The sequence below is a fragment of the Meleagris gallopavo genome, chromosome 6 (genome assembly GCF_905368555.1).
Source record: "Meleagris gallopavo chromosome 6, MGAL_WU_HG_1.1, whole genome shotgun sequence".
NCBI lineage: Eukaryota > Metazoa > Chordata > Aves > Galliformes > Phasianidae > Meleagris > Meleagris gallopavo.
The window spans coordinates 22,723,219-22,847,101 of NC_139409.1; the positions used below are offsets into that span (position 1 = coordinate 22,723,219).

The 123,883-nt window shown below is 37.2% G+C and overlaps 2 protein-coding genes and 1 long non-coding RNA gene across 5 annotated transcripts; 1 reads left to right on the forward strand and 2 right to left on the reverse strand.

Moving 5' to 3' along the window:
* Positions 1-657: 657 nt before the first annotated feature.
* HEPACAM2 (HEPACAM family member 2) lies at positions 658-22,579 on the reverse strand. Of its 3 annotated transcripts, none has more exons than XM_010712566.3 (10): positions 22,391-22,576; positions 17,959-18,309; positions 16,513-16,797; positions 9,750-10,046; positions 6,734-6,859; positions 6,624-6,648; positions 6,463-6,500; positions 5,522-5,595; positions 4,106-4,218; positions 658-1,244 (listed from the first exon to the last, which is right to left on the reverse strand). In XM_010712566.3, exons 1-10 carry the CDS (start codon positions 22,458-22,460, stop codon positions 1,235-1,237), a joined length of 1,389 nt encoding a protein of 462 aa, XP_010710868.2. In that variant the 5' UTR covers positions 22,461-22,576; the 3' UTR covers positions 658-1,234. The 3 variants fall into 3 exon arrangements, with proteins under 3 accessions (XP_010710868.2, XP_010710867.2, XP_031409749.2); XM_010712565.4 differs by lacking the exon at positions 658-1,244 and adding an exon at positions 1,258-1,911 and having other exon boundaries at positions 22,391-22,579; XM_031553889.2 differs by lacking the exon at positions 658-1,244 and having other exon boundaries at positions 4,102-4,218; positions 22,391-22,578.
* Positions 22,580-24,647: 2,068 nt separating this feature from the next.
* Positions 24,648-90,719, forward strand: VPS50 (VPS50 subunit of EARP/GARPII complex). Its single transcript, XM_085227445.1, has 28 exons — positions 24,648-24,804; positions 26,625-26,693; positions 33,083-33,205; positions 33,761-33,832; positions 36,198-36,251; positions 38,040-38,110; positions 38,540-38,657; positions 38,746-38,781; positions 40,319-40,401; positions 43,689-43,731; positions 44,786-44,884; positions 46,695-46,835; positions 47,819-47,954; positions 51,860-51,957; positions 53,031-53,125; positions 53,784-53,882; positions 55,761-55,851; positions 56,818-56,994; positions 63,302-63,420; positions 64,203-64,309; positions 69,820-69,941; positions 73,729-73,809; positions 83,697-83,845; positions 84,989-85,085; positions 85,232-85,390; positions 86,494-86,615; positions 87,298-87,487; positions 89,972-90,719. The coding sequence occupies exons 1-28, from the start codon at positions 24,772-24,774 to the stop codon at positions 90,089-90,091; spliced, it is 2,904 nt and encodes a 967-aa protein (XP_085083571.1). The 5' UTR covers positions 24,648-24,771; the 3' UTR covers positions 90,092-90,719.
* On the reverse strand, positions 84,169-96,886 carry LOC146544101 (uncharacterized). The gene is made up of 2 exons (XR_014884232.1): positions 96,803-96,886; positions 84,169-92,983 (listed from the first exon to the last, which is right to left on the reverse strand). It is a non-coding gene; the product is annotated as an uncharacterized LOC146544101 (long non-coding RNA).
* Positions 96,887-123,883: the final 26,997 nt, after the last annotated feature.

Consider the following 123,883-nt stretch of genomic DNA (forward strand, 5'->3'; position numbering starts at 1 on the left):
GAGCTCAGACCCATCACCCTACTTCTGCAAAGAAAGCCCTTCTTCATGCTCATCAGTGGACAAATGAATGTATGGTAAACACGGATTAGGGAAGTGCTTATAAAAATGCAGATTATTTTCCAAAATGTGAATCCTTTAGATAACCCCTTACAGCTTCTCTTAAAGGGTGAGCATACTGTATGCTTCTCATTACTAATCCTAATGATTTGCTTCCAAATTAGCTGTTACTACAGTACTTTTTTTTATTACCATTTTTATGTGTGAAGACTATTCAAATTCATGTCATAATTCCCCTTTTGCACAGTTGACGCTAACTGAAGCCCCCTAATAGCTAACCCTATGTAAATAATATGGAATTTTCCTGTAGGACTCAGGCACTGCTAAAAAGATCCTTGGGAGGAGGATTGCTGGATTTGGAAAGGGACTTGTGGCACATTGTCTGTATAAACAGAGTAAGATGTATTTTGTTTGCCCTGGAGAAGTATAATTGTAATGTATATGTAGCCTATACTAGACTATACATTCTGTAGCTTTCAGAAATTATCTGAATATTACTTGCTCTTCTAGTCAGTGAAAAACAGGCTTTTTGGCAGCAAATAGAGAACCACTTCAAGTGCAAAGGAAATAAAATTTAATAAGAATACATCACTTTGAAAAATATACATATATACATTTTTGTACTATAACTGCCTTACAGATAAGTTTCTAAGATGGTAAATTAGAAGATACTGTTGCATTAAAAGAGTTAAAAGAATGAAATTTATTTTAAACTTCAAGTGTCTTTTGCAATCTGACATATTGCATCTATTACTTCTCACGGAGACCTTCTCTTGTAAAAATCTACTCCAATGAATAACTCCCATACACAATTGCTTTTTTTTGTTGTTGTTGTCGCTTTATTTCCTTTCATTAAAAAAAAAAAAAAAAAAGTATGAGAGGCACTGTAGGCTCGATTCTTCTATGTCCTTCCCTCCCATCATTATAGTGAAATGCACAGGCTTCCGTACCGCAATTTTAAGCTGTCCATTTGCTTTCTTGTAGCCATGAACAAGGAAAAAAAAGTAAAAGTGAAAAAAAAGACACATTCTTCAAGAAGATACCAATTAAAAAGCACCCAAAGTCTGAAGATAAGCTGGCGTAAGCCTTTGCCATTTTTAGAGTTGTTGGCATTTCCTTTCAGTAATGAAGGCCAGTTTTGTATTTTCAGATGCTTTGGTTTCCTGTTCCCGTGCCTTCATATACATCTACAGGAAAGAACAGACATGATAATGGTTGTCCACAATGCCTTCTTTATTTATTTTTATTAAAAAACACTGTTGCAAACATATACCCAAAGCAGCAGTTCTAAGCACAAAAGGATAACAGTTCTTTAGCATGAATGAGGATATATTTGTGACACACTGATATTTGGCTGAATTTTTACTATGAACATTAAACAATCTCTAGTTTTGAAAGATAAGACCAGTGGCAAAACATGTCTGAGCTACAAATAAATTATGCCATCAGTGCTAATACAGCACATCACATTGCTGCTTTCTTGGTACAAATATTTCAAGTTCTTCATATATTTTCAGCAGTAATGCGCTCAGCACCTGCTAAAGAGTCACAGCAATGTGAACTGTCAGTGCTTACGTACAAGAACTGGTTAAACTTGCTCAATGGCTTTTGCAGCCATTTTATGATCTCCTTCATATGTGTCGTGGGTTGGCAATATGTGGAACATTTGTTGTCCAGTTTGTCACTACTGATATCTAGTTTAGAATATGTGCAGGAGTGCATTTAATGCAATCACTGAATATGCTGCTGCCACGTAACTTCCTGTGACTGTCTCTCCCAGAGATAGAGCTCAGCAGTTTCCTCACAAACATATCTCATCTTTCCACTTTAATTCTTGGGAGAGTGGGGGCAAACCTGCAAAATAATGTTGCATGTAACAACTAATATCACCATAAAACCCAAAAGTGCCAATCCAGCTATTGGCCCAGGTCAGGCTTTTTTTTTAACAGCAATTAGATATTGAATCCCTCAGTCCAAACCAAGGGGAGTTTAAGTATTTAATTACTTTTCAGCAGTACTCTTGTATTTTAAGACCTGCGGCACAACTAAGCATGTTACAATTAATCAGTGCTTAGAGGCATAGATGCATGTGTGTGTCTGAATGAAAAGGATGACAAAAGTGTAAGGAAAACTGTTAGGAAAAAGTGATTCCCAGAGCGTTTTGCCAACACTGTCACTGGGATTTCTATAGCAAGAGACAGAACATCAGCTGATACCCCAGACATCAGGTTCATAGAGAGGATTTGAACCATTTTCAGGCTGAAAATCTAGGCATTAAATGAAGAAACCTTATTTTTTACCTATTTTTCCATTATTTTAATTCTAATAAAATTATGAAATGCCAGCAGTCCCAGTCAAGACTACTGAGAATATGAGCAAAATCATTACTTGCACAGCAGACCTGTTCAGCTACCTTAACATCCATTATTTTGTTTTACACAGAGAGAAACTCCTGTTGTCAGCAGAATGAAGGAAAATTCTGTATCATTCTCCATGAATGTAGCTGGCTACTGTACAGATGCCTGCATTTCAAGTCCAAGGAGCCTATCCATAGGCAATCACTGCTTAGCACTACAGGAGTTTGGAATTACCTCCCCAGCTCCGTTTCCTGTTTTCTGATGTTTTACTTTTTCCTAATACTCAGTGCTGAAGCATCCTGCTGCAAAACCAAGTATTGACTTTATTATCCTGATTTATTCACTAGTCAGAGTGCTTCTTTGCTGCAGATCTGGAATTGGAAAATTCACAAGAGCAGTTTTTCTAAGCTGAGTCATTTACCCTTTATCATGTTCAGCAGGTCCTCCCTGGTTTTGTTAGTGGAAATTTTGCTCCCATACTTATTTATAAAACCTGGTTAAATGAAGAGAGTGAAACGTGGCTATGCAAATCAGTCTTCTACAACTACAGAATACTGAGTTGAAAATCTGAACTGCCACAAAGTTCAATTTACCTTCACTTCGAACCCATTTAGAAGAGTGATGTATCAGTGAAAAAAGTTGAGATGGGAGACATAAGGTTAAGAAAAAAATGTACTTTATGATTGCTATTTTTACACCTGATTTAAAAAATCTGATTGATACAAAAATGTCATCAGTAATTCATTATTAGCTTCTCACCAGTCAGCTTTCTTTTATTATGTATTATTACAAATACATAATTTAGATGCAAAATTGCAACTGTAACCTGCACATTTCTAGTAATGTAAATACTGAACACTAGTGTTGTCACATACTCAGCCAACTGCTTAGTATATTTGAAGAATATGTATTTTTCTTTTCAACCATTAAGAAACTGAACAGATAGTAAAAACATGGAAAATGTGATAAAATAGAGTTGTTAACAAATAAAGTCTTGTGAGCTATTGTTAATTTGCAAGGAAGACAGCCAACATTCAGAGTAGATTTATGGCAGCTATACAGCCATGACAAAAGCTTTATAGTGCATTCGCTACTCTTACGCCAAGAGGTACTACAAAGAAGGTGATTTGAACAAAACCAGGAGTACCAGCCAGAGTACTGCAGAACATTACTTATTTCGCTCTAAATTATTAATTAAGACCCAAATTAAGACATCAGCTACTCAGATAACGAAGCACTGCCTGTTAGTATTTCTGTGATCATTGCAAGCAATCTTTGGTCATCAGTCAACCAGTTACAAGATTGAAGAAAACCCCCCAGTTTTTTTGGAACACGGCTGACAGGTCTTTGTCTGAAGATTTAACCTGCTGACTGGGAAATGCTGAGAACTCAGAGCTGTGAAACCTCTTAGAGCACTTGGGAATTTTCTTTTGAAATGGTGTTTGAAATCTTAACTCTCTCTCTTCACATTTAGACAAAGGTGGCATGATAAAATTTCAGGCTGGAGTCTTGAAGGTGGGGGATTGTACACAAACCAGTGAAGGGCTGATGTATCTTGCATTTTTTTGCTGCTTTAACCCTCTCACTGGAATCAAACACCAGCCATCGATGTGTGAATTGTTCAGTCTCAGTCGCACACAGAAGTCCTCGTCTTTGAGCTACCACATGCATGCATGCAGGCTGTAACTTACTGCTGATGGTCCTGCTGCTGCTGATTGGGAATATGCTGAATGACTTCATAAACTGTACTAAGTATGTCCTGGCCTGGGGCAATGTCAGAGCTGCAAACAGGCTGACTTGAAACCTAAAAGTAGCAAAGAGTGTTTTTGCTGTAAGTACAAACTGATAAAAGTTCAACAGAAATAAAATTAATAATGTAACTTATCATTTTTTTTTTAACAATGCTCTTCTCCATCAGCATTTTGGGCACGGATGCAAAAGTTCATCCCTATTTGTTCACATTTTGTTCTGCAAGTTTTTGTCAGATTGTAGTAATACAAGTAATACGTTTAAAATCAATTTGAATCTAAGAAGATTTAGAATGTAGCTTTTGCATTTAATACAGCAACTATTTTATATTACTGTACCACACGTCAAGGAAGGAACATTCAATAATCAAAGAGATAAGTAAGTGAATAAAGATTGAAAAAGGAGAAAATAGTCAGGGAAAGAGCTCAGTAGAAAACTCCCACCAGAGTGAGAGAACTGTGAGAAATTTTCATTAAAGTAGTAATAATGAATTTTTTTAATATGTTACATATATGAATCAGTTCTTATGTCAACAGAGCATCTAGATTCCAAATCCATCGGGACTTTCCATTGTTTTTCTGCCTATGCCCAAATTCCAGTTCTTTATCATTTCTGTTTTCTTACTTTTCCATTTTCTGTGAATTAAAATTAATGTAAAACCAAATGCTGACTCTATCTGGCATGCCACAGTTCTGAGCAGCTGTTTCTTGAAATGGTGCTGGAGATTAGAATGAATTTCATTGCATATCCACTCTTTTCTGGTCACCTCTGCTCCCTGACTAAGGCCCTAATTCTGCAGGATACCTAAGCAATGATGTGAATTTGTGGTATGGACAGCCCTAGAGATGAAGGGATGCTTGTGACTGAGATGATTTAGGGTCTGATCTTCTGTGGGCTAATTTCGTGTTTATCTTCATCATCTGACATCTGGTGATATAGCTGACATTTATTTTTACAAACAATACTTTAAATACTCCCTGTAGCTTTTCTGAACTGAAAGTTGTATGTTGTATGAGCAGCAATACAGAAGAAAATGTCATTGCAACAATTAATTTGCTTGTAGGGCAGTGAGTGGTTTGGTGTTACCCATCTATCCAACACTACTCTTATTTTTTTAATACGGGGTATCTGGATTGAGATTGTTCCCTTTAGAGTTTGATAAGTTCCCTACTGCACTGTGCCAATACCGAACTAGTAACACAGTAAAGAAAGAACAAATACAACATAAACAACAGTGATGAATATGGTGTGATGAAAACATCTGTGAAAAGCAACAAGAGCAAGCAGACAAAGGGACTAGAGTGCAGGTATTCACAGAAACAGAAAGGAAACTATCACTGTGATGTAAAATCACATACCCTGGAACCGCTGCCGTGATCAGGAATAGCCACAAATTCATATATCCCAAAATCATCCAAAGCACTTTCGTGTCCTAAAGTTAAAATAAACAAAAATGAAAAACATATCAAGATGTATACGAAATTGAAAAAGTTTAAGTACGGATGGGAAAGCACATTTCTCTAATAAAGAAAAATAAATTTGAATATTGGTTGTTTGATCTACTTTAAATTACTTTAAACCACTGAGCTGGCCTGCAGCGAGGCAGGGAAGCTGCCTCTCTACTGACTGGGGATGTGCAGTGCCTGGAACCAAGTGCAGAGCTTCTGGTTAACCTCAGCAGCAGCTTAGCAAGAGCCATTGGAACTGCTTTTACTGGAAGTCTAAACAGACCCATCTGTTTTCATTTCCCACAGACAAGAAGCCCAGCACAAGCTCAGCACATCTTCATTGTAGTGTGAGACAGTTCCACCTGAATCTTGTATATATACAATCTTGCTGATTAAAAAAAGAGAACATGATAAGTGAACATGATTATTAAGCCACTTGACAAGTTGCATGGGGGACTTCAGCTGCAATTTGTAGTAGTTAGGGTGGGTGTCCATCTACCCTCATTAACTTGCCCCTCTCTCTCTAGCAGATCTTTTGACTCTCATCTCTTCGGCCATTACTCATAACACTCATTACATACTGGAGAGAAAAGTGGGAACACAAGTGGTTCTAACCTAGTTTAACAGAGCTCAAGACAGCAGGATACAAAGTATATCATAAACTCCAAGCAGGAGTCAAACCTACACTGACATACAGTCCTTCAGGTTTTATCTTAAGAGAGATGGCATAGAAGTCTATAACTCCAGTTAAAGCCACACTTCCTATCCTTCTTCTACTTTGCATTTAGAGATGCTAATTTTTTGCAAGAATGAAATTTGACCTTATGCTCACATTTCTTCCATAGCATTACCTGAAAATGTCTGTGCCTTTCTGTAATCAGCCTCTGGCCTAGAAAACATAAACACATTTTTCAATTTGGTGTCAAAAGACAAGGAAAGAAAGTTAGTATGATAAAATTCAGTTCTCATAGTGGAAAGGACTTCAAAATGTAAGAATGCTTTATTTTTGTACCTTCTCTGCAGCTTCCGTTGTATCACTGAAAAGAGCAGACAAAAGAAAAATCATTCTTTATCTTCTAGTGTTCCAAAAGAATAGCTGGAGCATGCTTAACTTTTACATACCTTTAAGTGGCTTATATCTTTTCCATATGAATAGAAAGCTCATAACTAGTATCAAAAATAATGAAATTCCAGTTATTATTGCAAGAGATGACAAAGATTTTCCTTTCTGGGCCAATTTTTCCAATCCTGTGTCAAAAAAGATGAGTACTGTATTTAGTCTCCTGTTCTGGATAAAGTGCTTTTATCACACTGAAATATGCATTTTTACAAATCACCTAAAGCAAACTCTTTAAAATTGTTCCAAGACAACAACTTAAACAAATGCTTTTATTGTCTAGCTGGTAACTGGTGAGTTAAATTAAGGTTAAATACATCACTTGTATATTTACAGTGAAAGGTCAGTTGACAATCGTGGTTTCCCCATTATTTATTTCACTTATTGATGTGTTGTTGCTGGAGGAACTACATTAATTGATTCTTGAGGCAGATGAAATATGTTTTATTTAGAAACTGTTTTTTCTTTTCCCATGGCACAAAATATTTCTCAAGAAGCTATGAGCACCAGAAGACTCACTGCTCAAACAGAAGAAGTGCCCTTCTTGTTCCAGCCATGGCACTGGGCCCACAGCCACTCATGAGCCCATTGTGGTTTCCAGTAGAGCTTTGCTCCTGCATGCCAGTGTGAGATGGCCCTCAGGTTGGTTGGCTCTGCAATTTTTTTCTCAACAGAAAGCTTGGGAGTTCCCATGTTTGCAGCTTGAGCCTAGTTGGGAAGGAGTTGCTGAGAAAAGGTGACCTAGGAAAGCTCATGGTGTATTTGTTTTCAGCCTGGCTGTGGAGATCTCACATACACACTATTACATGGCTCCCTGCTGTTTCGTCTGTTAATTCTTCATACAGTAGCCCATAGTTAGCTAGATGACAAGGTAGATTTTCTCTTCTGGCACGGCAGCAGACTGAAGGTAACAAGCTCCCTCATCTCTAGAACTAAGGTGGATTAGCACAATTCCTGTTCATAGCATACTGCTTACAGAACAAGTTCTTCCTCTACCTACAGGTTGTTAGGTCTTCCCAAATGGCCAGAGCCAGCCCTTTCTATCTAACTAGCAATCCTAGTATTGTGTGTATTTCCTATTCCATACATGAAAGGATAAATCGCTGGTCACAAGCACAACTGCTATTTGTCTCTTGGGTTGTGCCCTTACTTAATAACTAAAATGAAATATCTCACAAAGTGCAAATATCACAAAGGTAGTGGTATACAGGCAGCAACACTGTGGAAACCACATTGGACAGTCTCTTGCATTATAACCATATGCCCAAGCTTTTCAAGTACCTTTTTTTTTTTTTTTTTCCCTTCTTTTTTTTTTTTATTTTCTTTTCTGGATTTGCTACTAAGGAATTATAATTACAGAGAGCAAGCAATTCCTAGACTGAAAATCATCACATGAAAACTACGAATGCCTTTTTGGGAAAAAGAAGAAACCAGTGTAGACCGAATGCTTTACGACAACTGATAACTTTCCACCCTTCAGGTTGTTCAATGTGCAACAGACATTGCTGGTGTTTGAAAGGCACAAGTTGGGCTCTTTATCCAGGATTATCAGGAGAGATAGAAGGGATGTGAAAGAATATTCACAGTCTTTGTTTATTATGTTTAATTCCATACAAATTGTGTTAATTTCTAAGCAGAATTTAGCCTGGGCAGTATCACTGAGGTTTAGCCTAGTGGGTGAATTCACACCACTTAGGTTCAACCAGTGCTGCCTTGCAGTGTGTTGGCTCAACATCTGGATTTAGTGCTATCTGAATGAACATCAAGAAGAAATGGCTGTAGAGGAGAGAAATTGACTTTTTGGAAAAGTTTTATTTAGGTAAGATATTTTTAATTAGGAAATATATGTTTTGAAAAAGGACTAAACACGAAGCTCTGCACTTTTTTCTCTTTTTGGACTTTGAAAGGAGAACTTGGATGAATTTCTTAATTCCTACTGATGAATATACTCATTCATATTGTAGCTGACATGAACTTCCTGGAGAAATGTCAGTCTTATTTCTAATGACACATAGCGCTGTTTGCATTTTCTTTCACCACTAACTGCAACCTTTAAACTGCAGCATTATCATTGCAAAATTGCAACCTGTCTTCCTTTCAGCATACTTAACTCCATAGATTTGTGATGATTATATATCAGCCAGAACAATGGACAATCTGCCTCCCTTGTTTACCTTACTAACAAATGGCTGAGCTCTTTGTTCTGCACAAGCTATGTTGCTCTGTTAAATTTTCTAACAGGCAATTGATTGCATCTCTTTGAACATTAACTTTATACAGTCCTTATCTGAAAAAAAGTGATCCTTATTAATAAGGGATATCAGAATTCCTCAGTATATTGTTTATAGCTGTGTGCTCTAGACATTTCCTGGAACATTACCTTATTGCTGTTTAATGCAATCTGATGCAGGAACTGAGGTTATAAAATATAGAAAATACAGGAGATGTTTAGTAAAACCTAGTAGCTAATTCATAGATTTTTAAATATGAAAACAAAATAATTTTTACAAGCAGATTGTAATAAAATTATTCATTCATCGTCACAGCTTGCATTATCATCCTACAGTAAACTAGGGCTCTTATAATACCTAATCACATAGGGAATCTGTGGCTGGTTACTCCAGTCAGTGCTGTATGCTTGAGATTCTCCCATGCACTGATCCCTCTTAGCTCCTGAATGGCAGAGAGTAAGACAGTGAGCCTTGGACAAAATCTGCCCCTGGGAGGAAGGGCTAGTCCTGGCATCCAAAAGGTTTCTACATTTTCTCATTCCATAAAACTCTGAATGGCCGAATATATTTTACTGTCAAACTCCTACAAAACATTGATATCTCGGTGGGTGTCATTTAAAGCTGTGGCACACTGCAAGTAATACCTCAATCTCCACAATGGCCAGAATCCCACTTAATGCATTATTAGCAAGACTTCATACTTATGTTCTCTCTCTAAGAATAATTTCCTTTTCCTGGGCCGACAATCAGCTCAGAAGCTATAGTTACAGCCAGGAATCAATGTTCTTACCTGCAGAGGTAATGATCACTGTGAAGTGAGTCTCATCTCGTTTTCCAGTCATGTTGTTGAAAGCGCGGCACACGTAATCTCTCGTCTTCTGAGCCACCGTATCGGACACAACTTCCAGGTGGGGTCCATATTGGATTACATGAGTGGTATTGTCAGCCCTTTGAATCCAGGAGTAAGTGTTTGGTGGGTTTGAATCAGCTGAGCAGTCGAACAGTACGGCTTCCCCTACGCTGACGGTAAACACCGCTCCTACCTTCAGACCTTTGTCTGATTTAACTCGGAGTCCATAGGGTCCATCTGCATTGAAAAATATAAACCCAAAACATAGTGGAAAAATTAAAATCAGAGTACGTATTTAAATTTTAGATAAAAGCACTTAGATTCCTTAAACTGGACTAGCCTTTAGAATGGCTGCCATTAGGTTCAATTATTTCAGTTAAAAGGCTTTCACTTCAATCATTTGATCTTTGATCTCAGACTACACTTGCTTAATATTGATCTAATCGCTGCTTAGGAAAACAGCATTGATCTATGTACTGTTCAGAACTGTAAAAACAGTGGAGACTGAACGCACTTGGAAAAGTCATGAAGTAAAGAAGCAGGTCTTCTGGGGTATATTTGACCTTTTCTACTAAAATGCCAAATGTATTGGTGTAAGTCATTTATCTTCATATTCAAAAGTAAATAAATTAGCTCTGAAATACATAAACAGTCAGTGTAATACTTAGCAGTACAATAATAATTGGCACAACTATCCTAGATGTATACTTCAGAATGGGGTGCGCTTTAGGTAACTTCAGTAAGTGACTGCTAAAATAAACTTCAACCTTCCCCTGTCTTAGTACATTTCAACTACTTCAACATTCAGGTTTCTATCAAGAGGAAGGCCTTGTGCCAGGTTTCTGAATATAATTAGAAGGGAAATATACTGTACAGTAGTTGTGTTCATTACTGAGAAAATTGGGCTGCAATTCCTAGGGCAACCTTCATAGGAAAATGGGGAGGGAAATAATATATTTAAATATGATGAGTATTTCCTATATTATGTTTAGTTGATCATTTCGGATCCTGTTTTTTTTTTTTTTTTCCTCCTGTCTTTCCACGTTAAAATCTATTTTTACAAGGATCTGAGTGTAAAAAAATAATGTAAAGAATAAAATAATTGAAATGTGCCTTATTAAGTTACTTTTTTTTTCCAGTTAAAGAACTCATTATTTTAAAATTAATAATTACATGCACAGTCAAAAATGTACAGATCTATTACTGACAGATGCTGAAAGAAACCAAAAGGTGACTTCTCTTTGGTGAGGTCCTTGGAGCTCTGTAAAGCTGCTGTCAAGTGACTCCAAAATGGCATTACAAGAAGACAGAGAAGTCAGTATTATGCCAATTTTAATGTGATCAAGTAATATTTCCATCTTCCTATGGTTGTCTGTAAGCATTAAAACCACGTAGCTGGTTTTGAATGTGCAGTGTGCTGCTGTGTGAAGAGGAACACTGGCTTATTTCTGACTCTATTTCTTATCAGGAAAATTCAGGCTGACATTAGTTTTACTTGTAATATGTATGCTTCTGTTGATTGTCCACCTTGTTTTATGAGGCTTGAAAAGCACATAAACAAGCTGCATGCAAGCTGTTTCCTGTGTGCTTCTGTGTTTTTCTTTCTCTATTTGTGAAAGTTTAGGAAAGAAAACGGAGACTGCCACATTCAGTTGAGTCCATTTTTAGACAAATGTGCATATTTCACAACTTACAGTTGTCAAGCTTCCTATTTTCTATGTTTCTGTTTCAGTGATATGCTTTTCACAGTCTCGTTTTAAGACTCAGCATCATGTCTAACATTTTGTTGGGCGATGTGGATTCATGTCAGAGGTGCCATGGGGAAGAATCAAGATGTTTCTAGAAATCTGCAGTCTTAGATGCAGAGCTCCTTGCTCGCGGGTTCCTTAATGTGAGTCATAAATATGATAAATGCTTCTGGAAACTACAAAGCTGTCACCACTGCATCAGCTTAACTACCCGCACCCCACATGAAGAATTCTGTACGTGCAGAGCCTATACAACACCAGGTGCTTTGAAAGGCCATTCCTCTTACCCAACTCTTCTTTCTGCTATTAGCTTTTATTTTCACTGATAATATAACCTTTGGCAGATGTAAACAGATACTAATGCTAAGACTTGCTGACAGGTCTCTTCGCTCCCTCACTATAACAGGAGATTTGCCAAAAAAGGATCATAATTGAGTTCTGTTCTTGTATCAGCTCCATAACTGTGCAGTGTGCACAGTCAACACTAACAATGTGACCACACTTCAGTATGAAAGCTACAAATCAATGTAATGATAAACAATGTAATGATAAATGATAAAATTGCCACACACTGGCTGTTGGAAAACAAAAAAACAAGAAAAACATAAAACAAAGAAAGGTTTTTTTTTATAAAATAGCCAGATCTTGGCTATGTCTGAAAAGCAACATTCCTTGGTGAAGTCCATCCTTGAAGGTACCATCAGATAACCATTCTGCAGGGTCTGGCTCAGCCTGTTGCCTCCTCTGGACTGTGCATACATCACTGATCCCTACGCACCAGGTAGTAAAGGAGTACCCACAGCTTCAAGTGTGATTCCGAAAAGCAGATAACCAGTACCTTCCACTCTGAGATTAAATGTTTTCTGGCTTCTGGAAATCTGAAGGAAGGAAATCCCACAATCTATTACATTCAACTCCATCACCACATGCAGCCATTTCTGTTGCAGCCTCCATGACAGCAGATTCTCCCACTCCTGAAATAATTTATTTCTACTTCAAGCTTCTGCAATAGCAATGTTCTATGCTGCATTATCATCACAGCTAATGGAGAAGGGCGACAATATTAGTGAGAAATGATGAAGAACAAAAAGCACTTTTGATTCTCAGTAAAAAAGTGGAGTGCCTGCCTTCATGGATCACCCAGTTCTACTCCCTTCTCATATTGTTCTCAACAGTAATAAGCCTCTTGTCTCAGTGAGGCCAGTTAACTAAATGACTTGTAAAATAATAAATCACCTGTTCTCGGTAACAATTTACAGCTCTGTGGGAATATTTCCAATTGCTCCTATCTCCATGAGACTGCTGTAGTTTCTAAGCAGATGGCAGGTATTTACTGTGAGTGAGCGACCTTTCTTTTATCACTTACAGGAGCTCCCCCGCAGCAATGACATATGGCAGATGGGGATCCTGGGGCCAGTGGTATTGACAACTGCTTGTTGGAAGACCCGACACCTCAGTAAGCAGGGGCTGGACTGAGTTATGGGACTGGTATAGCTCAGGAGGTAAGAACCCCAACTCCCATCACAAATTTGAATATGGAATATGGATAGTAATATAAGCACTGTAGTCTTTCAGTACTGAATTGTTTTCTATTAATATTTTTTCCCATATTTTAAGTTACACACAATGTAAACTACCAATTCTGATTAAATAAAAAGTCCATTCTAAAATACATGTAATAGTATCTCCATACGTGATGAAAAATTGAATCTGAGATATTTTAGTGTATCAAATTCATAAGGCAACAAAACATTTCAGAAATGTGAACACTGAAGTAACTGATGTTTTCAAGTTCTGCTAAGCAATGGGTTGAAAATAAGTTTTCATTTTGGAGCTTGGAATGATTTTTCAAATTTATGGGAAAATACATATGGTTGAATGAGGGAGAAGGGAAAACAGTACAAGAAATAAGGCTACGTGGAACACATCCTGTCAGTGCAAGCGTTCCAGGCACCTATCAGTGCAGCAAATGCTCCAGAGCCAATTTTGCAAGCAACAAGTCAGAAATCCCAATATCAAACCTAGCAGTCAGAATGGTAGCAACAATGAAAGGTATTTTTCTATTCTGGTTTGACTTTATTGCATCATAAGAGAGCTGTCAGGCTGTGCTGGCTACAGCTTCTCCATGTTTTAGGTAGGTATTCTTTGTAGAGAAATGTATGTAAGGCCCACTCCTAGCTCATGAAAGTGAGAAAAGCAGACATTAAAGCAGATATTAAAAATGTGCTATCTTGAGAGAAGAATGAGATTATTGTAATTGTAATGATGATGATAAAACTCCATCAGTGCTGGTTATTTCCTTGTAGAATGTTTTATCATGATTTCTCTGTCCACAATGAGTGGAAACAGAGTTCATATCTACACCGTTAAGGACTCTTTGGGGCAGCTTCTTCATCTTTGTATCTGCAGTGCTGTCATTTCTGCTGAGAGAGACTGACAGGTGCTCCTAAGAGATTAGTTGTCTCCTAACAATGTCGTTGCTAGCCTTCACTACTCTGGGCAATCTGAACAATGTAGGGACACCCCCTCACACATACTTTAAGAAACAGGACAACTCCCATCTGATTCTTCCAAGTTATTATTATAAATAAATAAGTGGCAGAATGCATAACCTTAGAAGAAAGATGGAGAAGGCTGAGTGAAAGATGTAGCTGCTGGCATGCTGGTAGTGTGGCTAGGCTGGGCAGAGGGCATGGGCTGTCTGCCCCACTACCAGGTTACATAGTGGGAGAAGCAGGAGTGTGCAGCAGGAATCCAGCTCCACTCCTTGCACCGTGCCATCCACGCTGTGCCAGTGAGGAACAGGTTATACCTGAACAGAGCTGATGGCCAGGTGGGTCCTGACCTGTCTAGCTTCAGATCCCTGAGAAAGGCACTTTGACTCTGAAGGATGCAAGGACTGGAGCCTGGCAAGGTCACAGAGCTGTTGGAGGCAATGGGAGCTGACACTGTAGGAGGGGTGAGGAAAAAATGCGAGTGCCTTTTTTAAGATTTGCTGAATGTTGATCAAGCCAAGACTTTTGTGTCCTCATGTTTACATTCATGAACTGAATTTACATTTTCACTAAGTTCCTCAGGTGCTTTTGCACATCCTTTCACCGCTTCAAAAATCAGTAATGGACTTTACTTTCAGCTAAATATAAACTTACCAACTTGCTTAGAGATCATTTAAGCAAACACCTTAAAAGAGCACCAGCACAGACCCTTAAATATAATTCATAGCAGTGTCCTGCAGGCAATGATACGAGCCAAACCTAAGGCCATCATAGCCTGCTCATCATGGCCTATTACAGCCTATTTGTGATATTACTGGTCTAACTTAGATCCTGATGTTAGACCAGATACTTCAATGGCAACTTTTGACTAAACACATTATTCATATCCCTAAATTAAGAAGTTGAGTATTGACAGGATCATGACACTGGGTTATTAGATCTTCAGAACAGGAATCCCCAGCTTAAAAGTTTTCTCATTCTCACACCTCTAGTTTAAATTAGCTTGTTGAAAAGCTATTTTTCACAGATATTAGGTGTATTGAACAAAGAGGTATATTTGCAGAGAGACAATTTCTTTTATTAAGCCAATATAGCCGAAAAAAGGGTTTGAGGCACACAAATCCCTCATTATCTGAAACAGAAAGTTTCAAACTCAATAGAGGATGGGTACTCTTTCTTGGCTTCTGCGTTACCTTACTTTCTAAAAATCTCATTTCACTTACATTAAACCATTACAGTTTCCTCAGCACTACTTACTGGAGAACCCGTGTAAATCAGCAGTAAACAACAACAAAATAATAAATGAACCAAAACCTAAACTGTCTCTGTACTTTGTAAGTATATGATCTTAAAATGACATGAATAAATCCTTGGGAACATAGGACTGGAAGGAACATTTGATACCACTGAATTCAGCCTTCTGCTACAGTAACCCATCACCACACAGAATCTCATTCATACAGTTGTCAACCCATAGCAATAGTAATGTGCACGGCTCTTGCAAAATCTCATTACTCCAACAACTGGAAAACATCTAATTTCCAGTCAAAATATATGGTTGTCTTATGGTTTATTCTTCAGTCAACATAAATCTTTACATAAATCTTGCTCCCTCATGTTTCACACTTTATATGAAAAGCAAACACCCCTTTCAGAGTCTGTTTTCTGCAACCAAACTGAGTTCTCCTGGCCTGTTCTCATGAATAGAATCCCCATTCCATTTTGTTTTGTTTTGTTTCTGTATAGTTCAAGATCATTCTTCTGGGTTGCGTAGGTACTGTATATAGTATTCAACTTGTGATCTCATCTTTTTTATGCCTGAATGACACTGCCTGTTAGATGTCTTGTGATGAGCTCAATCAAGCAGATACACTGCCTCAGTTATTGCCATACAAATCTCCATCAGCAGCAGTTCATGATTTTTTGCTCTCCAAGTGCATGCCCTTCTAGTTTTTAACAGATTCTATTCTATTACTCTGTTGTTCAGACCTCTCACTTCATTGTCACAGGTAAACTTCATTGACATACTCCCAGTCTTTACATTGATATCAGTAATGAAAGTATTAAACAGGATTGGACTCAAAATGATCTTGAGGAATACCATGAGTAGCACTCCATCAGCCTGATGCTTCCTGCACTCAGCTTGTGGATACCTTTTTCTGTATATAATTCTGATTGCTTTCCTCTGACACACACCTCCTCCAGATTTGAAGATGCCCACTGTGGAACATCTGAAGTTCATGTGTGAATTCTGCAGTTCAGACTGATCTTCACAACTACTTAACACTGAGAGACTTTTTATTATGCTATCGTAAGTTATAGCTGCTACAAACTTATTTTGAATGCAAGCTCACATATAATGTTAACTCAACTGTCTTCTGTCTCTTTTCCTTAGTCAGAGGCACTCTTTTCAGCCAGATCATTTACACAAAGATAATTATGAATATTTCATATACTCACAATATATTGTTGGTGCAATTCTCTCACTTTCCATTGCACTGACAGGGTTGGACACCAAACAGCTGTAGTTCCCAATGTCTTCTTTTGCAACAGGAACAATTAGAAGTGTAGCATTGTTTGATGAAAAAGTATAATTAGGGCCGGCATGGAGAGGCTTTCCATTTTTCATCCACTGGTAAACTACCCTTGTGCCTTTTCCCACGGTACATTTTAACGTAATATTCCCCACGTACTCCACTACCCCTGAAGATGGCTCAGTGTGCACAACTGGCCGTGTGACAGGTACTATAAAAAAAAGAGATATGAAGAGTTATAAAATTGACTACCAGTAAATTACAGTCTTCACTGCCAAAATGATACAAATAGCAGCCATCCTCCTCTCTGGAAAATATCCATATTTCAAAGTGTGTTTATTAAATATGGTTAAAGAATAAAAAAAAAAAAAAAAAGAAGGCTGTATTCTCATCTGGTAAGAATTTTCCCAGTACTTAAATAAAGCTAGACTGTTTATATTACTGGTTATATGACACAGGCTGAAATTTGGTATATCATTGCTTCCAACTCTGGTCTAATAAACAAAACCCTGCAGCCACAGCAATGAAAAGAGTGGAATGGGTGATGTTGCCCACAGTGAGGGACTTCCCCAGCAGTGCTGTGAGGCTGACACTGTGACTGAAACTCTCTGCTGGCCAAGTCATGGGGATGGCTACTGGCTGGCATGGACATGGGAGTGAAATGGCAGCAATTGTATCACATTAATGTCTCATTCATTTAATTAATTCAGTCTAACCAGGGACAGGGCTCCCTCCATATAATCCATAAATTGCAGTACACTGAAAATTGATATATCCTGTCTGATAGCACAGCAGAGCCTTATGAAACATTACGTGGAGACAGGACGAGGGGAAATGGACATAAGCTGCAGCACAGGAAGTTTCGCACGAATGTGCGTAAGAACTTCTTCACGGTGAGGGTGACGGAGCACTGGAACAGGCTGCCCAGGGAGGTTGTGGAGTCTCCTTCTCTGGAGATATTCAAGTCTCGCCTGGACGCCTACCTGTGCGACCTGGTGTAGGGAACCTGCTTTGGCAGGGGGGTTGGTCTCGATGATCTCTAGAGGTCCCTTCCAACCCCTACAATTCTGTGATTCTGTGATTCTGTGAACATTATTTCCTATATTTCTCATATTAATTAATGGTTTTGAAACTCCTTAAGTGTTTTTTTTTTTTAAGTTCAAGAAATATTAGTTAACATCTTAAATTTGTTTAAAGGTGACATACTGTAGCATTCCCTCCAGCAGTAGAAAACAACATAACTTCATTATTATCACTTATTTGTGCATGGTTGGATTAAATAGTTCTCTACTATAAGTAGTGCAAGAACCATTACTTCAGAGCTATGTAAATTTTATTTTCAAACTGAAGATGCTACATTTTAGTAACTTACCATCAACTGCTACATGAATTTTTTTGCTGGCAGCTACTGTCCCATTCCCACGGACATTGACTTTTACAATATAATTGCCCTCATCACTGATACGTAACGGATTGATCATCAAAGATGCATTAGGTGGTATGAGGGTAAACTTGTGCTGATATTCCAAGTCTGGTACTACTGTTTGGTTTACAGAGCCAAGCAGGTATTTTGGATTACTCTGAGGCTTCTCAAACAGCCAAATTATCTGGATTTCACAAGCTGTAGTGTTGAAATTGTAGTCAACAGTGAGCTGGAGTGGTTGCCCCTCGATACCATGGATAGTATGAAATGGTACTGTCAGCTTCAAGGCAGAACAAATACCTGCATAAAAATGAAGGAACAAACAAATACACCCAAAACACAAATGAGAACATTGGAAAACTCAAATGAGGAACTCTCACAGAGAAAAAACTCTCAGAGTTAAAGCTTAAACTTTTTTATGATTATGTTTCAGATTTCAAGTAAGAAATGGGGAAATGCTCGTTGACTTTATTGGAATAGGATTTAGCTATAGATACCCAGCTTCAAAGTACATAAAAAGCCAAACCTGGAAGGATAATTCTGATTCCTGGTTATAAAAAACTGTTGAAAGTTTGACAAAAATGAGGACAGGTGAATTTACCTTAATGTTTAAAATATTTCCATTTTAAAATATTCTCAGCTTGAAGAGCTCGTATTGTTTATACAGTCTTAAACTACAAGCTCAAATTTAGGACTTCTTTTCTTGTGTTTATCCAGAGAGAAATTTCTTAATGTTGCTTTTCCAGCTATACTGAGAAACAATCTGAAAAATCTAACAAGGCTCACTTTCACAAATTTCTCTCCTGAAAATGATATAGTTATTATTACCTGCACCTTATGCTTCAGACAAAATTCAAGAAACATAACTAATCTTGCAAAAATTACGTATTTGGATCATAGGAAAAAGAAGAATTAAGGTTTTCTGTTGATACGTACAAAAGCAAGATCTCCAGTCCCATGATGAATCCTGTCATCTAGGAATCCTGCACCTTCAGGGTGCAAAATGGCCCCTTCAACTAGTCTGGCTTTCCCATCCTTTAGAATTGCTTTTTCTTCTGTCATCCTTAGGCAGATTTATGGAACATTACACAAGTTTGCTAAGGAATCTCTGGTCATATTCTGTTCATTCAGCAACTAGTAAGGTTTATGAAAATGACAAATGAGTAATTTTGCCTCACTCTTCATACAGCTGAACAACAACTAGGAGGGCTTGCAGTATTGCCGAAGGTGAGGAACTAAAAAGGGAAGCAGTTTGGTGCTGTCCCATGGTAGCATGCTATAGGGGTGATGTGTGCAAAGACGTTCAATCTCCTGACAGAAATACCCAACTTCTTGGGCACTGAAAAAGAAGCAGGCAGAGGACTTCAGGTTGCATGGACACTGGTGTAGGGAGAACAGCAAGGAGTCAGCTGACATGGAAGGAGAATGAGACAAAAAGGGAGGAAAAGGGTAGAAAAGATACAGAGATACTTAACTGGAGGATGCACAGGAGCATGGTAAGTGCATGCTTAACTTTTTCAAATAAAAAACCTGAAGAAATTGAAGCACACCAAATTGAAACTTCCTCCCCTACTTCTTAAAGTATTTGTGGCCTGTTGTTCTTGTGCAGTTTTTTAAATGCTGTTTGACTCTTGTTAATGGAAGATGAGTTGTTGTTAAGAGAGGTGAGTTTTCTTCCTGCAAACCTTTCAATGCAAATCAAACTTAAACTACTACTTTCCAATTGAGAGAATAATTCCTCAGTAAAGCCCTTCACAAAATATTTAATGGTGAAAGTAAATTTTATATAAGCTACCTAACACATTCCAATTTTTAAATCTCCTTGAACAAAGTAAAAGAAATCTCTACAAATACTGGGAAATCTGTAAATGATTGATTAAAAGATCTGGCCATATTGTTCCTCATTCCTTGCACATGACAGCGCTCAATTTTGAGGTTTCTCTAGCTGTCAGTAAGTGATCGTGTTGTACGACAAGAAGCCAGTAACAGCAGCAATTGCAAAATATGAGTAACAATTGATATTTCTTACAGATCTGTGCAGAAAAGGATCAAAATCCAAGCAGGTCTAGTGAGTAGAAGGATAACAGTGACTATCAGAACGAATGCTGTCACCATCACAGAAGAGGAAAAAGAAACTGGTGGCTAAATAACTTAATTTCCTCTCAGTTGGAAAAAAAAAAAAAAAAAAGGATGTGGGGAAGAGAAACTGTAAATAAACTTCAAACTGATTCTACTTAACTTGTGGGAAAAAGTGGCTCCATTCAACAGCATGGAAAAACACTGGGAGGTCAGTTAGGAACTTCTTTCAGCAAAGATGAGGGATAGTTAGGAAAGAAGCCCCATTTTTATTCCCAGCCAGAGAACTGCTGCCCACTGGGGAGCAGCTCTGGGTGACAGCAGGTGCTGCTGTCTCCTGAGGCGGCTTCACAGAGAGCCACTGAGGCTCCAAGCCGTCACTAGAGAAAGGCACTCTGATAACGGGCTTATGGCAGCCATGCTGGGTGACTGCTGCTTTAACAGTGATCAAATCTTCTGTGGTCTGGAATATTAGACTTATTTTATGGATATAAGAAGTCAATGTGCCAAAATCTACTTCTTTCTCATCAGGCACAAATTCCATACAACTCCAACTTATCCCTATAGCTTTCTAAATAGAACAATAGATATTTTTCAAAGAGGACAGAATTCTGAAAGCTATTATTGTCCATTGCCCGTAAACCAAGAGGTTGTACAGAAATGACCTCCATTTGGAGCTCAGTGATCTGTGTTTTCCTCCATCTCACTTTGCTGTCACCAGTATTAGCAAGCACAACTGGATTACTGTTGACATAAAACAAGGGCTGCAGCTTTAGTTTAAATAAAAACTATGACATAACTTTTGAGTTTACTGCATAAACTGAAACCTTCTTACTGAGGTTTTATCATTTTTTATCATTCAATTTAAGATGCACATCTCCTTATCAAAGGGAAATCAGACCCTCAGTTACATTTTATTTGAGTAATCAGTTAGCTCTCTGTAGCACTCCAAAACCCCTGAACTTGTATACAATGTCACTGGCAATAGTTTCCAAACTTTCTGCAAATACATCAATTCAAAAAAAAAAAAAAAAAAAAGATAAAATGTACTAAAGCGTCTGCTATTCCTCTACCACCATTTGAAGCAGAAGGGATTGAGGCATGTTCTTTCCAAGTTCGGAATTTTTGTCCAAGAACAAGCTCTACCAAACTTCATTATTTGACTTAACTTTGCCCTTGGAGGTGAATTCCTCTGGTGTTCTTTGTGTTATGCTCCAACACCTGATTTTTGTCATGATAAAAGATGCAGGATACGCATTTTTCACACTAGGAAAGGTTTCTATCTGAGTAAGACTGCAAGATGCAATTTTCTAGTGAACAACGATGGCCTCCAAAGCATTCTGTGTGCATGCCAATATCTCTTTTAGAATCTTAATCAGAAATGTTCAACAATCTTGTAATGGAGATAAAGAACTGAATATTCATCATGTTCTTATCAGACAGGTATTTCATTTTTAAAGTCTGATAATCTTCATTAAAAACTGCTATGGCTAAGAAGCTAAAGCTGTTGACAAAGTACTTAGCTCAAAATCAAGGAAACTAAGTGACTATAGATGAAGATCGTGAAAAATATAAAAGAAAAATTGTCAGAAAAGTATGTAGCATATTTTCAATGTCATATATTTCCTCTGTTGGTATCTTTGAAAGCAATCAAGAACATAAAAAACAAATTACAAGACTTTGTAGAAATACAGCTTTATCTAACCTCTGATCACAGAATATTCCAGTAAAAGAGCACAGAATATCTGCTTTTTATCAAGTGTACCAATATACTTATGCTGAACCTACAACCAAATGCTGAATGATTCTACTGTTAATGTAAGACACTCTTCAGTTGACTGAAAGATTAATTTAGTTTTAATACAAAGTACATCAAAATATATACAAATTTTAGGTGTTAAATACAATGCATCATAGTGAACTGAAAAATAACCTATCAACACTGTAATAACATAATGCGTTTTTAAAGAGATGTGTAACATTTTCTGTACAAACTTTGTCTCAGAATCTGTCAAGTCTTGCTTGTTAAAAACAATGCAATATGCATATATTGCTTAATAAAACAGGAAAAAAGATATGTAATAATGCCAATGCTTTATTTACAGATTACATGCAGCATTAGTTTTTGTCAGTTTCTAAAATTTCCAGTTCCATCCATAAAACATTTTATCTGATTAAAACTTGTAGGCTATTTTCTTAAAATAAAGTATCTGACAACATAAGAGAAATATCTTAAAATTTAGGAGTATAAAAACAAGTTAAATTTCCACAATAACAATGAAACATAACACATGCAGTTCCTTACCTACAAGCAGAAAATATACGTGGTACTTTAAGTCACAAAATAAGCTGGCTAGAGGGCTCCATGAAAGCATCCTGTCCCATACAAAAACCACCTTCTTCTCAGTGCTAAGTCGGAGCTGGGACCAGCACCTGCTGGTTTATTTGCTAGGAAAATCAGCAACGAGTTAACAGGCCCTATCCTGTCCCCAGCCCTGTCTGATTTGAATATGTGTATACACAGAACAAAGGGAGTGGAGCACCTGTTAGATGAGCACCCATCTTCATTGCCTCTGACTTCAACATAACCCTTCCCTAGCAGCCGCAGTAAATATGACAGAGAATGTAATAAATGAGGTGCAGCATAATACAGAGTACCTTGAATTATCAAAAATAAGTGAACACACCCAACACACAGGTTATATAGGTATTAACATCCTTTAGTTACACTGTTTTATAAAAATGACTATGGTGCTAGATGGTTCTGCTCATTCCAAATTAGTATGTAGTATTTGGTACATTAGTATTTAGATTTTCTTTTCTTTCTTTCTTTTTTTTTTTTTTTTTCAGGTGAGAATTTTTCCAGTGATTGCCTCTTCTTTCCTTTTATTTTTTACAGAAAAATATTGAAAAAATACAAAGCTGTGACTAAATTATTATCATTTTCTTCCTTAACACACATGTAACAGGGAAACAATTTCATTCCCCTCTCTGAGCAACTGTAATGTGAAGTGTCCATCAGGAATCACTAACAAAGAGTCCTGTAGTAGCGTGCACAACCCACTAGAGCTGTCGAGTTAGCTGCTGATTACTGTTTATTCTGAGTGAACTTACATCGGTTTAATATTAATATTAATGTATGATTTGGCTTTTGTCCAAGGCTGCCACTCACTGTACAAACCTAATCAGCAGCACACCAGGCAGCCCTCTGCAACTTGCATGTGCAGAAACAGTTTGCAGCAGCAAATATTTGCATCAACAGAGATGGTTTATCCACAGAAAAACACATTTTAAGTTTTCGTTACACAGCATTTATGCTGTTATGAATTAATTCCTGTCTTGTGCAGGACGGATGGCAGCAGGGAATTGATCCCCCTCACTGTGTGCCTGTGCTGGTGCTCGGGGTCCTGCAGAGTGCTAAGCCACTGCTGTAAGGAATGATAATAAGTTTGATTTCTGCTTCACTTAAAAGGAGGTGAAAACGCCCAGACCCTTCCAGAATTTTTACCAGTTCTGTATGACCAAGTGTAATGAATGTTATTTCAGCAGTCCCAGCAGAAATAATGTCATTGCCTGGCACAAGACTGCAGATGAAGAGAGCTCTGTGCACATCCACAAGAGTTCCGGGTACCCCCCTGCCCTGCCTTCCCCAGGGCTGTTGTTTGTAACCTGTTTAATCCACTTCGCTGCAGTCTACATGTATCAAATGGCAATCCTTTATAAAATGAGTTAGAAATGATTATCTACTCAGTTTAATTATGTAATAAAATATTTGTCATAGAGTCCAATTAATTTCTAACTGAAATGAATGGGAGCCTTCTCACTGGGATGAAGTCAGTGCTGGTGTTCTAAATGTCTGATGCAGGTGAAGAAAATAAGTAATAAAAAAAACCCAAACACTAGAAGAACAACTGATTAGCACAGATACATATTTCAAGTCAGTACATCCCCTTATTTACAGGATATGTCCTTGATGTTGTTAATACACTGGCATTTTTTACAGCAAATAGCTCACATCAAGTTATCGCAGACTCACAGAATGGCTTAGGTTGGAAGGAACCTCTAAGCCCACCCATCTGCCACCCATGCCATGGGTAGGGCTGCCCCCACCCAGGGCGCATCCGACCCAACCTGGAGCACCTCCAGGGATGGGGAAGCACAGCTCTGCGTGTCTCGGCCAGGTACCGACACAAGCCCGTTCTGGCCATGCGGAACTGCATCCTCATTTCTTGCATTTCTAGTCTTCTAGCAACTGATTTGAAAGCCTAAATACGTCGTGTTCCAACCCCCAGGGAGACATGTGACGTGCGAGGAAATCCACCCCGGTCCCGAAAGCCGCCGTGGGCAGGACACAGTGTGACGACGGGCTGACGGCAAGCCACGCTTTCGGTGACCCGCTTTAACGGCGCCCTTAAGCAGCAGCGACAGCTCCCACCCTATCCCCTATCTGCGGAATGAACTGACGCCGCATCCCGCCCCGCTCGCTGCGGCCCGCCTCCCTCTCTCTCTCCCTCCCTCCTCCGCCGGGCCGACGGGGTTTGTAGTTTGAGGGCGCCCGGCCGCCCCAGGACTACGGCTCCCAGGGATCCGCGGGCGGGCGCGGTCAGGTGGCGTCCAACATGGCTTCCCCGTGCCGGCCCCGGCCGTAGCGCTGCCGCGGGGTCTGCGGGGCGCCTCGGGGCCGCCATGCAGAAGATCAAGTCGCTGATGACCCGGCAGGTGAGCGGTGCGGGGCCGGGCGCGGCGGAGAGCCGCGTTGGTACGGCTGTCCCTTTCTCGAAGCGTGATTTTGGGGGCGCCGGGCCGCGGCGCTGCGACGTGGCTTTGTCTGTCAGTCGGCGTGTCCGGTGGGAAGGGAGGCGAGGGTTTGGAGCTGCTGGGAGAGCTGTGCGGCGGCACGGGGCGGCTGCGCTGTCCGTCGTGCTCCTGTCAGACCGCCTGGTGCGTAGCCGTGCGTCCGCTTTGCTCTGGGCCTGGGGGCTCCGCCTGAGCTCGCTCTGGGCCCTTTGGCTGCCGAGGGAACTCACCGTGACGCTGCTCCGGGAGCGATGCGCTCACTTCAGCCTTCCCTGGCAGATCTCTGCCCTGAGGGCTTAGTTTGGTTTTGGTTTGGTTGGTTTGTTTTCATTCGGGAGCCATTTAGAGCCCTTTTCTATGTCCAGGTCCTGTCTGCATTCTGTAGTGCTGTGTCCATGGGAGCACTTGTGGGAAGGCTGCCCAACATGGGAATGTTGTGGGCTGAAAATGGTACAGTTTCGGCAATTCTCAGCCTTTGGGAAAGGGTTGAATCCTGTGCAGCATTCAGTGAGGGCAGGTGGAGATGATCTGCCTTTACTGCCTATTTTGGGGGTGTTTGTGGGAGGTTTTGGGTGAAGTATGAGAAGCTGCAACAGATGCTTTGTGCTGCCTGCTACCTGCCTTGAGCTCCAGCTCCGTGGTGATCATCTGCCCTTGCTGGTGGTAACCGGTGGTAACGGTTGGGAGGATGTTGTCAAATGAAGCCCAAGAAAATCTGAAACTCAAAACCAGAATGAGGAGGTTTTGCATACTAGTGGGATGAAACTGTGAAATGTGGTAGCTACCACTAGTGATGGACTTGTAAAGTACACTGTCAGTTTTGGAGAATAAATAAAGACTTTTCTCACTGTAAGCTCGTGTATTGATGTCACAGATCCTTTGCCTTCAGAGAAAGCATTGGTACCCCGGGTGTGAAAGGGACTTATGAGCAATATGCTTAGTATCATAGGGGGAGGATATAGGGAAGCCTGCCTGAATCTCAGGGCTCACGTGAACTGCCTGGGGTCTCAAAGGAAGGCTAGAGTCAGAAACATTTCTGGAACTTGAATGTTCAAGTTCACTTCTGCCTCGAAAGCTTGCAAAAAGTGTGCTAAGAAACTTACTCCGTGTTATTGCCTCATAAAGTTATAAATGTATTGGATGTTCAGCAAAGACATACTTGGCTGGATACAGATGCTTCCTGTAGCTTCTGTTCTACTAGTGCGTATTCTGTCCATGTGATTATGTGGTTTTGAAAGAGTAATAATTTAAAAGAGTTAATGTGGATTATGCATCTTTTTCAGTTTAGTTATACGTATATAAAATGTGTCCTAATAGTTTTACATGGTAAATTGAGAAATATACCATCATACAAAAATAATATAATTATGCCACAGAGTAGGTAGCACTTACCTTGAATTTGATTATTTGATTCCATTAAATCATTAAGCTAGGGAAACAAATTACATTATAGTTTTTGAACGTTTGCATTTTTTAAACATCTGGAAGTTGATAGGAGTAAGTGGATTTAGCTACGGGGATGTTACTGAACAGAATTGTTGCAACATAAAACTGGAAATGCTTAGTTGTTTGAGGAACGTAATTTATACACCAGTGATCTCATTTGAGTTTTTATAGAATAAGCCTTTTGCAATTTATTAAAGGACTTCTAGGTTTATAATCATCATCATACGGCGAGAGTTGTGCAGATTGATTGCAAGATACGTAATCAACATTAACGGACAATTAAAATTCTTTTAAAGGGTCTGAGAAGTCCACAGGAGAGTGTTCATGACCTAAGTCCTATTGAAAACCTCCGGTTTCCTACTAAGGTATGATCCCATCCGCTTCAGTTTTCATTTTTCGTTTTATAATTGTAATAATTTCGTTATATAATTTAAATTATACTGTGGTTTTTTTTTTTTTTTTTTTTTTTGTCCCTGCATCTGCTTTGCTGCTGTCCTTTTTGACGCTTTTTTTCATTCTAAATATCTTTTGAAATATTTTTATGAAAGAATTGAATTGCAAAGTAAAGCAGTGCACCAAATCAAAATGGAGATGTTGTAAAATTTCTTTCTTGGTACTTCGGAGTTGTCCCTCATATAGTTCTAATCTTCATTTTCAGTCTCTTCATGGGTTTGCTGCCATTAAGTTTGTTTCAGAATTTTGTGATTTCCATCTTCAGTATACATCATTAACTTTATATTCTACTGTATTTGTTATAACTTTATAATAATAATGACTTTGTTTTCATTTGTCTCGCTGCTTGAAAGATATCAGCTCTCTGTTATCCCACATCATACTGAACAATCTGTGCGTGGGGGGGCAGTTGCTATAATTTTTGGCCACTCCTTATACCCTATTGGTCTGACCAGATGATTCACAAAACTTGCTGTGGATGATGCTTATTGTTTTCCCCTAATATGGACTTTGCCTTTAACCACAGAGTTATTTAAGTTACTCAGTTGATGTCTTATTTTAGCATTAAAATCCTATATTTCTGTTTCTGTGTAGGTACTTTGTAATATGATGCTTGTGCTGAGGCAGACCAGAAAATCAATGTTATTCTATGTTTAAAAAATCTAATAACTGTCTCTAAATTGGTACATAATATTCTATTAAACAGTGGTCAATGTATTGATTTCAAAGACTCGAGGTATTCAATTGCATTGATGCTGAAAGAACTGCCTCATCTCTGTGGCTCAGATTTCAAAATTCCAGATTCCTACCAGCTACTGAGCATTGAATTTCAGACTGTCTTTCTAGCCAAGTTGACTCTGCAGGTAAAAATAGATGTAGGGTATCTTGGCTGGGTTTCTGTTCTATTACGGTTCGATGTTTTGTGTCTGGTAAGCCTACACTTTGTGTTCTTAGCAATGGGAAAACACATCTCAATAATTTGCAAGTTTTTTCATTAATTTCTGTCAGATTTCTGACAGTTGTATACCATCAACCCTTTGTAACGTGACAACACTATCTTCAGCTGTTTTGCAAACACAATCTCATGAAAATTAGGGATTTTGTGCCTAAAAAGACAAGATTGCAGCAACATTAGAACTTGGAAATTTTTAAAAGTTGTTATCTTGTGTGCTGTAGATAAAACTTTTATATTTTTAGTCTTCTATTGTTTTTTTTTGTCTTTTTCCTTCCTAAATGTTTTAGGTGAGAAGTAACTACTATACTCAAAATTTTTTCTGAATATTCAGATTCTGACTATTCTGAGAGATTTAAGTTAACTTTCTCTTTCTCAAAAAGCTGTATTCAGTGGAACACCTTTGCAGATCGCTGTTTATTTGATAAAAAGAAAAGATGGGGTCAGCTGAATGTTGAGTAAAAATACTGAGTTTTGATCAGTTTAACTCCTGGTTTTGGTCCCAAGCTGTTTGTCAGCTTCAGTTCCAGGCCTTGCCTTTTGGGAGGAAGGATCTATACTGGCATGCCTCCTTCACTTTGCTACAACCTTCATTGTATGATTTTACTTTTCAAATGATAAGACATCAGACGAGACACTGTAAGATATCTTCTACACTGTGGACGTAGATACCTGTTCTTGAAAGCAGGAATTTGTGGTTTGTTTGTGTTTGCTGTGTGCATAACAATACATCCAGGAGATTAGGCTTCAGTACTGCGCGGAATTTGAAAGTCATTGAGCCCTTGGATGTAGGTATTTCTTCTGAACTGAACTTGTGTTTGATGCCATAGCAACATACTGATGTCACAAATCAGAATTACATAATAACTACAGGGTAAAGCAGCTTTGCTGGATGTAAGCTAATCCCTCTCAGTAACTCTTTTATAGCAGTCAACAAGTTTGGTAAAGGGAATTGAAAGATAAAGACAAAAATAAATTCAAAATAAAAAAAGCACAGATACAACTCATATGAAGATTAAATGGAAAATACAGAGCACAGGCAAAGGGATACACTGATGTTGCATTCCCTCAGGAGAAAGCCAGCAAAATTCTTTTTGGTCTTAATATATGAAAGCTGCTTCCTAATAAGCATATGAAAGTGGTGAGGGTAATCCTCTATTTTGTTGGTTGTGTGTGGTGGGGTTTTTTTTCCTTTTTTTTTTTTTTTTCCCCCCTTCTTTTCCTAACCAATGAAATGGTTTGCTACCTGGACCTTTTATTGAATACCCTGAGTGTATGAGATCACATTAACCACTACTCCCAATGGCTTCTGCAACTATGCGGAAAGAATTTTGTTCTGCTTGCATCATATGAAGATGAATCACCAGCTGACTTGTTCAGGTTTCTCTTGTCAAACAGAATCATGCTGCCAACTTGTCACACAGAGCAGTGCATGTAAAATAGTTTAAGTCACTGATATGATCTGTAGATCAGGAAAATATGAGCTGAAAAGCAAATTTTCTCTAAGAAAGAAGAGGTATATCATATATTTTTTTTTGGTTGAGGTACCGTATGTCTTCCATGCCCTGATTGCTCAGGGGAACTGTGGTTATTCTTCTGTTTGCTGAAAATGGTGCGTGTTAAGAATGATACAGAACTGCACTACTGACCTTTGAACCCCTCTGCTGTTCTCATTTTGTTATTCTCCAAGCTGCTAACAGGTTTATTTAGTAGATTCTGTTACAGGGTGTTGAGAGGTATTTAGTACATTTGAATTCAAGTGTATTAATAACAAGGTGACTTTGAATTCCATAATTTCTATATTGAAAATAATCAGCTCATATGCAGTATGTAAAAAGTAGTTGACTTTGTCTTACGGTTGTAAATAACACTTGAAGTTTATTTTTAATGCTTTTCCTATAGTGATATGGCTATAATCCCTGTTGTGGGCTTCTGTTTATATGTATAAAAATAACTTTTACATATTGCCTATTTTGATGGATGCTGGCCAACTGTTGAGCTCATGCTGGAGTTTGGGAAGAGCTTTTCTCTTAATGCAGGTGTTATCTGAGTTCAGAACGGAGGGATATAAATTGACAGCACATTCAGTGTTCTTTTGCTCATGAGGAGAGTAGGGAGGCTGTGTCCAAATGAGTACCGAGCAGATTTGGTCCCTGGCTCTCTTGGTACGGATGCGTCAGCTATCACTCACCTTCAGCTTCTAATTAGGTTAGAAGCTTTTTAGATTTTTTTTCTTTGTCTAAATGGTATCTATTAACACTCCTGATCACAAACTTTTCTCAATGGCTGCTTCCCAAATCTTTCGGTTGATTGTGACAAGAATGCAGATGGCGTTTGCTTCAACTCTGTACCGGTGAGGCTTTGTTAGCAATGTTTTTCATGTTGCAAGCAGTGTAGAACAAAAGAGTGGGAGTGTGACACAGGGAAATAGCTAGGCAAGTGATCTGAAACTTCCTGAACTGCCATTCAGATGAGTCTGCCACGGAATGACTCTTCTGAAATACAGGTCAGGTAATTGCTGTGGGCTCCTAGAACCATGAACTTCTGTTTCCATAGAACAAGAAGGCAAAACACTGTGGGAAGTTTGTGGACGTAAACATTTTTTTTGAAGAAGCAAGGTGCCAGACAGACAGTTCTTTGTTTCCACACCCACACCCTGCCCAGAAACTATCTTTCCCTGTTCTGTATAGGTGGCACTGTGTGAGCCAGCAGGCAGTACTTATGTCCTCCAGAGAAGTGTGTTTGACAGGTTAAGCTGTCATTCTCTGAAAGCGTGGTCCAAAGTACTGGCCAAAAAAAAAAAAAAAAAAGAAAATAATAAATCCTATTTGCACATCACCACAAGTGGTGGGTGTTTTGAGTAGGTAAGGTGTATCCCTGAGCAGAACTTCAGAAAAATGAGTAGCCCTTGTAATAGCATCTTAGCTGGCTGTTTGGAGAGCTGCCACTGCTGGATGTGTGGATGTGTGCATTAATCTGGCCAGCTGGACTGTAGTACTTGTGTCCACTGTGCTGATGAGCTGCTCTTTCTGATCTCCAGTGTATCTGATTCAGTTCAGCAGTGGTGAAATTCTCTGCGGATAATCATCACAGGGTTTCTTCCATCCCAATTATATGTATCTGTGTATGTATGTATATATATACATACAATACACATTTGTATATTTTTCTATTCAGATAACGTCTTGGAACTTCTAAATGCACATCAAACTTAAAGAATTCTGTACTGTTGATTTTTTTTTTTTTTAAATTATTTTTAGAAGGCAGATATTTCAATAGCAATAATCAAAAAAAAATGTTTTGAGGTAGAAAACTGCCTTGAGGGATTTAACTGAGCTTTTCTCTGTGCCTCTGCACAGTGTGCAAATACTCGTTCCACAGTGCAAAATCTGTCCTTCCCTGAGGCCCCCTGAAACTGTGGGCTTCATATGTAGATTGGAAACTTTTTTGTGTATCTGGTTGAAGGGATAAGGAGAAATGGATATCACCAAACAAACTAGCCAAGGGTGTTTGCTTCCTTCAGTGGCGAGAGAAAGGTTTGGCTTTGAGCCTTCAGTTGTCTGAAACTAGTGGAGCATGATGGCTGGAAGCAGCAATTTATCACAGCCTAATGTCTGCTGGCAAATATTGTAATGGATATGGGAGCTTAAGCTTATCCTGGGGAGTAGTTTTCTGTACTGTTCCTCTAGAAAGAGTGAATAAGATAAAGAAAAAATCTGTCTATTTAACAGATGTTTTCCTAGTTAGTGTTTTGGGAAAAAAAAAGATCTTTCTGAGAAAGGATAAAATGGATTTTTGGTAACTTTTTTAGCCATGTAAACCTTAGTTTTATTTTTGTAATGACAAATGTGGTATTCTGCAATGATGAAAGGGTCGCTGGCTAGGTTTCATTGAAATGTTTGTATTAATAACAGCCTTCCAACTGATTATCAAATCAAATGGCTCTAAATCCAGAAGAACATGCATCCCCAATAGCTTTCTTAATGTATGGAGAGGGCTGTCAGTCACCACTGATCTACCTATGGCGTTGATATACCCTGTCACCAATGTGACAAGGTGACCACGCTCTGGAAATCCAAGTGGTTCTAAACACTTCTTGGATTTTGTTTTTGCTTCCTTTTCCTTTTAACAAACCACCGTTCTGAAACTTGCAGCCACTCACCCAGGTGATAAATTAGGTGATTCCATTTGCAGGGCATTAGTGAACAAATTAAGCCAACCCTGCTGCCCATCTTGGATAAATTTTAATTTCAGTTGTTATAGATAAAACTCAATGTACTGTAAAATGTTAAGGCAGTTTGTAAGGGAGCTATTGGTACAGCATAAAGCTGCCATCTGTTAGGAAGCCCAGAAGGGAAAAAAATATTTTTATTTTTATTGTTTTTTATTTCCCTGTGAGAAGTACTTCATAGGAGCAGTTGTGATGCTTTAGGAAGCTCTTTGCTACTCACCCCGTGCCTGCCTCTGTTTGTGCAGAAAAGCATCATCTTGCTCTGTGTTTGAAACTGCACTTTTCCTTGTAAAGTGCATGCATTAATGTTAGTGAGTGATGTGCAAAATAAGGATGGTCGTGACTGTTCAGTAAATTAATCTCAAATCTGCTGCCTCTGAATAGTGAAGTCAGCCCTCCAGTTCTTGGTGATGGAAGTACAAGCACCTTGTCCCACTTTAACAGCTTGTATGTTTGGATCTTAATAGGACGCTTCAGTCTGCTGGATCACTTAATCAGGATTAAATTCCCTTGTCAAGCAATGTGATCAGTATTCTGTCTTGAATTTTATGTTTTTTCCCCTTTTGAGTCTCTCATAAAGGTTTTTCAATCCTTCAGTGGGAACAGGCACTGGAAGAGTACAAGTATTATTTAAAACATCCAGTGCCATAAGATTGTTTGAGTTGGAAGAGACCTTTAATGGCCTAACTCCCCTGCAATGAGCAGGAACACCTACAGCTTGATCAGGTTGCTCAGAGCCCGGTCCAGCCTCACCTTGACTGTCTCAGGGTCAGGTGGGGCATCCACCACCTCTCTGGGTAACCTGTGTCCACCACCCTTATTGTAAAAACTTACGGATGCAGCTGGATTCTTGGGAAAACCTTCCACATGAGATTGTGACAAGAGGGAAGAGAATGCTCATCTTGAACGTTAGCTGTCAAAAAGCCCTTAGTGCATATCTGTTTCAGCTACCCCACTAGCTAGAAAAATCTGAAACGTGTTAAGAAGAAGCCATTGACACAAGCTATTCTTGTACTGAAGGTGTTAGTAACTTTCAAAAAAGTCTTGTTTTGGTAAGTATTGTTCTTTCTAGGATGTGATGTTACATCATGGAAGTCATCTTTTTTTGTTTTATGAAGGAGGAGCTCAGAGAATCATGGGAAGAACCAACTGATCCTCAAGCTCAGCAAGAAATAATTAATAGCATTGAAGAAGTTTATTTTTCCAATGATGCCTTTGATATTGTGAAGTATGAATTAGAGGTGAGTTATTTTTGTAAAAGAAAAAGCAATAATGTAACTAAAAATGAGAGTCAAAAGTCAGCTTCTGTCAGTGATGCACTTCCATGCAAAACTGGTTGGTTTTGGTTTTGTTTCCTCTCCCTGCCCCTGAATCTTCTTGCAGTTGTATGGAGCTTCTAGCATATGATATTAGTATAGAGTTTCTTCTTTTAATGTGATACAATTAATATCAAGCTTGTTGTTCTGACTTTTATGCTACTTTAAGCTACTTTGAAGAAGGCCATATAGTTGGAGGAAAAAACATCTGTTCTATTTTTTTTTTTAAGCAGCCTGAATTAACAGACACAAGTCATTTCAATGACTTGAGGCTTGTGTATGTGTATATATGACTTAAAACAGGGTAATTATGATATTATAGTCTTTAAAACTGATTTCAGTATTCCTAATTTGAATACAAATTAGATTGCAGAAGCAGTAAGAAAGTTTCCTAAATAAAATTGTTTGATTAGTTAATGCTGCATGTGTATTTTGTGTACTTTAATTTCTCACTGAATTTTATTTGTTGTTTGTGCACAGAGGCTTCCTCCTGTACTTAGTCTTCAAGAACTGGAAGAATATAGAGACAAACTAAAACAACAGCAAGCTGCTGTAAGTAAAGCTGTTTTGTGTATTGCCAGGCAGATTTTTACATTGTTTATGACTGCAGCTAGAAGTGTAACTGAATGTGTTTTGATTTCTTAAACCTGCTAGATAATGAGTGGTTGTTTTTTTTTTTTTTTTTTTTTTTGAATTTTGTTATGTTCTTTTATAAGCGAAAATCATACCAGTAGATCATATAGTCATAGGAAATAATGTAAGTAAATCATAGTGATAAGTACTGTAATGAGGATCAAACTGTGTAATGATTTCTTTAGAAATTTTGTTTTCAGGGTGTTCAGTTTTGCAGTATATTGGAAGAAATAGCATAGCATTTAATAGTGTTGTATTGTCTCTTTTTGAGGGATATTTGGCAACATAAAATATTGAAAAACATCTATTTTCTTAGACTTTGTATTCTCATTTTTTATTTGCTTTTTTTTTTTTTTTAATTGCCTGTGAGGGTGTCCAGTGAATGCTATATAAACTTACTATGAAATAATGAATTTATGTGGAAGTAAGAGCTGCAGCTTCTGACAGATACTTGTTATATTTCAGGCTTTTATAATTTTATTTTTACTCTCTATTAATAACTGAGTAATTGCTCTGAAAGATTAATAATATCAAATAGGAAATGAATGTACTACCTATGGCATTTGACAAATAAAATAACAGTATTAATCCTGATTTGTGTCTTTAAATGAATGAAATGTACAGAACAAAAATACTGAACCATTTACAACACAGAACAAAAAAATTATTTTATCCTACAACTCTGTACCAGTGTGGCTTTTCCTAGAAAAAAAGGTATGAAATTTTATGAAGTATTAGAAAGAAGTGGGCCAATGAATATTTCATGATCATCTTCACCAAGAGATGTACTCATTTATTTTAGCTGTTTGGGAGTAAAAGTCTAAGAGGACATCTGCTGGTTGACCTAGTTTTGCAAGGAGATACATTCAAGGCTGAGAGGCAACTGCAAAGGAATATGCTGAATAGTCTCAATACTTGATATCAATGTCTTACCATTCTTCACGTACAGTGAGAAGCAGCTAAGAGTATTTTCAGTGCATGTCTGTGTCTGAGAAGCAAACTGGAACATACATGTAGAAGAGAACTGAGCATAAGTTTGGCTCGTGTGGCTCATATGTGTTTTTCTAGCTTATTAGTTACAGGACTCTGTTGACATATCAAACAGTAACTCTGCTTTTGAAAAATAATAAACTCTGTCTTTTTCATTTCAGTGGCTGAATCTGTAGCTGGCATAGGAATTTACTACAGTGATTTAGATTCAAACTTCTACGTTTCTATAACACAAAATATTACTGTTACTTTCTGCTTTAGCACTGTTTATCTTGGTCATGCCTTTGTTTTAGGGGTCACTATAGACTCCAGACTTTCTACTGGAAAGAATTTTCCATTCCACTGAGAAGATACCAAGCCACTCGATTCTTCTGTAATGTGTGTGTTGTGACAGCTTTTATTTGAGCAGCTTTTATTTGGGTACAGATAATTTGAATTAGAAGGCTTTTTTTTCTGCTATGTATCTGTTTGACTTCATTTTAATTAAGTCTGATATCCATAACTTTTTTTTTTTTTTTTTTTTTTAAATTTAGGAGACAAAATATTTAAGCCTGATGAAATCTTTTCTTGCAGTCCTACCCCACAAGGAGCAGTTCTTTTGCTGTTCTGCAAAACAAAGCTATATTTCTTTTATTGAGCAACTGAGTTGAAAACCATTTGCTGATCCTGACCATATTTTAATGTGGAAGAGGGAAAGCATCCTCTTCTCCAGATTGCCAGCTGATGGTATCAGTGTTCTTTGAAAACCCTTTGTATGCAGGTGTTCTTCCAAAAGATGGGAACTGACATGGTGGAGCCACTCTAAGTTTGTTACAGAAATACTATACTGTGAAGATCCCAATCTCACACTGTGCTGGTATAACCAATTTATAATCTCTGCTGCATATGTTTATATTCAAAACCGAAGAACCTCCTATTCTCTTTTTCCCACAAGTTCATTGGGGCTGATAATCAGAGTTGGTTTTATTTTATTTTTGTTTCTGGAAGTATTGGTCCCGGGGAAGAATTAGAGCAATACAGATAATTTATTTTTGTGTTTGAAGCTGTTTAATAATACTATATCTGCCAGAAACAAAAGCATGTTTGTGGCTTTCTTAGATCTCTGTAGTAGAAGTTTAATTTATTTTTTGCTCTAAAAATAGCGTAAACAGAATGGAAGCAGCTGTAGTGTTCCATATAATTTCTCTTTTTTATTTTAGCATGTTAAGAAGCAGAGACCATTTGTTCCTATTACTTTACTGTGGCTACTTTATTGAGATTGTTGTTTATCACAGGTAATATTCTTGTTTTTAAGGTATCTAAGAAAGTTGCAGACTTGATTCTTGAAAAACAACCCGCATACGTTCAGGTAAGGCAACAGCCACTTTTTAACAGTAAACCACACAATTTAGTTACTGTTAGAATACTGCCCTTGTTTCTGTGCAGCTTAAATATAGTACTGGCTTAGAAGAGACTGGGTTAGCTAGTGAAGGGATCAGCCTGGTTGCCTCTTCTGCAGTAGCTGGAGGAAAAATAAGAAAAATTGCAAGGGTAGTATTATTTCACCTTTAGATAAAAAGGTGTGGTGGGATTTTATTGCAGAAAAAAGCTGGGTAGTGCTTTAATGACTGAGTGCTCAGAAAGTAGCGTGGATTTGAGCAGAAAAAGATCATTTTGATTTTAAACTTTGCTGGTAAACTTTGTTGCACACTTTTGGAATCGATAATGTTGTTGAGCCATTGCTATTACTCCTGTAGTTAGCAGCTACTTTTTGACATCTCCTAAGCATAGCAGCAGTGTGGAGGTTCTTGCATTTCACTGTATAATGTTTAAATTCTTATATCAACAACATCTGAGTGAGATGCACAAAGGGATGATTATAAATCCATTGTGCCAATAAAAGTCTTTTAAAAACATTTCTCAAATATTTACCTGATCAAGTCAATATTTACCTGATTAATAATCCTGTGTTATGTGTGGTCACAGGTTTCCACAGAGTTATTCTTGTCAGTAGACTTACCAGAGATTTCTGGTGGGCACTATGAGGTTCTCCCTCACCTTCCTGCTGATTCATAAAGCGGTGCTGCGGGTACTTGGTAATGGCAACACCAATTCCCACTCAAGTGACAGTAATGAGTTCTTAGATAGAGCAAAGGTGTAATTATCAGTCCTGTGGACGTGTTGATTCGACTGTGCAAAGGAAAGTGAGGGGAAGTCATGGTTTGCACCCCTCTTTCCATAGATGTCCTGATCTAGCAGCCACATCTGTGGAGTGTGAGGCGTGGCACAGGCACAAGGCATAATAGTTTAGTTGCTGTCTTGAAAGGAGAGGCTTGCTTTAGGGAAACAGCAGTGTCTCTGAGATAAGGGAAAAAGATGTTGAGCCCTTGCTGCTCAACTGAAGGCTCCTTTTCCATGGACCATTAGGCTGCATTGTTTCCTTGTACCTCTCTAACTATGTTCAGATGAAAAATATTACAGAACCTTGTAGAAGGGAAGACTGGACTTCTGGCATCTTAATGCAAATGAATTCATGTGCTTATCTCCCTGATCACTTTGGTGTGGTGCATTCTATTCATTTTATATAAAGTTTCCTATGCTGAATGTAAAGTATATAAATGTAGAAGTTCTCACTGCAGTGAAAGTATATTTCAAGTATATTTCTTCAAAGAATTGCATTTTAAAAGAATTTGTTCTAATGTTTGTTTGTTTAATATTACATTCTAGCTCTGAGCACATATAACATGATGAAATAAGTAATATATAAACTAAATCTAAATTGTTATTATTACATCTCAAGATAGAATCATGGCATCAGCAAGATTGGAAAAGACCTCCAAGATCATCCAGTCCAACTGTCCACCTACCACCAATATTTCCCCACTAAACTGTGCTCCTCAGCACAACATCTAAGTGTTTCTTGAATACCTGCAGAGACGGTGACTCCACCACCTCCCTAGGCAGCCCATTCCAGCGCCTCACCATTCTTTTGGAGAAGAAATTTTTCCGGATATCTAACCTGAACCTCTCCTGGTGCAGCTTAAGGCCATTCCCTCTAGTTCTGTCAAATGGATAAAGATACTAGTTGCTAATCGTTGCTGGTTTGTAGCACAACTTGTATGTTTGTTTCACCTGTAGTCTCTTTGTCTCTTTGTAGGAACTGGAACGTGTTACATCATTGCAGAATGGCCTTCAGTTAGCAGCTGTTATTTGTGCAGATGGAAGAAGGTATCTTGCTTAATAGCAGAAACTGAGAGGGGAAAAAGGGATTTAAGAAGACATTTATAAATCCAGGAGGTTGCTTACTATTATTATTTGTAGTGTGTGTGCTGGATGGAATTGGCAATAGTAGTTCAAAATACTAAAACAAATACCAGTTGCTTTCTGTCTTGCATCTTTTGCTGTAAGGGGCGTTGTGTTTAAGCAGATATCTTTAGAGATGCACCACTGATTCACACACAAATTCTGCTGAAGAGATAAGGTATCTTCTTACTAGTCTGTTGGTATTATCTCAATTTCAGCGTTTCCCTACCGTACGGTCTGTTACTTTGTACATATTTTGTAGCTCTGACGGTGATATACGTGGGAGCATTTATTTAAAAGAAGCCTTACTTTATGCATCATTGAAGTTTGTCGTTTCATTGTTAATTTACGCAGGCACCTGAATATTGCAAAGGAAGGCTTCACACAAACCAGTTTGGGACTTCTTGCAAACCAGAGGAAAAGGCAGTTGCTTATTGGACTACTGAAGTCTCTGAGGACAATAAAAACACTGGTATGCGCAGGGTTTTTTTTCCCAATTAATAGCAGAACATTTTTTGTACATTCCTTTGTAGTTATCAGTGTTTTCTTTTTCTTTTCAGCAAAGAACTGATGTGCGTTTAAGTGAGATGCTGGAGGTAAGTCTCTGCCAGACTTCTGTATCTTGAAGCTATTCTAAATCATCTTCTCTTAGTCTTCTTAATTTTATCCCTTCTTCCTTCATCTTATGAACAGGATATGATGGGTCTTTGTGGTGGAATAGTGTATTTCTTTTTATTTAGTGGCTTAATGTTTTAATAGTGAGTTATATAAAACGTTTAGTCCATAGGCTGTGGCACTGAAGATTCTACTGATAAAATGTACGTATGCTACCCAAAATGTAGGAGATAATGTGCAGGGTGAAAGTAAGATCTTGTCGTTAGGTTTTTAAGTTGTATGAAAGCTTGACAAGTTTATTGATGGCTATATTTTAATAATGTAATGTAAGAATTTTGACTTGTAGATTGCTGAATATTTATAACTGATGTCAGATCAGATGGAACATCATTGTGATAATCCCTAGTTACTCAATTTAGAGATGTAATCTTACTAGTTTTTAGTCTTTAGATTCTTAAATCCCATCTTGGGTAACATACGTAGTCTCTCACTTTGTTACTCTTTACCAAGCAAGATATATTAATTCTTAGCATTCCTTTTTTTTTTTTTTTTTTAATAGAAAAACTTGATCTACATTGTAATGCTGCTGCTAAAGTAGTGTCATTTCAGAAATTCCTTTATGGTAATAGCTGAATATAAATTGCCCTTGTGCTTTTGATCTTCAATCACTGAATCTGAAAATTCAGTAACAGCTTTGCATTTGAACTCTCTGAAGCACATGATATAATGGATATAATTGGGAAAAAAACAGGAAAGCTCTTAGAAATTGAAGGGGATTTTACTTCCTCCAAGATTCTAATAAAATACAAAACCAGTATTTACGGCCAAGACACTGTTGGCAAGAACTTGTGGTTGTACATTCTTGTGCGTGTAACTTTGTTTTGTGTTATCATATTCTTCTTGCTTGATTTGATTGGATATTTTTGTTATAAATTAGGGCAACTTTTTTTTTCCTTCCCCTAAAGTATGCTTTGTTTGTCCTAGATTTTCTGTTTTGAACCTATTGTCTACAATTCATTTTTCATTACTTATTGAATGTATCAGACTAAATAGAAAGTGTTTATTTTGCATAATACTGGAGTGTCTCCCATATGTCTTTGTTGGTTTTGTAGGCTGCAGCCTAATAGTACTTGAATTTACCTCTTCCCCTGCTCATAAATGGATTGTGTTGTATTAACTAAGGTTTGAAAATTAAATGGAAAATTGTTTGTTGTTTTTTATTGAGAGCTTTCTGATACATTTTCTTGAATCTGTAGGTAAAAAGCAAGTCATTTGCATAAGAACACAAGATGTGCAATATTTTTAAATGTTGCTAACACCTGATGTTGCCTGCTTATAATTCTGAATGGCTTGCATATTAATTTCTACAGTAGACCCTCAATCATTTTCTGTAACTTTATACTATACAAATGCAAGAGGTGAAATATTTTGGTCTTTATGTTTATACATGAGCTTTTAAGGATGTTGTGATGTTTGCTTCCAAAGCCAAATTAGCTTTCTGTTCCATTTTATCCCAAGGAAGAGGACTATCCAGGAGCTATTCAACTGTGTTTGGAATGCCAGAAAGCTGCCAGCACTTTCAAACACTACAGTTGTATAAGGTGAGGTGACACTGCTGATCTCACCTTCTGGATAATATTTGTAAATGATACAAGGGAGTGATGATTATTCCTCATTCTCTAAAGCAATTTTGATTTAAACTTAATTTTCTTCTTAGAAAAGTAAAGTTGAAGGATTTATGAAAGTATGAAGACCCTCAGTGGTGTTGTTCCCTTATACCACTACTAACAAATCTCTACTAACACTATATAACCTCTGCTTGGTCTGTGTCATTGTTTTCTAACTGTTGTAGTATGTTGGCAGGTAAAGTTTTGGCTAAGAGTGAGTTATGACTGTGCCACAGTTTGCAGGATAATTCTTTGTAAGGAAACTTATAGTCTGGAATTAATTAACCTTCAGTAAGATGATTTTGGATGGGCAACTTACCGTGAGTCTTGGTGATGAAATTAGCTAATGTACAACTTTGTGCCATTGAGGAGAAATTGCTTTCAGACCTGAAACTAATCAATATGTCTACAATTTCTAATTTAGAAATACTTCCTTTTTGTTTGTAATGAAACAGAAAAAATGATTGGCTGTTCTATAAATGTATGATTTGTTGCAACTTCAGAGTAATTACCCATAATGACTGATTTTAGTTTAGGTCTGCTTTTGAGGTGTGATGGTTTTTGAGGTGTGGTTGTTCAAAGCCAGGCTGAATGGGGCTTTGAGCAACCTGCTCTAGAGGGAGGTGTCCCTGCCTACAGCTCGGGGCTGGGACTAGATGATCTTAAAGGTCCTTACCAACTCAAACCATTCTACGGTTCTAAGAATTTAGAGATGAAAAAATTGTATGAGGTTGGAAATTCTGCCCAGAAATAAGACTCTCCCTGTTCTTTATTTTGAAAAACTCCTTCTTGTTTAGTTCTATAAAACTTGTGGATGTAAGTTGACTATTCAGTCAACATTTGCTAATGTTACTAGACAAAATTTTTATTTAAAAATATAAGTCAAAGTCTTCTGTTTTCTGCTTGTTGATGAGTTTCAATGGGAGTAGACTCCCTTGAAAAACACTTAGAAAGATGGACTGTCAGACAATAGGGCCACTCTATCTATTGCTTTTGTGTCTAAACATTCCATTATATCACAGTAGATGTACTTTCTAGAAATGTGCTGAATCTGATTTGTATGAATGAGGATGCAAAAAACACTTTTAATACAAGTTCTAATTCAGGATTCATTTCATTCACAAAGTCTTTATTATCATAGTAAGGCTTTCATAATAATCATGTAGCCATTGTATCTGAGGTTAATAATTGTGGCTTAAAATATGTAAGCTTTTAGCTGGACTCTGCATTTGTATATTTTCAGTTCAGTACTTGATCAAAGTTAGATTTCTTCTGGAATCTTGGGATTGCACGTCCTTCTCTAAAATTGCCAACATAAATATTCTTGCAAACACTTGTCTCTATTTTTACTTAGTTGAATAAATAAGCTATGAGCATGTGTATTTAAAGTTAGTGCTTTATAGAGCTTGAATGGAAAGACAGCGCTGTTACAGAGTTTGTACTAAGTGGTATTGGTAAGAAATCAAGAAAACCTTGATTGCATTTCATGCATTCCTCCCCATATTTCTTTCCCAAAAGAAAGGAGACATACATCATTCCAAAATGGTTCAGATCTTTGGATGTTTGCTGAGATTTGTGACATTTAGGCTTCTGATGTGCCCAAACGTCCTGCTTTGGCAGGTGATTGCAAATAGAGGCTTACCTCACATTAGGAGTGTGGCATAGTGGAAATAAGGAATGAGTTTTTATGAGGATCTGTGCTGGTATACAGCTGAAATTAGTCAGATGTGGACAACTGCAACAAGTGGGAATTGGTTTCAGGACAGCCCTATAGTGCAGTAGTGGAACAAGTTCTCTGTGTGTGAGCATGTAAGTTGCCTGGTGGAGGTGGAAAATTATAACTACATCAAAGATGCAGACAGATAAGATAAATGTTGGATTAGCAGCAGCATGCTCATGACATTTATTTGAAAGGAATCAGTGTTGTGTTTATGTGATGCCCTCTACTGTTAGGGGCTTTGTGAATTTTTCGTAGGACTCTAAACCAGTACAGCTGCTTAATTTGTTCTGACTACCTCTGCTTTAAACTGCATTTACTACGTCAGCACTTTCTGCGTTTCAGACATGTTAATGTCAGCATGTAAAGCAATTACATTTTTGTACACTGGGAGGGTTTTGTGCTGTACCTAGTTCTAAAGCAGGAGTGTTTCTGTGCAAAAAGCAGGATTCTTACGCTTGTTCTAATTTCTTTTTGCTAGGTAAAAGAACTAGAGTGTAGTAAGCATTCCTGAACTCCAGCAGAATATGATGTGAAATTGTTGTGAAGGCTTTTCTGTTTGGAAACTTGTTGCTTAAGGATAAACAACAAAGAATGATTGGCTGCTTGATTTTTAGTGTTTAATGCTGACCTTTTCTCACATTTTATTTATTTATTTATTCTTATTTAGACCTTTCTTTGGAAGGTATTCTTTCCAGGTTAGTTAACAACTAAAAATGGAGGGATGATGGGCATATCATGTAAGGGGAGAGAACTAGGGAAGGAAGCTAGAATCTTTTGATAGTTAATGTAGGCCTTTAGGAAAAGATACAGAACATAGAAGTAAGTTGCCTTAAGTTAGGTAAGGTGATTATCCCATCAAAGCTCTGTGCTTTCTGTGCTGGAGAGGATATCCTGCCTATTTCTTCTTGAAGCTCCCAAACAAAAACATGTTCACTACTTTTTGTGTCTTATTTTTTTCAGCTGGTGTTCCAAAATTTTAAAAGTGAATTTTTGGAAGGGAACAGTTTTGCCTTCCTTGTCCAAAATGGATTAACTTATGGTAGCTGTTTTTGTTAATCTTTCTATACCACATTCAGCTCAGACAGGTGAACTGATGGTCTTAAAAAGATTTTCTGACAGTTACGTAAGCTTAGGTTCTGACTTTTTCTTTAAATTTAAATAAACATTTTTGCTTTAATGCCTCTATAAAGGATTCCTGACAGTGAGAGAAATTTATTATACCACAGATTGCAAAGACTTGACAGCCTCGATCTTTTTGCTTATCTTCTGTTAGATACCTGAGTGCTGAATTGAAACGTATAGAGCACAAGTTTCTGTGGGTTTGGAAATATCTTTGAATACTTGGATAAATCCAAGCAGACGATCTTTTAACACTGTTGTGTTATAAACCAAGGAAAATGTGCTTCTATAACAGATAATTTTGTTTGAAGTATTAAGAGTACTGCAGTGTTGGTATGATCAGTAGTTTGATTTCAAACATTATTTTTTCTTTCATTAATAGTGAGCTGAATTCAAAACTGCAAGATACTTTGGAACAAATAGAGGTAAGAATGAATGTGTTGGTTTAGTACGTATTAGTAGTTAACCTCCAAATATTAACTTATTTAGCATTAGATATTTCTAATGCACTGCCTTTAGCAATTACTGAATGTGCATATTTTTTCAAGTGTGGTGATTGGAATGCTATAGTCATTGCTATTCCCATAGCCTTTTCTGCTGAAATATACATAAATGCTTTATAATATGGTATCAAATTTATGAGCCCAGCTTGCTAATTGTGCCAACATTAAGTGGTAAAGCAATCCAATAAAATAGACATGTATATTTGAAGTACTAGAGCAAAGATATGCTCCACGTGTGATAAAGATGCACGGTGGTTTACTGCTGTGAATTTAGTCTTACAAAGTAGTGAAAAGTAACCATGAGCAGCATACCAATAATAGGTTTGGATAAGCTACATGAGAAATGAATTCCACTAGAAACTGCAGAGGTCAGTGAACGGGAAGCTGATGTGTAGGGCTGGTATTAAGCCATAGCAAATATGATTTGAATAGCTGGGAGAGATATGACTAAGATCAGTTGAATGAATAAAAGTATATAGGAAGTAAAGAATCCTGTGGTTTCTCTTTGCAAGAACAAACTACGATGTAATATCCTTAATTGATAAGAACTTTGAAGTCAGAAAATATTAAATCTGTGTAATAGGTTGCAATTTGAGAATAAGAAGTCTATAGTTGTATTGTTTGAGCTGAAATGCTTATAAAATACTTTCTTTTTATATTTTCAGTACTAGGTGTTTCTTAGAAGTGGTAGCTGACCAATTTAAAATCTCAGCTCCCCCATATTGGGTTGCTAAACCTTACAAAGTAATGTACTTCTTGCTGTACTTGTTTTTGGAAATGGTGGAGCCATTTGCCTGGCAGAAATTTCAGACTGAAGTGGTGTGTTTGGCAATAGATAACATTTTAGCACCTGAAAATAGTCCAGTCTTGTCTGTTTTACATAGTTATCAGTAGTTAAATACACTTATTTTCCTCATTTGTTGTTTGATATACTCAGCTTGATGTTTAATACATTGTTTTGCCTTCCTTTACATAGGAACAATTGGACGTAGCACTCTCCAAGATATGTAAGAACTTTGATATCAATCATTATACAAAGGTTCAACAGGCTTACAGGCTGCTTGGGAAAACACAGGTTAGTGTTTGTGTTGTGAGTAAGCTGTAAAAACTGGTGGTGGAAGAGTGTGAAGATTTGAGTACTGTGATGGAAATTTCTTCTAATGTTGATCAGTCTTGCTGTATATATTTACAAAGGCTCAGATATATTAATGGAATTGCTAAAGGTACACCAAGCAACACTGTAACACGTAAGATTTGGGACATGGTATAACTCTAATAAATCAATATTTCACCTCCTTATGTGATGCTTTATGCATTATTAATTATACCTGGACATGTGAGTGCTATTTTCTTTTAATATACTGAGCTTTGTACAGCCTGCACCTTGTTATGTATGCATTCCTGCTTTATATTGTACTTGAATGTGATGGAAATAAAAATGTGAGATTTTTTTTTTTTTTTTTTTGGCAACAAGAAATGAAATAAGGTATGAAAGGAGGAAGCCCTGCAGGCAGTTCTCATCAGTGATCAGTTTTCATAACACAGTGACGTTAAACATGGTGGTGCCAGTGTAGTTTAGAGATTCCCTCAGGAAGCATTAGCTGCTGACAGTCACATCAGAGTGTCTGTCTCCTGCTAAAGTCAGAACAAGAACGCCATTCTGTTATGAGTTGTTGTTTTTTTTTTTTTTTTCCCTTTTTTCCTTTTTTAAAGCTTATTCCCAATATTCAGGACAAGGGCTGGCATTAGGATGCCTTTTTTGGTTTTGTCTTCAAATTTTTTATTCATTTATTTTCCTTTCTAATTAGAAACCTTATAGCAAAGTTGGGTTCCTACTGTGATAAACTACTGTGATAAAGTATAAGATATAAACTATCACTAACTGTGATAACAGTATAGTTTTGCAATAGAATAGAAATAAATTTATTTTCCCCTTCTTTAACAATGTGCAGAATTTTTGGAATGGCTAAAGACTGTAACTTGAAGTCAAGGAGAGAAGATTAATTAGACTTTTCCTTTTTAGTGCTTTGTATTCAATTTCTTTCTTTACACAATGAGAAACATTAAAAGCAGACATTCACTGCTTCAGTCTAGTGCATGGTATGGTGAGAAAGGCAGATTTCTTTTGGAGAGGAATGAAGTTTCTGAGCAAGACGTAGGAGCAAAAGAGTGATTGTTTGTGATCAGATAGAAGCAGAATTGCTTATTAATTTCCTGCGTCACTACAGAACTTCTTGATTCTGGTCAATAGCTAACAATGTCAGATGGCAAGTACCAAAACTGAACATTCTCAGATCCACAGGATCTGATAACTTCCATTCTGGCATGTAAAATAGTTTTTTCCATCAGTTCTCTCATATCATATGTAATTATTATTAGAGTATCTTGAAACAGGAAGAAAATAAATTGTCTGAAATGGACTAATATTGTGTACAGCTTCTTAACATAGGGCAAGTGGGATAATTATGAAACAGCTTGACCTAAAACCCAAGCATGGTTATGGAAAAACATGTTGTACATGTTTTAGTACATGGGCTGATACTTTTTGTTTTCTGGAAAAAGTAAGTTCTTTAAGAGCAAATTTTATTCTTTGCTTATATTACAAGGAAGGATTTGGTAAGGAGAAATGTTTTGATATGACTTACAGGCTTTCTGCCTGTTGCTGTTCTCTACATTGTATTCTAAAAGGAAGAACTCAGTGTACCAAGCAGATAAACGCAGCACTTTGGTTGTGATTTTAGTTTTATTAATTGCAAAGGCATTATTATTCTTGTAGCTGGAAGTGTTTCCAGTGGGGAAAAAAAAACAATCTCAGCCCATTGTTTTTAAACAAATTGGTCAATGATTATTTGATTTTTTTTTTTTTGCTTTTCCTTTTCTTTCAGACAGCAATGGACCAATTGCACATGCACTTCACTCAAGCTATTCACAACACTGTGTTTCAAGTAGTGCTTGGATATGTGGAGCTTTGTGCAGGAAACACAGACACCAAGTTTCAGAAGTTACAATACAAAGACCTCTGTACAGTATGTAGTTCTTGCATAAATATGTACTTTTTAATCTAAAATTTTCCTCTGCTGTAAGTTTCCCATATCTAAGTGAGTACTCAGTTATAATAGCTGTGGGGTTGTTTTAATAATTTCTTTATACGAATCGTAGCCTAACTGAGAGATTGTTTGTTTTGAACTTAATGTTGATTTTGATGGAATTGAATCTTAGTACTTTGGTATTAATGTACACATCACCTGAATAAATGCAAAAAAAGTAAACAACAGGATACAAACAGGAGGCTAACACTTCAAAACTCCTATGTTTTCTTCACAGCAAGCGAGACGATTGTGATTTTTGCATTTCCCACTCAGATGAGCAATTTTACTCTTTTCTTTACGTAGAGCCATTCTTAAATAAATTCCTTTACCTGAAAATCTGATCTTAGAAATTTCTACTACATACTTAACAGTTTCACGGATTTGATGCTCTTCACCTAATGAATATCTTAAATCACAATTGGCTCTTTGGAGCAGAGTGGCTCAGTGATGTAGGTCAGCTGTCACCTGTGTTATCTGTTTTTACCTGCTTGAGTTATACAGTACTGGATCCAATGGACCATCAGCCAGAATGGCTACTGCGTAATGCTGAAGTCTGAATACATTGTTGAACTGAAGCAGTGCCCCTATATTGCAGGGATGGCTGCAGCTATTTTTCATAATGAGACATCCTCATCATTAGATTGTACAGCTTCACTTCTGTATTTACTTTGCTGTTCTATGAATGTGAGAAGGATGATTATCTCAGTCAGTTAAAAAAAAAAAAGGCAGTAAGAAATAAACTTTGCACTTCTAGTCAATGTTTAATCCACTGACTAACGTCAGGCATTTGTCACTCTCCAATACTTTGATATACATCAAGGACTGTATCTGCTTGAATATAGAGGTGTCAGCATGGTTTATTTTGCCTCTGCAAATGATGAATGTGACTGGTAACAGTTTCACAATATTATTTTTTATAGCATATTACATCAGACAGCTACATTCCATGCCTTGCTGATCTCTGCAAAGCCCTTTGGGAAGTCATGCTCAGCTATTACCGAACAATGCAGTGGCATGAGAATCATGATCAAGATGAGGCAGCAACTGCATCTTCTGGTAAGAAATAATTCTGGAAACAACTTCTGATACTTGGAAATAACTTTTCTTGTGCTCAAGTAATTAATTGTTATTCAGGTACCTTTGTAATCTTGGCTTACTGTCCCTCAATGTTATAATTCATAGTGAGCAGAAAGGACTTAAATATTCACTGAATTTTTGTAGTCTTCAGCATAACCTCTTTTAAAATAAATATGTGTATGTTCCATTATGCAGTTATAACAGTTTTATTTTAAGTAGTATTTGTTGTTTGCTCAGAAATCAGCTATGGTAGATGAATATAAAATCTGAGCAGTTTTTCCTTTAATATGAGATGGGCATGTAATTTTAGATTTTTTTTTATCAGTGTTAAAATGTTCTCTGCATATTAAACTTAGTAGACTGGGATATTGCATTAAGTACTAGGAAAGGGGTCTGAATGAATCTATTGAAAGCAGCCGTTGTAATTTTCAGGAAAAATAATTTTTTAAATGTTGCTTGTCATCTCTATTATTGAAACTTATTATAAGGTATAGGCACAGCTGACACTCTTGATACCCTCACAGGAAAAGGCCATAATTTTATCATACAGTATTATTTTGTTTTTGTTTTATTGTTGTTCCAGTTTGTGTTTTTAGGACAGAAACACAAAACCTTAATCTGTCTTTTCAGTCTTTCTGGGTACATTTTGCTGGACATATATTAATATAAAATATCTAAGAACAGACTTTTTCTATTTCTCTACTTGAGTTCAACACACTGCTTTTTTTTGGCAGTGTGACATTTACAGTATTGAGATTTATGCAAAACTGTTATTTATCTGAATGAGGTGTCTTTCTGGTCTGCACATAGAAGAAAACACTTCTGTCAAAGGGCAAGGAGTGTAGATTGCTTCTGCAATTACTCTGCCTTGCCTGATTTACATAAAACTTGTATTGTTTACGTTGGACTGAGTGAAAAGAAAAAAATAAATTAGAACTGGATGTGAAGAATAAGTGTTGGAAGACTGTGCTTCCTAGAGTACGTTTGTAATTCAGTATTTCTTTCAAAAATTGGATTTATTACAGATTTTAAGCCTTAAAAAGAATGAAATTTAACTAATATTGTCTTCTTATTTTAAATGTAGAAAAAGCATAATCTAAATATTTGTAATGTAAATTGCAAGGAGTGTGATATAATGTAAATACAAGACAGTATCGTTCTTGTATGGAATCTGATGTGTATTTTTAAAAACTTTTTTCAAATGAAACTTTTCTATGTATTTCAGAATTAAATTTCAGAATTGAAATGTTTCATTTTGAGATGCACCTTGTGAGGGAAGATTCTGAACTTTTGAATGCATTGCACCTTCTCAATAATCTTTACTTTAAAATAAGTTTTGAAAGACTCATCTCCTTTTGTTTTGATTTTGTCACCTTTGAAGTGCTAAATAAAGCAGATGTTATGAAGAGCTTACTACAAAGAAATGTTCTTGTAGTAGACTACTTTCTCAGCTCCATGTGTAACTTTAAAAATAGTTCCTCTTAGTGTGTTTGCTTTTGGTACTCCAAAAGAAAGAAAATTATTTGTACTACAAAATGTTTTGAAAGCACCGCTAAGCATAATAAAGTTCTGTATTCAATTAGGACTCATTCTAAACACATTGCTTTAAAAAGACACTGTGGTGGATTCTGGTATGTTTACTACTAATTCACTAAATCTTCTGTCACTCAATTTTTGAGTTGCTGGAGACTCTGTGGCTTAGCTGTAACGTACTGTACAGGTGGAATATATTTGAACTACTGAATCACTTTTTCAAGAACCTCAGCAATGAGAAAGCATACAAAAGGAAATTTGATAAGTATCATTTAATTTGAGAGGGATTATAAATATCTACCAAATGTATGCTTTTCTCCCCCCCCCCCCCCTAAAGCTTTTGCTCATGGTGAAGTGATTATTTATTGATTTATTAACTGTAATATGTGCTCAAGCCAGAGAGTTAAATTTCTTTAGGATGTGATGGTGTGTCAGAAGGAACCAAGGAGGCAGTTCACTAAAATTTTGCTGAATATTTTTCCTCAACTAAACCATATAGATTGGAACAGTAGAAGAAGCAGTCTAACTGATGCATATGTATTTGGCATTTTATCATTTTTTTAAATCAACTTTTAACTCAAAACTGTCCCAGTGTATTTCTTGTGTTGTGCTAATGTCAGCAGTCTTCCATAATATTTTAAATGGATCAAGGTGCTGTTGATAGACTTGAGGCACAAACCGAGCTGTAGAACTTAGAAGCTGGACTTAAAGGTATTAATTTCAGAGGTCTTTCTACTTTAATCTTGGAGCTCATTCAAAAGAAGTCCCTCATGGATTAGGGAAATGAGGCTGCACTTCATATAGATAACATGTCACTTATTTGTGATAAGAAATGCCTATTATAGATGCTAAAATGTGCTTTGTTTTCTTAACTTGTAAATGTTTGCCTTCCTGCGTTCCTGAGGAAAGAAGTGCATCTGCTTTGTATTAGTAAATGTTCTGCTTATTTCTGTTATGAAGACTGATGTGAGACTGAAGAGCAAAGTAGAATAGAAAATACTTTCACCATGTCTTTTTTCTATTTGCTTTTTTGGGGCACTTATAAAAGGTTCTTGGAAACTGAGGATTTTGGTTTTTATGGAGTCATATAGAATGGTTTGGATTGGAATGGACCTTAAAGATCACCTACTTCAAATCCCCCTGATGTGGGCCGAATTGTCATCCACTAGATTCGTTGCACCAAGCCCCATCCCAGCCTGGCTTTGAATGCTTCCTGGGATGGAGCACCCACAACTCTGGGCAACATGTTCCAGTTCCTTACCACCCTTGTAGTAACAAGGTACTAGAGACCAGATCAGTTGAGCCAGAAACAAGGGAGTGAATAGTTTTCCCAGGTACTGAAAACTAGCTGGAGGTTGTAGGAGAGATGGAAAGACAGGTCTGATCTGCTTGACAATGCTGAAATATTGCAGGTAGTCTTAATTCTTCTGTTTTCAACCTCCTGAATGATGGAGAGGAAGGAACACTGTATGCTTAGTAATATTCCAGTGAAGTATTTTACATGGATTACATTTTATTTTTCATATCAAATCACTGAATGGTTTGCATCATTTTTCCACTTGTCGGGAACAGCACATGAGGTTTTCTTTGTTTCTTGGTTCTATCATAGAAAAAAGTTGTGTAGTCTCACAAAGTATGAAACAGGCCGTGACACTGTACCATCACAGGCTGCAAGCATAACCACAACTGTATGAAGAAATTACAATTACTTAAATTTAAAAAAGGAGAGGGTATAAATATATCTTTTCTATTGGAGCAAAGAGGATCACACAGGCGGTCTAGAACTATAGAAATGAACGTTTCAGAATTAAATACAATAATTTTAAAGAATGAAAGACATCTAATGAGATGTTTATGAAATTATTTCATGCGTAAGCATGGATTAGCGTGAGAGTGGGGAAAAAAAAAGAGCGTGCTATCTTGTTTACGTAGTTCATGGAAAAAGTTTCGGGATTTCCCCCAGAATTACAGCCAGAATTTACTGAGATAGAAACTTAGAGATCATGTTCATGATATGTTTAATTTTATGGTTCTCATCTGCAAGGCTAGAATAGCTTAGAGAATCTAGAGGATAAGCAGCTGTTAATTTGTCCACTTTGTATTTGAAAGATCAGTTACTCTCTTATTTTGATTTTATTGAATGGGTATCTTGCTTGCATGAAAGTAATCAGAAGCTCTTCTTGTCTGTATTAACATACAGTATTTTTATGTGCTCTATTTCTTTTCAGCAGTGGAGCTCTTCTGGAGTTTGCATACTTGGGGTGATATAATAATGGCTAAGGCAGAAGTTTTGTTATGGCTGGGTACGTTTCAAGGCTTTTGAAAATGTCTTTAATACCTTCTATCTTCAGTTTCAGATGGCAGCAGTGTGGTTGGAACTGAGGAGAACAGTTTTGACCGCAGCTATGTAAAAAAGAAATTGGAACATGGGCTTTCACGAATATGGCAGGTATGTTTTTAATTGTCTTAATGTTTATTGGCCCCAGTAAAAATTAGTTATATTTATACTGATCTTTTTTAAAGAGATTTTTTAAAATAATTTGCTTTGAGCTAAATATTATAAAAAACATGGAAATAAAATTTCCATGATTCTGTTACTACTTGGTCACACTACTTACAAACTCAGTAAAGCTACAAAGCACAGTAACGTGACTATCAGCCAGTACCACCTGCTTGCTGCTTCATAGCACAATCTGTTTTGTTCTCATTTCCTTTTTTTGTTCTGTTAAAGCAGTCATACTACTGTACATTTCCCTGCTTAGATAATCTTGAAATTAGTTTGTGACTCTTCACAAACTAAGTTTTGCACTGGACATAGCTGATGGTGATGGGAGTGCTGCAAGCCATTTAATAAATAGGAGCAGTGGGGAACTACAGTTTCCAAGATGTACAAGGAGCCTTATTGGTCTCTTTTCCAATGCATACTATGGCATTTCTGAACTAATGGTTTGGGATATGTTGTGAGAGATACGGAAATGGAAGAATTGAAAAAAAAACAACCAAACAAAAAGGGATAAACGTGAAATTGAACATGGAAAAACTGAAACTCAGAACTGAAGAATGGTTTTTGATGTCCTTTCTGGTGCAAGCAGAACCGTGGAGAACATGAAATCTTGTAAACCTGCCTGGTTTCATAATATTGTTAGCTGGATCATTTTAATACATCACAAGACCCTGAACATGTGGTTAAAAAGAAATAATCCTTTTATGTTGCAGAACAGCAATAGAAAGCTTGGCTTTCTCAAGTGCTATAAAGTGTACAGCATTATTATTGTATTGTTGAACTGATTATATTATTATTTAAGAAAGTCAACAGGAAGTAATTAGTGTTACAGAAAATGGAGTTGTACACTATTCCTCAAAAAGAAGCTATCAGTGGAAACAAACCAAGAAGTGTGCATTAACATGGCATCCAAGCATTTGTCTTATTGTCTTTAGTGTATTTAGTAAATAGAACCTCATTTTGCTTATAAATTTACTGAGGATTCATTAAATGGTTCTGAAATATTTGTGTTTTTGTAGGATGTTCAACTGAAAGTGAAAACGTACCTTTTGGGAACAGATCTGTCTAACTTCAAATATGATGACTTCATATTTGTACTTGATGTTATCAGCAGGTATACTGACGTGGTCATAAGGCCACTTATTACATGCAGACAAACTTCAACTCTGATACAAAGACAGCACATGGTTAACTAAGGCTGATATTTACATTCTGATGCTAACTTTGATCCTATCTACTAAAGCAGAGTTTAAAGTTAAAATTCTTTATGTAAGAATTTGAGTGCCAGTTTTGCTGCCTGCACCAAGGTTGTATTTGGGAGAGGTAGCATGAATTGCTTTGCTGCTCAAGTAGCCTCTAAGTGTGATAATACTTGACTATTGGCCAGTTTTAAAATTTCAGGAACGTAGACCTGACAGTTCCTATTTTTCTAAAACCTTTTAAAGGGCTTCTTGATCAAGAGCAGCAAAATATTGCAGTACCCTTACTTAGTCTGTACGTTACTGTATCTTTCTGTTTTGGTAATAAAACGATGGATTCGATTCGGTTGTGAGCTGTATAGTGGACATTTTATTTTGATAGTGGCTTGTTGTCAGTGAGTATGGGATATAAAGGTAGGATTTGGAGGGAAATGAGACACGGAGTTTTGTGAAATGAGTGAAGGGTTTACGGTGTAACTTCTCTTGAGATAATGAGTGAAGCTAGAAATTCGGATAGGAACACCAGTACTAATAAATCAATAAATATTTCTAAACTTTGCTTTATAATTACAGGCTGATGCAAGTTGGAGAAGAATTTTGTGGCAGTAAATCTGAAGTTTTGCAAGAATCCATCAGAAAACAAAGCGTTAACTATTTCAAAACATACCACAGGTGAGACTACTCTATGCACAGTGAATGAATGTAATGATATTTATTATCATTGGTTTTAGTTTTAAATGAATTCCAGAGGAATTCCACTGAATAATGTTCCTGCATTGAGATTGATAGGTTTCATTGATAGTGGAATATGTTTTGTGATGAGAATAGGGCTCTGAACCCTGGAGAAGGGAAAAAGGTGGAAAAGCCAGACTGGTTTATATAAAAGCTTTAAATGTCTCAGCTTTTCAGATCAAGCTGATGTGGCTTGCAGTCCCTTTATATACTTTATTGAGGAGAAAAAAAGATAGTGCTTTTAAGAATTCATTAATGCATAAAAGCTACATAGAACTGAAATGCTCTGAGTCCTGGTGTAATCAGTTCTTTGATTTTGTGTTATGGTGTTTTAGAGAACTGGCAATATAAAGTGCTCAAAGGAACTGGTCATGTAAATCATCAAGAGCAGAAAAACAGTATAATTCTAGAGTGCATGAAGCCTTTTATTGAGTAAAAGTTGATTATTTGGAAAAAACTAGAATGGGCTTTCGGCAATGAATATCAGAAAGGGGATTTTAGAATGCAATTGACTTTTCTTTCTGATGCATTTGTTAAAAGGTCCACCAAAGATTTTCAGAGAAAGAATGCATTATGCCTTCTACTTGTACCACTTTCTGGGCTTATTTGCTGGTGAAAAAGCATCTGTTGAAATGCTTTGCCAGTGGCTCTATTCTGTCTCTGAAATGATATGGAATATCTTGCCATGTAGCTTTTAAATGTTTGCTTTTCTATGAATCTTTCTCCTTAGTCTTCCTCTCAAAGAATTTTAGTCTGAAACTAATTCTGAGAATATCCATCTGTTGCTTCTGTTGGCTGTGGGAAGGTCTGCAAGCTATGAGCATTCAGTGCCTCTAAAATCAGAGTTGAAGTCTGTTTGCATTTAACTGATAAATTTAAATAGACACGGGAAAATGCAATCATAATTCAACTGATTTCTCATCTTGTCAAGCAAGAAAATTTTAATTGTAGCAGTGATTACAGTTTGTTATTCAAACAATTATATTCCTAGAATATTTTGCTGCCTAATTAGAAACCTAGTGTATAATTTACCAACTGCTGTTCATTAAGCAAAACACTATTCTTTATATTAGGAAGAGGAAAGATAGCAGTATGAGCTCGATAAACACTCGCTGGTATCTTCCTGCTTATATGGCAGAAAGGTTTTCTTTGTTAAAAGAATTTCTGCTCATTGTTGAATGGAGGCTCTTCAAATGTTCAGAAGTGTAATAGAAACAATGCAGAGACATAATGGCCTGATTGTATTTTCTTAATACTTTTTCTGTGTTAGTACTGAGATTAAGATGTGAAGCAAACTATAGTTTAAATAGTTAATAGCCATTTAATTTTTTCTTTGATGTCTGTAGATCGTCTAGCTCTTTCCACTTCCATTTGTTACATGTTGGCTTCTGTTTGCTCATTGAAAGAAATTACCTGTTTTATGATGGCTCACAAGCTGTTGTACTGGTGGAGTGTTAGTATGCATAGTGCTGCTTTCTATACTCTACATAGAGAAGAAAGGTACTAAGTGACTGGACAGTCAGTTCCTCTATGTTTTATAATGGTCATACTGAGTAATGACAATGAAAAATTGCTTCCGAACTTTGGAGTTTGGCATTCTTTGATTATCTCTTTAGAGGTGCCATAAGGCAAACATTGTGTTAGCAGTAACAGTTTTTATGTGATTTGTCACTTGAACGAATGAGTAAGTACTGTCAAGTATGTGTTTTCAAGTGTGACTTCTTATATAGTTTTTGAAGGCATCTTTTACTGCATAAATTGTCTGTTTTCTGATTTGCTCCTACTGCCAATTAAAAATACTCATCTGTTATATTTCAGAACCCGTCTTGAAGAATTAAGAATGTTTTTGGAGAATGAGACCTGGGAACTTTGCCCCGTTAAATCAAACTTCAGCATTTTACAGCTTCACGTACGTTCTTTGAGTAACACATACAAAAGTGTTGATACTGCAATATCTAAGAGTGAACTGCCATGAAAATGCTAAGTGACTTTTTTAAAAAACATAAATTGCATTTCAGGATTTTGGAAATTATAGAATCCACGGCTATTAAGACAGTGACATTTCTGTTTTAGGCAGGTAGAGCATTACATAACATGCTGGAATTGTAAGCACAATATTAGTCCTTGTTATTTCTTGTGTTTTAATGTGTCATTTATTTGTCAATTTTCCATTTCAAAATCATTATTCTGAGAAGATGACGCTTGCCTAAAAATAGTTATCCTCCTTAGTGCTCACTAGTTTGGACCTGTTTTGGGAAAAGTAGGTCATACTGCCTGATTTGAAGAAAAACAATTTTTCTATGGGGAAGTACCAGCAAAAACATGTAATGGGTGTCCTCACCTGCTGTACTAAAGGGGTTTTGTGTAGTTTAGCATATGTTGGATGAATCTCGCCTGTTTTGCCAAACAAATGTGGATGTCTATGATTGAAACTATTACTAAAGTGCAAAAGGGATATAGCTGAGTGATGCAAAGGAAAAGGTAATCATTAGAAATTTTATATAAAAAATTTGAAAATAACTTATTTTTAAAGATAAAATATTAAAAAAAAAAATCTGCAATAATAAATTGCTAGGTAATGTGTGTGAAACAAAACAAACAAAACCAAAACTTTTTTTTTTTTTTTAAATCAGGTGATTTTTCCCAAAATCAGGTGAAAACTACTTTCAGAACGCAGGAGATGTATCACGTATCATAACCAGCAACTGTTAAAATTAGAAATATGAGCACTGTAAGATTGCCAGTATCAAAGTTAACTTGAGCCAGTATAAAAAGTATGTTATTATGCTCTCTATTTTCATTAATCTGCAGACACTATAATAATATTGAAACTGTCCTGTTGCAAATTAAAACTGTACTTTCTTTCTATTAATAGGAATTTAAATTCATGGTTCAGTCACGTTCCCCATCTGTGTCACCTAGTAAGCAGCCTGCTTCAGCAATTTCAGCGACGGTAACTTTATTTGAGCAGTACTGTAATGGAGGAAACCCATTTGAAATTCAGGCTGACAGCAAAGATGATGAGACAGAGGATGTGTTAGCTTCCAATGGGGTATGGAGCATTTCACAAAAAAGATCAAATCTAGATCTTATTAAATGCTGTTGTTTTCATGTCAGTGATGGCAAAATATCTTAGTGCATGAATTAGTAAACTACAGAACTATTTAAGTTCTCAAGGCGCTTTACTCCTATTAGATGAGTTACTTAGTTTTTTAACAGTGCCAGAAAGCTGGGCAATCCTTTTTTAAAGTTTGGGTTGTTTTTCAGTGGGTCAGTATTTTTCCATTGAAGTCAAATGTTCTGAAAAGCTAGTAAGATGCATCCCACTTCAAATTAGTACTTTTCCAGGGTTTTTTTTACAAAGCAATTAGATACAATGATTTACCTTCCTTGTGGAAGTAGTGTTTATTATTTTGGAAAGACTGGCTTTCTGGCTTCGTAGGAAAGAATCATTACGAATTGCTCCTGTTCTATTTGTTAATGCATGCATGCTTTCCAAGGGTTATCTGATGTTTGTTAAAAGCACATTTTTTATTGTCATTTGAATGCTCAGAACACTCACTTTACTTTGTGATCCACTGCTGCAAAATTGGACAATGACTTCTAACGTATATTTTTTTTCTAGTCAACATCTAGTAGTTGTCAAATATATTATAATTTAAAATGTAGTACCATTCTCTTAAATGCTGTATAAACAATTGTTTATAAACATTTTGTTTAAAACTATGCTTCTTTTTATTCTTTTGATAAATAACTTATTTATTTATTTATTTTTGTGATAAGGCTGTGTAGAGCTTAGTTTATTCAGTGCGCCATTCTAATGGCTGCCTGGTTTGCGTCTTTGCCTTTTGCGTTTGCTCTGTGGGATTTGTTGTGTATCTCCCATGGCTGGGCATGATGCTACTGCCTCTTTCCTGCTGTGTCTCTTGCAAACAACATGCAGTTGACTGGTATGAAATATTATTGCTTTATGCTTTATGCTTAAAGATAGAGAGACAGCTACCTGGTGATAGTAATTCTCCTGTCAAGGAGTGGAGCAGAATGTACATCCTGCCTTTTCATTTCAGTATACTAAGAAGTGGTGTATGGTTATCAATGTTAGATTCCAAATGAGCATGAACAGTAGGGGGAATGGCTGTTTGCAAGTGTGGATAGTGATAGGAGAAGGGGGAATGGTTTTTAAACTGAGACAGGGAAGGTTTAGGTTAGATCTTAAGAGGAAGTTTTTCACACAGAGTGGTGACGCACTGGAACAGGTTGCCCAAGGAGGTTGTGGATGCCCCATCTCTGGAGGCATTCAAGGCCGGGCTGGATGTGGCTCCGGGCAGCCTGGTCTGGTGGTTGGTGACCCTGCACATAGCAGGGGGGTTGAAACTAGATGATCATTGTGGTCCTTTTCAACCTAGGCCATTCTATGAGTCTATGATTCTATACTGAGCAAAGATGCACTCCAGAGAATGCTAAGAATCATAGAATTCTGCAGTGCTGTATAGAAAACAGCTCCAAAACAAAGCTTTTGTGGAATCTGAACAGCCGTTTGGTAGGTATTTGTGAAAGGTCCCTAGTGAAATAATTCTTAACAATAGTACAGTACTTTTGAGGTTTGCAAAAATTAAAGCTGCTGCTACTGGAGAGTTGTTTTCAGACTTCAGTACATTTGTGAGTAGTTGTGCTTTTTAAAAGATTTTTTTTTTCCTGAAGGAAACATAATACAATTTATTATTATTAGAAAATAGTGATATTTTAAAGACAGCTCTCTTGTGAAGATTCACCTTTAACAAGAAAAGCTATCATGACCTGCATTGTGGTTCCAGTGAGAAAATACTCAAATGTTTCAGGATAGGCTTTTTTAGGGAGGGGGCTTGTTTTGGTTTTTGGCCACCACTTGTAGGTAGGTAGGTGGAAATATGTGAAATTATTTTCAAAAATGATAATAACTTAGGTTCTGAGATTGGTTAACTTCTCCAGAACAGCAACAACAAAATAATTGTTGGTTGGAAATTTCTGGAACCTCTGATTCCATGCAGTTCACTGCTAGCAAATGAGTGCGAATGCTGTGTCCAGGCAGTGCCTGTAATTAATGCATTGTCTTGTCAGTAGGATACTGCAGTTCTAGAAGGCTGGGATTGTCTTTATTTCTTAACTTCTAGGTATATTAAGGGATTTTTTCTCTCTGTGGACATGTATGAGAAATCTGTAAGCTTTGCACTCAGATTAGAACTGATCTGCTCTGTTCTTTCCAGTTGCAACATTTTTTGATCCAGATTCTTTCCTCTTTCAGTAAAATTTAAATGATATGAATTTTCCCCATCCTCTAGGCTTATGGTTCTGGTTGTGAAATCACCTGAAGAAAACATTAGATATCAAATACAGATGAACTCTACATGCAGTTATTGTTAGCTGTGCAGGGACTGCCATGTTCTGAGAAACCAGCAGCTCTTTCCCCTCAGCATCCTGCTTCTCGTAGTGGAGGCTTATGAGCTGATTTTTTTCCAGAATTTTCTTGGGGAAAAAAAGAAAAAGCAGCAGACCACCTCCACCATCAAACCATTGTTATTAATTTACAATGTAATGCAATTGTCCATGAAATTTTCCGTTATCTGTTGTGTTATTACTACAGGGAGTTGATGAACTCTGCTGTCCAATCATCCTGAGTGGAAAATTTATTTTTCATTGTGAACTTGTCTCTATCTGCTGAACAAATCTCAGTATTTAAAGGCTGCTATATACTGATTGTTTACTGCTGTCTGTTTTTTGAAGGTGCACGAGGCTTAGTCCTAGCCAGAACTAAAGATCCTTAAACCAGTGATTGTTAGCTTGTCACCAACAGCATTCTCTTTGCTTTGCACACAGATACTGCTGCAAGCACATTGTCCTGTTGGGGTAATCCAGTGCCAGGGAGACGCACCCTGCCCTGCCAGAGCTGGCTGCCTCAGTGGCTCAGTGCAGCAGGCTGTGCTTGTAGTGAGTCAGGCTAGAGGGAGTCGTCAGCACAGGAATTAGCAGTAGGTTAATGTGTCACAAGCACTGCAGAATCTGTTCTGTGGTTTCCCTGTCTTGAATTTGACCCGTGTCCCATTTGGTAGGCTTGAGCATTACTGGGGACTTTCAAAGCTGGCTGCAGTGGCTTCTTTTTTTGAAGCTGTGTGCCAATTTAGTGTTCTTTGCTTGTGAAACATTAATATATTTTAAGTTGATAAAATCTGAATTTGTGTCTGGTGAAGAACTGTAATGAATTTTGGCTCTTCTTTAACACCAGAAGGACAGAACATTCTGCGTGGAAAAAGTAAAATACCAATTAGATGATTTATTATTTATTTTTCTTGTGAGGTCTAGGTTATATTTACAGCCATTCATACAATAATTTTGCTAACCTGAGTGTGATGTTATTGGGAGAACTCTGGAATAGTTTAGGGCTAACATATTTTTGATGTAAAATTTAAAATTATATGCTGTTTGCCTAATGTAATTTATAAGTGGTTAGGGACAATGATGCTTCTGATTTTTCTTCATTTTTTGTGGAAGTCTTTTGTGGTGAGTGTATCCTTTATTTGAGATGTTTTTAGCAACTCAGCATATAAATGGGCTTATTCCTTAAGATAATTTGAGTTTCATGCATTGGAACTGCCTTCAGTATAGAGAAATGTTAAGTAAGGCTTAAGAACTGTACTGAGAGTGCAGATGATAGTGTTTAACAGTACTAAAAAGACACTTACATGATTTCAATCATTGTATTTTACCTCACAGTCATTGAAGGATGAAATCCTTATAATATTTTCGCAAAGGAAGTGTTATTCACATTTAGATAGACAGCTGAGGTGTAGTATAGGTTAGCTGGTACTAGAAACAAGGCTTCTGGTCACCTTGCTAGTGTACTCTTCTGTTTCTCTTTCATTAGCAGTTAAACTAGAAATTATTTCAGGTGGAGATTGCAGAATTTTGTTTCCAGAGAATGCAGATACGTTTCTAGATATCTAGAGAAATGGCATGGCAAGGCTGTGAACAACTGACTGACTTCTCTGGACTGACATCTGCAGGACATTAAGAATTGTCAGTGTCTCATTTGAGAATTTTTATATTTTTTTCTTATCAACTTATTTCCGTTCTGGATGACTGAATGGGCCTCGGGGTCCAGTCACCTCTGTTTTTTTTGTTTTTTTTTTTTTTTTTAACTCATCCTAAGATTCAGTGAGACATTTTATGTCTATTTTCTCTAGCTCCCTAACATATTTTTCTTGTGCTACAGGTATCTTAGTTTTAAAACACTCTTCAGTGTCAGTTAATCTTATTACAGTCCTATGTGTTAGTTTGGATGACTACCTAAACACTATCACTGGATTTTAATTGAATTGGAGCACATTATTTATTAATGCATAGTAAGTGATTGTAATTCCCCAGGTTAATTTTTCAGCCAATTTTGTTAAATTATAACTTTGTCAAGCTTGAAGTCAGTGCCTTTAATTATAGCTTTCATTTATCTGCAGTGTTCATGGGGGAGAAATTTAGCGTATGAATACTGCTGATCAGTCTACTCCTCATACAATATGTTTTTTCTGTCTTAACTATTTTTGCTTTGAATTTGTTTGTCCTGTGGGCTTTCCACTTTTTTAATATACTACTTGCATTGTGCTATGCTTTAAAAACATTCATACCTTGGAGCTGCGGCAAAATTGCCAACCATAACTGAAAAATATATTTTTTAGTGTATTTTAGATGATTGAAAGACTGACATTCCCTTCATGTAACTGTATCAGTTTTCCTTTCTGGAAAGAACCATTTCCTAAAGCTCCCGGAACCAGACAGTCTTTGTTCCGTGGGTCATTTTTTTTTACCTCCCGGACAAAATGGCTTCAGAGCACTGCCTACATTAAGAATAAGTTGAAAGTAAAAGTGTTGTCTGTCTTGAACTGAAAATGCATTTTTGGAGCCTGGTGTGTAGGCTTAATGCCATGTAAGAGTTCAGGAAAATGGGTTACATCCATAGAGCATCAAGTGTTAGTTTTCCTTTAATGTTTTGTGGATTAAGAAATTGACCTAAAAAGAGGTAAATAGATAACTTTACCTTGTTATTTATGAAGTGTTTAAAGCAGCTATACTGTAGAGCAACCAGGAATACTTGAAAACAAAATCAACCTTTAAATATTACTCTGAGTGAAAAAAAGATTGCAAATGTCAGGTGTTTTTACCAAAAATAATCCTAGCTGTATAATACATTTTAATATGTGTGTGTGGTTTCATAACTATAAAAAGCACTTATTGTATGTTTCAATTTCTGGGTAGTATTTGTCCATATAACTTGTAATCAAGCAACAAAGTATATGTGTAGTGTGGAAACCCTTTATTATATTATGTGTGCTGCAGCTTGTGTTGGTCATTTTTTCATCATCAGTTGTTAGGTTCAAACCTTCTGTCCTTACATCGAACAAAAGTTTCTTGTAAGCTTTGAAATGTAATGGAACAACTGAACAGAAGAAAACAATTTCAAAAAATTAAAAATATCTGAGTTTTTAGAGGCAATAGTTGTGTCTGTAACTACTTAAGGTTATTTTTCAGATGTTGCAATTTAATGTTGGTCTTCTGTGAGAGGGGTCAAACGTTAGAACAGGCTTCCTGGTGAGGTGATTGTGCTCCAAGTTTGTCAGTGCTCAAGAGGTATTTGGATAATGCCCACAATAACATGCTGTAATTTTGGTTAGCCCTAGTGTTGTCAGGCGGTTGGACTCAATGATCTTTGAAGGTCTCTTCCAACGGAACTAGTCTTGTTCTGTTCTTTTCTTTCTTCTCTCTCTCTTTCTCTCTCTTCTTCTTTTTCTCTTATCTCTCAAGGCAGTATACAGGGGTAATTTAGTTATGTATTCATGTTTTTCATAAGGTTATTCTGGTCTGTGTTGTGGAATCTGTGTAAAATGATGCGTATGGTGCATGAGGCTGAAAACAACCACTAATCAAGTCCTATAATAAAGGGAGAACAAACCCTTTTACTCTATTCCCCATTGGTTTGTTCCAGTAATACAGCTGAGTTATATCACCGCGGTGTTACTTAGACTATTATACTGTATTGTGGGGTGGTTTTGTTTGTTTAATTTGTTTATTTTGTGTATAAGCTAAGACTTACCAAGCGGGGCTGCAGAAGCCTGTTTCCTGCATGCTCTGCAGTTTTTGCTTGCTTCATGTACGCTGTGAACTTTTTGTGTAGAAAAAGATACTCCTACATACAAAGTTACTGTTCTTGCTGTTGGTGTAAATAGAACAGCATGCAAGTGAAGGAAGTAGGTACAGAAAAGAACAAACAGACAGAAAAATAACATTGTTACTATAGAGTAGCCATGAGAAATACTTGCATTTATGTTTGTTTACAGTATGAATCTGATGAACAAGAAAAAAGTGCCTATCAAGAGTATGATAGTGACAGCGATGTTCCTGAAGAGTTGAAAAGAGACTATGTTGATGAACAGACAGGAGATGCCCCGATGAAGAGGTCAGTATGCTCAGTCTTATTTACATGTGTTTAATCTCAGTACTGTATTTTATTCTTGATTCAATCTCTACAGCAATGGAATGATAATCAAATAATCTTTATGATACCTGCACAGTGAGAAAGGCTCAGCAGTTAGATCTCCAGGATGGGGAGGAACTTTAAACTGTTCATTGCTATTGCAAAAAGAAAATTTGGGAAGCAAGATTTTGAAGGAAGATAAAGACTCTAAGAAGTGGGTTGTGGAAAAGTCATTAGCAAGCATTAGGCGTTCTTCTACAACTGCTGTTATGTACATGTGTAATTTCTGTTGCATCAGTGGGAATTTTTTGCCAACAAATGACTTGAGACTTGTGCTTTTACGAAACAGTAATCTTTTAGAAATTTCAGACAAAGAAACCAAAAAAACAAAACAAAAGCACTGCACCGAGTAGATTTCTATTCAGCCTTTATGAAGCAAGCTCACCTTATTTGTATGGAAAGAGTTTCAGAAGTACTAGAAGGGCACTGCTAGAAGGGTCGAAAGAGAGGAATTTTTTTTTTTTATTACAAAATCATTCTAGAATAAAATATTATCATGGTTTCATCAGACATTGCAAACTACTTCATTTCAGTGAAACTCTAGAGATATTGATAAAGATGAATTTGTGGGGAAAAAATGCAGTCAGTGAAATTGTATTACGTTGCATTACAGCTATGTACTGTGGAATTGTAATATGATGAACTTCTAGATAAATATTATTTGAGGTGTTTTTTCTTTTTCTTTTTTTTTTTTTCCTTCTTAGTGTTTCTCGAGAAACTCTGAGGAGCAAAAAGAAATCGGATTATAGCCTCAATAAAGGGAATGCACCTATCCTGACAAACACTACACTCAATGTAGTAAGGCTTGTTGGTAGGTTGAATAATTGTTGGAATGTATGTTTTTTATTTTAATACAAACCTGTGGATTCTAGCAAATATATTCAATGAATTTTAAGACACTTTAAAAACACTAAGTTGGACACTCTTTCCACTTTCTCAATGTGTGATAGTTTGGATGAGGTCTCAGTGGATTGTCTCACAGTGTACTGCAGTTTCCTACTCTCCAGTGGCATTGCCTCCCTTTGGATTTCTCACATCTTCCTTGTACTGGCAGTTCAGTCATTCTGTAATGCGCCTTATGCAGCCAGCAGGTCCTTCACTTTACCATTTTTTTTCCAGGGGATGAGCCTCTAGTTTACTACAGAAAGATACGTGTTTTTAATTGATCCTTAAATGCGTGGCTTTACATTTTGTACTATTGAATTTCATCAGATTCTTATTACAGCAGTCATCAAGGTCCTCTGGTTCCTCCTGTACATTATGCCAATCCCTTTCTGTTTTGATGGTACCTCCTTATTTTTTTTCCATTATCATACTCTTTATTTTTGTGCCAGAGTCATTCATGAGGATTTGAAAGAAGAGTTGTTGGAAACTCCACTAGTAGCTTTTCCAGATACTTCCCTTTTCATCACACTCTGTTCTGCCTTCTGTTTCACTAAACAGTTGACTAAATCCCAGATGGGTGAAATGTACTGTGTTCTTTGTCTGGAAAATCAAATAACATTTGTATCAAGAATATTCGTCTTAATCTGATATAGTTCACATCTGGTAGATCACGAGTTGTTTTATGAATTTTGCCCCCATATAAAACATAAAGGTAAGCATGATATTGTTCACCTGATTTAGCTGAGCATTTTATGTCTGTTAGTATGAGATCTAGCTTTGATCCAGTCCCCCGGATTCTCCTCTGGCAGGCAGAGATGCCATGGAATGTGCCCGTCTTTTAACACGTGTCTCTGCTAATGCCATTTAAAGTTTCAGTTCATCTCATGCTGTCTCTGGATTTTGGCTAGGAAAATGCCATGGTATGTAACACTGTTCAGTTTCAAGGAGTGTAACTGATGGGTATTTAGGATTCTTTCATTATCAGTTGAGTAGAGTAGACAGATCCAGAAGGTGATACCTGTCCTGAATCTCTTTCCTTGCATGTCATAGTACAGATATCTTAGCACTTGTACTCTGGAGCTGCTTCCCTTCTGCACAGGATAGCTGAACAACCAACATGGGCAGAGGGTTTTTTTTGTTTTTTTTTTTTAAGGTAAGTTTGACAAAGTGAATTGCGTGTGTAATACCAGTGATATAATGCCTTAAAAATTAAGCAGAAACCTAGTAAAGTACAGTATAGGTATGTCATATGCATAAGAAAGCCTGAACTTAAAGTTTTGGTCCTTAAAAACAAGGCTATAATTTCAGAGATACTTGTTTTGGTGGCAGTAAATGCAAGTAGCTTTTGTCCCTGCTATATATTGTCCATGACATGCCTGCCTCCCATATATTTGCATGTATGGCTTTTAGTATATCTGTTTAGATCAGTTTCTCCCTCTTAAAAATAAATCATAAAGGAAAGCAAGTTAATACAGGAGATATGAAGTGAGATTAAGATGGGATTTTAAATTGCCCACTCAAGTAGAAGAAATTGTTTTTTGTTATGCAAACTATGTAGTAGTATTCGCTGAAAGAATATGATGCTGCTTACAATAATTTTGAGCTATTTCTGGGTGCTATGTGCGTTGTAAGGAAGCTAAATGAATAAAAGTGTGATTTACTATATATTTAATAAAAATAGTTTAAATGAGTTACTATGTATAGCTGAAGTGGGAGGTCATATAATTGTTGAATTTGAATTTCAAGTTTACAGTTCAGTTTATTTGTTTTTCCATTAGGTTAATAAATGAGGTAGTTATTTCTAACTTTGTTTCTAGCTTAAAGCAATAATTAGATTAATTTATTGGTTTTTTTTTTCCTATCAAACTCTTGCCTGTTCACTTAAAACTTCAAAGAAGAACGAACCCATGCTAAATTGGTATGGAATATTGAGACCTAGGGTCGATACATCAACAAGAATATTTGCCATTGTGAACACTGTTTTTTTTTTTTTTTTTTTTTTTTTTTTTTAAATTAACGTCATCCATATTTAAGAAATGGGTTGGCTTTGTCTGATGCCTTCTTTTTGCCTCATTTTTACTTCTCCCATGGATATTTTTTTATGAAGTAACTCAGATCTGGCTTGCTTTAAAGCTCGTTATCTTTGGAGAAAATAATAGTGGTGGTGACAAATCTCACAGCTGAAAACTTTTTGCTGAAGAAGTGAATAGACATGTAGCATAGGACTTCGTGAGCCTTCAAAATAAGAAAAAAAAAACAGGAGGAAAACAAAAACATAGAAAACCCCCAATCATACAGTCTTTCAAAATGATATAACGTGCTTTTTGTGGTTTCCTTCAAAGTGGCATTTTAGCCTCTTATGTATGTCATAGCAAGCTGCATGTTTGGAATTCAGAGACTCACTAGAAATTATTTTATAATAACCATAGATATACTAAAACTCTCATAAATATATGGAGGTAGTGTATTTTATTCACTTTTTTGGTTTTAATGATCAGATTTATGTAGATCAGTCCAATAGAAAAAACTGCCGTCTTGTAGGACAGAAGAATTGCTGGAAATACTGAACGCTTCCAGAAAAAAACCAAACAAACAGCAAACTAACATACAACAACAACAACACCAAAAAACAAACAAACAAAAACAAACAAAAAAAAAAACACCCTGGCAAATGTTCAGGAGTTTTGGCCATTACGACTTGTTTATAGAAAGTGTAGCTACTTTGACTTACATAAACTCAAAGTGGTATTTACAGTTATTTTTGGAAATTTCTGGCGTGGCTGTTAGTGCTGTTTGGGAATTTTCTTGTACATGTTTTTCCACCCAAACCATGAACTTTACTGCAAGTAGGTAACAATGTATAGGAGTTAAAATTTGGCATCGTCTTAGAGAAACTAGGAGGAAATGTTCTTGGAACGCTTTTGTGTAAAGATGCTGAGTGATGTAGTAATAGAGAAATGTTCTTGGCTACAGAAGATTTTTATAGGGACAGTGCTTGGGCAGTGCATAGCCCTTTGGAAAAGTGTAGGACACTGCCCAAGAGACTACCGTGCATGTTTATGCCAGCCACACAGATATTTGGAAATCTAACTGTCCAGAATGTGACACATCACCCATTATTATGCATAGGTTGCAGACAAGTTTGAAAACTGTGTTTACCTCAAAATCAGTGGAAAAAATCAGTCTGTAGCAATAAAGAGTATTCAGACACACATGAAGATGGCAGCTACTTTGATAGGGTAGCTATCCAAACATTCATAAATTTCCATGTAGACTGTGCTGAAATTAACTGCATTTGTTGTTCCCTTTTGGAAAACAAATGGAACATCTTAGGACTGCTTTTCAGCTTATTCTTAATGCTGTAGGTTAAAACATTGATAACTAAGCATGGAATTAACACCTAGGTTAACCTGCCAAATTATTAGTTACTTTAACTCTTGTCAAATCTCCAAAAATAATGAAATATATTCTTGAGTGTGTTGGCAAACTGGGGCACAGTTGTGTAATATTCAGACAGGTTGCTAGATAGAGATGTGAAAAGCAGCAAAATCAAGTTTTGCTCAATTCTTGCCATAGTGCTGTATCATCCCATGATAGTTGTGTCATATATTTGTCAAATTAACGTGGTCTTTTATGGTCACAAATAATTTTTTAAAAGATCAAGTTACTATCCCTGGTACTAACAGCTAAATTTGATACTTGATTTCTCTGTGTAAAACAACATTTTCTCAACTAATTAGTAAGTTACTTTGCTGTGCACAGTGTTAACTTTAAAAATGTTGCTGACTACAGGAGAAGTAAATTATTTTGGCACCCTCATGCAGAATTTTATCAACCTGTCACATCAAAACATGTCTGAAATATGGTATTTTGTTAACTGATCTGCTATATCTGACATGCTAGATGAACTGCATTTACATCTTCATTCAAAAGTTGCTGTCTGTACTAACCCAAAGTTTATTATATATATTTATATTATTATATATATTATATATGTTATACTTCTATCTTATATATATTATCTATATTAAAATACAGGTACACTGTTGAGATGCGAATGGGGCAACTAGTATGTCATTTCTGAACTAGCCAGCAGTAAGTCTGGGGTCTCTGAAAAAGCAGTTTTTCTTTAAGTACACTTTTCTTATGACCGTATGGAAAAACATCCATGCCCTATGCTAGAAAACAAAATAACTATAATTAAACCTGTAGGGAAAAATTGCTTTCTGAGTTCAAATCCTATGATCAGTTTGATTCAACTAATGTATAAATGCAGGTCCTGATATTCTTAATTTTTTTTTCCCCTGAAGTCATATGCACAACAGCAGAGAGCAGGATGGAAGAGAAGGAATTATTTTTTTCCCTGGATGTCCCTATTTTAGGACATTCAGTAATACATGCTAACTAGAAAATTAATCCAGTGAAATGAAGTAAACAAATAGTGGTTTAGTTTTTCTTCAAGTCCCGCTTTGATTTGCCTTACAAAATTTCCATTCCTTTTGATTTGCTTTTGCCAGCAATTGTTGTATTCTGTCAGCCTACTCCTTTAGAAACATTTCCAATGTACAGCTGAAAACGATTTGGTTTTCTTGCCCTGTCTTTTTCTGGCCTGATCTGATTCCACCTCACTACAGAAGTTGTCAGTGCTCTTATGTACAACACAGTCCAAAGTTGTAGAGGATTTTTTTTTGCTTGTTTATTTGCCTTTGTTTCTTTTTTTGTGTGTGTCTTTTTGGTGGTTTTTTGAAGGGGAGGGATCCTCTTAGGAGCAGCACAGTCTGGAGTTTATATGTTCTTCATCTCCAGTGCTGATAGAGCAGTCATTTAGCAGATTCTTGAAGTGCCTGCAGTGGAAATCTCTCTCCTTGATCGGAAAAAAAATGTTTAGGCAGTCCTTTATGTGTATATTTTCCTTCACTTTTTACAAAAGATAAAAAGGAAGGTTAACAGGAAATGATAACATGCAGATTTGAAACACATTACTGCTAAACTCCCAGTTTTGGGTATATCGTTTTTATAATGTACTTTCCTATTGCTTGTATGTGCATATGTAAACACTCACTGGTGCATAACATCTTGAATGGCTCTGTGTATTGTTTGCTACAGAGTACTTATTATGATTATTAATTTTGGGCTGTTGTGGAGGAATCAGAAGGTCTTATGTTTTGAACTTGATACCAAAAGGCCAAAAGAATTATTCAAGACATTTTGATAGAGACTGACAACCTCTTTTGGAGAAGTCTTGTCATTTTATGTGTCTTAGTCATCATACTTATTTTTAAACCTCCTTATCTCTAAAACATTGCTAAATCACGTTTCATCAATATCCAAGGTTAATTAATAAGGTTTGTAAAAGCATTTTTGAGTCTGTGAAGCTCACCACTGTCCTTGTTGCACTTGTGCTGAAAAATCTGATCTTCTGTCTTCATTTTCAAGGGAAGTATATGCAGATGATGAACATTCTCAAGCCAATTGCATTTGATGTCATCCACTTCATGTCCCAGCTCTTCGACTACTATCTGTATGCAGTCTATACATTTTTTGGCCGAAATGACACGGTAGGTAGAAAAGATATTTATTTTGGAGTATCAGAGTATACACAGAATGAGAATACTGAGGAGCTCTCTTTACTTAAAACTGTACCAAATATGTGATTCCCCAGAAAATGAGTGTTATCGGAATGGATCTGAATGCAGGATAAGCGAAGGCTGATTATCTAATTATCTAAATGTCTGTCTGATTATCTAATGCACTGAGGAGAGTAAGCATAGGAAGCATCATTGCCATTGGGACATGAAACCAATTGTATTTGAATAGGTACTCAGTATTCAAGTATTTTGAATGGAGAAGAAAGACAAGTACCTGGAAGTAGTGGCAGAAAGTGGGGAATAAAGGAGCAGTCTGCAGTGGCTTGGAGCCCAGAGAGGTTTAGGTGTCTTGGTCTTTCTGTATTTATTTCTCAGACATAAACATGAATAGCTGAAGAGGAGAAGAGTGCCCTGAAGGTTGAGTAGTAACTCAGATTTAAGAGGTTTGAAATAGTTTTTCAGATCTATCATTGCTCTGTCAAGCTAATTGGATTAATAAAAATATTTTTGGGCTTTGAGTGTTCTTGTAGTTGAAATAAATGCTTGTTGGCAATGCCTGTACATAACGTGGATCAATTTTCAGCAGAATTGTCTTAAAGCATTTAAAAGCTGCATTTAAAAACAATTTTATCCTCTTTTGGCCCCTAGATTATTTCACAGCATTAATGTAGTGGGGTTCCAAACTCATCATCATCTTTTGGCAAATCACAGTGGATTTTTGGACTGTCAACATATGGTTCTAAATGGTTTCGAGCTGTTTGGCAGGACAAATGCATTTGCAATTTGTGTTTAGAAGATGACTGTTTTTTTTTTGTTGGTGAGTTTTGTTAGTTTCTGTTAAACTACTTGATTTCCATTGGCTTAATCAGCTACTTTGCTATTCACATTGTGTTCTGTTTGGGTTTTTTGCACCTCCTGTTTTGTGTTTTTAAAGGCTATGCCGAGTTCCTCACTTTCTACTTCTAACAGAGAGCAGCCCAGTGCTAGGCAGGTAAATGTTACAGCAGATGAGTGGTAAAATTGTATTGCTTTCCTAGCGTGCCTAACTGTTGTTTTGACAAATGGTTTTCTATGGGAAACATAACCCTTACCAAGGGTCTGTGAATGAGATAAACCCTCTTGTAATGCTCCTTGAATGTTCTCACTTCTCACTGTGTTTTAAACCTTTAAAAAATAGAGATGGTTGACGGTATGTGATTTAGACCTAGACCACTGTCAGTGTTCCTGTTGTAATTTTTTATTTATATATACATATATATATATGGGATTCTTACAAATATGTTGGTATTACAACCTCCTTAAGCAATTAGAACACTGTGCCCATGTTATTTGTGTGAGATAGCACAAGAGTGATCAATTGTATGTAGTTAATTGCCCGTTCAGTGGAAATCAAGGATTGTGTTGACTGCTCTGTCTGGTCTTGTGTCATTGTCCTTTCCAGAACTCTTTAGAACAATTATCCTATGTACATAGTACTTGGCATTCTTCACTGACAAAATTTGCACACTATTGTAATCAGAATTGTTCTTTTCAAATTCTTTTTAATTCCTGGGGTACATGTTAAGGCTTTCTTCTTTATCTCAAATTTTGGAAAAACATAATACGAAATTAAAAGAAAGAACCTGTATTTAATACCTATTCACTAAAGTCATGATATTGATGAACACATCACAGAATAGTCTTCCTTAGAGAATAAATTTTAAGGTGAGTTTTAATTTTTTTGACAACACATGTAAATATATAAATCTAATGACCATTTTTACAGAAGACACTTGAATTTTTTTCTGTAAGATAAGAAGTCACATAGAACTGGTGATGAGTATAAATTCTCAATGCTAAACTTACAAAGTCATCAGTTTGTGACATTTAAATATCTGCTGTTTTACATGTATAAATAGCAAAAACTTGAAGTAAAAAGCTTTAACTGTGTAGCAAAACAATTATACTGCTGAGTGGTGCATTCTGTTTGAAGCTGTGAGGTTTTGGCCTCCGGGGAAAAAAAGTGCAGTACAACAATTGTTTTTCTGGTTTTTGTTTTACTTTGTTTTGTTTTCCTTATAAATATAAATGCACTGCTTTGGGCTGTGCCTGATGAATCTGGAGCTCTTGAGTTGTAATGTTTTATGGAAATCTAAATGTGTTCTTTCATTCCTTATTATTCTTAAATGTTTCAAGGGTGAAATGTCCAGTTTTAAAAAAAGAAATGTATTATTAAGAAATATTTTATTAAAATACTATTAAAAAATAAAATTAAAAAAAACTTGATTGCGGTGAAAAGTTGGTAACTGAAAGGCAAGACAAGAAAGGGTTAGTGGCAGATTGCGGTGTGTATTTTGATGGTGCAGAAGAGAATTGCTTAAAATGAAGTGTAATGGCTGAAACTTGCAAATATATTTTTAATAGATATTTCTTTTCCTTGCAGTTCTTGTTTTCCTGCTCTTTTTTACCTTGATAGGGAAAATAGTTAGTCTTGAATTTGCAATCATTGTAGCCAATAACTTGAAAAACTGTTATATGATGTTAAGGATGGAGTAAAAGATGATTTGGGAAATGAAAAGTGTTTCTTAGAGTAAGGAAAAAAAAAAAGCAGATTTCCTTTTTTACCCATATACCTGCAAAACTGGAGGCAGCTCAGAACTACTATTTCTACAGTAAAAATGTGAATGAAAACGCACACCAAAAAATACCCCACATTTTTTATCTGGATGTTTTATCAGGCAGGGACATTAGGATACTGATCTATGTCTCCTAGATCATATTCTAGATTTCAGCAGGGGGTACTTCCAGTGGGAATTCTGCTGCAAGGTAATTTCATTGAGTGTATGGGGAAATTAGGATGTGTGGACATCTTAAATGAGAAAGCTTAGATGCAGAAAATAGGGATCTCGATTATTCCCTTTTGTATGTAAAATGAGGGATGGGACTTGACTTTCTTCCCTGATTCTGTGTGTTGAAAAGAAGTCTAATACAATAGACATAATTGCTCCAAATATTGTTTAGTAAATTGCTTTTTTTGGTGTGAATCACATACCAGAACTGTATTCAGATACTTCCAGTTTCTTACTTATCCCATTTCCACTGCCTTTGGTTTGTTTGTTTGTTCTTGTTTCTTTGTAACTGGAAGTAGAAGACAAGTAGCTGTATTAATTATACATCAGATCAGCCCCTCAGCTGGTATAATTCATTGCATCTATCAGGCAATGAATGTTAATTTATCCCAGCTGAACACCTTCCCTGTAATGCTGCTGAGCCATGAACATGAAGATGACTTGTTCTTTAGGTAAATCTTTATAGACATTAACTAATAACAACTATTTTATAAAGATCAATGGCTATAATTATACAGTTGCAAGTTAGACATTCAGTAAAGGATTACAAGCAACTTTATAGTCAAGGCTATTTGGCCTGGGTAGGTATTCATGCAAGTCTCACCGGGGGCACTGTGATGTGCCTTTTGGGGCTGGTCTCCCAAATGAGGTCATACAGTGTTACAACAATAAAGGATGCTGAATGCTCATTGACAGAAATGGTAAGCTGTCATCTTCATGAAATGTGCTCAGGCCATCCTTTACATAAGTGTAGTGCTGAATGCAGTGACCTTGTTGATCTTCATTTTGTAGAGTTACAATTATGTATTAAAACTTTAACGTGAATAAATTGTATCCAGTGTTTACAAACTGAAGTTTTGTTGCATTACCGTAAACCTTAAACCAAGGATTTTTACTTTCCAAGCTTAAGTAGAATATATTTCTTCCAGTTTGAATTGACAGGATTGGGCCTCAGTAGTAGCAGATTACGCACCACACTGAACAGAATCCAGGAGAGCCTCATCGATCTAGTAAGTATCTGGATTTGGAGTGTGAAATGGGGGGCTGTGTCAGCAATTCAGCAATTGTATCTCATCATAACTTACTGGTTTTTATTTTTCCCCTATCTTCTCATATTTGGTGTCTGTAAAGACAAAGACTATTTCTTGGTAGATAGTAATGTAGGTATCATTACTGCGTGAAATTATTTGTTCTCGATGTATACTAGAATTAGTTTAATAGCTTCTACTAGATGTAACAACACAATTAGGCATTTAAATCTTAAATTACTTTATGGTTTATATAATAAAAGCGCAGTGATATTCTAATATCATCCTTATTAAATTAAACCTTCTATTAAAAATACACCCAACAGCAGCACAAGAGACAACACATTTTTCTTCAGTGAAAGAACAGCAAAGCAGTAAGCCATTGATAAACAAATTCAGTGTATAAAATAATTAATATGTTAAGTGCTTTGTTATGTCACTTCTGAATATTGTAGAATTTTACCTGTCGTATTTTATAAATTATATCACATCAGTCACTGCATGAGTTATTTTCAGAAAGTGAAAAGTAAATATGGTGCTCATGTCACACTGGCAGTAGATTACTATTCCTTCACATCACATTACAGCGAATGTACAGGAGTCTTCAGGTAGGTTTTGTAGGTTCAACTGAGGGGCAGTTTATAAAGAAATATAGTTGAACTCTGCAAAAATGGAACTGTGCACTCTTTTTTTAACCTAAATGTAAAACACTCGAAACATTGTGAAGAACTGTATTGAGTATTGTAAATGGGATGTAATGTAATTAATACTGCAGATAATAGAGGAAGGATTCGTTTTTGAAGACAGAACTGGTATGCAAATGCTCTACTTTGACTTTTGTAGGGATTTGGCACTCCACAGAATTGTACTAAGGTGCCTTTTTGAATTCCTTTAAACATTCAGAATAGTCGAATTCTAAATTGTTCTTTAAGAGAAGCATTTTAAAGGAGTTTAAGTCATTTCTTACAAGGTCAGTAGAGGGAGCATAACATAACTAATAACCTCCATAATGTAGAAAAAGGCTAAAGTCATTTTGATATTCATCTCAAAGGCAATGCGTTCAAAAAAGGAAAAAAAATAAAGTTAGGAAGATCTTGCAGACAAATCAGTTAAAGATTTGTCATTATTGCGGAAAAATGTCAGGTTTTGGAATTAATTTTTTAAGCTTACTCTGTAGTCATTGTTCTTGAGAGTGCTTTACGTTATTTTGATTTTTATCATTCAGGATAATTTTTTAAAACTCATTTCTAGGAGTAAACTGAGAAAAATAACTGGATTTTTTTTCTTCATCATTTAACAGTACTGTTACAGATAATGCTAGTGTCCATTGAGATTAATAGTTGTGTCTGTTAACTTTAAGCCATTTAATTAAATTTATTAATCTTATGAATTTATGAATCTCATGATCTTATGCTGGTCTTATGCTGTCAATGGGAATTTACTTTCTGGGTATTTCTGTTGTTATTATAATCAATAAGAACTTAGAAAAATCAAGATTAATCTTCATTTTGTCATTAAAATGGGTATTTCTCATGCTTAAAATTTATTTCTGTAGATGTTCTTCATGTTCATATTCTGAAGTTCAGTCTCCATGGATTGTCAGGAATTTATATTATTTATTTATTTTTGTATCATCTTCTATTCATGGTAACTTTACTCAGGACTCTCATTTCTGCTTTTTTTTTTTCCGGCTAGCAGCATCTTTTGATGTTTTATTTGAATAAAGATATTCTCAACAAGTTTTTATTCTCATTCTATGCCTGGGGTTTTGTCAGAACTTACTTAATAGAGCTCAAACTAGTTCTCAGTAGTTTGTCAGTACCAGTGAAGGTAGAATTCTACTGTCTATATCAAGACTATTCAGAAGTTTAGACTGGGTCATTCTGAGAGGCAAGAGGATGATACGGCTTTCAAAAATTTTTTTTTGATGTATTCTGAATTTCATATCTACATCTGAACTCCTTAGTCAGCTCTTTCTGGAGCAAGTGAAAAATAACTTCAGTACATGTTTCTTCTATGCAAGAATTTCAGAGATAATAATTCTGAATCTCCAGATATAGAAGTTTACAGGTAGCAGGATGTATTAAAAGAAAGAGAGGAGTGATTCACAGTGTTATGGTGCAGCTTTTGTTTGGCCAAACACATTGAAATAAGCACGTTTCCGAACAGTTTGTCTTCTCACTGCCAGTACCCCAAGTGGGAAGCATGGGGAGATCTACAGACATTCCATCCTTGTGTTTGTCATTCCTACCAGGACTGTGTTTTTGCAATAGTAATGATACTTACTAATCATATCAATTCATGGTGACCAGTAAGCACCCAAGTAGATATTTGGCATCAATCAGATAGTGATCTGTAGTAATTGATGATTTGGAAGGGAAACTTCTGTTTCCGATGCCTTGCTTTGTCTGTCTCTAAGCAACTTCTTTATTGCTTAGTCACAGTACTGCCATTACCTAGACACTGTTTATGAATGTCCTCTTCATGCTAATAGCTGCCTTTGTAGCTAGTAGAGATACTGCTGCCTTTGGCAGTGAGGTATTTGGAGCAGATAAACAGAATATTCATAAGTATTTCATTGCAAACTGGCTTGCTCATTTAAAACTGAGATTTAGAACGAAGTTTGTTAGTTAACATGTGTACAATTAATGAATATACCAATGTTATGGTATAGCAGTGTACAATTAACAAATATACAGATGTTAAAGTATAACAGAGAGCTTGGCTATGATATTATTACACCAAAGCAGGAAACAGAAATGATAGGTACACCCACCTGTAACCTGGGCTCACAAGGGAAACTCCAGTAGAGTGGATCTCCAGAAGAGATCCTTCCCCACTGGCAGTCAGCTCTTAAACGGGTCTAGGAGAGATGGAGCCAGGCTCCACCCCTTCTTGCAGCACAGGTAAATTGCCTTCACCTGTGCTCCTGTGGCTGATTCACTGTTCGCCTCAGGTGATCAATCAGAGATTCAGGCTGTGATTCAGCAGCCACATACAACATGCCTTACAGAAGTAGAAAAATAAATCACTGCGGTAAAGTATATAAGCATTGCAATGTAATATATAGAACAGCAGATGGAAAAAATTGCTTGTATAAAGAAGTATTGTTTAATGTATTTTAGATTGTCTTTGCTTTTGGGGTCTTTTCCCATAAAGTATGTATCTTCTACAGATGACAGTAGGTTAGAGACTGATGATGCAGAGATGAAAAATTTAGGTTTTTAGCTGCACAAATACAATAAGGAATATTGCAGGGAACATTTTTTTTCGGCACACCTGACTTTCCAACCCATCTTGCACAGATATTTTTGTGCTTTTTCTTCTTTAAGTAGATTTATACAATATATGTAATGACAAGCACTTCATACAACAGCTTAAACACTGTCAAGAGAAGAAAACTCTATCTGTAAAAAAAAAAAAAGAAAGTTTTGACATGATAGACACTTTGAAAATATGATAGGATAGCTGCTTTGCTTCTTCACATTCATTCAGACCTCTCCACACTTTTTTGTTTGTTCAACAGAATTACCCAACTTGACTGGAATAATCTACTGAAAATGAAAGTTGTCCTGCTAATTTATTTGGATAAATTTTTTGATTGTTGGCAGTTGTTGTGCCCCTCTCTTTGGGCAGTCACTGAGCCGTCTCACATGAGTCACTGCTAGCCTTTTTTGCTGGACAGCAAAAGCTTGGGCTAATTTCTAGTCCCAGAGGAATGCAGGTCACAGCTGAGCACCTGGGAACCAGTAGCAGCTCTTACTGAAACTGTCTTTGGATTTAAAAAAAAAACATTTCAATAAAAGCATGTGATCAAACTTCTTTTGTTAGATAGAGGTTGAGATTCCCAAGGATGCGGCAGTGGAAGTGCTTTCTTGTGGAGGCTTACCTGCTGTGTATTTTTAATTTTTTTTTTTTTTTTTTTTTAGCATTTTACCATTCATTTTCTCAGCACACAGTGATTCCTGACACAAAAGTTTTTGCATTAAGCTAAACAAGGCACTAAGTAAGCTTGATGATTTCTGGTAGTTTTATTCAAAAAGTCAGCTGTTTATTTTGGAACGCTAAGAAATAAATGAAATGCAAAGGTCCTGTAAGTTTCTACTCAAAGTTTTTTGAAGTCTGTTACTGAAATCGGTGAGACTGGCTCAGCTGAGGTGTGGGAAATCTTTGTTTTGTGACAAGGATGGTGAAGGAGCTGTACTGTGGGACTACGTTAGTGCTGCCAGTGGAATTGGAAACTTCATGCACACCGTGAGGCAATGCTGGTGAACTCAACTCTGGGGCCAATGAAAATTACTTGCATTGTAAGGTTGTTTGCATGGCACTTCATAATGCTGTAAAGGTATTACTTGCCTGCAGAGGATTATGAATAAACAGAAAATTAATAGAATAGATTCCCGAGAGAGTATGTTTCATTTTTAATGGTCTTTTCTTTCAAGGCATATTGAATGGTGTTTACCATGGCAGCTACACCTTTTTCATTTGATTTAGTTTCCCAGTGGCTGAGTCAAGATTACCAACTTTGTTATTTTCTTGCTTGGGCACAAAGCTTACAATCTTTTAACATGAAAATAGTAGGAGTATTAAAAAGTATCATTTTTAAACCTTACCATATTAAGACATTCAAATAGCACTGTTATCTTTGAATGCAATGTGCTTTTCACATTTTCAGCATAAAGTTTCAAGAACTATAGGAATTAAGATTAGCAGGGTGCGTGGGTGTGTCAGTGTAAACAACATATTCATTTCTGTATATCTGCTCTAATCAGAAATCTTTTTATAATAAGTGATTACTTTGAGGTGAGCTATTTTTGAACAGCTTTTGCATGCAGTAAGGGCTTATGTTTGGTAAATGTTTACAGTGTTGTATTCTATGCTCAGAATGTTACTGAAACTATCAATTACAATTTAAATGCAGAGCTAGTGGAGTAATTAACCCTGTAAGGTAAATTGTGTTTTAGGTAGGTGTTTGAGATCACTCTGCTTTTTCTTTGCCATCAGTGCACATCCAGTTTAAGAGTGCCCATGTGTCAGGGACACGTGATGTACCTGTAGACTATTTGACTATTAGAATGTTTTCTAATATTCTAATTTTTTGCCATGCCTTTCAAATTCCACTTACTACTTACTACTGACTTCAGGATTTCTTCTGCAAGGTTTAAAAATATTGCCATTTGCTTGTAGCAGAATGAAAACTAAAACTGTTTCTACTGTGTATATGTATGAATTTAAAACATAATTCTAAAGCTAAAGTTCTATACTAGAAGTATGAGGTAAAGAGAGTTTTGAAAGATTATCAATTACTAATGTGGTCTGTTGAGATTTGGGATCCGAGAACACGTGTGTCTTTTGTTCTTTTTAGTTAGCTATAACCATTCATATTAAGTATCTCCACTACAGTAGCAAGTAATCATATTTTTGTGTCATGCTTACCTAGTGTTTAACTTTCTGTTGGGTAACTGAAAAATGATTCTGAGCTTGTGATGAGACTGGGCCCCCTAAAAATGTCTTTCTTACAAATTGCATGTCTGACTTTTAACTCAGATAATAAGTTTAGGTAGCTTATGCTTCTAATTTATGTTATTACCTTAAAGTCACTTCTTCAGATGGAAGGCTTTCCCACTGGGTTTTCCATAGGGCTTTTTGAGTGGGTTCTGCTGAACTATTGAAATGAAAATGCTCTCTTGTTATGGAAGACACTTTTTTAAAGGGACAAGCTGTAAAGGAAGCTTCTTCCTTACACAGATAGATTTGTATTATTAGGTAAAGAATTTCTGCTTGGGAGTAAACAATCAAATGCTGAAGTGTCCAGCCATGAATCAAACAGCAGCACACTTACACATATCTGATACCTGCTATTTACTAATACGTGGCCATCTGTCCTTAAGAGCAACTTCAGAGGAAATTTAATTCAAAGATAGTGTATAATCAATGGATATACAGATATATGTATTGAGTCAATGGATATATAGATGGTATGTATGTATATATGTGTGTGTGTGTGTGTATGTGTGTATATCTATATATCTCTATATATCTATCTATCTATCTATCTATCTCCAGGAGCTTGGCTAATATAATTTATATTGGAGTAATGAGAGAAAGAGAGAAAGTCACTCACCCTGTCCTGGGCTTGCGAGATGAACTCCAATGGAGCGGATCTCCAGAGAGATCCTTCCCCACTGGCAGTCAGCTCTTAAATGGGTCTAGGAGAGGTGGAGCCCCTTCCTGCAGCACAGGTGAATTGCCTTCACCTGTGCTCCGTGGCTGACTCATTTCTTGCCTCAGGTGATCAATCAGAGGTTCAGGTCGTGATTCAGCAGCCCCATACAGATAGGCATTGCGTAATGGGACCTGCTAAAGCACACAGTGAAGCTGATATTATTGTTAGCAAACATTAAACAAAGTGAAGTACTCATAATGCTGCTTTAACACCTCAGTATTCTGATATTTTCAGGCCTTTCTAGCAAAGCAGCTTGTATAAACAATTGCTAGTTGTGTGTGCAAATCATGTAGCATTAGAAAACTCCATTCTTTTCCTATTAAAATATGACAGTTTAAATAGAAATAGCAGAGTAGATAAGATCCACTGTAAGGTGGCTATGAGGAATGCAGGTTAACCCATACTGCTTTACCTGGCACAACTGATTTGATTATTGTTCAGATAAGTTTAGTGTTTTGGATAAAATCTATATTTTAAACTACAAATTTTGTGATCACTGTGGTCTTTTCCTGTTTGACAAAGAAGCAGAAAAATATATTGTAGTTTGCATCAGTTGCATGTGTACCTTGTAATGATTTTATTAGATCCCTATTTTGCCCAGTTTGCTTACAGGAATGTTAAGTTGGCTGCGGTATGTCTGAGATGCATTACAGTTCTGCTCTATCAGCAAGTCTACTGCTAAGCAAGAAAAGCTAAGCAAGTTTATTCTGACTTGCAGCTGTTCTCTGAATGCTTGATGCTAGGTACTACAGTACGTTTTCAGTGTAACTTGACCTTTCTTGAAATGTAAGTTTAGCTGGTTGCTGTTTAATTTCCTGGCTTCTATTCTCATCATCATCACCTTCCTCTATTGATTGGTGCGACTTTTTCCTCTTCCAGTTTTACTGGGGCTTCTTATTCTCTATGAGTAGTCAGAAGTAATCTCTGAGAACAGAGTGTGCCTTGCAGATTTTCTTAAATTACTGGAAAGGTTCCTGTAACAAGTCCAGTCTATTGCAAAACAACTGATTTCTTTAATCTGTTTGTAGAATTTTTTTCTTGTTCCAGCCTGAATGTATGCCTCTATTGCTGCTCTCAGTCATGTCATCATTGCTTTTTACTATTAACACACTTCTGTATCTATTTTAGAACAAGGAGAAGGAAATACTGACAGTGTGTCTGGCCAGTATATCTGAAGCAGAGTTTGACTCCATGGTTAAAAACAGATGTGCCTGTCTTGTATGCATTTTGTGTCTTCAGATGCTTTCTGTGTTAAATAAATAATGTAAGATGTTTATGGGATTGGGCAGATAAAGGAAAAAATTGGTTAATATGTATTTCAATACTGAAGGGATGGGTGACTTTGAATTGAGATAAATACAAAATGGAGTCTCTGTAATATATAATGTTAATATATTTTGTAACTAGTCTTTGGAAAAAAAAAAACACAAAAACAACAAAGATGTAATTGACAGATCTGTGTTATCAAAATGATTTTGTTTTTCTTGTTTAAACAGCAAAGTAATCATTTTAATATTCATAATGATAATTCATAAGTGCTACCGGGCAATCTTCCAGAGTTTCTTCAAATCTTTCTCTAACCCTGTCACTCAGGGTCTCTCCTAAGATTAGAGAATTGATTGGTGGGCTCTGTTTTTTTGTTGTTTTTTTATCATATGTAAATACTTCACAACTTTTCTTTGTTGTGTTTCTGAGGATGATATGAAAGGAAAAGTTAGAAGACAGATAAAGAGTGGATTTTGTTAGTTAATCAATTGTGGCTTTGGCTCAGTTAATGTGAAGAATTAACTGTTATGCCTAGATCATTAAATAGTATTGCCAGTTTTCACTGTGGATGTGCTAGGCAGGTACCTTCAGAGCTTTAGCATGAACTTTAGCAAACATCCAGACTTCTCATTCTGATAGACTTAGCATAATGCTGGTTTCACTGTATTATGAAATGTCTGGCCAGTATAATTGCAAAGTTATCTGGTTGAATGTGAACACAGAATAGAGTAATAAAAATTCATTTCTCAAAGAGCTCAGTGATGTAGCTAGACTTTTTAATCATTGCTGTGCTGGTGCATCTGATCTGGTAACATCTGATTTTCTTTTTGAAGTTTTGCCTTCTGCTTGTTGACCTTCTTCAGCTAGATCTTCTAGTGCTACAAATGACTCATTGATGGTATTGCTCAGTCAGTAGCATTGTCTTGTTCAGGGTTTCTGTGGGATTACTCACAGTTCCCTGCTTTGCCCACTTTCCACTTCTGTTCATTGCATTATTTTACAAGTTTGTAGATACTTTCTTCATACTTAACAGCCAGAATTCTACTGTCCAAGTCTGTCTATACTTGGTTTCATCTGCTGTAGTATGTGCATGCGGTACATTGTCTTTTTTCTTTTCAAGATTTACTGTGCATATTCTTCCTTGTCTCAATCCTGATACTTAAAGTGTATTAGGTCATGACTTAGTTCAGTCAGTATTTCTGATGCTTGCCCTTACTCTTTTCTTCTTAGGAAAAACAGAATGCCACTCCTCCCAATTGTTCTCTTCCTTGAACCTAAAAGAATCTCCTCTTGGTTGCTATGGTCAGCTTGAATCAGTTTTTCCTCCTAGTACTCTTGTTCCTTTAGTTATTTCAGTGCAGTTTTTTCACTGTTTATTTCTATCTCCAGCCAAAAAAAACCCGTGCAGCTGCTTTATGTATTATCATGTTTTTGGCATCATCCTTGTACAGTTCTACAGCAGTGTAAGAATTATGCTATTATGTTTTTGGAGTCCAGCCATAAATGTAATTGTTTAAGCAGTATTGTTGTATTGGTTGTGTTCTTCCCTTTCTTTGCAACAGATATGTTTCACACCTAATCTCACTTCTGAATAAACCGTTGTTACTGCTACTTCGGCACTGCGTTATTGCCCAAATTTATTTTCATATGGCCAGGCTGATGGCTGCTTGTAGTACCTATTTAGCAACAAAATTACTATGCCAGAATCACAAGATAAGAAATGAGTTAAGAAATAAGTATTGTATCTTCTACCTTCTTTATCTGATTTGAGTTCTGGCTACTTTTATTTTGTAGCATTTCTCATATTTTATAGCATGTGTGTAAGCAGTAAGCATATACGAATAATTAATGTAGAGCCAGAACTACTTTTGTTTTCATCTGGTCTGGTTTTGGCAAATAGTTAAATATCAGGGAGTGACCATCTGTGTGTCCATTTCTGCAGTGGCTTAGATGACTATGGTAGCTCTGAAAAATTCTTCTGAATTTCGCCTGAAATCTAGGGGTGTGGGTTTTTTTGTCCCATACTGTGAACATTTCTAAGCTCTCTACAACTGAGCTGTCTGCAGGATAGAAGTTGTCCCGGAATGATAACTTAATGTTTAAAAAACGAGGTTTGTATTTTACTTAAGCTATTCCTGGCTCACAGAAGCAGAAAAGCTCAAGCGTGAATAACATTATTTTGATTTATCTCCTTTTTTGGTTGTTGTCAGGTTGAAGAAACTATATCTAAGAGTGAGAAGTTGGTCTTTCAGTAGGCAGTTGGTCTAAAGGCTCTATGGGTGTTAAGATGCAGTAAGAAACTTGCTCTGTTTCTTTTTTTCTGAGGTAGATAATGATCTACACAATGCGAACTTACACGTTTGTCAATTGTGTTTAGGAGGTCTCCACTGATCCCACAGGAACTCTCACAGCTGCTGAAGAGAGAAAGGAGAAGGTGCCAAGCCCACATCTCAGTCATCTAGTCGTTTTGACATCTGGCAATTCACTCTATGGTTTGGCAGAGAGAGTGGTAGCCACGGAATCCTTGTAGGTTATTTACTGTACACCACTTTGTGTGATCAATGGAATTTTTAAAGAGTTGTGATTACAATCCAAAACCTTTTTAAGAGGTCAAAAATTCCTAGCCTTTAATGTGATTTTAAAAATGAGAAAGAGAGGTAATTTTTAATTAACAGTAGTAGAACATGACTAACCACCTGCAAGCATAAACAATGAAACTTTCCTGCAGCTTCTCCAGTATTTTGTGACAGCACAAAGCCAAATCTAACAGAAAAAAGAGTTTAAAGAGCTCAGTAGGAGTTTTTAATCTGTGTGTGTGTGTGTATGTATATATATATATACACATATACATATATATAATATTTATTTTATTTTTTACATATCTATTTATATATTTATATTAAAATATATATATTATTATATATATTTAAACCAGTACTCAGATACTGATAGCTGAGACCCAGAACTGCTTAGTACATATTGGCTTGGCTGCATTCATGATGTTCTTGGCAACAGGTGGAAGTTTACCTGTGAAGAAGAGATTATAACGAGAGATTAATGGAAAACTCTTATAAAGTATTTTTTCAGTTGGTGATCAGAATAGTAGTAGAGTCATATGGGATTTCATTTTGTTTTCCACACAAGAGGACATTGTTAAAGATTAACAATTCATTTTAAAATGTGTTTACAAAAGAGAATTAAATGATTATTAATGTGATTATTAAAAAAAAAATCATACCTGTAATAAAGAATTTGATCTCATGTGTTTTTAAAAGTTTACTGGCAAACATGTAATCAGTAGTGTTGTTTTTGAATTCTGACGTGATTTCTTTTTGTGCATACTGGCTTGCCATGAAGAAACTGTGGGACAGTTGTCTACTGGCTTTACTAGGCTTTGGATCAGAATTTTGCAGTATATCCTGATTAAAACAGAAAATTGAGTTCTGGCTATTCAAATCTTTTAATTCATTTTGTTCACAATCAGATTTTCAAATTTTTATAATTGAGTATACATGTTGTTATGCTGGCCAAAAAATGATACAATTCTTATCAGTATTAAATTTACCAAAGTTGCATATCACTGTTGCCCAATAAATGTAGATAAAAAGAAGTACAGAGACATTCCAAATGTTTAATTTAGTTCATGGCAAATTTTCTTTATTTTCAAAGGGTATTTCTGGCTGAGCAGTTTGAGTGTCTTCAGCCTCATCTTGATGCAGTGATGCCAGCTGCAAAGAAGCCGTTTCTTCAGCAGTTTTATTCTCAGGTCAGAATTGTGTAATTCAGAGCTTATTTTTTAATGCAATATTTGAAACTTGTACTATATGATGGAAATATTTTAAGCCATAGTTTTGTATTGCTCTTACTAGCCTGAAATTTACTGAATTGGATTTTCTTTTTATTCTATTTCAGACTGTGTCAACTGCCAATGAACTACGCAAACCAGTTTATTGGATTGTTGCTGCTAAAGCTATTGATTATGAACAGATGCTGCTTCTCATGGCTAATGTAAAATGGGATGTGAAGGAAATCATGTCACAACACAATATATATGTAGACTCTCTTTTAAAGGTGAATACTTTTGGAGAAGCAGTGTGCTAGAGCCACATACAAGCTTAAACTACTGCATACATCACTAAAACTGTTAAGGCAGCATGATCAGAGCAATATAACATCCTGAAAAATATTAAGTTGTCATAAGGAAATCTGTCCAGAATTTTCATTGTTCTTGCTACTAGCAGAAAAAATTACAGAGTTTTGTCTTTACTGGAGTGATTATATGTTGGTTAAAGCACAGCATTGTGGTACTCTGCTTCCTCTTGCTCAATTCCTCTTTCAGAAAATTTGTGTTAAATACCAGTTTTTTGGTCAGAAACTAGCTTAAAATGGTCATTGAAATCACCAACTTAGTGGTTATTCTCTTGTTTGTTTGCTAGGAAAAAACAAACAATAACAACAAAAACTATGAGATTCTAGCATTGGAATGAAATCACTTGGTTGGACAAGTGTGGCCTTCATAGTCTGCAGTACAAACTCTGATGGTCACACGGAGTTCATTGTCAAGATCTCCTTTATGGTTGAGTTATTTGATAACTTTTTAAAAGTGATAAAGGCATTAGTTCCTGGCAGCCGACTTCTGTTTCTCTTTATGTAAGTCAAAAAATCATTGTAGTAGTAATTACGTTCAGTTATGGCTAGTTTATCACCTACAGTAACAGCTCAAAATCCATCCAGTTCACTGATGTTTCAGGAGGAAACATGTACCTTTCTTCAACCTAACTTGTAATCTAGCATCGCAGTATACTGCTGAACTGTTTGATATGGTTTGTTTTTTAGTGGGTGCTTTCAGCTCTTACTGAAGCACCAGGGAATTTTTTAATGCAAAAGGCTGAAGAATGAAAAATGATTGCAATATTTTTGAGGTTCTCCCTGAAGGCTGATGGGGCAGGTTTTTAGATGGATAAAGAGCTTATCGCTGGATTTTCTTCATTGTCTGTATATTGGCTTTCAGAAAGTTAAAGATGAGTTTAGGGAGTGAGGCAATGAGAACATTTTTTTTTCTTATTTTAGTGTGTGTATGCAGTTCATTTTTTCCTTATTTATTTATTACTAGGCATTTGTAGAGTATGATGTTTTAAATGCTAATGGAATTATGATCTTACACGTTTTATCAGGAATTTGAAGAATTCAACAGAAGGTTGAATGAGGTATCTAAGAGAGTCCGTATTCCACTAATAGTCTCAAATATACTTTGGGAGCACTGCATGCGCTTGGCCAATAGAACTCTTGTGGAAGGGTAAGAAGTTCATGAAAGTCTTGGTCTTGAGTAAATATGTCTGTAATGATAATGCTTATGTCATGGTATTAAAGTTTCTAATTTTTGTAGTGCATTGGTAAGCTGTTGAGGTTTTGAGGATGAAGTGTAATTGTCGACATCTCAGTGAGATGCTGGTGTTTATCTTTTCCAGGAAGTAAGACAATTGTTAGGAAGAAAAGTTGTTAACTTTAGCAGTTACTTTAGGGTAGCCATGGGGCAGAATTTTTCTAACTTCATTGGGAGCAAAGAGGTGCCCTAGATGACTTGCTAAATACGAACTGAAATACTTAGCCAACAACTTAGCTTAGTTTAGCTTACACCTAACTTGCCACCGATTTCCCAGTCTTTTTAGAGTCGGTGTTGTAGTCTTTTCGTTCACTACTTGTCTGTGCTGTCATCTTCTGCATCATAGAATATGTTCTATATCCACTCTTTTTATTTAATGTTTCCATATTTCTTCCTGTGTACGTGGGGTCCTTAATTACAGGAGAGTATGGAAGAATGAGATGGAAAGAAGTGCAACAAGTAGACACAGGGTAAACAATAACTATATTCCTCCTTGGGGTTTGAAGGACTAAGTTAAACAACTTTAAGAAGTAAGATTCATTTTTATTTATTTATTTATATTTATTGTTCGTTTCTACTGTGTTCCTTTTTTCAGTTATGCTAATGTGAAGAAATGCAGCAATGAAGGACGTGCCTTGATGCAACTGGACTTTCAACAATTCTTAATGAAACTAGAAAAGTTAACAGACATTAGACCTATTCCAGATAAAGAATTTGTGGAGACCTACATTAAAGCCTACTACTTAACAGAAAATGACATGGAGCGCTGGATAAAAGAACACAGGGTAAGAGTTAAATTTTAAATTTTTTGCTGTCTTTTAGGAGGATTCCCAAGAATGGTGGAATCATGCTAACAACTCTAAATGATTAATTCTGTGTGCTAAAAATGATTATACTCATACGTATATATTCATTTGTTATAATAAAATTGTATGGCGTGCAATATAAACATATATATGTGTGTAGATATATGTTTATTATCATATGAAAGTACCTTTATTTGGAAGGAATAATTTTGACAAAAGGAAAATCTAGATTTCTTTACCTTTTCTACCAATTACCATTCCATATCTCTTAAAATGATAGAATTCATCTCAGGAAGATGTGCTATGAATTGTAGTTTCTGGCTTTAGCAAAAGTAGGCCATCTGATACTCCTTACACAAGAAATTCTATGTAGGAATTACTGCTAATCTACCCGGTATTCTGAGATGGGTTGAAGCCAAAGAAAACTTTTTTCTACTCTTTAGGCAGCATCTCTGATCCAATACAGGCAATAGAAACACATGGATCCCAGGCATCTGAAGCCTATACACTCCGTAAAACCTGTTTCATAGTCTCAGCAATGACCCAGACTTTCATGTAAATCAATTCTGAGATTAGAACAGCATTGAGGGAAAAGAAATGCCTGTGTTGGCATGTACATCTGATAAGAATACTGATTTGACAGTCTTTGTTGTCAGGAAAATTATGTGCTGAAAATAAATTTTAGATCTGATAGATCATAGCTATGCAGTGCTGTGGAGAGCACCTGCCCAATCTAATAGTACTGCATTACAGACCAGTGTTGCACTGGAGGGTGGAGAGGCTCAGTAGCCCAATAAATGTTCTGTTTTTTTACTGTGTTGGCTTTTGTTTGTTTGTTTGTTTTTAACCATGAGAACGTAAGATTTCTTCAGAATGCAGCTATCTGTTATTTTCAGACATTGGTTTTGATTCTGAAGATACTTTCATTGTAAGTAGTTGATCATTTACAATTTTGAGAGTTAATTGAAGTAATTTATCAACTTGTTCTTCAGATGCTATCCCTGTAAAAGTTGCTCTTTTGTGCAAGTGAATTAACAAGGCAAAATCACCAGGGAGTAGGCATAATCCCTTTTTGGTTTGAGCTCTAAGTAAGTGTACTGTATTATGGTTGGAAATTATTGGTGCATTATAGATGAAGATAGTACAATGTGATTCGAGTAGGAAGTTTTCATAAGATAATCAAGAATCTTACCATACCTCCACCCTTCTATATAAAGAAGTTTGCCACTTAGGCTGGGCTGTTCTGGTTGATTACTGTAGTTCTGATACCAGGCAGTTTTTAAATGCGTATGAGTGGGACAAGCACAAGTACACCAAATGCTTCTAGGAATGGGTCTAAGAAAATGATCTAATGTATTTGGGCCAAATTTCCTCTGGTTAACTTCCATCCTTTAGTGAAGCTGAGAATACTTGTATTCTGTTCAGAATATATCAAAGTGAACAAATTCATCATCAAGAAGTACAGTTTGAAATTAGGCCTTTAGGAGTGGGCAACTTCAACAAAGTTGTAAGGCAGAATGCATAATAGTCATCGCTTTTTCTTTCTTTGACAAATAAAACTGAATCAGGATCAACTTTGCTATCCGAGATGAGACTTCATTTGTGTTTTCAAAGTACTTGGCATGCTTTCAGGGCAGCATAACCTAACAATTATAGTAAGACTATAAGCAATTGTCATGCTGTTAGAGCTGGCCCACTGTCAAAAAGAAGTCTTTTAAAATGGAGGATTGGGAAATCTGTATTTTGGAATTATTTTAAACCCAGCTAGAAAGGGATGAAAAACATTGTTCTGAAATATGGTTTTCCCTGTTATACCTGGAGCTGTGAGAGAGACTGTGAGCTGTGTTTGGTGATCTATGTGGAATAACTAGTTTAAATTTTTGAAAATGCTAAGGTTGAAGGTAGTACTGGCAAATGTGGGGTTTTGACAGGTGTTAAGAATTCTTGTAATACTCTGTGTCATTCTTTCCTCCTTTGTCATGTACTGAAATTAATGTTGCTTGAAGACCCTGTAGACAGAACTATTTAGAGGCTTATCAGAAATATGATGCCAAAATAAAAAAAGATCAAGTTTTGTCACAGTTGTTAGGAAAATGTGGTGTTTAAAACTTATTTCATTTGCATGTGTATCTCTCACCACACCTCCAAAAGAATGGAAAATGCATTATAAATTGATTTAGATACATGACTATTACTTTCTGTGAACTCGATCCAATGCTACTAAAATTGTAGGCATTTTCCATTATATTCTGCCAGGCAGCAAAATACAGTTTTGTACTTCTCTCTCTCAACTATGAAAACTCTCCAGACCTGACTTAACTAGCACTTTAAGTCTCTCTTGTTTCCTGATTGCTGCTATCATTTGAAAAGCCCACAGAGTGTGCATATCTGGTTTTTAGTTTTCAGTCTTTATCCACTGTTCTTATTCTGCTTGCCATAACATAATCTGCTTTTATTTGCCAGGAGTATTCCACTAAGCACCTGACAAATCTGGTGAATGTTTGTCTGGGGTCTCACATCAACAAGAAGGCGAGACAGAAGCTGCTAGCTGCTATTGATGATATAGACAGGCCTAAAAGATAACTGGAGAGAGTTACTTTCCGTTTACTCTTGTACCTTTTTCTGTTCACGTGAAGCATGCGGACAAATGACAAATGGACTAATGACAGCATTGTCTTAAAAACCATTGTGCATGACTTTTCTTATCAGCATTGGAGACACTCTGAATTGGCATAATGTTCTAAAATATTACTTTTTTAACCTGTAAGAATCCTTTTCTTATGTATTTTTCTGTTTTTTTGTTATTTGCCCTTAGTAAAGGGCCGCTCTTTGTGTATCATTGGTGAAGTGTATATTTTGAAAAACTGTATACTGTAAGTAAAACCAAAATCAGAGAGAAACACATTGGCTTAATATATAGTTGATGCTCTTTTTTAATAAAAGGGCTATTTGAAAATATGACGTTTTCCTCACTGCTTTTCCCCTCAGAATTTGTGCTTTATTATGGACCAGTGTAAAATGAAAGAAAATGTAGATCTTTGAACAACATATCTTGCATGTGGATTAAGAATATAGATAAATTAAAAATTCTCATGTTGATGTCTTTCATCTTTACATGTATTTAAAAACGTTTATTTCAGAATTAATATAGTCATATCAAAATTATTGACTTCAGATCAGTCAAGGTAATAAATACTGTACACTAAAACGAGTTACTTGTGAGACTTCATTTACCTCATTTAACAATGCAAAATGACACGTGTTATAAAAATGAGTGTTGTTCCTCTCATGTCATTTCTCTTTTGTACCCCTGCCACTCTTTCCTGTTCCCAAAGCAGTAATGCCAGAGAATAACGGATTTTTTTGGCTGAATTTTCGGATGGATAATGTTAATATTTTCTGCTCTGCTATAGACTCCTGGAATGATCCTGAGCATGTAAAAATCCCCTGGCTGGGTATTTGTCCTAGAAATTGATTTGTCAGAGCATCACTGACCACTGAGGCTTTCAAATTTGCCTTCAGCAGAAGAACCTGTATTCTGAATACATTTCTACTTTCCTTGCAATGTTCCTTGTAGATGAGATGCTTGGGGACTGCTCAAACTGTCATAGCAAAACAGAAAAACTCTCAAGGTGATCTGAATTAACTTAAATAAAGGCGTTAATATTCATTAAGATTTTTCTTACACTCTCAAGCTCTGTTCCATGTCTTTGTTTTTCAGTATATAATGTTTTAAATATTAAAAAATTATTATGTAATAAACATTTTTCTAATCTGAGGCCTTTTAAAAGGCAATACACTAGCAATGAGCTAACAGTTAAAATAATTTACGTAGGATAAAATCCACTAATGACATGGTAAACTCTCATTTTCAATACTTGCCATTGCACTGTTTTAATTCAAACACAAGAGAACCAGCAAACCAGCACTTACTGAAAGTCAGCAGTACGGATCGACTGGAAATTGCCTCATGGAATCAGATAATTGTTCTTTTCTGTAGGTTAGTTTCATCTTCAGAAGTGATGAATTCTGGCCATCATTGTGCAGTTTCCTTGAAAAGCCTATATATGGTTTTAGAGCAGTAGAATTTACATTTTTAAATATTGACTGTGTGGCATTCATCTCCCTGTACATCTGTACTTTAAAGGAAATAGGATTTAAAACAAGGTTAAGCACCATTCTGTATAGACCATGCTGTCATCCTGAGTTCTTCTGAAAACTTGTTTAGCAGAGTGCCTATGTATACAGTGAAGCTGAATCACTTTTACCTCATTAAAAAGGCGATTCAAAAAAAAAAAAAAACAACAAAAGGAAAAGTGTAGTTCATTTTAAGTGTGGACTTTTGCGTCAGTGTATCTGCCCTGAAGTCAGATCCTGATCTGACTCTTGGAAGGAATAGAAATGTGTCAGAGACTGTTAGTGTAAAATCTGTTTCAATTTCCTTCTCGTGGATGAAAGAAGGAATTTAAATAGCTTTACTGTAATTGTGGTGAACTGAACGTGTGGTTAATTTCTCCTGAACTATTTAGGTTGCTGTAATTTGTCTGCTCACCAAAAGGTAGGAGTGCAAGCTGATTGTAATGTAGGGTCAAGGAAGGAGGTGAGCAATTGCACGAGTCCTAGTAAGGAGCAATTTTTGATAACATATCTATAGATTGACTTATTTTAAGCCCCCAAATAATAGAATGCGCGATGTTAAACTTATGAAAGAAGATCAAAAAATTGTTTCACATGTGCCTCAGAATTTATTATATTCTCTAGAGCAACCTCCACTTGCTGCCCAATATTGATGCTAAGGGATAAGTTACATATAGCTTAATAGCCTTCACATTTCTCAGTCCTGAGTGACTTAACAAATCTGAGTTTGGGCTGAATGTAGAATTATTAATTTGCTATGAGTTTGCTTATAGCTTCCACAATCTAAAACGATGGTTCTTTTTGCAAACCATTGATTTTTTTAGCATCTCTGTGAAATAAGAAGTTTTACTGCTTTTCATGAGAGCATAGTTTAAAACTTTGTACATCGCAGAAGGGCTTTAGAATACTTTAATAATGGAGGATGACTCCTTTCAGTCTCCAGGGAGGCTGACCATCACTGCAGAGGTGGACAATTCATCTGTCAGTCAATGAAAAATTTAAATCCTATTCCTCAGACAATGAGTACTCTGATATTCACCAAGGTCACCTGGAGCAGAGATGAGGAGTTTTCAAGACTCCGGATAGGCAAAGCCTGATAAGTGTAGATGGCTGTAAGCCTGGCATCTCAGTTGCAGTCAGTGGTTATGAAGTTGTCCGATGAGGCAGCAACTGGGATAAAAATAGTGGGAAACTGTCTGGTCCACTTATGTGACCTTGTGGGAAGCTCAAGTTCTTGCTCCAGCGTAGGTTTATTACTCAAAGCAGAATGGCGTTGACAGGAAGAACCATCTTGGACCAGCAGTGCTTCAGCTGGTGTGCTGGTGTGATGAGCAGCACCTGCAATGTGTGAATTCCAGTGAATCTGAGGTAAGGGCTTAATCTCACCTCCTCCTTTTAGACAAGTAGCTAAATTTCCAGGTAATCGACTATTTTGGGGTCCTTTTTTCCCATGTGAGAGGGAATCTTTCCATATGTAAAATCAAAGGCCTGGCTTGTTTCAGATCTGCTTAGTGAAGCCTAAATGTGAGGTGTAAGTCAACTTCTGAATGCTTTCTAACATTTCCCTTTTGTGGAGAAAAAGGGAAGCACAATCAGTGGCTGTCTCAAAGCTTTCTGTGAAAGCTCGGCTTTGCCTTGCAGCTTACACAGATGTGAATGACAAAGGCACATCCCATGATAGCAAAGATGGGGTTTATTTATTGCAGGTCTGTGGATATGAGTTGTGCTTGTCTTACTGCTACGGGGCACAGCTATATATATTCCCTCCTCATCCTGCAAAGGTGCTGTGCTGCGGTCATTCTCCCCTAACCCTCTGCTTGTGGTTAATGTTTATGAAATTTCTGTATTGCAAGCTGTACTTTGATAACAAGAAAATAGAATAAAACCAGTTTAAAAAAACAACAACTCCCCCCCAAAAATAACCAGAAGATTAAAATGATAAATAATGCTGTCCCCAGCTAAATCCTCAAAAAACTGAATGTCAGCAGGCACCTGCTATGTTATAAATGATGCAAACAGAGATGGATAAAAAATGCAGATTTATTGTGTGTGGGTGATAGTATCTGTGTTATTTATAACCACAGCTCGAAACAGCATAGCGTGAAAGCTAAACATTGCACTAGACACTATGATTAGGGTACAAGTATGGAGATAACATAGTTTGCAAACTGTAGAGTTTCCATGCTTACTGGCTATTTAAGGACATTTCTGAATGTCTTGGTTTTGTAGAGCCAGAGCTGCTTTGCATCACGGCAGGGACTCCATTTTTCAATATCTCCTCTTTGAGATCCCAGCGTGAACTGAAGCAGCATCTTTCAACTGAACTGAAGACCTGGAAAATCTATGTGTGTTTTTTTCAGACCTGATGGGTCTGAAGTTTTGGTCTGGTTGCATATATGAAAGGAAGAAGAACATTCAGAGCAGAGAATTACTGATCCATGTCTTATATTTGTAGATGAATTTGCATAGGATTCAATGTTGCTGGATTTAAAGTTGGCAAACTATTATCTAAATGTGAGTTGATCTTTGAAAAGTAAAATGTGTGAGCAAGCTGGAGATCCAGGAGAAAAGATCCAGGAGGCAGTGAAGTGCCTCCTTCAGCTGTGCACAAAACTAATACAAGATCAGATATGCAAAAGGACTGTTGGTATTTCTGAAGATTTTTTTGTAAATAAATCAGAAGTTCACAGTTGTGTGCATCTCTTGCACAGTATAGCTTGGTGGGTGGGTGGTGGTGGGTTGGCAGTTAGACTAGATTATCTTAGAGGTCTTTTCCAACTTTAAACATTCTATGGATATATGATTCTATGATCTCCCGTAGTTTTTATTCATAAGTAGGACTACTCATAACTAAAACTCAATACATTGCTTATGTTTCATTAAAGAATAGAATAAAAATGTCAAGTCAGCCCTAAGTGAAACAAATCCTTGTAAAGGGATCTGATTAATGTTTATAAATATCTGAAGAAAGGTGGGTGGCATTGGATGAGGCCATGCTCTTCTCAGTGATGCATAGTGATAGGACAAGGAGCAATGACCTAAAACTTGAACATAGAGAGTTCTGTACAACAATCTGAAAGAACTTATTTATGTTAAGAGTGATGGAGCACTGGAACAAGCCGCCTAGAGAGGTGGTGGAAGGAATATCTCCTTCTATGGAGATATTCAAGACCTGGCTATATGCCTACCTGTGTGACCTCAGTAGATCATAGAATCACCAAAGTTGGAAAAGACCTCCAAGATCATCTATTCCAACTAATTAGTGGTTTCTCTGCCATCACTTACATTCATAACATCCAGTGAAGCCTGGGCAGCCCTGTCCTTAAGAAGAGATGGTGGGTAGGGAGGCTTGTTGTCCTTGCTGCTGTGGGACATACTGCTCCATATGCACGGAGCCTGTGGCTCACAGAATGGGCTGAAACAGTCCAGAAGGCTGTTGAAAGCATGGTGAGGGCACCATTTCTTCCTGTACAGCTCTCTGTTCTGCAACATAGAACCTCAATAAGTGCAAGAACTGCCCTTGCCTGACAGGGTTATTAGTGCAGTGCTAAGCATCAGTGCATTTTTCATGAGCATATATTTCTTGAAGCTCAGGGAAATGTCACTGATGTAAATGAGTTTGACCAGGAGCTACGTCCTGGCCCTGAGCTGCCAACATCCATCTCTTCCAGAGCTGCTGGAATATTCAAGCAGCCAAATGATCCAACCAGCTGAGCATTTGGGCTGTTCTACTTTTCAGCTAGACTAAATTGTTGCTGTGAATAGCAATACCTCATAGCTACAATGCTGTTAGTCCCTGTTCTCCAATGCACACATGATGTACTGCTGTGTCTATGCAATTCAACAGGGCTATTGTTTCAGGAAGCTTGCCACAGCCTTGTCTTAGGAATGAACGAGATCCATTTGCTTTCACTGAGATACTCACTGCTGCATTGAATTGCTTGGAATATCCTCAGCAAGGTGCAGGGCTCTGGGCAGTTCTGCCAGTTTGCACAAAGGGAACTTCTGCTAATCAGGGGAAGGAGGTCCTCATGGACTGCACACAGAGTGATTCCTGGAGATACTGTGTGCTATAGTGGCTCAGTCATCGACTTATTCGGGCTGGGATTTACTTTCTGCTCTGGCACCAGACATAGGGAAATTTGTTTTGTCTTCCCATGCCTTATTCACCTAGCTATAAAAGGAATGATGCTATCTACTGTTTTTTATGAAGTTATAAGGCTGTGGCTATGTGGGCATGAGCTGTACTTTCTACCAGGAATCAGCGACTTAACCTAAGGGAATCTGAACCATAAATCTTTGTGGGGCAGAAAACACAAAAGCTCTGCCTTCTTTCTGCCTCAGGCTCTTTAGGTGCAGTTTCCTTCATTTTTAGGCAGAAGCCAGCCATCTCCTGAATGTTACTTCTTCTGATTTGGCCTCTGAGTATTGAGGGACCCTGCCATGAACCAAAAAACATTACTGGAACTACAGACAGGACTCTCCTGAGACACTCCTATGCCTTACAGTCATCTGCTACTGCCGGGAGTGATAGCCAGGCAGCCACAGGAGATCACATAGCCACAACTAGGGGTAAAATAAAAGAGATTAATCTTTTTAATGACAGTATGGAAGGATATTAAAAATACATACATGCTTGCATCCTAGTTACTGTCATTCTATACAACATCAGTGAAAGCTCATGCCTTCCATGTGAACTGTGTCAGCAGTGAGACTAAGGAGATAAATGCCCCAGAACATTGCATAGGCATGGGCTGAGAGGGGCTTATTGGGAGAGACAGACACCAACAAACAAGATCTCATCTTTACTGTGATGATCAGCATGATTTCCGGGTAGCAGAAAAAGAATTTGGGAGAGCAAATTAAGGTACTGTTTGCTTAGGGTTCATGGCCTTGTGAGCCAAGCCCTTGCCCCTCTGCCTGCAGAGCCTCTTACCACACAGAAGAAATTCAGGAAACCCTGGGGACCACTGTGATTTCCTTAAAAGAACAAGCTGTTTTTCTTAAGGCACTGAGCTATGATATAAATGCCTGTAAGATCAATAAGTATACAGATGTTGTAAACTATTGGATGATCAATAAGCATACAGAGAAGTTAGGCTTAGAGATATTATCACATTGGAAAAGATAATCAAAGATAAATGAAAAAGCACTCACTAGTGTTGTAGGCTCACAAGGAACTCCATAAAGAGCAATCTCTAGAGAGAGATCCTTCCTCGGTGGCAGTCAGCCCTTAAATGTGGTGTAGGAGAGGTGCAGTCAGGCTCCACCTCTTCCAACCACACAGCTGAATTGCCTTCACCTGTGTTCCCATGGCTGACTCAGTGCTTGCCTCAGGTGATCAATCAGAGGTTCAGGCCGTGATCCAACAGTTCCCCTACAATGCCAAAATCACTGCACAAAGGAATTAGACAAGGAGGAACACGGATAAATAGGTGAGACTTAAGCATTTGTTTGCTCACAGAAAAACTACAAAACAAAGTTACTGAATGCTCATTTTCTTTACAAATATCTCGCTGTTGTTGTTGCAAAGCCTACCTTTGAGACACTTCCTAATAGAATATTCAGGTAGAGAACAGAGATGATTTCTGCCCAGTGCCTGCCCATTCTTTTGAAAATCTACCATAACTAATGATGTTCATTTCCTGGGCATGAGTGCAGGAATTGTCCTGCTCAATCCAGTGATATATCTCATCTAACCTTATTGGAAGCAGTGTCGAGTCTATTGGAAAAAAAAATCAGGGTGCACTGATGGAAAACTACAGAATGATGTCTCTAGCTAGGGGTGATTTCTTTCTCCAGGCACTGAATTCCTTGATGAGCTCCAGCTGCCTGGGTGGATGTTAGGACAACAGACTCATAGGCTCTGCTTGAAATGCTGGATGATTAGCTGCTGTGTGCTCTTATTTTGTGACTTTGGGTTGTGGCTAATTGTTGTATTAAATTTCTGAGTTCTGCATTTGAAAGGAGTGAATTGTATGAATAATTAAAGCCCAGCCTCTAACAACTGGTTGGTAAGGCTGGGAACTGGGCTGAGTGAAGTGCATGCAGGAGGTTATGAAGCCTACTCTTTACAGGAATAAGAGAAAAGTCTTCAAGTTGATGAAATAAATTTTTCTGGACGACTGCATGAGTCTCGATCACTACCTGAGAAGTACAAATGCAATCTTCTCTAGGGTTATCCAGTACTCTGTGGTGAATCTATCTGCTCTCACTCTTCTGTGAGGTCAGTGAATGATTTTCAGAGTCAGTCTCTGCAGGGTACCCCGCATGGTTTCCTGTGAGCAGACTGTGTTCCTGTGTCATACAGTGGCTTTTTTTTTTTTTTTTAAAAAAAAACACTGGCTTCTTAGGAAAAGCAAATTTCACATTTTAAAAATTGCAGAAGAATGGTGGCTTCTCTAAACATTTCATCAGTGTGTTCACCTTGCATTACGGTGGGGAATAGGAGAAGCAGAATAGAATTTGAAGTATTAACAGCTTTTACAGGAAGCTGGCAGGTTATTTCTTTTGCATTTGCTTTTTTTTTTTTTTTTTTTTTTTTTGTATTTTACAGCACAATATAAATAAAACAAACGTCTTAGCCATCAGTGCCAGCTCGTGAAGGGAACTTTCCTCATTGGCACTGCTTCTAACTCATGTATATTGCAACTGTGCCATCCTCTCTAAAAGTAAACAAAAATAATTTGCAGCTCATTCGGATTCAGGAGAGACCCACCTGCTGGAAAAAAGGCATCTCTCAGGTCATTTTCTTCTTTCCCCGCACTTTGAGGCAGAGCCCTGAGGAATGCAGCTGAGGGCTCTTTGGCCGCCATGCTGCTGGCTCAATCACAACCTGCTACAGAGGCTCAGCCCTCCCAAGGAAACCACCAGCTCAACTGCTGCTCTGGTTTTCTATTAGAGTGTAAGCAAGGCTCTGATACACAGCCTCTCCTTGTTAGTGGTAGATGAGGGGATGCAAGCACAACCAAAGGAGTAAATTGATCTAAACTTGGCTATAATGACATGCTCTGAGGAGGCAACTGGGAGCTGCTCTTTCGCACTCCCTGGAGCTTGGGTTGTGAATGCAAAAGCATTTTGGGGAGAGACCTGGGGAAAGGCTGACTGAGGATGCTGGTGGTTTCACCTCTCAGCAAAGAGGAAAAGTTCTCATCTAGACTCAGTTGGTGTGTTGCAATGAGGCTGAGGTCTAGTGCACAGACCTGAGAAAAAGCAAATGATTTGTAGGACCTCTGTGAGCTACACCAACAGAAAGAGAACCAGAGACCAGTGAAGTGAAGTGGCCTCTTGACCAATGACAGCCTTCCTGGCTCCTCCCTTTTGCTCTGGTAAATCAGCTCCTCTCGGGGTTGCCTATCTCAAATTATTCTTTCTTACCTGAGAAATAATTCTGAATTAGGTAGAATGGAGAGACAGCATAGAAAGCATATCAGTGCCACGAAGCGGAAAAGGCTGAATTTCCTCTGGTGGAAGATGTTTGATTTTGTTACCTCCACTGCAAGATAACCTGAAAGGCACTGCTCTAATAAATCGCCTTTATTTTATTTCTTCCAGTAACTCATGAACAACGGAGAGATTTGTTTTTTGATGCTCTGTGTCAGATAATTCCTCCTCTGACTCAGTCTCCCTCCCCCAGCCCTAAATCAACTAACACAGCACTTTGACTGTACACCCATGCAATCAGTAGCCTGCAGATGGGCACAGTTCTGTGCCTCAGGGTTTGTTCCCTATCAACCTCCTGAATGTCTCTCTGTGTACAGGAGAGGTAGGATTGGGCAGATGCCATTACCCTTGCAAACAGCAGCAATAAGGCCATGGGAAATGTCTCCTCATGATCTTATCCCATGACTTTAATTAATGGAGGCTAGGAAGGATTCTAGGCAAGGTCAGACAGGTCTGGAAAGGAGATGCTTTTCTGACCATTGGGACATTTAATCCAAGAGAGGAAGGGGTTTTGCAAATATTGCTATTACTGACAATCTGTGGAAGGTTTAAAAATATTTCTGGGAAGTGAACAGAGAAGAAAATTTGAAGATAATGTTAATTAGCAGGGAGTAGGGTAATACAGCGAAAAATTTAAACATAAGTTTAATGCTGCTATGATATGACTTCATTGTCACTGAGCTGATTTGGGCCAGAAAAGAACGTGACTGAAACCTTCACAGTTTCTCAAAGTTAGCTTTACAGGTATGAAGAGATAAATCCCAAAATATAAAGTAGACCGTCTTGACTGAGATAGATAAAGAAGGCTGAAGTAGTGAAGGTCTGGAGCTGCTTTTCAAAACCATTGACAGACAGGCAGAGCGGGAAGGTAACAAAACCCAGCCTCAGCCAACACAAAAACAGCAAAGAAAGAAATGACTTTAGAGGAAAGGATTTGAAAAGAGAAAGGAAAAAAAAAACAGAGCAAAATATTGACTTCCAAACTTTCCCTCAAAAATTCACCTTGCATATTCTTTCCTTCATGTACCAATAGCAGGATTTTTTTTTCCAATTATGGCTGCTTCCTCTTCTTTTCCTTTTGGAAATGATCTGAAAGATGAGTTCTATTTGTATTCTTTCCTGGTGCTCATTTTGTTTCACAGAGAGAAGGAATGATCAGAACCTTGGAAAAGAAAATATTTTGTGATTTTTTTTTAAATATAAACAATATGCCTAGGACTTCTGCAAGCATCTGTGGATTTCTAATATTCAATACATCTTGTTCATTGTTCTTGTTTCTCTGCTTTGCTATTTGTGAAAGTAGAAGAATACCATATCAACTCTTTTTATTCTTTTTGTTATCAATTATTTTAAAAGCCCGACTGCTTAAATCTTAGAAATGAATCACTCCAAAAATAGCAAGGAAAAAAAAATAGGAACAACCCAAGGGTACATTCCACATTCCCACCCCGCTCTGAAGAGATATCTGAGTTTAAACTGCCCAAGTGCTTGTGTTCATCACCTGCCCCTTGAGTACATTCACCATGATCAGCCATGCTGTTTTCTATGTTGCGAGCAAGAATACTGCAAGTTGGTAAACTGCAAAGCCCCTCTTCACTGTGGTACCTGGCTTCCCTGTAGTGTCTGGCTTCCCTGCTGTGGGCTCCAGTTCAGACCATGAAATACAAGGAGATCTGATGGGAGCTTGACTGCAATACACAGGGGTTCCCCTGCTGCCAAAGTACAGAATGAGGTGAGTGTAAGCAGAAGTTTGTTACTGTGTGAGCAAGCTCTCATGTTGCCACTCTTGTTTCGACTTGGAAAATGAAGGGAAGCATGAGTTAGAGGTCCCGTGCTTCTTGAAGGTGCTGGGCATAGTGCTCACAGTCTCCTACTACATACACATGTCTGCGTGGGATGACTGGCAACAGTCAAAATGATGGGTTCAGCTTCAGTTACTCTCCCAAGGATGTTAGAGACGGCTGACTCAGAGCTGTATCCTTGCACACACTTCTGAAACAATCAGGGAAACTTCTAGCTAATCACTAGTGGGAACTTTTCCCCAAATGGATTTATTTTCTTTCCAGACAACGTTCAAAATGGATCTGACATTTGATTTAGGAGCTTGCAAATACTGCTTCTCAGAAACATATCTTTCTTAGATCCTACAGTGTTGTTCTGTCTGGGAGAGGAAGGATTTCTACCAGTAATATTCCATGGAATTACAGCTATATGACTCCAAACTTACTGTAGGAACCATGGCATGTTAAAAAGATGTTAAAAGAGTTCTGAGTAAAATAGTTTGAAATAAACTATGTTTTTGAAAAGAAGAAAAATATCTGTGCATTTTTCCATACTTCCTATTTATAATTAATCCAACTTTCAGGTAGATCTTTTGCATTTTCATTACTATTATTTCATACTGTTTAATTTTCAGTTGCTTGGTAACTATTAACAAGCTTAAGCTTGTCATATACATAAAGACTCTGGGAGAATATACAACACAAACATAAGTCTGTTGTACAGCTGTCTGCTCTACGTGTGTTATCCAGAGCAATTCTTCAAGGTGTTCTAGAATTTATTTTTCTGTCTTGCTTTATTCTATGCACTTTTCTGGAATATACTTGCATGCTCTGGCTCTTCTCCTCTTTCTCTTTGCTCTCCATTTCTTTCTTCACCAGGAAAATATTTGAAATTTCCAATTTCTATTGTGCTCCAGTCCTATGCACGTAATGATGAACTTGTAAGTCTGCTTTTTATAACAGTGTGTCAAAAGCTCCTTGACAGGCAACAAACACCTTTGGCTTTTACTGAGACATTTGCTACGCAATGCAATGAATCACCCTCTGCAATACAGTGGCATTTGAGAGCCTAAGACAACACAAAATTTATTCAATATAATTACAGTGCAGCTATTCATAAAAGGTATGATAGAACTGATCCAGAAAGGAGATCAGCTGGGAGACAATACCCTTACATGCAGAATCTTTATATTTACATGTGAAAACAACCTTTGATTTTGGACCAGTTGAGTTTTTAGACTATAATATTAAAGCATATTATTAGTCTACTTACAATAGTATATAGTCACAGTGCTCACTGAATTTAAATTTGTACTGGAAATATCCTTGATATTGCATTTAACAATGTTATTAAAAAGTTCAATTCCTGGCATAGTTGGTGTTACTCTCAGCCTTGCTATGCTCCTTCAGGTGTATTATGATTTTGCCTCTTACCTTCTAAATGTATGAAAAAATGTTGTGCTTTTGCTACCTTTTACCAGTATGTAGACAAATGATGCCCTCAATATGTTTTCAATATCCCCAAGGTCATCTGAATTAAATAGCAGCTCTTCCGTATTTTAGGCCATTCTTTTGACATTAACACCAAGTTTAAATAAAGATCTTGCTTAGGATGTAGAATTGATTAGGATGGGATGAAGAAAGTAGTCTTGAAAAATTGTTGATTTTGCAGCACGTGTGGGGATGCAGGGCTGGAGAAATTCTGTTGTTGCAAAAGTGCCATTGGAAACTGGGACATTATCATGGCCTGTTCATTAGGCCTCCATTTCACTCCTAATAGCAGAGGTTGTTCAGGCTTGGAGTAGGTTGATATGAAGCCATTTTCTAGGAGTGACATTCTGTGCAATCTGATTTCTGTACTTAGGGGATAATTGCCTATTTCACACAACATTTTTCCCTCCTTCAGGCACAGGTTGTCAGTAACCACCTTCTTGTAATTTAATTTTAAATCAGTTTGAAATAGGAGAGTGAATTTGAATATATACAGTAGATTGCATAAGACTATCACCCCTGTTTCAAAAATGGGTATTTAGATGTATAAACCAAATGCTAGCTATTTCATAGAATCATAGAATGGTTTGGGTTGAAAGGGGCCTTAAATGTCATATAGTTACAACTCCAGGAAGAAACAACAGACCCAATCCCATAAGTACACAATATGTTTTGCTTCCTGTCTCCTGTGATGCAGTCGTTTGCTGAGTACTTGATCCAAAATACATAGAGCCAACAGAGATCCAAATCAACGATCCACAATCTATGGCAAACATCTGTGTCATTATAGTAAGCTCACTGTTTTACTAATGGAAGAGAACTAGTTATTCATGAGCAAGAGGCCCACTTCAATTTCTTGTGAATACTGCTGTCTTGAAACTGATTCTTATTTCCCTCTCTGCTCTGTAAAGCAGGTTGATTCACTTTGTACATGTAAAGGAATACTTGTGATTTTCTTCCCCTGACGTGTTTTGTTATTTCATGTATGTTCACCAAGAGTAGAGAAGCTGGGTCCTTAATAAGTTTTATTTTCTGCTGTTGATATAACTCTTGATGGGTTTCAGATTGGAGCCCCCTGTGGAGCCCCAGAGAGAAACCAACCCTGAGACCCAAGTATGGCAAGGACATGGAAAAAAAAAAACAAAACACAACAGATTGGTGGGGATATAAAACCCCCCAGGACATCTACCTGCTTATTTCTCATTTTAAAAATAAAATTAAAAAAATAAAAAAAGGATCCTGATAAGATAAATATTCAGATATTTATAATAGTATGAACTATTTCCAAAGTATGTCTTGACACTTCATGTAAAAGTGTTCCCAGCATATATTTTTGTATAATATTTGAATATTTAAAATCATGCTGCTTTCCTCATTATAAGATATTACTACAAGAGTATATTTTCCCTCAGTTTCCCTTTTGTATGAACATAAAAAATCTTTGGTGCAAAAAGCACCAAAGTCCACTGGCAGAGAAGGCGCACTTGTGAAACTCATTTGCACTTAACCACAAAGTGCTGAAGTGTGTGCCTCAAATCTTTTGACTTTGTGCTGAAAGAAATGGAACTGTTCGTGCAATTACCTTCAGATGTTTATTTAGGTACTTTGCTGATCAGGTTTAAGTGCGAAAACATTATCTAATGATTGATCTTCAAAATCTCTCACTGCAAAACATGTTGGCAATATAGAACTCTGTTGTAATAACACAGGCAAAACTGTGAATTAGCATGAGTCAGGAGACAAAACTGAGCAGAAGCTCAGACAGCGACCCAGATCTCAGGCACTGCTGGTCAGAGTGTCTTCCCTAGTTTTGTATTATGAGTTTTATCTATACAACATTTCACAGTGCTTATGGGAGCCCTCATTCCCCAAGAGGTCTAGGACAGGCAGGAGTGAAATGTTCTATAAAAGGATGGTACTCAGATGGCAAACCATGGGGCCAACTTGTACTGCCTTCTGCACTTCCCTGTTGTAGACCTCTCCTGGAGTTTTGTACTAATTCCCACTATTCCCATTCATGAAGAACAAGTGCAAGAGTGTATGCCTGTATCACAGGATTTGGATATGCGTATGCATGATCCACAGAAGCATACAGTTATTTACGACATCACCCCTGCAGAAAAAAAACAGCAGTTCCTTGGTCAGGTGAGAGCAAATCCCCTCGCAGCCTGCTTCAAACCAAGGGCACAAATGTGCAGTTATTGCTGCTGTTGTTTGGCACTCAGGCCATTAGACCTTCTAAAATACTGAGAGAGGAAAGGCCAAGTGGTGTGGAAATACAGACTTGGCAATGTGAGACCCCCATGCAGGCTGAAACGCATCAAGAGTAAGGTAATGCCTATTTCTATATAAGATCCTATCAAGAGTTTGTGGGTTTAGGAAATGTGTAAGAAATGGGCTGAAGAACTTCATTAGTGGCAGGTTTATTTTGTAAGTCTGTTCCCTTAGGACCTAAGCAAAGAGCCACATTTCTGTAAAAATAGGCTCTGCTAGAGCGGTTTTACAAATTTACAAGTCCAATACTAAAAGAGTTTGGCTGTTACTACTTTGCAATATGAATAAAAATGGCAAGAGGGTTCCTAATGTAGGAAAAAGTAGTACACAAGCAAAGATCTGACTGAAATCATTGTGGATAAAAACCAGGTGGAGATTCTATAAAGCCAAAATGAGAGCAAATGATAGAGTCAAGACCTCAGTATTCCCACTGTCCTCTAATAGGAGCTTCCATTAAAGTGCTTACCGTGGGAAATGGAGTCACACACCACATTTTGATTAGAATTTTCTAAGGTCACCTCCCAGATACAGAAATGTAACCTTCTTCAATTTAGCTAGAAGTCAGAGAGCTAATTTCTACAAAACAAAGCTGTGTCTCATCACATACTGCACGCCCAATTCGCCCTTTGCTTTCTGTTGTTCGTCATCATTCATGCTGATCACAGACACAGTTAAAAGCTTTTCATTTCACATCTGAAGCTGAAGAAATCTTAAAAAACTTTCCTCATTTATGTTTTCAGGCAACAATAGAAATGGGCCCAGGCATCTCAGGATGCAACTACAGGTGAGATTAGCAAATAAATTTTTTCTGTGGCAACTTGGATTACAATTTCTGCTGCATAATTTCTTATAGTAATGGTCAGTTTGTTGCTTTGCTCTGAATGCCTCAATCCCTGAAGACATTCTCTCAATCTCTTTGCTCTTGCAGTCATTTGATCCCTTTGACTGACCCTCTTTAGTTGTAAACTGAGCAAATATCCACAGCCTTTCCTTCCAGCAGAAGCTTTGTAAACTAGTTTCTTTCAAAACCATGCTTGCCAGATAGTAAACAAAAAAGAATAGACTTTGAGATGCCTCTTTTTTTAATATTTATTTTAGGAAGGTGCACAGGTATTAGCTTGGTTTTGCATAGAGTTGCAGCTGTTGTTAATTTGAGGAGGGCACAACACCATCCCAATTGGGAATCTGAATGCATATGTGTCTTGTGAGGAATTAAAGTGTGTCACACTGCTGGCAAAGCAGGTGAGGAAAGCAAAAAAGGCGTCTGATGGCCTTTCTAAGACAGCTCTGCACCTGGGTGGTAAAAGTGCATCAAAGAGAAGAGAAGTAATTTCAGGAGAAGTAATTTCAATAATGTGCTGTTGTCTGTCTAACTGGAGTTTGGCTTCTGAGTTGTTCATTCCAAATCTTTCCAAGATGATTCTGGAACACTGACTTGTAGGTGTCCATAACACCAGGTGAAACATTTTGTCATGAGGTTTACTCAAGTAGCAGCTGTCAGATTGCAGACCTAACAAAGAGACATTGACTACATGTAACATAAAACTGAAGGTAAATGACATTACTGAACAATCTGAATACAGCAAAACCCATCTATTTCTGCAGTATGAATTACAGACTCAGTACAAAAGTAAAGCCAGCTTGTCTGAAACAGACATATTTAGCCAATAATTCACATTTTGTAATTACTAAAAGCAAATGAGGACCAGGTCCAAAGCATGAATAAATCTAAAGGACTTTTTCATTTGGCCTTGATGGGCTCAGATTTCTTTTTCTTAGTTTTCTTCTTTCCCTGCTAAAATCAGCATCAGAACTCATCCTGATGTCAGAAATACAGAAGTCCTATTTAAAAGTTAGACACAAAGAATGTGTCATTTCAACTGGAATAAAATATCAGAGCTGGATGGACTATAAAGATATAAGATCACAACCAATGCCTCTAAGTTTTAGATGTCCTGTCCTGTATGATTCATAACCTAAAGGCATGAGAAAATCCAGTTCTAGCTACTGGATTATTGTGCACACAAGACATTTAAGTTCTTAATGTCATTTGCTGCTAAAAATGTAGCACCTAGTCATGGCGTAACTTCAGGTTATCAGGTTCTGCACTTTGAATTCAGATGCTTAAAGTGGAGATGAAAGAACTTGAGCATATTTCAGAATTGATGTTTGCCTTTATTACTTATACTAATAATACTGGTATATGCCTGACTTATGTTATACTTCATTATGCCTGAAGTATTGCCATTTAAAGAAAAACAAGTGTTGCTCACAGTTTTCTAGATACTTTTGCAAATAGAAATACTTCTATAAGTGTATAACTATTACATTTTAAACATATTGTAATAAAAAATGGTAATTTTCATGAGTCATAGCATTCACAGTTCTTATAAATGTTCAGGACAAAATGGATTGAAAAATATGCATAAGTGATAATAGTCATAATTTGTATCAAATTAATTTTTGTATTCACTAAAAACTCAACTTTTGTAGTTCCCCAGGTTTTCCCTGCTCTGTTCCAAAAGGCCTTTGCAAATGTTGGCAATACACAGAAAATAGCACAGAAAAAATCTGAACAGTATTACAGTCATTGTGAAGCCATTCTCTGTGGACATAGATGGTTTTGGCTCAGACAAAATTGTTATGAAGTGATTAAGAAAATTAGAAGCCTGAGAGCTTGAGTTACCATGTCTGAGGCTTTCTTTGGGATGAAAGATACTAGGGAATATAGTTTGCATTTGCAGATTTGCATTTCTTTGAATCCTGTTTAGTGCCATTTTTATGAAAAGTTAACCAGTGAGCAATGGAAGATGGAGAATCTTGACAACACAGCCAAATTTTCAGTCACAGCACTGTCTCAACCTCCTTGAGAGCAGTAATGGGCACTGATATTTCACACTGTGGAACTTGGAGGAACAGAGGAATAAAGAGAGACTTCTTGATGAGATGAGCAAAGGTGTGCCTGCTGTGTTCTGGGACACTTACAGGAATCTTTGCAGTTGTTTTCCATGTCTGGGAGCTGTTAAAAGGAAAAATAATCCTCAACTCAGTAAGAAATGGCACACTGCCTGAAGTAAAATGGAAATGCAGGCACTGTTTTCTTGATGTACAGATTACTGTGGCACAATTCAAATATTCTACTTCTGGGAGATGTGAATGCCGCTAGCTCTGTGGGACAAATGTCCCTAGGTGAATATCAAGTAATGTCCATAGATTTAGTATTTCTTTGAAAATGAATTAAGGTTAACCACCAAAATTCTAGTGACCCATTATCACAACAAATACACAATTCTCTCTCCTCTCCCCTCCCCTCCCTTCCCCTGCTCTCCTCCTCTCTTCTGTGGCTATTGTGGACATTTTAATTCTACCTCTTTAATAGCTTGTCTCATTCAGAACTCTTGGGTCAGTCAGTACTGGTCCCTCTGACAAATGTACAGAGGAGAAGAAGGTCCAGTGGGAATATTATCTGCTAGAAAATCATTTGTCCTCCCATCAATATTACCTGAAACCCCTCACCTCCACGCAGATTTATCCCCAGTTCTGCCTCTAGTAGACATGCATCATTCCCTCAGCGTTCATACTTCCAACTGTTTACTCAACAAAATCTATTTTGGCTACTCCAATTTCCCTTTAACATATTGCTTGTTATAATTTATGTCTCTATTTTGTACAATTTATATGCCTACTTGTTGACAGACAAGCTCAAGACTTCTGAATGTATGAGCAGTCAGACAGTAAAAGAATGTGGCACTTCCCACTGGAAGGCTCTACCGTAAGATTGGCTGCCTGTCTAAAAGCTTTTATAGTTTTGCCTCAGCATTTATTGTCCCAGTGTAGAAAAAGATGAATGTAATTTTGTAGTCTGTGTTGTGTTGAATATTACAGATTAAAAAAAAAAAAAAAAAGTTATGCCCTTGACTCTAAAATGTTTTTTCTCATTGTATTTGGTTGCTATTGTGAACATCAAACACATTCAGTCCATGAACATATTTCTTGCACCTGTAAATAGCAGCTGCTAGCTTTTTATTTAGTAGTTCTTAGGTACTCTCCTAACAAGTTTTGACATTGTTTGTGTGGCTGCTTAAAGAAACAAAAGATCAACCAGATTCTTCTTTCCGTTTCTCCCTCTCCAATGAGCCAGATAACAAGGGAGATGTTTTCCGGCTTTCAATGAAGAACCCACCACTGGAATAGAAGCACTAGTTCAAGGAAAGTGTGGATTTTTGTTGTTGTTGTTGTTACCATTTCAGTCAAACAAGAATTTGATGCCTGAATTATAACTTCTGAGAAGGGTCTAATATTTGAGATCCTGATACGTTAAGAAGCTGTTCTCTGAAGTTATAGGACCATGCACTGAAATGTAAGGCTGGCATGGGACAGCTTGGGTTGAAAATGAATAACTGCTAGCTCAAAAATGGAACCATTCCTAGTTCAAATTCATTTTTGTGTTTTATCAGTATAAACTGATGAGAGCAGAAGTTACTAGTTATTATTGTTAACTGTTAGATCTAACAATTCTACATGACTTTCATGTAACTGCCATTAGGGTACCAGATTAAAAACCCTGAATCTTAGATAAGTATTTTGCTCTATCAAGTAGAATTGCTCAAAGGATATTTATGTCTTTTCCAAGAACTTTGAATGCTTTCGAAACCCCAGGGGTATGATCCAACAAACAATGTTAGCACACTGAAGCAGTGGGTGGTGAAACACTGTAAAACACTATGAAATGCTGTGGGCCAGTGGATCATTTCCTCTGGTGCAGATTTTTATGAGCGTGGCATGCAGGCTCTTGTTAATTGCTAGTGAAAATGCATAGCTAATGGTGGTGACTACGTTGAAGAATAGCGTTCTGTACCTGAGACTCTGCAGTGTTATTCTGCTTGTTGTATCTGTTGTCATTTCCATGGAAATCAATAGGAAGCATTACTTTCAGAGTGACCTACATACTATTCTAAAAGTATTTTACTCTACTGCTGTGTAAGTCACTGCAACTTGAAAACTGGTTAGGATTGCTGGCACTCAGATATTGCGTTAGCTCGTGGTTCCCCACTTTACCCACCACAGTGTTGGATTCTGCTTTTACATATTATTTCTACAGGTTTCGGCTATGCTTCTCTCATTTGAAACATCTGAACAGTGAACACCAATGTAGTGAGAACACTAATGCTTGTAGACACACACAAGGGTATGCTTATCCCAACATGTTGCCTTCAGTTGGGCTGACAGTGCAGTTGGTAACTATGCTAACCTGTATCAAAACTTGTCAGCATTTTCACAAAATCTGTTTCTCCTTTCAAAACAATTCTCCAGGAATCTGCCTGCTTCTTCTATTCTTGCTGCAGCAGGGATCTGCTAGCATATCTGAGTTAGTTCAGGACATGTGTAAAAAAGAGACCCATATAATTCTCCTGAAAAATACTTCTGATACAAAGAATTATATATGCATGAAGGGTCTGAAGTGACCACGCAACTTATTTCTGCATCTCCTGTTGCTCCACGTTACTTCACAGTACTCTGTAATGTACATATGTTGTTCCAAAAGTAATGCCTCAAGTTCTGGTGACACCTACACAGCAGCCTAACAGAGAAACAATATTTTTTCATAAAAGAACAAAAACATCTATTAAGGAGGGGAAAAAATGGAACAGTTCAGCTGTATGGCTTAGGTCAGGAGCAGCACTATGCAGACGACAAGTGTGTACGGAAGGAAGTCTTCATGACGCACACACAAGGGATATGTGCTTTAGGGAGGGAAACAGAGTCCAGTTCAGACCTGCAAGACCCTGGTTGCCTATAATGCCTAAGGCTGCATCTGCAGAAAGCCAATGGAGAAAGCTGCTTCCAAACTGTTTCACGTGACTTTACTCTATTGCTCTGTTGCTAACTGTAAAGTTATTAGTAGGGCTCCTGCTGCTATTGCAAGCATAAGCTCATCCTGCTGATGCTATTGTTTCATTGATTTTGAATATAAATAGCTTTTACTATTGTTGTTCATGTTATCCTATATGCCATATGTACATTCGGCAGGAACAGAAACAGTGATATTAATTATGTCAATGAAGCCTTGGTTATGTGCTTCTGAAATGCGCTCCTGTAATATCTTGTATCTTCTTGAGATGAAGGAGAAATATTCTGCCTTTTCCTTATGCTTTTCAGACTCCAGTGTATTTGCTGTGGGAGTAAACACATTTGCCTTACAAATTGTCCGTGGAAATCTGCAAACTCACTGAGAGTCACTGGGACAAAACCAGCTGCAGTTACCTGAAATAACTGAAACCTTATGTCACCCACCGCCTTACCCACACACATGACCGCAAGGAGGGAAATGGAAAAAGATGGAAAGTGTAGTATCTCAATACCCACGTAGGTTTGGAAGCAATAGGTAGCACAGCTGAGTTCCTGGTGCCCTAGTGGAGAAGCAACTGAAGAAATGGACATATGAAGAGGAAGAAAGGACTCATTCAGGCAGCTTTGATAACATGCATTACACGTATGTTCTATGATCACCAGCACAGCTGAACTAAAAACCTCCCCTTCCTTGGTTCACCACAGTGAATGAGCAGGAAGAGGAAGCCAATCCATTACTCTCACTCATCTCAAGTTTTGAGTCTGAAATACACCCAGAGGTGTATTTCAGCGTGGCAAATCATCAGCCTGAGAATTCCTAAGAATTGGATCAGTGGGAGCATTGTTGAGTGAGTTCAGTCTGTGTATGCAGTCTTCTTGCTACAGCAAGTCTTCACTTCTGCCTACAGAGCTCACAACTGAGCACTTTGTGCAAGCATTTTTGTAAAGCAGGTGCTGCTAAAAGTTGAATCCCACAGTTCTTTAAGCTTTCAGAGGCAAATCATCTTACCAGCTGAATCTCAGTGTGCTATCTCAATATTCTAAATTAAAAGTAGTTTCCTACCTTCCATAAAGTTAAGGTTAGGTATAGGTTTGATCTGAGAAGGCTGTTTTCTTATCATTTAAGATGTAAGATATAAGGCTAGCATCCTGCTTTTGCACCATGACCAGAATTATGACCTGTGGACCCTTTACCATGGGGGTAATATATAGGAAAATGGAGGTACTTTGTGTCAAGCAGTGCAATAGAATGCCAAGGTAAAGCTGTATTAAAAGTCAGAAAATACATGTAGAAGGTTAAAAAAGGATGTATGACTGAAAAGCCATGAGACAGATAATGCATCAGAGGAATCTGTGTTTACCCAGAGGCCCAACATGTCTGAAATGTCTGACTGGGACTGGTGAGGAGACACTGCTTTTTGTGAAATTGCTTTGGCAGTGAGGTTTCTAATCCATCAGCATCTGTAAATTATTGTCATCTTTGACAATTGCTGTTTTCATGAGCCACATTAAGATGTAGCTTTAGGATGTTGTCATTTTTAGCTGAACTAAATGCATATGATACCAAAAATAGCAGCCTATAGATGTACCATATGCTCAGACAAAACATAACATATGCTCAGTATCATTTCTCATATCTCTCTCCTCTTTAGTTTAGAAACTTAAAAAATTCTATATTGCTGTAGGATAACCTTTTAAATCACCTCACTAAATGTGCTGAAAAAGCAAATATTTCCAGAGCAAGTGATGGAACCATTAAATACTTATTGTTTAATGATAGCTGTAAAAAAGGGCAGCCATCATCTAGTGCTTAGTTTCATGAAGATAGTTTCATGAAGATTTAAAGAGATGCTCAGAAAGCAGATCGAACTTTAGGGACCTGATGCTAAGTGTAAAGGTAATTCATATTTTGGCTTGCTTTGCTCTGTGTGTGGATGCATACAAACATGACAGCAGAAACAGAGAAGGGATGAGAGACTCGGGAAGACATCCAAAACTAGTACAAAGACCTGGAAACCTGGAAGCAGATGACAAGAGGGTGATTGTAACGTTTTGGGGTGATACGTGACTGAAGAAAGAGGTAGGAGCTGTGTCCATGGAAAGAAGGATAGGTGCAGAGTCACAAAGCTTTCTTAATTCAAAGAACATCGTTTGAGAAGATAAAGATCTGTGGACTGTAATGAGCTTGAAAAGCCTGCTCTACATTGGCAAACCTTTTGTTTCTGAGAGACAGGAATTAGTACAAAAATGAGCAATGACAGCAAATCGGTAGGCTGTCTTCAACATCTCTGAAAATATGCTCAGGAAAACATTTTAAAGAATTGGTGGCCATTAAACTATGTACATCATAACATGCTAAGGACAAAATTAGGCAAAGACTTGCTCCTGTCTGTGTGTTGCCTGCACTGCTTTGACAGCTGTGGTAAGAGCTACAGAAAAGCATTGTGCTCACCTAGGAACCCCGGGGTATAGGGCCAGGGGAGTGAGTGAGGAGCCTGAGTAGCACCTTTGCTGCCATGAAAGCTGTCATGAAAGACTTGCTCAGATTGCATATTGGTGAAAGCACAGGCCATCTCTAGGGAATTTCCAATTCCTATTTGACTATGCATTAAAATATCGATAAAATACAGTCATATTGCTTCTTGCTGTGAATAAGAGTAAAAGCTTTAATTTTGTAACCAAGGCAGTCATGATGACAGGATATCCCATATCAGCCCTGACAGGTAGGAAATAACATAGATGTCTTCTTAGATGCAAGCGCAGGAATGAGCTTGCTGTGTTAGAGCAGTCCCACCTAGAGTCAGCATCCTGTCAAACAGCTGCACTTGGGAGGAAGCAGTTGTAAGCAAATAAGTCCTATCTTTGTCACATTTCCAGTTTAAGATGAAACTTAAGAGACAAAGGTAGGACTAACAAAAAAAAAAAAGACGGACACCAGTTGGTTCTAAGACACATGAAACAATGAAAAAATCTCTTAAAATGAATTACATCCACTTGAGATAGTTTTTCCCGTTTATAAATGCCTTATTCCTTCCAAGCACTCAAAACATGGTGAGAAACTGAAATTCAGAAATATTGCATTTTACATTAAATTTCAACCTTTCCACCTACTTTTACTAAAAAGTATTTCTAAAGTTTTGGAAGATTCTTGCATATTTTATTTTTCCTTATTGATATACAGAATTTCTGCTCTGCATCAGGTAGATAAAGTTGTCTCTCATTTCACTGATTAGCTTGTGACAACAGGTGGATGAAAAAAATACATCACGGGATTATGACCATTATCAAAAAGCTCTGAGTAAGATGTATTTTTGGAGGACTCCCTCACAACTTCCCAGAGGAATCTTAAGATAATTCCAGAGGCCTCTGCTCTGCCTGCTTTTAAGTACTTTTGTCTGTTAACTTGAGGGAATATTTTGCTTGCCCAAAGGCAACAGGCCTTAGATACAACAGGTCAAATCCTAGAAGTATTGCTGTATATTAGCTGAATTTCATGTCATGCTATGGTCAGGGAGAACCTAGTTCCTCCTTGGACTAAGAAAATATGTTGGGATGTGATCAGTTTCTTTTATTTCACAGAATCATTCAGGTAGGTAAAGACCTTCAAGATCTCCAAGTCCAACCATCAACCAAGTCCAACCAAGTCCCACTACTAAGCCATGTCCCTTAGGGACTATAGGCAGGGAAAATCAGCACATTCTTCAATACAAGAGATGCATTTTGAAAAACAGTCATTAAGGCCTCACTTCAGTAAAACAATTGAGAAAGTACCTAAACTTTAAACAGGAAAAAACAATTAGATGGGTTCTTAATGGCCACTAGACTGCTTATCTGAGCAGAACTACTTTAATACCTTTTAAAAGAGCACTTTCTTTTTATGGCAAGAATGGTTTTCAAACCTGGGACTCCAGGAACACTGAATGAAGATCTGAGTGGGGTGAGTATTAAAGAGAAGAATTCAAGTTCTTGAAATCTCTTTGTTATTTATGCTTTTTTCAGGTGGATATAATAAAAACAATAAGGAAAAGATTTTTTTCTTCCCTTATACTATTTCCCATCTCAGACTCAGATCTCCCTTAGCAAGAAGGTCCCATTGGAGCTGGTGGTTGCTAGTCCTGGTTAGAGCTGACAAATGTGCCAGGCCTTTGTACCACAGCTACAATAATATCCTTTGCTGATGGAGTAACTGCTATTTGGGAAAATTTCTCTGAGAAAAAATCAACAACTTTTCCACTCGCTCCATTAATTAAAATTGCCACATTCTTCATGTCAAGACATTTTTTGAAGGCAGTGGAAAAATGGAGAGCTGACTGTTGCCTAAGGATATATTACATCCAAAAGCAATGCAGTTCTGCACTTGCAGTTATTTCAGTCCTAAAGGTCTGGCCACGTGGCTGGCTGCAGAGTCAGAAATCCAAAACATTTTTCCTACACCTTGTCATCAAGTTTATCTATAAATGATCCAAAGACAGTAAACTTTCCCTAGCCTCACTAACTTCTGTGAAGTGTGTCACATTTACAGAGCTTTAAGGAAAGTTTCATTTTGTCCTTAAAACACCCTTCTGTTTTTATTTATCCTGCTAGTTACAGAATAGTTATTAAAGCTTTCTTCCTGGTGTGGTGTGCTCCTCATAGAAGCACCACAAGATTAGTTACCCTGTGCTGAGAGCTATAAAAGAATATGAACAAGATGTGTGATTGAATATTGTACAATTAATGAATATACCGATGTTATGGTATAGCAGTGTACAATTAACAAATACACAGATGTTAAGGTGTAACAGAGAGCTTGGCTATAATATTATTACACCAAAGCAGGAAACAGAAATGATAGGTATACTCACCCATAACCTGGGCTTGCAAGGGAAACTCTGGTAAAGTATATCTCCAGAAGAGGCCCTTCACCACTGGCAGTCAGCTCTTAAATGGGTCTAGGAGAGATGGAGCTAGGCTCCACCCCTTCCTGCAGCACAGGTGAATTGCCTTCACCTGTGCTCCCATGGCTGACTTACTGCTCACCTCAGGTGATTAATCAGAGGTTCAGGCCATGATTCAGCAGCCCAATAGAAATATGAAACTGAATCGTAGAATCATAGAATGGTTCGGGTTGGAAGGGACCTTTAAAATCATCTAGTTCCAGTCCCCTGCTATAGGTAGGGACACCTCTCTCTAGCCCAGGTTGCCCCATCCAGCCTGGCCTTGAATACTTCCAGGGAGGTGGCAGCCACAGCCTTGCTAAGCAAGCTGTTCCAGTGCATCACCACCCTCACAGTAAAGAATTTCTTCCTAATATTTAGTCTAAATCTATCCTCTTCCAGTTTAAAGCTGTTTCCCTTTGTCCTGTCTCTACATGGGGAGGGACAAAAAGTCCTTCCCCAGCTTTCCTGTAGGCTCCCTTCAGATACTGGAAGGCTGCTATGAGGTCTCCTTGAAGACTTCTCCATGCTGAAGAGTCTCAGCTCTCTCAGCCTGTCCCCCACAGGGGAAGTGCTCCAGCCCTGTGATCATCTTTGTGGTCCTTCTCTGGACATGCTCCAGCAGCTCTGTCATTCTGGGGCCCCAGAACTGAAAGTAAAAGATATTTTACCCTCAGTTGCCAGGTTCTTCTGAATGAATACAAATGTAAATTAATAAGCAAAAGGGAAATTCTTGGTCTTGAAACACAGACAGTGAAACTGGGAGACACTGCCTGCAACTGAACTGTTGTGATGCCATTTGCTGTATATTCTACTTTGGCCTAAAGCATAACCCAGGAGAGGTGTTCTGTCTCCCTCAAACAATTCCCCTGATCTGTTTGAGTTACAGTTTCTGCAGAAGTGCCCCATGCTCTTTGTGAACCTGCAGAGTTCACAAATATACCCTGCCTGAGGGTCCGTTGGAAAAACAGTGTGAAGGTCCTGCTGTGAGCAGGGGCTGTAGCTACACGAGCAGAAGTGGGATCTTGCTGGCACTGAGCCCTGTGCTGTTGGGTGGTGTTGTTAGAGCCACCGCTATAGGAAAAGAGGGACATGGATATGGCAAAGCAGTGTTTGTAAGCCCTCTCAGTGCCTGGTCAAATGAAGGCTCCAACAGAGTGTGTTTCTCTTTCCCTAATCATTTACTTTCATCATGTCCATCACTTTCTCACTTGTCTTAGAGCCAAGGGAAATATAGTCAAGGGTTTACTAAGAATAACTGATATCTTGAAATAATGTTAAATAGCCTCAGGGGAAAAAAAAATAAAAAAATAAAAAAAAAATTATCCTGGTGCAGAGGTACTGCTTCTCTGATAAAAAGAAAATCAGATGGTTATAGAAGCAGATGTAAATAGGTTCTGCTGAAGACAGCGCGATGTATCCTCTGCAGCAGCATCCACCTGTGGGTGTTCTTGTCGTTTTTGAAACAAAGCCATGCTGACAATCTGATCACCTCATCCATCCAACTGCTTTCCCACTCACACTTTTATATCATACTCACTGTCTCTGAGACTGCTGCCAACTTTCTAGGATGTGTTTGTCCTAGATGGACCCGAATCATCCCTGGAGATTCCAAGGAAAAACTGCAGGATCCCATGAGGCCACTGTACCTCACAGATGTCTCCTATCAGGTGTCAGATGACAGATGTTACCTGTTTCTGTCATTAAACAAAGCTGCAACAGCAGCTTGAGATTTGATACATTAAGTATTGTTTAGTTAATCCAGAGATCTCATTGCTTTTATTATCTCCTCCTTCAAGCTTTAGCTTTAAGCACTTTTGGTCAGCTACTGAACCTCCCTGACTTGTCAGGACGGACTCTGTAGCCTCTCCTCTCCTCTCCTCTCCTCTCCTCTCCTCTCCTCTCCTCTCCTCTCCTCTCCTCTCCTCTCCTCGAGCTAGAACCCTAATCTAACCATGTCCAACACGCAGAATTCACTTATCAAGACTTTGTTTATCCATTTCCAAAAACCCAGGTGGGTATGGGCAAAAAGATGACAGCTTGGGAGCAAGGTTCCTGTTCATGTATTTGAAGTGGATTTCTTTGCAATTTATCCCAGATTGTTTTAGAATGTCTGCTTCCTGCTCTGCTGACTTGCCGCTTTGAGGCTGTGCCCATGAAATAAAAGACTTTAATTTTTGTGTGTTTTTATTTCCTTACAAAAGCTGCGATACAGATATTTTTTTCCCCCACAATCTCAGTTGTATTACTGATGCTCCTCCCTGAGAGTGATCAAAAGTGTTGCATAAGGCAGCAAAGCCATTTAGGGTTCAGCAACCAGACCAAAGTGCAGTTCATTCTCTCTGTCTACCTGCTCTGGAACACCAGGGAAACCCTTGCCCTGTTTCCAACAAAGGAAGGATTTAAGTAGAGAGCTGCTACCACCATTGCCAGCTGGATATTTGGGCTGCCTGGGAAGCAGGGCTTAGGGAATTATGGCTGGTTTGGGAGCTCCCAGGCTTCTGATGGAGATTCTGGTGCTGGACTATTTCCAGACAGTGTGGTGGTCACTGCCATTCTCTTGTTTGTCTTGCCCTCACTTCTCTTTGAGTATTCTTCTCCAAAGCAAAATTCTTCCTGGGATTCTGGTGAACTGTTTCCACTCCATTTGCAAAACGTTTGGCCAAAATTATTAAAAAGAGATGGGCAGCCTTGGCAGAGTCCATGAGACAACCTTCAGAGCAGACATACCACACCCAGACTCTCTTGAGGATTTAACCAAGGAAAATGGTAATTCTTTTAATGTAAATCCAAATCTGGGTATCCTAACTGTGGTTATCCAAACTTACTGACAACTTCTCAGGAAAATAGAAAAAAAAAAAATAATAATAATCTTGCTCTTTCCTTTATATGACCTACGCTAATAAATTTTCTATGTTCACACAAGACAATCATACAAGAATTTTAATTTCTTGTTTATTTTCATTTCCATGGTGGATATTGTATGTTTTGGAAACAGATAATATTTATTGGCTTACATTACAAGATCTCTGAATAAAAGTATTTGCTAGTATTTATTTCTCATGAAATTGTAAGATTTTTTTTCCATTGTAATAACTTTGGAGAGATTTGGAGTGTATGCTCAAAATCTCAGAATAGATTTTTACTAGCGTTGCTGCATTGGATGAAGAGAGTTCGAGTTTGGTAAACTGATTAACAGTGTGTCAAGATAACATCATTTTCTGTTACAAATTTTGAATGGAGTTATATAGCAAAGTAGGGTGATTTTTGGTTCCAAAATTAATTCCTTTGTCCAGTGTTATTGGCACACATAGCAAAATATCTCAATGTCTCAAGAAAATGCACTAATATACATAGGTTCAATTTCCTTGAACCTGATTTGACAGAAAATTCATGGAATGCTCTTTAATTCTCAGTATTACTGAGAATCATTTTGGGGGCTAAAGGATACTGTCTTCCCATCAGAGACAGAAGAAGTGCTTGCAGCTTAGCCTGTGACCTGAAATTGATAGTGGTTTGATTTAATACTGACCAAAATAATGGGTATATTGCTGTAGTGGCTGAAAGGGCAGTAACATCTGGCAGAAGAAGGGCTTTGCAACATGGGAATAATAGAAATTGTCAGAGGCCTTCCAACAATATTCTTGGTTTCATTGCTTAGGGGATGAACTAATTTTGGTCTTATCAGTCTATTTGACTCTTCAGTGAACATGCCTGTTACAGGAAGATATGTTTCACTTAACCTCAGAGTGAACTTTGAACTTCCTAGAATTTAATATTGAAGCTCCTGAAAATGAGGGCAGTAACAAACAGCAGAGGCCAATCAATGAACTGGATAATTAAGAGGGTCAATCTATCAGACAGAGTCTCAGCCTCTCAGTTCTGATATTTTTGATAGTTTCAATCACCAGCTTCAGTGACGTAAAATTCCCTTCTGTGCATCAGTGTTACAGAAACCAATGTTTCATTTGTGAATCTTACTTTGCAGAGATTGACACGATTGTTTTGATCCATTGATCTAAAGACATAAACAAAAGATTTGTCATTAGAAGAGATGATGAACTTTCCATGTCACAGTGAAAATTATGGAGATTGCATTTTGCAATAAATGACAACAGATTGTCATTGCAATAAATGACAGCAGATTGGGAGGACTTGTGCTAGGACAAATCTAGACAGGTTCCCCAGATTTCATGGTGCTAAAGTGGAATGTTGGAGTCTTTGGCTGGACCCCCCCCCCAAAAAAAAAGACAAGAGGCTTTGAGAAATGGGAGGAAGTTCTCATTTTATTTTTATGGAGAAAAATAATTACCCAAGTCCCTGCTTCTATCTTCTATCCATAGCCTCCAGATGATCATGTAATGGGCATTCTCTACCACTTTGCTATACGGTATTTCAGTGCTGAGAGCCTGTGAGCTCCCTTTTTACAGTACAACCCATATGCCTACATTATAAAATGTCTTCAAAATCTGAGTCTGAGGATCAGAGTATTAAGCACTAAGCAGAGCACCTCAATGGAAGAAGTTTCAATTTACCCACCACTTTTACTCACTCTCATCTTTTGCCAGTCCATCTCGCTTCCATGGGTGATAATTAGTCCTACTCTTGCTGCCAAGCAAGAGAAGTGTGAAATGTGTTTTCTCTTCCAACACAAAAGTGAAGAGGGATATTTAGGATGAAGGAAATTCAAGCAAAGAAACAAACCTATATTGCATTTTTTCTGGAAGAAAAGCCAACGTCAGGAATTTTCCCTTTCCCTCCCTTCCCATGTTGCAGTTCACCACCTCCTCGCTGCACTGATATAAATTTCCGTTGGGCTGTGCCCAGCCTGCCTATCAAATAGCTGAGACAGATGAAGGGAAAAAACAACACACTTTTGGAGCTATTTGTAGCTATTTATTTATGTTTAGAGAAAATATCAAGATGCTACAACTCAACCTGAGTGTGTGAAAAGGCTACTGAGCTGGGAGAGAAAGTTTAAAGTATTCATAAATTTCATATATTAAGACTAGTCTGATTAGAAGTGCTTGCCATTCCTTCTAGATAATGAGTCTGTCCGAAGAGGAGGATGGCACAGAATAACATACGTCAGAAAGATAGAGTCAATATACTTGCAGCTCTAACACAAAAATACAGTGTGTTTTAATTTATTAAAAATTATACTTGCCTGGCTGAGGCACTGTGGAAAAAAGAGATGACAGAGGATTTAATTAGGAAGCGACAGATTTTAGCAATTGAAAAATGTTTCCTTAAAGAAGTGGAATTTGTTAATGAAGTGTTAACCTCTGCTGGCACTTTCATAAAACAAACCACTTCAGGCAGAAAAGCACCACTCTGCAGGGTGGGGTGGAGAGTGGCTGTGAGCAAGGCTGTAGAGGCTGAAATCTTGCTGCAGACAAGGTGCTAGCTAATTAAGTACAGCCCAAAACAAAACCAGCCAAAGAATCACCTCATCCCTGGCGGATGGCCAGACAGTTATTTTTAATGGAAAAGAGCCTAATTACATCAAAATATAATTTTGGTGAACCACTCCACTCATTCAGAGGGTATTAAGTCATCTGCAGTTCACTTTGCCTGAAAACTGGGACTGTGGGCAGGGTGTGAGCTCTTCAGGGACAAGGCTCTTCTGTTTTACTTTTCTGTCCCCAGGAAGCAGCACTCCCCGTCATTGTGTAGCATCTCTTGACAATGAAAATATCTTAATAAGAAATAACTATAGTGTCACAATTTAGCTTTTCTTAGGGAGGTCGTTGGTGCTCCATGTCTGTCAGTGTTTAAGTGAGATCTGGATAGAACTCTCAGTGATATGCTTTAACTTTTAGTTAGCCCTGAAGGCAGTTAGACTCAATGATCTCTGAAGGTCCCTTCCAACTGAACTATTCTATTCTATTCTAGTCTACTCTGGTCTAGTCTAGTCTAGTTTAATCTACTCTACTCTACTCTGCCCTACCCTACCCTACCTTACCCTGCTCTACTCTGTTCAACACTATAGATCAGATAGAATCTGGAATATAATGATGAACACTGAAGGATGCTGTGATCTTCATGTCTGCCAGGAATACAAAAAAATTCAAAATATCCAGTTCTCACTGACCATCAAAAGAAAGCCCAGATACAGTTGAAGTGAAAGACAACATTAATAATTCTGCTGCAGGAATTTGGGTATGTAGAAGTGTTCTCTTTTCTTCAGAGATACTTCTAACTCCAAGAAAATAAAAACAGATAACTTTTTATTTGTCAACACCACTTTCATGTAGCCAAATTGCTTCTGGATAGTGATGCTAGTGGGTTTGAAAGTTCTCAAATCTGGTTTTTTAAATGGGAAAAAGGCTCCATTTGAGACCACTTATATAGAGAGAGAATTCAAAGTTGCTAACTCCTGCTTGCCTAGTTACACTCCAATATCAGAAGATCAGTGTATGAGTTTCCATAGCCTTTGGATTAGCTCAGTGAGGTTGTCTCAGATTTTAGCAGACTGCTTGTGATGAAGGTGGGTATGTAATTCTCTGCACAGGGTGTGCATCACATCGCAGTGTTGGTGCTCCAGTTCTCAACCTGTGACAAGCCTGAAAAATAAACATCTAGCATACACTATTCTGCCCCATGGACATGTTATATATATAACAGGACTTAAAGAGTGTTTTGTAATAAAAAATTTATTTCTTGTTTTGTGTGTTATAATTAAAGGAGTCAGCACCTTCTCCAGAGAGAAGAACCTGTGCTCACATCAGTCTCTGAGATCTGTAGAGCTAAACATTGGCAGAGAAAACTCTTCATAGCTCCCAAGAATCTGACATTTGGGTTCAGGTTATTGTAGTCACTCTAATCTATATTATTTGAGCTGTGAGGGAACTGTTTGGCTTTTCTTAAGAGGGAAAAAGTAACAACAACAACAAATAAACAACCATGAAACAAAAGCAAAACCACACATCTCCCAGGGCTGTGAGAACCTGATACCAGAGCCAAATCAACAAGAAGAGACAATGGCTTTCAGTGTCAGAGAAAATATGACACTAATAAGAACATGCCATTGGTAAAGAAACCAATAAATGAGATTGATGAACTCCTCCTGTGCAGGGTCTCAGGAAATCCAGGTATTTTGGTGGAGCCAGGTATAGCAGTGAATTTGGAAAACAATGGCTGTTTTCAGAAAGATGAAGGAATGAAAAATTAGATTGTAAGAAAATATGTCCAAAGTCTGATTCCAGTATGACTTTTGCATTTTGAGTTCCTGGTAAAATGCAAAAAGACCATATGTATTCAACCACCATATTCTACCACTATTCCTCTGTAATACTGGCTGCTTCAGTTGTCATGAAGTATTTTTCTTATTGTAGTTTCCATATTGGAAAACAGAGTTTAATATTTCAGCTGCTTCTAATTTGACCACACTGGAAATTGGCTTTATTATTAAGTAAGACAGATATATTTCTCAAGGAGTTCAATGAGCCGTTATTTTTGAAGTATAATAAAAATAGCAAAATTCTGTTGATTTCAGATATATTTTACAAGGTGTTTCATCCAAAGGAACTTGGTTTTGAAAAAATAGAAATGTGTAGGAAAAATGTGCAGGCCCTTGTCTGTTCTGGATAGCAAACAGCTAACACACCAGTGGTAGATAGATTCCAACCCACACAGAAAAAAGATGAGGGAGATTGGCTCAGACTTCTACTTGCCAGTGAAATGATACCGGCACTTTTAATGACAAGCAGAATATCTCTGGTTAAATCAGCCTCAGAAAGGCAAAAAAAAAGAATACTCTCCAGCAGGAAGCAGTGCAAATTTTTGAGGACTTTCCTGACAGGAAAGAGTTTGTATTTGGAGGGGTAATTTGGGGTCAGGAAGAAAAACCTGTAGGCACAAAGAAGTTATGGATCTGTATGAACTCATCCAGCTATGCTGTATTATCTGGTGGGTTATTTTAAGATTAGACTACAAAAACGTTCACTGTTTTGTTTCTGCTTCTTTAAAGTTCAGAGTCTTGGTTTGGAGATAATTACTCCATAATAATGCTGATAAGCACTTCATTCATGGTCCATCAAATTGATTGAGAAAATAAGATACTGTTCGAGAAGGACATTTGACCTAACAGGGCCAGGTGGGATGATTTTCTAAGCTACAGTCAGTCCTCCAATTAAGTTTGGAAATTCGAAGTTCCAAAATAACTTGGAAGAGCTCAGTTTTCTTGGTTGTTGTGTCATGTAAAAGACCTCATGCAAATTTTACATGTTTCTATCAAACAATCTGAACATTAACCACCCCTCACTTGTTACCTTAAAATTCACGAGTAAAAATTTGTAGTGGTCTATGGTTATGAAAAATTCATTCATGCTCAAAAGCTATTTGTGAAAGTCACTAGTGTCTTGCAGGATAGAAGAACCTCAGAAAGATATCTGAAAACAGTAAAAAAAAGAAATAACAAAACTTACAAACAAATCAAAACAAAATTCTAGAGTAGCAGAGTGCATCTCAGTTTGGAAATG

What these genes read in the sequence shown, in the direction of transcription:
- HEPACAM2 (XM_010712565.4), bottom strand. Translation starts at nt 22,460, where the DNA reads ATGCTTTCATGGAGCCCTCTAGCCAGCTTATTTTGTGACTTAAAGTAC. An exon ending in AATTCATGTAGCAGTTGATG is followed by an intron (nt 16,798 to 17,958) that starts GTAAGTTACTAA and finishes TTTTTTTTATAG; the next exon opens with TACCTGTCACACGGCCAGTT. An exon ending in AATTGCACCAACAATATATT is followed by an intron (nt 10,047 to 16,512) that starts GTGAGTATATGA and finishes TTTTCAATGCAG; the next exon opens with ATGGACCCTATGGACTCCGA.
- VPS50 (XM_085227445.1), top strand. Translation starts at nt 24,772, where the DNA reads ATGCAGAAGATCAAGTCGCTGATGACCCGGCAG. An exon ending in AACAACCCGCATACGTTCAG is followed by an intron (nt 36,252 to 38,039) that starts GTAAGGCAACAG and finishes GTCTCTTTGTAG; the next exon opens with GAACTGGAACGTGTTACATC. An exon ending in GGCAGCAACTGCATCTTCTG is followed by an intron (nt 47,955 to 51,859) that starts GTAAGAAATAAT and finishes TTCTATCTTCAG; the next exon opens with TTTCAGATGGCAGCAGTGTG.